General features: G+C 43.8%; 3 protein-coding genes and 5 non-coding genes across 8 annotated transcripts in view; 4 read left to right on the top strand and 4 right to left on the bottom strand.

Annotated features, from left to right (window-relative positions):
* The first annotated feature begins 3,508 nt into the window (after nucleotides 1-3,508).
* LOC111874903 (formimidoyltransferase-cyclodeaminase) lies at nucleotides 3,509-46,761 on the top strand. Its single transcript, XM_023870767.2, has 10 exons — nucleotides 3,509-3,630; nucleotides 13,713-13,896; nucleotides 19,008-19,225; nucleotides 23,525-23,661; nucleotides 25,707-25,953; nucleotides 31,701-31,813; nucleotides 39,549-39,690; nucleotides 42,776-42,937; nucleotides 45,177-45,359; nucleotides 46,461-46,761. Exons 1-10 carry the CDS (start codon nucleotides 3,577-3,579, stop codon nucleotides 46,644-46,646), a joined length of 1,626 nt encoding a protein of 541 aa, XP_023726535.1. The 5' UTR covers nucleotides 3,509-3,576; the 3' UTR covers nucleotides 46,647-46,761.
* Nucleotides 30,791-30,864, bottom strand: Trnan-guu. The gene has a single exon. It is a non-coding gene; the product is annotated as a tRNA-Asn (tRNA).
* Trnam-cau lies at nucleotides 33,076-33,147 on the bottom strand. The gene has a single exon. It is a non-coding gene; the product is annotated as a tRNA-Met (tRNA).
* Trnan-guu lies at nucleotides 34,952-35,025 on the top strand. The gene has a single exon. It is a non-coding gene; the product is annotated as a tRNA-Asn (tRNA).
* Nucleotides 36,059-36,130, bottom strand: Trnam-cau. Its single transcript has one exon. It is a non-coding gene; the product is annotated as a tRNA-Met (tRNA).
* Trnam-cau lies at nucleotides 39,141-39,212 on the bottom strand. The gene has a single exon. It is a non-coding gene; the product is annotated as a tRNA-Met (tRNA).
* A 17,021-nt stretch (nucleotides 46,762-63,782) lies between the features above and the next one.
* Nucleotides 63,783-131,750, top strand: LOC111874897 (PDF receptor). Its single transcript, XM_023870757.2, has 13 exons — nucleotides 63,783-64,256; nucleotides 83,372-83,666; nucleotides 89,778-89,885; nucleotides 98,090-98,250; nucleotides 102,192-102,295; nucleotides 103,650-103,821; nucleotides 108,669-108,771; nucleotides 111,567-111,684; nucleotides 113,719-113,788; nucleotides 114,799-114,884; nucleotides 115,630-115,813; nucleotides 117,185-117,384; nucleotides 129,945-131,750. The coding sequence occupies exons 2-13, from the start codon at nucleotides 83,570-83,572 to the stop codon at nucleotides 129,955-129,957; spliced, it is 1,416 nt and encodes a 471-aa protein (XP_023726525.1). The 5' UTR covers nucleotides 63,783-64,256; nucleotides 83,372-83,569; the 3' UTR covers nucleotides 129,958-131,750.
* Nucleotides 131,751-143,717: 11,967 nt separating this feature from the next.
* The window catches only part of LOC111874898 (retinol dehydrogenase 12), a 15,900-nt gene continuing 15,438 nt past the window's right edge, over nucleotides 143,718-144,179 (top strand). The window contains exon 1 of the mRNA XM_023870758.2: nucleotides 143,718-143,865. Coding sequence (XP_023726526.1) covers nucleotides 143,751-143,865 — 115 coding nt within the window. The 5' untranslated portion in view covers nucleotides 143,718-143,750. The remainder of the gene's footprint in view (nucleotides 143,866-144,179) is intronic.

Genomic DNA, 144,179 nt, shown 5'->3' with positions numbered 1-144,179 from the left:
CACATCCGCACCCTAAGCAGTAAAGCTGTGAATTGTTCTGGTGTAATTGTCGCATCTTCCACCCTACGCGTTGGCTGTGACCTCAGCGTCCACTCACATGTACCTAATTCGGATGGTGCAAACCGTCGGCACGACAGCACTTTCAGCTTCAGTTTTTCGTCTTTGGTAGGATTCGGTTTTACAGGTCTTATCCTAAGTGGGACAGGAATATAAGGCAACAGGCCGTGGAGGTACACAGGGTTGTGGGGCTCGCGGTTCCCACATTTTGTAGAAAATCGGCTCCCGTGAGGTTGCAGCCCTTTACCCCAAGGAAGATTCCTGGTACTCATTTCTGTTAAAGGCTGAGACGACCGCAGGGTCATAGTGCGGCTGGAAGGATTAGGTGAATTGAAAAATCCAATATCATCGGGAATCGAACTCGCGACCTTCCGGCTTGCTGCATAGTGCCTCAACCAGCTGCGCTACCGCGTGCCTGCGTAGAGGGAAAGGGTTATGGAAAAGAAGTTGCAGTAAAAGGAGGTGAGGAAAAAGGATGAGAAACAACAAAGAAAAGGGAGAACAGGAAGACAGTAAAGAAAAAGAAGAGGAGGAACGAATGCTCGCTTAACGGGAGATGGCCTTGCTCGCTGTCTGTTGGCCTACTTTACCCACGCGTCTCAGGATACAGGAAGACAACTTTCAGCCGGGACTGTACTATGCGTAGGTTTTATTTTTAAACGTATTATTTAATAATGCAAATGAAGTCATTAATATGCAGCTCTGGCAACAGGACAAACCGGTCTGAGTCCGCCAGATGCAGGCAAGAACGTCTTCAGGGTGGGAAGACAATCCTCGTGACTGATTCTGCACCCTCAGGGGTGTCCAGGGTAACCCAGGGAGAGGCGGTGTCCCTCAACTTCAGGGACCGGACTTCTGCCAAGCTGTGAGGTAGGCGCACTTAATTCGACCATTTCAAATGTTTCTACGCTCTGTCAGATTTGAGGTTTTCACGGGTAGAAAAATCCGCAGCCACCTGCTCAAGCTGGTTCCCCTCTCGCGGATTTTTCCACTCTGAAGACGTTCCTCCGAAACGTCAGTTCACACAACATCTACACCGCGCCACATCCCAGAAGACGGTATTCTATATATTAAAACCGTTTGTTTCAGCTGAATTTAGAACTTGAAGTCAACGCAAATACTCGGCCTCTGACAGTAAGGGAGGAACATAGACTGAGGGTGTTTGACGACAGGGAACTCGGCCTCTGACAGTAAGGGAGGAACATAGACTGAGGGTGTTTGAGAACAGGGAACTCGGCCTCTTGACAGTAAGGGAGGAACCTAGACTGAGGGTGTTTGAGAACAGGGAACTCGGCCTCTGACAGTAAGGGGGAACATAGACTGAGGGTGTTTGACAACAGGGAACTCGGCCTCTGACAGTAAGGGAGGAACTTAGACTAAGGGTGTTTGAGAACAGGGTGTTGAGGAGAATATTTGGACCGAAGAGAGATGAAGTGACAGGAGGTTGGAGAAAACTGCATATGAGGAGCTTCATAACTTGTACTCTTCTCAGAGTATAATTAGAATGAACAAGTCAAGGAGGATGAGGTGGGCAGGGCATGTAACATGAATGGGTGCGAACAGAAATGCATTTAGGATATTGGTGGGAAAGCCAGAATGAAAGAGGCCACTAGGAAGACCAAGATGTAGGTGGGTTGATAATATTAAAATGAATCTTAGAGAGATAGGATGGAATGGTATGGACTGGATTGATCTGGCTCAGGATAGGGACCAGTGGAGGGCTCTTGTGAACACGGTAATGAAACTTCGGGTTCCACAAAATGTTGGGAAGTTCTTGAGTAGCTGCACAACTGGCGGAGTCTCAAGGAGGTCTCAGCTCCATGAAGTTAGTGTCAACAAAACTAACCGCATGATCACGGGCCTCCCAAGCAGGGTCCAGGCTGTCAGTTTGTCCACGATTTCTGTGTTGCCTTTCGTGCAGGTGTCTGCGTGCGACGAACTTATCTCCCATATCGGGGTTCCTGTCGTCTCGGTGAACTAAGTACACGCCACCAATCGGGCCGCAGTACAACGAAGAAGACACGCCATTCAATGAAATTATGTGGGTCCCACCCTTTCCCATGCATTTGCCCACTGGATTTATTTTTGTCGAAGATAAAGCGACCGAAGCGTCAAGCTCGCCTATACAACTACCTATGCGTCCTTAATACGAGGCCCAGTGACACTGGGTACTGAAACTTGCGACACGCTGTGAGTCTGGAAGTGCGGGAGCATCTTCAGCCGCGGCCGGCTCACGGATCTGTGTGGGAGTACCATAGTGACATTTGCCAGGCGGGGTTCATTTTTAGATTTCTGGATTTTTGTGCTTTGGCCATTGTCTGAAATCAAGTCGCCTACCAGACATATTTCGGTTTATTTAACGATCTTTTGTCATTTCCTTAAGTTATATATCGTTGAGGCATTACCACAGCTCAGGCGGTTAGTCATTTGTTTCCCACCGCGGTGGCCCGGGTTCGAGTCCAGGTCAGATCATGTGGGATTTGTGGTGAACAAAGTGGCACTGGGGCAGGTTTTCTCCGAGTACTTCGGTTTGCCCTGCCAATTGTTATTCTACCAACTGCTACACACTCATCATCTAAAATCCGGCGCCAAAGAGTGGGCAACGTACCAAGTGGACTCAGTCTCACCCCCCCCCCCAGAAACTAAATAAATTAGAACTGTACATCGCTGAATGAAATGGCATGTGGCAAAGAAGAGATAACATTCTGTGTTCTCTTGGAGAGATTGAGGAAGCCATGACTAAAATCTCTGAATATAAAATAGTGTCACGTGTATGTGTGTCACTACAGACGGGGTTTGGATTGGTGATTCGATTTACTGACCATTTCTACACACGACCCGTGACTACACATTACAGATCTCTATCACACACAGAGTAGTATCCTCAGTCTATTACAGTCTCCACTTGCCGTTGCCTGGTAGCGGCTTCATTGGTGGACGTCCCATTATTCTGGTTTCTCGAGCTATCGCCGTACCTCAGCTACCAGATTCAGCTGACATCTGAACTCCAGCAGTCCTCTTAACTCCCAGGCTGGCGGCCCTCTCATACCAAACTCCTGCTTTCCTCTTCACAGACTAACAACTGACTCTAACCATGTCCCTCGCTTATAACATCTCAGCACGGACCACGCAGAAACACCCCTTTTCCATGCATATTCGTTGCAACGGCAACTTGTTTCCCGAGCCGTTGCCTAGAAACGGCTCTGGTATATCTGTTTATCTCGCGGTCGTTGCATAGCAATGGCTGTACACGCCACAGTTGGATTACCAATCACGAAGATGCGCACGCGTTTCATGTCCAAGAAATAAGGCAAAGAGCCAGGGAAAAAGCGCATCGAATTCGCGAATGAGTGCCTTATCACACTCTCGCTCTGAAGGTTACGACGCTGTAGGCTTGTGGAAAGAGAAGCTGTTTCTGCAGGTGACGACGTTTCCTCGCGGTTCGATCGGAACCCCAGTCTGTGACTGTTTGCTCCCTAAACAGCAGCGCTGCCACCGCGTTCCGCAGTGAAGGAAGACATGCATCAGGTCGTGGAGTGCGTGCCGAATTTCTCCGAAGGTCGAGACCAAAAGGTAAGGCTCCATCGCCCCGCGCTGCACGTGCTGTGCTGAACGGACCCCCGCGGGATCATGCGCATCGGGACAAGTTTCCGCCTTTGGGGGGTCAGTCTACGACGCTGCCATATCCCAGACGACGGGATGGGTTGTGGATGCTGCAGTGAAAAGGAGCTGGAAATATGTGGTCATCGCCCAATAGAGGTACTATCCTGGTATGAGGGACTGAGGATAAACACGAAAAACTAATTCAGGATAATGGTGTGCAGGACAAGATTCGAACCGAATACAATTCTACAGCGTCACTGTTACCACAGTTCGCTTGGTCGGTTAAGGAAGTGCTCTATTAATACCTCGGCAGGGACATTGACTGACTTAACCGAGTTTATTCTTGGTTTTCCTTATTTCCTCCAGGCAAATGTTTGGGCAATACCGCTAAATAGGTCACGAAATTTTCTACCAAACCCTTTTCAGTTCCTTAATCGCGTATGATTCTACATGATTCAGAAAATCGCCATCAATATTGTAGCTGCTCCGAGCTGATCACCGCAGTCTCAAAGCTGTGCACCACACCCCGTAACTGCAACCGTTTCTCAGGTAAGATAAGCAGTAATTCCGGTAGAGCAATGTGGAATGTGCGCAGTGGAAGTTAAGGATTACAGCGCGGGATCCAAGGAGTGTCGGCTGTCCGATTCGTGATTGATACACGCAGTTATTTTGTTGTTTGCCGAACATCAATCTGACACTTGATTACACATAGTCGTCAGAGCTAGACGTTCACTTGGATGCAGAACCTTCAAGGGCGTCTGTTCTCCGAGAGCAACTCTTGAAACAAACTCGGTTGGCAGGATTTGTCCAAAATCTCGAGTCAAGATAGAATTTCTGATGACGTTCGCATCCCCACGAATACTTATAACAACGAACCACCAATTCAAATGATCGGATGTAAATTCCTTATCAGTCGAACGAGTCAAGTTGGTGAGTCCCCTCGGACGTGCTGCGGCATTGGCAATTGCGATAATCTCTGGAAATCGCCTCCAGCGTGTTCCTGAGGGATTTCATTTACGAAGAACGTCTAAAACGACAGTGGTTTCTGAGCACCTGCGTATATTGCTACATGACAGCGTCTGGCACTAGTCAGATGCCCAACAAAATCTGCCTGCACTGCTACAATATGATCCTCGAGGTCATTCACAGCACTTCTAAACAAACTGTAAATATGTAAACTAAATAACTGAGAATTGCCTCCCAATTACATATGTACACTATTTTGTGTCTAAAATACCTCAGAGGCAGTATCATCATCATCAGAAAGTTACGCATTTCGTTACGTCATTATTCTAAATGTACTACAGTGTGTTTCCAAAATACAGGAAGAACCAAAATCAACGACCCTGAGATCTTGTTGAACAGACAGGAATTCTGGTCCGTGAGCTATACTTACGTTTTAAAGGCAAAAAAACGTTAAGTTCTCCCTGTGCTTAATCCATTAAGCACCACGCCATGAAGAGTTGTATGGGGGAGCGGAGGCATATCTCCATCACCTCGGAACTAGATGGGGTGAGTCGTCAGCTTCACGCCCCGAATGCTTTAGCCCCGCCACTCAGTATATAAGACTCTCGGTGGGCCTCAGAGCCAGTTTCAGCTCTACGCAGTACAGAAAAATCTATTGTATCTGCCGGGGATCGAACTCCGGCCTCCACACCGAAGCCCTCTGCTATACCTACTTAGCTATCCCCCTTCCATAATTATGTTCTAGATAACTTTAAACTGCACACTTCACCCGAAAGACAGAGTTATAAATTAATTTGTATAAAGAACGGCTTTACTACCACGGCTGTAGAAGATGGTGCTCTCACAGTGCCAGTCAGGGTTATAAGAGGGCTTCTGTTTTATTGCTAGTGGGGTGGGACTAAGTCCCTTGTACTGAGGCCACTTCTGGCCTATTGTACCAGCTCCAGATGGTAGGTGAGGATAATTGGTGGAATGAAGATTGGCAGGGGAAACTGAAGTACTCGGAGAAAACCTGCCCCGAGCGTCACTTTGTCCACCACAAATCCCACTTGACCAGACCCGGAATCGAACCCGGGCCGCCGCGGTGGGAAGCCAGCGACTAACCGCTTGAGCTATGGCACTATCAGAGGCATTAATGCAAATGTCCTTTGTTCTCCGAACCTTAGCTACAAATGAAGTCTGTCATGTACTGCTCGGTTGCCTACGCCCCTGGAGATGCTGCAGGCACACTAGCAGCTTCTATTCTCTTCTCATCTCTCTGTCTCCTTTCGTGTTTTATTTTCTGCAGTAGTCTCTCAGAATATCATTCATATTGTAGCATGTGGACCCGTTGCTAGGGGAGCCGTTACTGAGTAACGGCTTCGCAAGCAAACATGTTCCCACGGCAACAACTGAACTACAATGACGAGCGGTGTTCTCTATGCGGTCTGTGCGGAGGTGTTATAAGCAGGGCAATTAGTTAGTTGTGAGAAATACGCCGGCCAGTAAGGACGTGAACACGGAAGCTGAGGATGCTATGGCGTTGAAGCCGTTACCAGACAACCGGTGAAGACACAGAAGACTGAGGAGGCTTAGTGCGTGCTATAGTAAGCTGTAGATTGTTTGAATTAGCGATAGCGCTATAATTACGTGTAGTTACGATCTGTAAGGGTTCAGTAAATCCAATTACCAATCCGAACCCCGTCTATAGTCACTCGTACATGTGATAATATATTCTGTGGACGGTCACAGTTAATTCCCTATGACAGCAACATTTACTCATGCTGAATTTCAGGAAGTAAAATCCGAACATGAAACTACATTATATTCTTGCTTCTCATTTCCGCTTCCGCGACAGAGGCAACCTTACAATACTTTGAATTACTGGAAACTGATAAACGTACGCTAATTTCGGATTCCTTCTTGCTGCGTTTCAGAAAGGATGAAGTCAGCCGACTTGGTGGCCTCATGCGTTGCGATGGTGAGTTCCAATCCTAACCGGGCTGCAGACGCTAGCCCGCTTGGCCTGGCCAGTTTCTGCACGCAGCCATTAAAATTTCTGGCACATCGAAAAAAATCCCTGGACGTCCTCGGTCTGATTCCTTTCGACCGATTGTCTGGAAATATTTTTGGGATTTGGAAACTTTCCATATATTTTAAATTACCCAACAGTTCTATTGCCGTGACCCAAGATGTTGGTGGGTTGACTGAATTACGTTAGCCGAGCGGTAGCGTAATAATTCAGTGATGATTATTGTCAGTTGGCTGCCTGAGCGTGTATTCCAAACTCATGCGACATGACCTGGCATATTACAAAAATTAGAAACTTTCTCTGCAGGAGCTGCCACTTTTACCTCTATCGACTTGCCCGAAACGTCGGCAGTTACTGCAACGAACATCCTTACTTCGGTCATTGTACTGAGATACGCTATATGCTTTTTCTTTAGCAGAAAGTTATGCGCCTTCTTCCTCAGTACCTATCTCAGCGGCTTCTGTAATGTGTGTAGGGTTCCTAGCACGAACTACGGTATCTGTTCATTCGCTAGCCCCTCTATGAAACCTGTCTTGCCTAACTTGGATACCAACTTTGTGATACCGCACATTTCAGACGAAGTCGCGCCTTCTATAGCCGCGTCTCTGAAGTCTGAACTCAACTGGTCAAGCCTACTGCACCTTTCAGCTACTGTTTCATGTTTGGCTTGTCGGGCATTGAACATGGTGCAAGCGTAAAAATCTAATGTTCTCCTAGTAGCATAGTGCTCCTTCAGTACGGCCTTAACACTAGCCCAATCATGGGCATCTTGGCGAACAAGTAATTTTGCCTTCGGCTCGCCTGTTATACGAGTGCGTACATACTTGTAAAATAAATCACATTTATTACGGTCAATTAGCCCAAAAGCTGCATCGACATTTTCGCAAAACTCTTTCAATTTGCGTTTGTCCCCGCTAAACGGTTCAGCTACCAATTTGAAAGCATCACTGACACTTATATATTCGTCAGCCATTTCTTCAGGTATACAGACGTGGACAGAAGGAACGGGTTGTCGAGAGTGACTTACCTTGTGCACTGGATTGCTCCCTCCTCCAGTGGTCGTCTTCGCGCCTCGCTTGCCTCTTAAGCGAAGCTGGACACACCATCTGGCAACTCGGACTCGGACACCAACTCTTGGCCAGTCTAACGGCGTCACGTCGACAACAGCTCACCTCCTCCACCGGAGGAATGACGTCCCCTTCTTGGAATCGCCCTGGTACTGCACAGCAATGGGAAACCAACTTCCCCGGATCGACACTTTCTTGGAAATAGTCCTGCTGATGACCTCCTTCGGGAATGGCCCACACGCTATCACGTACGCCAATTGCCAGTCCTCCACTCTGCTAATGTCGATAGCGCGCTTGGTCGCTACCGGTCACCTTGCTGGTTGTGCTTAAGGAGTTCTTCCTCTATCTGTACTGGTTACAATCTGCAGAATTCGTTCACTTCGCAGATTTGCAACCCCATACCTGACACCAAATTTTTGTCGCGGTCTTGACCCAAGATGTTGGTGGGTCGACTGAATTACGTTGGCCGAGCGGTAGCGTAATAATTCCGTGATGATGATTGTCAGTTGGCTGTACTCACTACAGAATATAGAGGATTTATTGAACTGTGTGGCGGACGTAAGCTTGGCCTGCCTTCTCCTAGCAACAGCCCAGACAAAATGCACCCTTCAACTCTTCTCTTGTTCTTAAGAACAAACTAAAGTTGCAGTCCAATGTCTCGAGACATGAACCCCTCACGAATATCAAGTTACACCAACGTTAGTTGAAGGATATACTCCAGGACTCCACTGATTTATGAAAATGGCAGGGGTAGATATAACATTTTTAAGTGGCAGCAGGTCAACCTTTTGACACGGTATAGATTTTAGTGGAGGGCATGACCAGACATGAGACTCAGGGTTCCTACAGGGGTGGTACAACCCTTTGCGACACTATAAGAGTATCTCTGAAGATTTTTAGCATTTTCTCTGATATAATAAGCCGACATGTGATGTTATGGGCCGATCCCTCATATAGCACATACTGTCACTTGTGGACAAGATTCACTATCTCAAAATAACTGTGACTCAAACCAGTAAAGTAGTGTAGTAATTGTAATAAGAACAATAATAATAAGATTTGGGAAGAACTAATCACCTAATTTCCTTCGATACGATACGGACCGCATAGAAAACGAAAAAAGGTTAGGAGGGAGATCCACAAACAGCAAGGTAATCTCATAAACTTGTTTTTATTTTTTAAAAATAAGGAAAGTAGGCTAAAAATGGCCACAACAATAACGATATCAACAATGAGGTAACAATGGGCAAGACACGCAATAATACAAAATCTATGCTTTCACATGTTCAATTGGGCCATTCTGGATTTAATTAACGACGCTTTTCGAAAGTCATATTTTATACAGCTTTGGATGGTAGAATGATTATGAATGATGAGACGGAGTCGTGGCCTATATTAATGCAGTGTTTATCTAGAGAAATAGAGGAAAACCACGAAAAATCTTAAAAGATGGAGGATCCACAGGGTAATTCTCGAACCCGGTACTTCTCGACTACTAAGCACAGCGCATCACATTGGTCAGCTGGAGCAATGATATCAAGACGGCCGGATCTGCACTCATATTAGAGAGCATGCACGCAGAAGCACAATATTCAAAGGCGTTTCAGAGTATTCGGATATGACTGAATTTACCTAATTACGGCTTCAAGTATTGGGTTCCTGTGACATTCTGATTCCGTGTTAGCTTCTTTACCGGCTGGGCCATTATCGCCTTCTCATGAAGGACTCTGTCCATCAGCTATCATTCTTGAGCTTTACTAACACTGTGTATTCTGAGATGTTGAAAAGGAATTCATAATTAGCACAAAAGCCATTCGAGTCCCTGTTTACAGATGCTGTAAGCAAGCAAACACACAGAAGGTCACCAACTTCGTGTTTCCGTCTCGGCTGTGTATTTGGACAAGATCTGCCCGCAAGAGGGGGGGGGGCACTTCCAGATTAATGCAAACACAAACGCTTCCCTGGAGTGTCCAATAAATACGATTACCAACCAAGAACCCGTCTACAGTCACTCCATCACGTGACCGTATCAGCAGTCACAATGGTTGCGCCTACCGTCTTCGACAGCTCGACTACTGAGGTCATGAGTTCCAATTCCACTCGGTGCATGGATGTTATCTCCGCGTTTGTCTGTGTTTCTAGCGTTCTGCATGGCAGAAAACTTGCGGCTGGCCGATCCCCAGCCATCCAAGGTGCCATGGCGAATGTGTAAGAAGGTTCAGTGTGGCCAGAAGTTAATTCTGAAATGCAACGTCTTAAGAACTGAAGACTATATTGCATCTGCTGGGAAAATTGTTCTGAACAACTGAGACAGGGTAAGGGAAGAGGGCGTGACATATTCGAATTAACCGGGGAGGAGGCTGAGAAAAACTGCGAAACGCTCATGAAAGGTAACCTACGTTCCCCAATGTAACACCTGTTAATGTTGGAGTCCGGTTCTGAAAGACGAGACCACGTTTCTGTTTTCAATCAGAGGCCGAAGTTTCCTTGTTCCTGGTATTCAAGAGATACCGGCGTTGCTCTTCGTTATGTCTGTCCGTTAGCCCCGAATTTCCTGTCATGTTCACATGACGCGGGAGAAGCTCCCGTTGCAAAGCCACTCCGGTTTGCAGGGACATGCAGTCGTGTGATCTATTGAAATGTCATTGCAAGATCTCAGATACAATCAAAAGATTTAGCCTGAATACTCGTGTAACATTTAACACCGACGTACCAATTGCATCTCCTTTCCCAATTCAAAGTGACAATAATTTTAAAACAGAATTCCACGCAGGCTAATAAAATTAATTTTAAAAACACTCTGGATCGTTCGTTATATATAATAATTCCTGTAAACCCTTGCCAGTCCGGATCGAACTTAGAAAAATTCTGTTCACAGTTGAATACCTACTTTACAAGACACGTGGAATTTATGAAGGCAGACGAGTCACTTGTTTGTTCAGACAAAACCATCTGCACGGCGGCTTGGCCCAGAAGGTGTCTTCATAACGACCGCGCTGCGAATTTTGCGTGCGGGCTACGCCTGCTGAGTCAGTCCTGACATCTCCTTGCCGAGCGCTTCCTGGTTCCTGGGTGTCTGCTGCTGACACTGTGAGCACTCCCTAAACATTTCGAGGGCGGTAAGCCTATATTCAGTGTCAGTACGTTGATTACGGACAGACGGGTGTCTTAACACTGTGGACGCCTGGTTTGCTTGTTTCCTTCTCGCAAACACATCTTTGTACCACTCATGCACGCAAAAGCCAGGTGGGCAGCTTCTAGCCCAAGGCGTCCTAGCTGCACGTGGCAGGTGTGTCTTCACACCAGAACACACACCGAGTCCTTTCCGTGTTTTCCGATGTCGCGCCGTGGCGCCCTCAGTGAGAGTCGGCGCAAGTGCATCTTGGTGGGCGGAAGGCATTGGCTGCGCCCTGTGTCGACTGGTGTCGATCATTGGATTGTTCCAGACACTTTCCATTTGTCATGTAGCACAGAACAAGTCTCAATACACTGTTTTAATAATAATAATAATAATAATAACAACAATAATAATAACAACAACAATAATAACAACGATACTACTACTACTACTACTACTACTACTACTACTACTACTACTACTACTACTACTACTACTACTACTAATTATAATAATAATTCAATTCGTGTTTATTTACGTGAAAACTTAACAGCACAGAGACCAATTACAAAGTTAGCACGAATAGATAGAAATACACAGAAATAATTAAAAAACAATACAAAATATCACAGACTACATTAATTACAAAGTGAGCATGAATAAAGACACAAACGCATACAGACAAAGCCACAATATGACAGCGAAGAACAATTCGAGTTTCAAATAGAGCAGTCTCTCCGTCCACTTACATTAACTGTCGTCACCGGCCGCTGGCTGCTGGGCTGCTACTGGAGGCGGCGGCTACAGCTGGCTTTACCCTGTTCCACTTATCACCATTTACACACCCCTGATCTTTGGGATAACGGGTTGTAATTTGGGCGCCAGTAAACTGATACTATCAGTTTAGAGATTCATGAGGGTAGCTAGTTCTCCGGTAGAGCTAAGGTTCTGTTCTCAGGTCGATTGGCAGGGTCTCGCTCAGGAAGGGAAGTGGGAAACTCCTGTTATAACACACACACACACATACACTTTATTCCTATTAGGGTGATGATTGACTTGGAAACACTTGATTACACTTGCTTGTTAAGTTAGGTGTCACGCTGATTTTCGTCTGAATACTGAACTGTTTACTGGTTTTCAAATATACGTGTAATTTCGATATTATAAATTCCACTTAACTGGTACTTTAAGTTACCGTTTCAATCACACTTTGGGACACACAGTTTATACTTTAGAATACTTTAAGCGTAGTAAGTCCACAGATTTTACATAATTTATAACAAATTTCGGAGGGATGCAGATTTTGCGTCCGGATGGTTCTTGAGTTGAAAAACACCTAACTCAGCGGAATGACTTTCTCGGTTCAGTCCCCAAGCCAATACCTTAAATTTCGAGGATTGATCACTTCTGAAAAATTGGAGTACACTTCATTAACTATTCCTCCAATCCGTTTAAGGATTTGCGGGGATTTGGACTCTAAAAGCCCTAACGTTGTTTCTGACAGCGCACCAGCTTACTGTGAGTTGCTGGCACGCGTCTCTAAAAGTTACGATGTTCAAAAACTGTCACATATGGTATTCTCAAAGGATTCCGACAAGCAAAATTTCGAGTAAAATTCTAAGGAATCAAGCTGTGGGGGTCCTTCCTGTTTCACTTTGTATCTGCGTTGACCAGTCGTTTTTCTTTTGTCATGTTCATTCGAGAGTTTGGCTAAACTCCTCCTTGAGAGCAAGAAATAGCCTATGTACCTCTCGTCCATTTGCTGCATGTTACAAGTAAACCTAATCGAACATGGTAATTGACATGGATCAATACATGATACTAAATTAAATAAAACTGAGGTTGGCAGTACGGTTACAGCAGTATACAACAATACTACTACTACTACTACTACTACTACTACTACTACTAATAATAATAATAATAATAATAACAATAGTAATAATATTTTAATTAATTCAGTATAAAATATGTTTCAGCAGAGTTTTTGGTCCAAAGACGTCAACGTCCCTACAAACATAATAATAATAATAATAATAATAATAATAATAATAATAACAACAATATAATAACAGTAATAATAAACTGATCCGTGAACAGAGATAATTTCGGGATACGATCACAACGGGGGGCTGCAATTGTAACATCTCATTTACGTATTTATGTAGCCATATATAGTTACGTATGTAACTCGGACTACACAGCTGCGGAAGGACTGAGAAAAGCCACGAAATTTCTCAGTCAGGTTAGCCGAACATCTCTCGAATACAAGCCCGAACCGGTACCGCGCTACCCTGCTTGTTACGTAATTCAGAGACTGATCGGGGGGGGGGCAACTACAGGTAGGAGGATTGCCTGAAGTCATATAGAGGTACAGGTGAAGCTATCCCTGTAACAGGCTGTGGGGGCCCATAGGGTTGTGAGACGTCGAAGCTCCCACATTTTCCCGACAATCGGCTCACAGAAGGCGGTGAGGCTGTTAGCCTACACGCTGGCCGGCCGCCCATTATCCCAGGAAAATTCGTGGTATTCATTTCTGTTAAGAGGCTGAGTCAAACCCAAGGACATAGTGCGGCTGGAAGGATTAGGTCAATTGAAAAATCCAATGACCTCATCGGCAATCGAACCTGCGACCTTCCGACCTGTTGCACAGTGCCTCAACCAACTACGCTACCGCGTGGCAAAAGCAGAACTAACATTTTAAGTTGTGAGTTACCATAGCAAGTTTGCCGGGTTGTCAACGGAAGAGAAAACGGTGTTGTGACCTTGAACTGGAGTATATGACCTGTGTATCCTCCACGGTGGTCACCAATTTGGACAATTCTTGAAACGGGGCGCTATAATATGGGGAGGTGCTGCTGTCGCTTCAGCCTGTTTCCACTGCCCGCAGGTCATCGATGCCATTGCAACAGCCATCCGTGACACAGTGGGATGTACTCTGCTCGACGTCGATCCCGGTGCCTCTACAAACAGGACAGTGTACACGTTCGTGGGGGATCCGGAGGCAGTCGTGAAGGGGGCCCTCAATGGGGCCAAGGCGGCGCACAGACTTATCGACATGGCAGTTCACAAAGGTGAGGTGAGGCTGCAGTTTGAATCGAACCAGTTGTCGGCCTGGTTTCACCGGTGAACGGCCGGCCGGCCGGCCGTAACTCAGACGGGAAGACACTCCGTTCTCACCGAGGAGGACCGGGTTCAGTCCCGTGTGACTTAATGTCCTAACTGTGTTGGACGAATTGGACCTGAGGCACAACTTCCCCGGAGTACAGTGTACCCTCGCTAATTCGGATTTATGAATGAACCCGAAAAGACAAGAAAATAAACTAGAAAAAAAAATGAAAACTTTAATAATACTCGTATAGGTAGTGCTGATGAATATAAAAACAAAAAAAAAAATCACCGCAGCAATTTCTTCCTCTGTCAGAAGCTGAAATCCAGGGTCTCCCTCATCCAGCTCAAGCCAATCTTGGATACGTTCTTGCGTGATTTCAGTCCCTCCAGCTGCCCTCAACACAGACTGAAAGTCCTCTTGCTCCTAAATGTCACGTGCCTTTCAAAGTTTGTACTCAACTGTGAACAGAATTTTCCATATTTCTATCCGGATTAAGTGTAACGGATTAGGGAGGGTTTACTGTAGTTCGGTTTTCCCTGGCAATTCTCATTCCACCAAATGCTTCATTGCTCTTGTCTCCGGGGCTGAAACAGTGAGCTGTTTACTGCTTAAGTCCTATGGAACCTGGCAGTTTCACCCCACAATAAGCATGCTATAAAACACGGTATAATTAGTGGCTTCATTCTGACGAGGTCTAAAACTCAGTTACAAAATGCAGTTGACAGATGTTCGAGGGCCTTCCTAATGGCACATTCCAAAGAAAAGTTAAAAAGGAATTGTGTTAAAGCTTCTCCTTGTGTTAGACCATTCTGGATACGANGCAGTGATATCCCCCGATAATTACTACAGGCAGTTTCATCACCCTTCTTGTGAACTGGTACAATAATAGACTCCTTCCACTGATCAGGCAATTTTTCCTTATACCAAATATGAGTAATTAGATTATGGATCTTAGAACGTAATATTTCACCTCCTGTTTGAATAAGTTCTGCCAGAATTTGATAACTACCTGGCGATTTATACCGTTTCAATTCACGCAATAGCACTTTCAACCTCAAAAGGGCTTGGATCAGGTACTAACGGCTCAGCTGTATGGATTTCTGTCTGCCTAACAGCACTGACCCTATGTACATTCAATAACTGAGAGTAGTTCCTCCACCTATTCAAAATGTCGTGGGACTCTGCAAGCAGATCACAATTCTCATCCATCACTAAGTTACTGCTAGAGTGGTAACCCCTCTTCAAGTCATTTATTCCTCCATACAAATCTCTGATGTTCTTGTTCTTACTGTTCATTGCAAGCTCATCAATTTTGTCTTTCAGATATTCCTTCTTTTTGTTCCTGAAATGCCTGCTGGTCTCACGTCTTGCATTGTTCAGATTCAAGATTAGAATCTCTGTCCGTAGCGGCCGTTGTGTGTCCATGTTTGTTTCTGTGCTCTGTACGTGAGCCCACACTGGGCTGACACGGCGTCCAACCAATCCCACCCAGTGCCTAAGGCTGGGGCCATACGAGCGCACAAAATGCGCCCGTTGTAACGGACGTTGCTGAGAACACCACACAGGTGCAGAATGCGGTGCGTAGTTTTTTGTCTGCAATGGAGCCAGAAGAAAGCGTAGCATTCGCCTCTCTCGTTTATTTCTACAACGGACGCATTTTGTGCGCTCGTGTGGCCCCAGCCTAAAGGAGCAAGTGTTTCCGAGTAAAAACAGCCCAAGAACCGCGATGGCTTAGAAGCAGAACACAGGGATGAACGGTGGTAAACCGTAAAGTTGTTCCTGTGCTTAAGTAATTAAGCACTAAGCCATGAAGGCGTATGGGAAAGTGGCTATATAGAACCACGTTTTCCTTGATCTGGGCACTACTTGGAGGTCAGCAGTCACCCTCAAGCCCCGGCAACTTTAGTCACGGTACCCGTTGAATAGGAGGCTGGGTGGATCAACTGCGGTAGTGGTATCGCTATCACGTGTCAGACAGCGTGGTGTTTCATCGCCGCAAGAAACCACAGATCTCCCACCAACAATGTCCAACCAGGGATTCTAGGTTTGAACCCAGGGATTCACTCTGTCTGAAGGCTGCAAAGGCCCACGCATAATTCCTGACTGTGCACATGTACCGTTACTTACGAGTTAGTTTATTTATAAATGTTTCCTTTGACCTATACCATCGTCAGTCGCGGCATAAGGAAGCCACATGTATTTGTCCACACGTCACGGCGTCCAGCTCGCACTGCACAGTGAGGCCTTCAGCGGGAGCTGGAGGTACGGGTATGTTGCCGACAGATGGCAGAGGTGGGCGTGCCTCGCTCTGCAAAACCGATAACTGGACAAATCCTCTCTTGAAGTTAGGACCTGAAAACTGGATGATTAAGGACGTTTCGTGGTGTGAAAGTGAACGTAGAGCCCACATGGAAACGCAACACCTGCGTAAACAGAAAGATGGATTAAACGGGAAACCCGTCCGTTCCGAATGTATGAAATTTTAGAAGCCTTCGTGATTCTCAACTGACGGCAGCACTAGCATGGCAATGTGACACATGCGGGAAGCGTAAGCTCTCTGAATACAAGATGTCTGCCTCGCGGAATCTGTCCTGCTTGCAGCAGCTGAGGCCCGCCCCTACGAAGTACTGAGCACACATTCTTTCCACATTGCGTAATTTAATTTATTGTTTTATTGCCGTTGTTTATGGGGATACAGTTTTTGTTGCGAAGTCGCTGCAGGCTTAACTATCGCTAGTTAGCATCTCATCCTGCCTGGCGCTGTCTCCCATACCCCTTGTTCCCTCACTTCGGCCGAGTGGCTGTCCTGACCCAACCAACCAAGCAACTCCATGGAGTTGAGCCCATCTTGAGAAGCCGCCAGTCGCTCAGCTACTCAAGAATTTCTCAATATTTTATGGAACCCGGAAGTTCATTACCGTGTTCACAAGAGCCCCCCACTGGTCCTTATCCTGAGTCAGATGAATCCAGTCCATACGACTCCATCCTATCTCTCAAAGATCCACTTTAATATTATCCACCCACCTACGGCTTGGTCTACCTACTTGCCTCTTTCCTTCTGGCTTTCCCCACCAATATACTATATACGTGCAAGAAGTAGCACCGACAACGTACACTCATATTATGCCAAAGTCCCCATAGAGGCCGTAGTTTCCAGAACACATCATATAGGGTACATATGCACCATTTCCCCGACTCCATTCCACCCATAAAAACCACATATATATTAGGATAACGTTTACAAAAATAACAATAATTTTAAAACAAACTTTGTTAATTTAGATAACTATTTTAATATATTTAAATACTGTAATCCTATGTAAAAACTTTTACATGACTAAGATTACTTAGCAATTAAAAAAGGTAAAGGTATTCCTGTAACAGGCCGTGGAGGTCCATAGGGTTGTGAGACGTCGAGGCTCCCACATTATCTAGACAATCGGCTCACAGGTGGCGGTGAGGTTGTCAGCCTTACGTACAGGCCGCCCTTTACCCCCAGGAAGATTCCTGGTACTCATTTCTGTTAGGGGCTGAGTCAACCCCAAGGCCCTAGTGCGGCTGAAAGGATTAGGTCAACTGAAAAATCCAGTGACCTCATGGGGAATCGATCCCGCGACCTTCCGGCTTGTAGCATAGTGCCTCAACTTACTACGCCACTGCGAGGAGTATTTAACAATGGATCCAGGAATGAACATACTAGATGTGTTACTGATTATAGACGCCTGATGATGGTCGTAAATTATAGAAACATACAGCAAAAGTAACGTTCTTTTTAGTTCTTTTTTTAGTGGGGGGGTGGAGTCCAACTGGGTCCACTCGGCACGGCGGCCGCCGATTGGCCTATTGTACTCTGCCCCGGGTGATTATGATGACGGAGAATCTGGTGGAATGAAGATTGGCAGGGGAAACCGAAGTACTCGTAGAAAACCAGCCCCAGCGCCACTTTGTCCACTGCAAATCCCACTTGACAAGACCCGGGATCGAACCCGGGCCGCCGCGGTGGGAAGCCGGCGACTAACCGCTTGAGGTGTGGCGCGGCCAAAAGTAACGTCTTAGTAAACCGGCTTATTTTGTCGACAGACGAGCATATCAGTTAATTCACTGAAGAGTAAAATTGTTGTTATCGCCGGTCGTATTCACATAGTAGTGACACAACAAGACGCGAAACATGGCAATTCGAGACTGTGTAACAGTGTACGATGGAGAGTCGGTAAATATATAATGGATATAAAACGCAAAGCATGTGATATTCGAACATGGAAACCATTTTATTTCTCGACATATCCTACAGCAACATTGATACACTTGTCCCATCGCTTTACCAGTGCGCCGAAACCAGCAGAATGGAAGAATTTTGACTGTTGTCTCAGCCACTTCCGCCATTGGTCGGGCATCATATGCGACTTTCGAACGTTCTCGAGAGAATTTATCGACCCAACTGTGAAACGCTTCACGCGACAAACACTTGTTTATGAATACCCTTTGCATTGAGTCATTTTGGCCACAAGAAACGCGCAACAGAACGCTGCTCTTCGGTAATATACCCCTCAAGCACGGTCACCATTTTGATTACCGAAACAAATATCTGAAAATGCGCATGCGCGTCTGCTACCTGGACTGTGCTGCTACCTAGTGATACACACAGAACAACCTCTAACGGCCACTACAATTGCTCTACTTCAATTTGTCATATTTATTGACTCTCCCTCGTAATTATGTGGTGGGATTTGAGGTTCTTGCGTCTGTAACTATAAAAATTACTGAATTTTGGGATGTGACGCCATGTAGTTTGGTAGACATTTACTGGGGCTTCGGGCAGAATGGGAAGAAAAATAAGCACCGGAAAAGGATAGCGGCAGATTCGCACCTTAAAGAGGGTGATGTACACAGGGCCTGACAAACTGAATCAAAAACCTCTTCTACCCTGAAGATGAAGGTTGGACATCCCTCCGAAACGTCGGTAATGATCGACCAGACTACATTGCATCACAATCTGTAAGACCGTAATTTTCAACTAGACACCTGTGTGGTCCAACAAGCCACAATTATGGGGTGAAAATTGCTCTGTTGCAGGGGAGCACCCACGGCTGGGGGCAATGGACGTTTGTCCTTTCATCCCAGTGCGTGACATCACAGTAGCGGAGTGTGTTTCGTGCGCGAAGCAACTAGGCCACCTGTTGGCGAGCGAACTTGATGTTCCCGTATATCTGTATGGTGCTGCTTCCTCGCGGGACTATCGCAAAACTGTAGCACAGATCAGAGCTGGAGAGTACGAGGCCCTGGCCACCAGAGTGAGTTGGGATAGGATTCTACACGATGGTCTGAATCACAAGATTCTCAAATAGCCTTTTCTTGTCTAGTCCTCCATAACGACCCTTCCTATAGCTCACATTACTTGACGTCAGATGATAGGCCGGTATGTGAATAACCGATTTAATAGGATGTGCATGACAGTGGTGGTGGCCTAATTTGAGGGACTTTCCCCGGAGAGACTGAGGAAAATTTCGAAAATTCTAGGTCATGATGGCCTGTTCCTGGATCGGGTAGTTTGAATCCATAATTCCTAACTGTGCTGACCGTGTTACCGTCAGTCAGTCAGTCAGTCAGCAGATACAAGTTTACGTGATACGGGTGGAGTAGGACGCAAGGAAAAGTGATTGGATTAACTCAGTGGGATTGTGACTGTTTCCCTCAGGACTGAACTGTAGGCATCGCATCATTCATTAATGATCTTATCATCCGTCGTTACCTGAAAGCGTCGATAAATAAGCAACAAACCAACCGACTCGATACACAACAATGTGGTCAGAAATTTGTCGTCTTGGTTTGTAATTTCAGAGGTTTTCGGCAGATACTGTGCACTACCAGAGTTCAGTTCTTGGTGACGAAATAGCACTCAAACAGCAACTCTCGCTTGGCCAAATGAGGCAGTGTTGGAAAACTGCGCCCCCACAGCTCATCTCAAATTAGAGCACCACTAGCTGTCTCATCTGGGCTTTCCAAAATTTCTGCCATTCTCTATAGCAGTGGTTCTCAACCTTTGTGAGACCGCGGCCCAGTAAGTTCTTTTTTTTATAAGACGAGGGCCCAGTCCCAACAAATTTACTCCTAAATACCTTTCCAGTTTTGTTAAAGTCCATGCATTAAGCTAACGTAATATTAGTAATTAATTACAGCATAATCATAAAGAATATTAGTACACTTATGTATACGGTGTGGCATGTTGACAAACATAAAATTACATTTAAATTAGTTATCAATCACTGGACTAATGAAATCTTGTAGCATTTTCTAGTTTCCTCAGACCAACATCATTAAATTAATTTGTGCTAATTTTCATTGACATATCCCATGCTGATCACCAAAACTTACGTTATTCAGCGTAAAATTGATTATTGTATTATTAAATTGATTTTAATGATGTTGGTTTGAAAAAACGGCAGTGAGAATAATATTTATGCATTGTAACTCACCATAGAAGTCAGCTGAGTAGGGGAGGAAGCAGAAGGATGTCAACTTGACGGTGAAACACTTATCACATACACACGCCAAATAATTATATATGTAAAGTATGTAATTTGATAAATAAAAATGTATGAATCTCTCAATTATAAACACTACTTCCAACACTAATTAATATTCTGATTTTAAAGACGCAGCACTTTAATACAGCAATTATACTCGTAAGTAATTGGAAAGTTAAACTTATTTTTTTTATCACAACGGAGTTTGGAGGTTTTAGTTAGGCTAGTGAGACTTCTGTTTCTGTTTTCCGTCCGTTAGCTTATTAATTCTGGGATGAATTGAAGTGAGAGCCAAACGGAGACACTCAGAAAGTTGCAGGCAGTTCCTCTGTTTCGTTTTAAGCACAGTCATGGCAGAAAATGCAGTTTAATAAAGATATGTGGTGGAAAAACAAAGAAGAAACCTCACCGCTATTTCATGTAAATTTGGATAATAATTTTTCATTCTTATCCAGAATTTCGAATTACTCGAAGTATTAGGTACTTTCCAGTCCTTTGTCCGATGATAATTCAACAAGTTGAAGGATTTCTTCATGGGAAAGGGCTGTCTCTTTGTGTTCAACAAAAGGGTTCACAATCCACATATTTTGCCTCCGGGGATCCTCATGTTCGGGGTAATATTTTTCAAACGACAACAACATCTTCAAGTGGGCTGCAATAATATCTGAAACTGAATTCTGTGAATAGAAATCATCTGCTTCCATAATATAATCTGAGTACGACTGAAATATTTCACTGTTTCCTTCTGCAATCATATTAAGCCAGAGTTTGAGTTTCTTTTTGAGTGATTCGATCTTGTTCCACGCATTAAATATTGTTATATCTGGACCTTGAAGTTTTAAATTCAACTCGTTCATGTAAGAAAATATGTCGCTGAGATACACCAGCCTGGCTACCCATTTCTTATCCTGGAAATAATGGGACAGGTTACTTTTCATATCAATTAGAAAGAGCTCGACTTCCTTTCGGAGTTCATATAACCTCTTGAGAACTTTACAGCGGGACAACCAACGAACTTCCTAACGGATAATAAGATTTTGATGATCAGAGCCCATTTCATCGCACAATGCTTTTAACAGTCTTGTATTTAAAGCACTGTTTTTATATTAATTAATAATCTTAACAGATTGAGACAGGACTTCATTAAGCTCAGGTGCCATTTTTTTTGGAGGCCAGGTTTTGCCTATGAATGTAGCAATGTATTGACACTAAGTTATTGCCCGCCATATCCTTAATTTTAGTGACCAAACCTGAATTTCTACCTGTTGGACAGGCAGCGCCGTCATTGCAAACTCCAACGCAGTTTTTCCATTTGAGACCTCTCTCTTCAATGAAATCATTTAAAACTTTGAAAATTTCACTGCTGGCAGTGTGCGTAGGTAATTCAGAAACACTTAAAATGTCTTCCTTCATGTCACTCTCATCATGGTCAATATATCGTACATACGTAAGTAAAATGCTGCTCTTCTGAATATCTGTAAATTCGTCCAGTTGTAATGCAAACAATTTCGATTTTTTAATTTTTTTGAATGACTTGCGTTTCTGTACCTTCTGCCATATCAGATATCCGCCTACCAACTGTATCATTCGACAATGGGATATCTTTCATTTTACTTGCCGCAGACTGGCCTAATACTTCATTACAAGCAGCAATCAAAGAATCACAAACACCTTCAATACGAGATTTCTTAACAGCAAAATTAAACAAAGTCCCCTGTCTCTTATTCATATTAAAATTTAAATCACTCAGGTTTCGAAACAAGCACTTACACACTGCAATGCGAACTTGCGAAGAAACAGTATTCAGTATTACTAGATGTGAGAACCGGATACAGACTGCCTTGATCTTCAATTTCAGTGGAACTATTTTCTTTATACTTCCTTGCTGATTGGTCACTGACATTTGCAACACAGGTGTTATTTCGCCCAGTTGTGAGAACAGAGGATATGCCGCCCATTGTTGTAATCGGTTTGCAGGCAATTTTTATGACTGGTCATAAAGATCGGTATTGCCTTTCCCGACTGTTGAAAGATTTGGATATCTGAAAATTCCTGATCATTCACGAATACTTCCATGTTTAAAAATATGCTGCTTGGTCACTAACATTTGCTACACAGATTTAGGTGTTCTGTGTCTGAGCTTCTCGACACAAATATTATTCTCCTCGGAATATTTCCAGTGTAAAATATTTATTCAACAAAAGTGCTTAGAAAATGAAAATGACAAATACCAGAAGAGCCTCTCGCGGCCCAGTACAATTTGGGCCCCGGCCCGGTGGTTGAGAAGCACTGCTCGGACTTTTTCCCCTCACTTTACAAGAAGCTGCAAGTGCCCCTTCAGAGCTGTGGAAATTTATTGCAGTAGAGATGAGTTTCGGAGAAGGCCCCACGCCTCTAGCCTGGGGAGATATGTAAACAGTGTCCGGATAGAAATCCGCCGAACTCTCCTGTGAAAGGTTCGAAACTAGGGGGCGAAATCTCTCTCTTTGCTCGATGACAGTAATCATGGCTGAGAACTACCATTCTTAAAAAACTAGAGAACACAACGTTTCGGAAACTGCATCTGTGTCCGTCTTCAGATGAGGGGGAGACACCTACTGGGTTGGGTCCCTCAGAAAGAGCTAACCTGAATCACTAAGGACGTAGACAGGTCCAGTTTCAGAAACCCTGTGTTATAAAACTTTTTAGAATAACAGACAGTGGACAAAGTTCAACAAATCAGTAATTATGAGAGTTATACAACATCGTCAGAACTTTTTAGAATCTGCTAGTAATTATCATGTTGGCCACGCCATAGCTCAGGCGATTAGTCGCCGGCTTCCCACCACAGCGGCCCGTGTTCGAATCCAGGTCAGGTCACGTGGAATTTATGGTGGACAAAGTGGCACTGGGGCAAGTTTTTCCCGAGTACTTCGGTTTCCCCTGCCAATTCTCATTCCACTGATTTAACAACAGTCACCATCATCTATCATCTGGGGCTTGCACAATAGACCAAACAGTGGCCGCAGTACCAAGGGGACTCAGGCTCACCCCAGGAAAAAAATAAAATGCTCATTATGTTCGCAGATCAAGACCGCAGAATGGGAGCCAGATTTTGGTCCCTCAAATTTCGTGCCGCAGTGGGGCGCCACCATGGTGGGGGTCAGGCAGTTCCTCATTGCTTATAACGTCAACCTAATTGCTACGAAGGAACAAGCACACAGGTGAGATGGCTGAGCGCTCTGCGCCGCTGTTGAAAGTCGGGAAAGCTTCCAGGCTGACAGAACAAGCACGCAGGTGAGACTGAGCGCTTTGCGCCGCTGTTGCAAGTCGGAAAAGCTTCCAGGCTGAGAGACCAAGCACGCAGGTGAGACTGAGCGCTTTGCGCCGCTGTTGCAAGTCGGAAAAGATTCCAGGCTGAGAGACCAAGCACACAGGTGAGATGACTGAGCGCTTTGCGCCGCTGTTGCAAGTCGGAAAAGCTTCCAGACAGACCAAGCACGCAGGTGAGGCTGAGCGCTTTGCGCAGCTGTTGCAAGTCGGAAAAGCTTCCAGGCTGAGAGACCAAGCACGCAGGTGAGACTGAGCGCTTTGCGCCGCTGTTGCAAGTCGGAAAAGCTTCCAGGCTGAGAACAAGCACACAGGTGAGATGACTGAGCGCTTTTCGCCGCTGTTGCAAGTCCGAAAGTCATTCATACACGTGACAATATAAGAATGCTGCATGCACCACACACACTAACTAGCCTTAGACCGTAATGTAACTGCCAGATATGTTAGAGCAGTGGCTCTCCACCTTTGTGAGACCGCGGCCCAACGGTATGAGAAACACTGTGTTAGAGCTCACTGAAAATGAACGTCTACTCAAGTGTTTAAACATTAGTGAACGCAAAATATAGTTGTCGCGCCGATTTAACAACAGAACGGAGAAAAATACCGGTGGCAGTATAAGGAGTTCTTCAAATTGAGTCGCGTTCCTCTTACACCGTCAATTATAATGGCACAGGGAGTACCGAACTAAGGGCCAAGTTGGCCGCGCCATAGCTCAAGCGGTTAGTCGCTGGCTTCCCACCGCGGCGGCCCGGGTTCGATCGCGGGTCTGCTCAAGTGGGATTTGTGGTGGACAAAGTGGCGCTGGGGCAGGTTTTCTCCGAGTACTTCGGTTTCCCTTGCCAATCTTCATTCCACCAATTGGTCCACAATCACCTTCACCTATCATCTGGGGCTGGTACAATAGGCCAGAAGTGGCCGCAGTATAAGGGACTTAGTCCCACCCCAATAGCAATAATAAAAAAAGGGCCAAGTTTATTCGATAAGCTTAAACATATAATTATCTAACATTCTTAAAACATAAGAAATGCACGAGGTTAGCAAGCAGCTTCAAATACAGAGGCTTAAAGGTCGTGTAGCACTCGCCTGAATGAGCAAATATAGGGGCGATGTACCTGTGATCTGTACAGCAGACGCCCTGTGTGACTCCCAGGCGTTTCGACTTTGTCGCACAGAGATGTCCACACTGTGTCGAGATTCACAGTTCCAGTTGAGTCTGTCTTGTTGTAATGCCACTGAATACACCGAACTGTTTAGTGGGGGATTGAGGTCAGGAGATCATGCAGGCCGCGTCGTGTCCACTGTTCGCCAAAAGTCTGCTTCAAGTATTGTCTGGTAAACCGAACGAAATGAAGTGGTTCCACATCATGCATGCCGATGAAGTTTGCTGAATAATTTGTGGGATGGACGTGGCAGAGCCACACATGAAACGCACGACTGTCATTCCCCGAGCAGAATAACAAGCCACACAAAACGGACTTCAAAACGAAAGAGCACCGCAGCGCCAACTGTCACTGCCTTGTCCTTAGCAGTGCGCAAGTAGAGCATTTACTGAGTGTACTGATCCCGTCACAGCACATGCAAGGGAACGCGCTGACCTCTTCATGCATACTGCAGCGGTACCCTAGCTTCCAGTCAAATGCAACAACTCAATTGAGTGAGTGATATGTGCCCTTAAAGCTTGTACCCCTTTTGAAATACTCCGTATTATATAATGGACATCTTATCGCAATGATGCCAATCAGAAGCGTTACCGCTGAGCCAGCTGGCTCGATCAAGTTGATCGTGAATGTAGTATAGGTAAGGATTTTGAAGGAAAATGTCGTAGCTTATTTCAGTGTACTCTCTTGGCATCCACGTAGAAAACTTGGGGGTTGGTGGTCTGATCGGGGCACGAACAGTGTGCAGTGAAGTTCAGTTGCTGCAATGTTTTCTGACGCAGGATTGCGCTGAACATCCGGGAGCGGGGACGCGGCAAGTCGGAACCGGGCAGATTGCCTGCTGTACAGGGGATGGGCTGGTGGCTGGAAGAGGCCAACATGGCGCAGGTGTCTCTCAATCTCACCGACCATGACGTCACGCCCATCCATTTGGCTTACGAGGAGGTCTGCAAGGATGCGGCGGCACTGAGTCTGCCTGTCGTCGGCTCCGAGATTGTCGGCCTCGTGCCCCTGAGAGCCCTCCTGCAGGTCTGTGGTCCGCTTCGTATCCTACACGCCCCGACGCTTGTTGGCGAGATTCAGTTCATTGAATTCTGAATGAAGCTTTAATACTGCTATGATCGGATACGAGGCAGAGTCAGTAAATGGATGTGAAACGTAGAACATGTGATATTGGAAACTGGGGGAAAAAATTATTTCTCGAAGGATCCTTCACCAACATCAACACACTTCTCCCATCGCTTTACCAGTGCGTCGAAACCAGCAGCGCAGAAGTCTCTTGACTGTTGTCTCAGCCACTTCCGCACCTCCGTTTCAACCTCTTCGTTATCAGAAAAACGTTTCCCACCAAGGTGTAAGCGCTTTACTCGACACACACTTCCCACCGTTAACAGGAAACATTTCTTTATGAATATCCTTTGCATTGAGTTCTTTTGTCCACAAGACAAAAGCACAACAGAACGCTTCTCTACGGTAGTGCACTCAAGCACGGTCGTCATTTAGACTACTGAAACCAGCCTCTACACATAAGCATGCGCGTCTGCTACCTGGACTGTCATGAAGCTGGACGGTGCTGCTACCTAGTGAAACACATAGCATATTACGTCCATTACAGCTGCTTTACTTCCGTTTGTGAGCTATTTACTGACTCTGTCTCGTCTCAAGAAGCCTAAATAAGAAACAATCAGCAGCAATCCCTATCCGCCTGACCGTGCATCAACTGCAGCCATACTATCTAAGGGATATGGGATTTATTTTTTTTTGGGGGGGGGAGAAGAGAGAAGGAAAGAACCACTAGTAAGACAAAGACGTGGGTTGGGAGGATAGTATTAAAGTGAATCTTGGAGAGATATGATGGGGTTGTATGGAATGGATTAATCTGGCTCAGAATAGGGACCAGTGGAAGGCCCTTGTGAACATGGAAATTAACTTTCTGGTTCCAAAAAATGCTGGGAAATTCTTGAATAACTGTGCAACTGGCGGCTTCTCAAGAACGGCTCGGCTCCATAGAGACAGTTAGTTTGTATATGGTAACACCTCCATTTTTATTTAGGTACTTCAAAAATTTAAAAATTTCCAGAGAAAGGCGGGTGGTGCAGTTTTCTTTCATTAATTCTGTATTTATATCGTCTAGACCCCACATTTGAAAAATGTTGTAGAGACAGCCACAGTTAGGCCAAGGCAAGGGGACCGAAGACGGGACCGTTTTCAACTAATGCCACTGTTCCTTCTCGTCTACTTGCCTGTGCATCTTGTTGATATTTTGCCACTGGGGTAGAGCCACTGGCTTCAGTCACGCTGTGTTACTGAATTATAGGCCTCATTTTGGGGTCCATGTACATTATATTCGAGATCTGTCACGTGATGTCTGTGTCGATTGTTAATTTCTCTGTTCATTAAGACTGGCTTCAATTTGTATTGAGCTATGTCCGTGGCAGACTCCAAATTTGCTGGTTCCTGTTACCCCTTACGGTATATGACTATTTCTTCTATAGCATGCGTTTCCTTTCTGTTCCCCNTTTTCCTTTTTTTTCCCCCCCCCCCCCGGCGCGTCAGCAGCTGTAATTTTCCTAAGCTCGATTAGTTTTACTATTTAGGTTAATATCCTCTATATAGAGATACATTCTGTTATAATACTCTATTTTCTTAGTAAATATGTTTTATATGCTTCTTTTGACATTGCTTTCTGCTGTAGTTGTATTATATTTTCATCTTTTAAAACTTGTGACGCTTGAGAGCACTAAGAAGTCGCGTAATGCAATGTCGCTGAGACTGCAAACCCTTGTACGCTTTACTGAGAGGGCAAAGCTTTTTGTTAGCCATTATATAGTGAACTGTTGCTCTTGTATATCTTTGGGACAATGCATGTGTATACTCACGCTTGAAGAAAGGTTTTGTAATTTTCATATCATCAGAGACAACAAGATTAGTCGGATACACTCCATTTTGATTGAAGGTGGTGAATACCCGCTGATGTTCAACATTCCCTCTCTACTTCTATTCTTACATTCACAATTATAAGCCTGTATTCTGTTTCTCCACGTATTCTTTATTAAGGTGGCTACACTGGCAGACGCTCGTTTTTCCTTGCTTACAAAACACTGGTTCACTGAAAAGGTAAAAGGTAGAGCTATCTCTGTAACAGGCCGTGGAGGCTTATAGGGTTGTGAGACGCCGAGGCTCTCAGATGACAGTGAGGTTGTCAGCCTTACGCTCCGGCCGCCCTTCCTTCCACAAGAAGATTCCTGGTACTCATTTCTGTTAGAGGCTGAATCGACCCCAGGGCTATATTGCGGCTGGAAGGATTAGGTCAACTGAAAAAAAGTCACCTCATCGGGAGTCGAACCCACGACCACCCGGCTTGTAGCATAGTGCCTCAACCAACTACGCTACCGCGTGCCTCACATGTTAAATGGCTGCAGTAACTGAATTTTACGTACAGTTCGCTGATGGCCCCAATAGTGATAAAGAGAATAATTTCAAAATTTGGCCGCAGCGACATTCGAACACCTCCATCTTTGACGAGTGAAGATTGTAAATAGAATGCGCCCTCACTTACAAATTTCTGGACGAGAGGCGCCCCCTTCCAGATTTTAATTGATTCCAAAAACAGAAGATCGCATTAAGTGGAGGAACTGTTTTGGAAGAGAGTCGTCTGACAGATTACTGATGAATGAATGAATGAATGAATTGGTGGGGACTCGGAGGCTACTAATGAGGAGACAAAACCCACGCTTATAGACTTCAGGGGGAATTTCAGCCGCCTTCAGCGCTTCGGATAATTACATTTTGGTGTAGCGTGGGTCAGAAAACGTCCCCCTGAAAGTTTTTTCCTGTCTCGCAACTAATTCAGGACTTGTTCCTTAAGCCACGAGTGGGACTAATTCCCTCACAAATGAACTAGCTCTAGTCTGAATGTAATTAATTTCAAGGGGTCTAATCGGATGAAATTAATTACATTCTGTCCTAATTGGGACTGCTACATTAATTAAGGTAGGCTATAAAATGTTACAACGGAACTGTTTTGCGTTAGGAGAGCGCAATATCAAGACATGATGCATGTGTCTCGCGGGATGCGATGCCGTGGCTTTTCTGGAGGGGTACAAGTGGTGGGGGGGGGGGAGGACTGAGCGAACTGATAGCAACAAGAAGGCCACACAAATCTTTTAGCCCTTTCTGTTCTGAAAAGGAAAGGGACACAGGCTTCCTCACAGTTCTCTGGGGGCCCCACGTGCGGTAGTTCCACTCTAGCGGTACCAGTTCCTTCTACGCTCCGATTAATTTGGATCCTAAAGTTGCAGGCGCCGGTCACGGTAGCCGAGCGGTCTAAGGCATGTACTGTCTTCGCTCGCTTGGAAACCGGGATCGTGGGTTCGAATCCCACTCAGGGCATGGATGTTTAGTTTGTGTGTGTGTTTTTCTGTGTTTGTGTACAGGTAGAGACCTTGCGACGAGCTGATTATCCGCCCAAGGAGTCCTACCGAATGTGTAAGATCTAGAAAAACCGAAGTGAACGGAGAAAAAGTTCATGGAGGTAGGCCTAGGCCCACTGGGGCTGTAGTGCCAAAGAAGAAAAAAAGTTGCAGGCAGCACCTTCTCCGAAACGTCGTTAAAGGCATACTAGAATACATGGCCATGTATCCCAGAAGACAATAACATTAAAATGCATTAATTACACCTACGCTTTCTAATCTGAACTTCATCAAGTAGGAAAACTACAGGAGATAATTAAGCACTATACCGTGATGATGTACACATTTTTAACCTTCGTGCCACGACGGCTTTTCATCTGGAGAAAGATCTCTGGGCAGCCAATGAGCACGAGACTACTCAGAATTACTGGATTTTGGATTTCGCCCATTGTCCGATATTAAAAAAAAATAGAGATCACAACGTTTCGGAAACTGGATCTATTTCCGTCCTCAGGTAAGTGGGGATATACATACTCTGTTGGGTCCCTTAGAAAGAGCTAACCTCAATCACTGGACAGCCTATGTCAGTACAACTATAGCTATATAAATACCTGATGCCAGGCTTTGTCTATGGGAGGTAACAGGAAAATATGCAATAAAAATTTTGATAACGTATGCACAAACCTGAAACTAAGATAGAGAGGGAGGTGAAAACTATATGTTGCATATTTTCCTGTTGTCTCTCATCGACACAGCCTGGGTCTCAGGTATTTACATAGCTGTAGTTGTGCTGACATTGGTTTTCCGGTGATTGAGGTTAGTTCTTTCTAACGGACACAACACAGTAGGTGTCACCAAAGGCTCACCTGATTACGGAAACAGATAAAGTGTCCGAAACGGTGTTCTCTAATTTTGGGAATACAGGACGATGGACAAATCCCAAAAATTCAGCAATTCAGAGTTTTATACACCATTTTCAGAACCCTTTAGAATCTACAGGTTTGGAGGCAGTGCAAAGGGGGAGAAATGTGTATCTGTCGGGAATGGAAACCCAGTTCCCCTTATCCAGCCCGTAGCCCAGTGGGTGTAGTGACTGAGAAACGGAAGGAAAACAAAAGAAGCAAAGCCGAGTCGAGGTGTTGAAGGAAGTTCAAGTTCTAGGCTGTGCCTGCAGTACTGTAATAATTCAATGTACCGTGCGTCCGAGTTAATCAGGATCCACCCCTATGTTTAATGCACAAACTTTATCTTAAGTCTAATCCGACCAAATTGGCGTGATATTTATACGTTTTTAGAATATCACCACTTCTCGATTTACGCTGTACTCTGAAGCAGAACTTAAAGGTTAATCTTGTAGTCTCTCAAATTCAAATTCTTGGTAGGGTAAATCCAGAAGAGGGCCTTTTCCCAAAATTCCGATATCTTTTAAGTTGCACTAGGAAAAAAAAAAGAGTCGCCCCCGGGTGGGCTCGAACCACCAATCTTTCGGTTAACAGCCGAACGCGCTAGCCGATTGCGCCACGGAGGCCTCTGCTGTCATCCCCCACTGTGTCAGTTGTCCCAGTTTGTGCTAATGCACTGCAGATACGTATACCTACCCGGGGTTGACATAGGCCACAGGGGCACGTCTACTGCACTTTGTAGGGGACAAACAATTTGGCCCTTGTCTGCGTGTCACAGTTCTCAGACTCACAAGCTGTACAAATTAAGGTGATGTGGCCAGAAATGTGGGCCCGTTCTGATATACTTCATAGAAATTTCGAATGAAATGAAATCGCTGTAGATAATTATGTTGCAGCCATACATGCTCATCTACAGAGGCGTCCAATATTAAAAGGAGAGTTTGTACAACTTGAAATTAACTCTTGAGAATTCACACGAATTACTTACAATGCATCTAATCATGAGAATCTGTTGACGTGAGATTAGCATAATACAGGAAACGGAAGTACAAGTCGCGTGCTGAAAATCCTGTAGTACGAAGACAGATAAAAGACAAAAAAATCATTTTTTTCATGTGCTCAGTGAACTAAGCACCACGTTACTAAGGCGTATTGAGGGAGTGTAGGTATAGAGTTACAATTCTTAACTTTGACACTAGATGGAGGTGAGTGGTTAGCTTCACGCCCTTCCCGCTTTACCTCCATTACCCACTGGATAGGAAGTTGGGTGGGTTCCAGAGCCGGTTTCTCCCTTTTCATAACCAGTAGATTGGTCGCCGTACCGACTGAGCTAAAGGGACAGAGCAAGAATAGGATCATTCTCAACTTTCGTGGCATTCCTTTGTCTCTTCCAGAGTTTGTTTAGGAGGTCTGCATCAACTGGTGTGTTGAGCTCTATTAATTTACTGAAAACTTTGTTCAGGTGGCAGAGTTCTACATAAAAAGGGACGGCCTCTTGGTTCTGGAGGAGGGGCAGAAAGTGCGACTGGCCATCAGCAAGTTGGGGCTGTCATCACTGAAACCCTTCGTTCCGAAGTGAGTAGCCAATGCAGGAAGCTGATTGGGTCTCAAACATTTCGCTGCAACGAAAATAGCCAATGAGACAAGAGGATGGGCCCCGTGCGTTCTATGCTCTGTCACTGTGATTATCTGTTGATAAAAAGAGAATTCTTCTTGTGTCATCTGAGATATTGTCACGTGTATGTGTGACTGTAGACGGGGTTGTGGATTGAATATTTGATTTATTGACCACTTATACACACGACTCGTAAGTATAAGTAATTACAACGCAATCGCTAATCTCCACAATTCACAAATCNCACACACACACACACACACACACACACACACACACACAAATTACTGTTCTCAGTCTATTACAGTCTCCACTAGCCGTTTCCTAGTAACGGGTTTTAATACAGGAGCTGTCTCACTGGATTACACACACTCCAGATATCACACATAAAGTCTCTCTTCACAGCCCGGGCTTTCAAATGAGCACTCTTGCAACGAAATCTTTTTTTCACAGCCTCACCTAAAGAACTCAAGTGACTAGTTTTATCCCTTGCGTATAACATCTCGGCACGGACTACGTAGAAAACACAGTTCTTCTATTGTTGCCTCCAACTGTTGCGTTATTAAGATTCTGTTGCTCAGCAACGGGATGTTTACAGAGCCGTTGCCCAGAAACTGTCGCTGTATACAGAGTCACAGGTTAACAATGGATCTACACGCCACAATGCTTTACTGGGAAAGAGATACGATTAAAAATGTAAATTTCTGCCCTGGAAAAATAAAGAGCGGAGAAGAAACGTGACTTACTGACTCTTAACTAACTGCAAACTCGAGTAGCGTGGGTATTCAGACAGTCTGAGACACGAAGGGGCAACTGGCGTCGCTTCAGTCAATGGGAAGTGAATTCTGCGCCACACGGCCGAAACTATAGCCCGCACTGCGAATAAAATATCTCGCCCCTGTTAGATTCGAGAAGCCAGCCCTGGCTGCGGCCGACTCGGCGAAAACCGCTCCGTGTATCACCGCCAACAGGAGAACGCGGTAGCCGGCCAAGGAGAGGGACATGGTACAGATGCGTTATGGGCGAGTGATAGATTCTGTAAGCGAATGTAATGTTAGGTTATTCAGCGCAATGGAGACAGAAACTTAAAAGATTTCGCAGGATTTTGCTACATATGAACACATCAAAATTAATTATGCAAAATATTTAGGTCTTTAAGACATATATCAATCTCAAGTCGAAATACTAAAATAAAATATTTTACGAAAAGGAATAACTTAATTAGCAGAGCGTGGTTTCGATCCACGGACCTCTGGGTTATGGGCCCAGCACGCTTCCACTGCGCCACTCTGCTATGCGACACACTGAGTACTGTCAGGGTTTCTGTGCTTTGAGAGGTTGGACGTTTACATAGTAACGCCCGTTCAGTAGCATGCTAAGCTGTAATGAAACTTGTTTCGTGACACAAATTAAGAAATAAACTGAGCTGCCATGAAACGTGTTTCGCAACACAAGTTCAGAAACGTACTGAGCTGCCATGAAACGTGTTTCGCAACACAAGTTCACAACTGCCAAGAAACGTGTTTAGTAGGCTGCGCCATAGCTCAAGCGGCTATTCGCTGGCTTCTCACCGCGTCGGCCCGGTTACGATCCCGGGTCTGGTTAAGTGGGATTTGTGGTGGACAGAGTGGCGGTGGGGCAGGTTTTCTCCGAGTACTCTGGTTTACCTTGCCAATCTTCATTCCATCAATTGCTCCACAATCACCCTCACCTATCATCTGGGGCTGGTACAATAGGCCAGAAGTGGCCTCAGTACAAGGAACTTAGTCCCACCCCACTAGCAATAAAAAAATAAGAGTTCCATCCCACTAGCAAGAAGACGTGTTTCGTAACACAAGTTCTGATGCTTTCTGAGCTGCCATGAAATATGTCTCGTAACACAAGTTCTGAAGCGTTCTGAGCGGCCATGAAACGTGTCTCGTAACACAAGTTCTGAAGCGTTCTGAGCTGCCAGGAAAGGTGTTTCGAAACAAGTTCAGAAACGTACTGAACTGCCATGAAACGTGTTCCATTAACACGAGTTCTGAAGCGTTCTGAACTGCATGAAACGTGTTCCGTAACACGAGTTCTGAAGCGTTCTGAACTGCATGAAACGTGTTCCGTAACACAAGTTCTGAAGCGTTCTGAACTGCATGAAACGTGTTCCGTAACACAAGTTCTGAAGCGTTCTGAACTGCATGAAACGTGTTCCGTAACACAAGTTCTGAAGCGTTCTGAACTGCATGAAACGTGTTCCGTAACACAAGTTCTGAAGCGTTCTGAACTGCATGAAACGTGTTCCGTAACACAAGTTCTGAAGCGTTCTGAACTGCATGAAACGTGTTCCGTAACACAAGTTCTGAAGCGTTCTGAACTGCATGAAACGTGTTCCGTAACACAAGTTCTGAAGCGTTCTGAACTGCATGAAACGTGTTCCGTAACACAAGTTCTGAAGCGTTCTGAACTGCATGAAACGTGTTCCGTAACACAAGTTCTGAAGCGTTCTGAACTGCATGAAACGTGTTCCGTAACACAAGTTCTGAAGCGTTCTGAACTGCATGAAACGTGTTCCGTAACACAAGTTCTGAAGCGTTCTGAACTGCATGAAACGTGTTCCGTAACACAAGTTCTGAAGCGTTCTGAGCTGCCATGAAACGTGTCTCGTAACACAAGTTCTGAAGCGTTCTGAGCTGCCATGAAACGTGTCTCGTAACAAGTTCTGAAGCGTTCTGAACTGCATAAACATGTTCCGCAACACAAGTTCTAAAGCGTTCTGAACTGCATGAAACGTGTTCCGTAACACAAGTTCTGAAGCGTTCTGAACTGCATGAAACGTGTCTCGTAACAAGTTCTGAAGCGTTCTGAGCGGCCATGAAACGTGTCTCGTAACACAAATTCTGAAGCGTACTGATCTTAACATCACCTTAATTTGTACAGCTTATGCATCTGAGAACTGTGACACGCAGACAAGGGCCAAGTTGTTTGTCCCGTATAAATGCAGTAGGCGTGCCCCTGTGGCCAAGTCTGTGTGGCCTATGTCAACCCCGGGTAGGTATACGTATCTGCAGTGCAGTGGCACAAACTGGGACGATAGAGACAGTGGGGATGACTGAGCAGAGGCCTCCGTGGCGCAATGGGCTAGCGCGTTCGGCTGTTAACCGAAAGATTGGTGGTTCGAGCCCACCCGGGGGCGACTTTTTTTTTTTTGTTCCTAGTGCAACTTAAAGATATCGGAATTTTGGAACCAGGTGCTTATTCTGGATTCAGCCTGCGAAGAATCTGAATTTGAGAGACTACAAGAGTAATGTTTATGTTCTGCTTCGGAATACAGCGTCATGAGTTCAGTTCCCGAGGACGGTGCGTTGCTGTAAGTATGCCTGTTCTGTGGACACGGTCCGTCGTACTGCATTTCTGAAGGGAAAACTGATTGGTCCAGTGATCGAAAGCAAACCATTCAAACAGGCGTAACTAAGTAAGAAAATTTCCTTGCCTGCATGTGATGACGGAAACAACGCAACACATCAAAGAATATCAAAGAACACTAGCCGAGTTCATTGTAACATACCATCGTCAACAGTTAGCTTTTGGTGAATATGCTTTGCACTGTAACTACACGTTATCCTCCAGCGTTTTCAATCCAAAACTCTCCGATCCATTGTGAACGCACCTTGATACATAAACATCCACAGGAACCTTGAACATCTACAAGTGAACACAGTGCTCAGTGAAATAAAAAAGCGGAATGCCAAATACTTAAGAAAATTAAAAAGCCACGCCCATGCACTAGCAGTGAACCCACTAGACAATAGCGTAAACTACACAGAGACTGAAAAGATACACCGTCCTAACTCTACCAGACAGACCTGAGTAAAACTCCAATAAAAGAATTAAAATGATACCTAAATGAAAACTAAATGAATATACGATTAACGCCACTGGGCATAACTCATTCGCGAGCCAGTGCTCATGGAACGTGTACATTTATTGCAGACTCCGCAGATTGTGTAAAATAAATGTGGGGGAAATCTACACGTCAACCCACACTGGTTTACTGACACGACTCTTCCAGACATCTCGCAGTCCAGCAACAAACACAGCCTAGTCTTCACCGACCATACCATCAGAAACGCCCCACACTAGGTAATGGTATGGAACAGGAAGGAAAGTTTTCGAAAAATACTTCACTGCCTAGCGTAAGAAAAAAAAACTGCACAAAAACTTAAGATTAGCAGAGCGTGGTTTCGATCCACGGACCTCTGGGTTATGGGCCCAGCACGCTTCCACTGCGCCACTCTGCTAGGGTTGTAAAAGACCGTTTCGGATTTGTAAGTAATGCGGGATGTTCTGGCAGGCAACGCTGCTTCATGTACTGGAGTGGGTGTGGTTTGTTCAGCATTGGTGATTACCGTGCCTGTCGTGTTTCCATTTTATATGAAGGTCCTTGAAGTATGCTCCAGTGTAAAGCAATGATCAGATTTGTTCTTTGTTAGCGGTTTATCTCTCACTGAGAATTGGTCGAGAGGTCTCATCACTTGATAAGTAATATTTCGTAGTGTTAACTCCCCTTGCTCTATCCCGTATTCCTTTGTAGTGCTACTTCTTGTCAAACGTTAGGCGGAGTCAGAAATCTGAAGCCATCTCTCACGAATAACAACCACAAATAGTCAATCATACACCCTCTCTGACATTTAATCTTGTCAGTACTCACAGAATTCATAGTCACGTGACTGAGTGACTATTAACTGTTTAATTGTGTATAGGATAACATATGAAATAGTTATAAACAAAACTATGCCTATGAACATTTTGGGTACTTACTTGCCAATATTTGAATTAATTTGGTGTAAGAATTTGCAGTATCCTAGTTAGTGCACGGCTGGTTTCAGTCAGCGATTTCCAACTTAATTTGGCCGCGCGGGGTCCCGAAACAACATTTGACGAGTATTTCCTCGAGAATACCACGGGTGTTGAATAACTGAGATTTCACGGGGCGTTCCTCTGTAAACAAGAATTGAGCAGAGAATTCAGACGGAACAACATGCGAGTCGCTGCCCTAGGAGCTTGCTTCAGCAAAAATCCTGTCCACCAAGTAACGGTGTTTGGGATATGAACAGAGGCCTTTATGATAACATTCCACTGTGTGCTGCAACACAACACATAGCAAAATATTTATCGATTAGCAGAGCGTAGTTTCGATATACGGACCTCTGGGTTATGGGCCCAGCACGCTTCCACTGCTGCTTGACTATAAGAGAGACTTCAGTCGCACGTTTAGGTTATGCAGGGCACGTACATTTTACAAAGCAATGACACAAAACTTCACGAAGTCTCATGACGATGTTTAATGTCCAAAATAATATAATGGTTCCTAGGAGCTCCCGTTACTTCCTAATGTAGCTGCCACACTCCGGCAGCCATGTTGGATGGGTGGCGTTCTGAGGCCATTTTGATAGTGTGAATTTGTTTACTCTCTCTCTTCGGGGGTTCTTTAGCTCACAGCACTGGCGTCGGGTTTAGGTCAACACACTGGTCTTCATTCTAGCAATGAAGTAGTGCGTTGTCTTGTTAAAACTCTGTCTGCCGTGCCTACCCGAAAGTTACAGCAGTGCATTGTGTAGTGGGATGCGTGCCGTGCCCTACCAGATAAATGTATGGTGTACACTAATCTGGACACTATTTCTGCGGCTACAAATGTTCCTTAAATTCTAATTTAGCCTATCATCGCGGTCAGCAAGATCACTCCACCTTCTTGAGCCTCATGCCATATCTGTGTTAGCCACACGGATAATTCGGTCTATTTAGTTAGATAAAGTTAAGTTCCACTTGCTATTTGGCTTTATCCCACAGCGATTGCTCGCAACAGTATTTCATCAAACGCCGCCATAATGGCTGGCCTGCAGCTTTGCTTAACGCATGAATTTAGTATGTCCATCTAGATTCTCGTCAGGTAAACTGCGTCTGCCTCTTTAACTCAGCAGAACTGCCTCGTTCACTCATGGACTCAACACGTGTTCTGCACGTGCTTAGCAGAGTGACTATCTGATCTAGCGATCCTGATTAATCCTGATTTACGGCTATCTCCCATGTCCAAGTAAGTTAAATTTCCAATTTTACTTACTTAGTTACTTATGGAGCTGAGCACTTCTTGAGAAGCCAAATTTGCAGCGACTCAAGAATTTCCCAGCATTTTATGGAATCCTAAGGTTCATTACCGTGTTCACAAGAGCCCCTTCCTGAGGCAGATCAATGACATCCATACCATCCCATCCTATCTCTCTAAGATCCATAATGTTGTATTTTAGCGTCCTGTTGCACTGATTTTCGTCCATGATATCTATACAGTGGCCGTCTTGTAGTGCACTCAGTTTCACTTGTTATTTCACAACATGTTTCGGCAACATAGTGCCATCATCAGGTGCTCCATTTACGTTAATCTACTGCATTGCTTGCCATTATGTCATTGTAATATTATTTAAAAAATATTTAAAATATTCCTCAATTATAATAAATTTTTATACACTAAAATCTTGTTAAGATATTCATCTTATATGTCCCAATTCAAACCCGCGCATGGTTCCTCCACTATGGGAGTCGTTCCTCTTATACTCCGTGTATATCGTGTCTCGTGATGTGTGTTCCCTTTTTGGCTGCGGGTGTAAGATCCATTTACCCACCTACGCCTTGGTCTTCCCAGTGGTCTCTTTCCTCCCGGCTTTCCCACCAATATCCTATATGCATTCGTCATCTCCCCCATTCGTGCTACATGTCCTGCCCGCCTCATCCTACTTAACTTGATCATTCTAATTGTTAAATTTTCAATACGCAGTAAAACTAAAAACAATTCCCTGCAATAAATAAATTTGAACGTATAAACCTCTGAGGTCACACTCCCAGAATGCTTCCAGTGTTACCCGAGTATCCTCTACCGCAGTTTCCTGTGTTACGGGAGCGTGTTGTGGTCTCCTACAAGGAGGAACATTTAGCCTCCATCTTCAGGGTGCAGGATAATTGTCGAAAACGTCGGTACACATCTACCAGACTTCCTATCTTAAAAGACCACGATACGACCATAAGTGACTCTGTGTTCATCACACAATTCCCATCTAACTGCTAGTATAAAGATGGGAGGGGGGGGGGTTCACGGCTGTGTTTGGAATGGCATCTGTTAATGAGCGCAATTAAAATATTGTGAGTTATAATGTCCCATAATATTAAGGATACTGCCAACCCGGAAAGGAAGGTCTTTCTGACTGCATGCGCTGTTTAACTCAGCGAAAAAGAGAATATTAAATATAACAAAGAAAAAATTAGCAGAGCGTGGTTTCGATCCACGGACCTCTGGGTTATGGGCCCAGCACGCTTCCACTGCGCCACTCTGCTATGAGCACTAAGAGCCTCGCGTCTGAACATGTCAGATGTGCTAAAGGTTTACCGACGTTTCGGAGGATTTTACTGCCTCGATCTTATTCAGAGAATCGAAAAGTACAGTGAGCCAGTGAGTTCTGCTTGCTGATTTCTTTCTTCTTGTTTTCTTACATACCCTATTCATCTGTCCTGAAGATGGAAGCGGTACGTTCCTCCGAAATATCGTCTTAAGACCAGTAACAGATAAATTAAGTGCTTCAACCCTGATGAGTGCCATTCGCATTATAAGAAGGTGATTAGCAGAGTCACAAGTTCCCTAGAATTGAAGATATTGCTGTTTGTTTGTCTCAGGGAACGCGTGATCGAGTACCGATTGGGCAGCACGTCCTCAGGGTCACTGGTGCGTCTCCCAACAGAAAGCTTTGTGCGTGCTGTTGGAGCTCGGACGCCCGCACCAGGAGGAGGATCCGTCGCGGCGCTGCTAGCCGCTCTCGTGAGTTACATCCGGACATTGAGCGCAGATATTTGAGAAGGTTCCCTACCCCGGTGACGGGCGAAACTAGTTATCTGGAGGCGGGGGGACAGAGAGGGGACGAGATATTCCGTGAAAGTGAATTGATTATAATTCTCAAAATATCGTACTATTTGTGAAATATCAATTGATGAAAATGAATTATGCTGGTTTAAGAAATGGAAAATTAAGTATGACGTTCTCTGTACACAACACACCACACCACAACAGAATATAAAACAACGCAACACCGTTACATGTAGTTCCGAAATCATCTTCTNGGGGGGGGGGGGGGAAGCTGATAACTGGTGACATGACACCTTTCCAAATGACTAGCCTTACTTTTCTCCAGTTCCAGACGTCAGCAAATTCATAGGCCTATATACTAATGAATGGAGGGTCACTTGAAAAGGTGACAAAGCTCAGGTACATTGAGACAATATTAATACACATTGCTGGGATGTTACATTGAGTAATCTCGTAGAAATATACGTAACCGTTACTTCTGGCTTCTACCGTGAAGGTGAAGGCACAGTTTCTTCCGAAGCACTGGGACCTTTCTACATTATTACGTACAATATTACATATTACACATCCCTGAAGGTAGTATTGTATTTTCATATTCACTGCCGTCTCGCGCGCAACTCACACTACTTACTTACTTACTTACTTACTTACTTACGAAGGCCGCGCCATAGCTCAAGCGGTTAGTCGCTGGCTTCCCACAGCGGCGGCCCGGGTTCGATCCCGGGTCTGGTCAAGTAGGATTTGTGGTGGAGAAAGTGGCGCTGGGGCAGGTTTTCTCCGAGTACTTCGGCTTCCCCTGCCAATCTTCATTCCACCAATTGCTCCACAATCACCCTCACCTATCATCTGGGGCTGGTACAATAGGCCAGAAGTGGCCGCAGTACAAGGAACTTAGTCCCACCCCACTAGCAATAAAAAAAATACTTACTTATGGAGCATGTGATGAGCTCAACAATAAGTTCAGAAAAATGTATTGGTTGCTTGGATGCAATTCTGAGCTATCAGTCCACAATAAACTTACATTATACAAACAAACTCTAGGTCCAGTTTGGAGTTATGGTATCCAGCTCTGGGGCTTCACCAGTGAATCCAACATTCAAGTGATTCAACGCTATCAGAACAAAGTGCTAAAGTGTGTTGTCAGCGCACCAGGGTACGTTCGTGTAACAGTGACCTTGGGATCGAGACGGTTACAGATATCATCGCTAAGTCCGCCACCTCTCATGAAAAGAGATTCCAAAACCATGTCAACATTGAAGCGTCCAGACTTCTCAACGTGAACAATATCATTAGACGACTCAAACGGAAGAAACCGTTCGAACTAGTTAAATGTTGAAGTACTACTAAGTAATTCAGTGGAAGTGACTTAGTTTTAATTTACGTAGCATGTTAGGTTAATAAAATTAATCGTTAGTTACCCAACTAGTTTTAATTGTAATTAAGTTCTGGGTTACCCAGTCTTTAATTAAAAAAAAATCTTATGGAGTTGAGCCCTTCTTGAGAAGCCGCCAATTGTGCAACCACTCAAGAATTTCTCAAGCATTTTATGGAACCCGAAGGTTCATTACCGTGTTCACAAGAGCCCTCCACTGGTCTCTATCCTTAGCCAGATCAATCCAATCCATACCATCCCATCCTATCTCTCTAAGATCCATTTTAATATTTTCCATCCACCTACGCCTTGGTCTTCCCAGTGGTCTCTTTCCTTCTGACTTTCCCACCAATATTCTATATGCATTCCTCGCCTCCCCCATTCGTGCTTCATGCCCTGCCCACCTCATCCTCCTTGACTTGATCATTCTAATTATACTTGGAGAAGAGTACAAGTTATGAAGCTCCTCACTGTGCAGTTTTCTCCAATCTCCTGTCACTTCATCTCTCTTCGGTCTAACTATTCTCTTCAACGCCCTGTTCTCAAACACCCTCAGTCTATGTTCCTCCCTTAATGTCAGAGACCAAGTTTCACACCCATACAAAACCAAAAGCAAAATTATAGTTTTGTATATTCTAATATTTATGTTTTTGGACAGCAGACGAGAAGACAAAAGGTTCTGGACTGATTGATAGCAAGCATTACCCGAGTTCAATCTCCTCTTAATTTCTTCCTGAATCAGGTTTTGATTTGTTATCGTCGTTCCCAAATATCTGAACTGTGCCACATTTTCAAAACCTCTGCTATCTGTCTTTGCCCTGCATTTCGGTCAAGAGTCAGCAATATATACCTAGTTCTCTCTGTGTTTACTTCTAGACCAACCTCTTTACTGCGCAACTCACATTAAAGTTTTAAAATTTTAAAGTTTTTAAAACCCTCAGATGTTTCAAGTTGTACACCTCTACTTAACACATTTGTACTACACCTGGTATTGAAGTCAAGCTGGAGGTCACGCTGCCTCTCCTCGTCTGGCCCCCAAAATTCTAATCAAGACGTCTGTAGCTGTATACATTACTTCAGAGACATGTGAGTGTCCCGTCGAGGGAGATACAGAAATCGATGGCGTATGGAAGCAAACTGTTGAGGACGACACCTGGACTTATAGACTATTTCCGTCATGTCGACATGGTCGTTGTAGCTTTCACTTCGGCATCCAGCTCAAACTAGTTTTGACAGGTTTCCCCGATAACCAGGGTTTCATATGCAATATCGTCACCTCATATAACGCATGCGAATCTTTTTCTGCGATGACATCTCAAAACTGGGCTTTAGTCGGCAATTCTCGTGCCACTGGTGATTTGAAATCAGCTGCACAGAGCATTCTGTTTGTTTACATAACCGTCTTCTCAAACACGTTCCCTGATTTTCGTGATTGAGGTTTTATTTGGCCATATTTATCGAGTGAATTAAACTCACATGGTTATTTTCGTGTAAGTATTTTGGGCACAAAGTGCTCACTGTGAGGACCCTCTGAAGAAATTTTGCATTCGACATGAGGGCACATTTGGTACGCTCTTCCTCTCTTGCGTGATTTCTCCTCCCATCCCGACAGCTGTGTCTGGGCATTGCCAGTTCAACATGTCGCCGTCACACTGTGTCATGTTGCAGGGCGCGGCGCTCGGCACAATGGTCGGACAAATGACCTACGGGAAGCGTCAGTTCGAGCCTCTGGACGCCACAATCAGACAGCTGCTACCCATCGTACACGACGCCATGAACAACTTGCTGCCGCTCGTAGACGCCGACGCAGCAACCTTCAAGCAATATATGGTGACTATGTGCCTGTGTACTAGGCTAAGTTATCACATGACAAGAGCTTCTGAGATTACTGTGATTTGGGCTGTGACGTCGTATAGTCTGGTAGAACTTTACCCCTTTTCTAGAAATCAACCGAATCCGTCTTCAGGATAGTACTGCAGTTCCCTGAAAATGAAGTGAAGTGGTTCCATCGAGAGTTACTAAGTTTCTACCAGACTACACGACATCACATTCTTCGCCACAGACAGAACGGCAGTTCCGCTTTAAAGATCTCGACGCGAATTGTCTCTTTGTTCTCTGATGCAATTATGCACTTGGTCGGCCACGTTAAGGGAAGAACACTGGATGGGGTGTTTGGAAGCGGGGTGTTGAGGAGAATATGTGCACCTAAGGGAGAGACTGGAGGAAATTCCGTAATGGGGTGATATATACTCCGTACACTTCAACAAATAAGTTTAGGGACGATAAGATGGGCGCAATGTGTAACACGCACGGGGAGATGAGAAAAGTATTTTCCATTTCTATCGGAAAATTCAAAGGGAAGTCTTGGAATAAGTGAGAGGATAATATTAAAATGTAATTTACAGAAAGAGGGCTGGAAGAATCTGATTGGATTAACCTGGCTCAAGATGGGAAAAGTGAAAGGAATTTGTGATCACGGTAATGAAGGGAGGTTTTGATTGGCTCAGTCGCTATTAGTTTCTGAAAAAGGACCCTGCTCCAGGGAGTTGGTCAAACAAAGTTATGAACGTGATGACAGTGGCGCGTTGTATGTCGGGAATTTTTGGGAAAGTAACATGAAGAATGTAAAAATTATGTTTTGCCTAAAAACATTATGGAAATTTTGATGGAAAAATTTATGAGCTCGCAAGCTGTACTGATTTTCTGATACGTTTCATTAACATCGCTAATTAAATTATTTCATTAATCATTAATTGGTGGTCTAAGTGATGACTCATTATGAGATTTGTACCGTGGTGACATGTTTTTTTATTGCTAGTGGGGTAGGACTAAGTGCCTTGTACTGCGGCCACTTCTGGCCTATTGTACCAGCCCCAGATGATAGGTGAGGGTGATTGTGGAGCAATTGGTGGAATGAAGATTGGCAGGGGAAACCGAAGTACTCTGAGAAAACCTTCCCCAGCGCCACTTTGTCCACCACAAATCGAACTTGGCTAGACCCGGGATCGAACCCGGGCCGCCGCGGTGGGAAGCCAGTGACTAACCGCTTGAGCTATGGCGCGGCGTTTGGTGGTGACATGTTATAGACACGTTGCTGTAATTGGTACATTTCTTCTGGCCTACCAAGGCCATCATCCCCTCCACATTTCGTCCACGCCGGAGTCTTTCTTCCTCCAGCGGGGAAGCGAGGGTTAGCACTATGCGCCAGTGGAGAGAGGTGGTATGTTGACGTTGACAAATAAAATCAATGTCCACGACTAATTTTTTAATTTGCTTAGTGGGGGGTGGAGGCCAACTGGGTCCACTCGGCCCGGCGGCCACTGATTGGCCTATTGTAGCCTGCCCCGGGTGATTATGATGATGGAGAATTTGGTGGAATGAAGATTGGCAGGGGAAACCGAAGTACTCGGAGAAAATTCGGCCCAGCGCCACTTTGTCTACCACAAATGCCAGTTGACCAGACCCGGGATCGAACCCGGGCCGCCGCGGTGGGAATGTCCACGACTACAATAATCCTTATACTGATAAAGCTGTCCCTGTAACAGGCCGTGGAGGCACACAGGGTTGTGAGACGTCGAGATTCCCACATTTTCTCTAGACAATCATCTCACAGATGGCGGTGAGGTTGTCAGCCTTACGCGCCGGCCGCCCTTTAACTTCAGGAAGATTCCTGGTACTTATTTCTGTTAGAGGCTGAGTCGACCCCAGTGCTATAGTGCGGCTGGAAGGGGTAGGTCAACTGAAAAACCCAATGATCTCATCCGGAATAGAACCCGCGACCTTCGGGCTTGTAGCATTAGTGCCTCTATCAACTACGCTTGCCCGCAATACGTCCACTGATGGAATTAGAATTTTACGTTCTAATCCGCTAGAATTTACAAAATGAGCACAATAATCCCTGACAAGCTTGTGGTCACTCAGCTCGGTAAAAATTTATACTAGCCGGAAATTCATTATCATATTCACAGCAGCCTACCACTGCCCATTGCAATCCCTCGGAACCACGATGTCTACTAATTAAACGACGAGTTACTTGCAACGGTTGTCTGACTTCTGAAACTCATTTCAGGATGCCCTGAAGCTGCCTAAGAGAACAGCGGAAGAGGAAGCTGTGAGGGACCAAGCATTACAGGAAGGTCTCCTGAAGGCCACACAAGTTCCTTACAGTGTTGTGAAGGAAGTGAACTACCTGTGGCCCACCCTCGTGCAGCTGGCGAGGGTGTGCAACATGGGGACTGCTTCTGACTTGCAAGTATGCACCTTTCTAAATCCTGTCAGAGTTCCGAATTTCTCTATGGCGCTCTCCCGCGTTGGTTCACTTGTCTGCGTTTATCCACCTTCTGTACGGAGCCAGCCAGAGGTGTTGTTATACTGAGTGTTCGCCAGTGCTTAACTGCACAACGATGTCAGCAACGCTGGGTTTCAATTGTAATTAACTCGAATTTAATCAGTTTTAATTGTATTACTAATTTTGAGAGAAATGTGTTGGAGTAGTTGGTTGAGGCACTATGCTACAAGCCTGAAGGTCGCGGGTTCGATTCCCGACGAGGTGATGGGATTTCTTCAATTTTCCTAATCCTCCCAACCGCACTATGGCCCTGGGGTCGGCTCAGCGCCTAAAAGAAATTAGTAGAAGGAATCTTCCTGGGGGGTAAAGAGCGGCCGGCGCTTTAGGCTGAACTCTCCGCCATTTGCGAGCCGATTGTCTAGAAAATGTCTCGACGTCTCACAACCCTATGGGCCTCCACGACCTGATACAAGGATAGCTTTTATTAGCAATTTTAAAGCACCATTCCCACTCATCTGTCATGACCATACAACTGACACTGTGCCATCTGACGGAACATGTAGCCTTTATGAATAATTAGTAAACTCACTCGCGAATTGGCTACCGGAGGCGGATAAGCGTAAGAATCAGTAATGCAGCGCTTACTGTGTACGATGTGCATACGGCGCAGTCACATCTGTGCCGTAGCAAGATTGGTAACACTGTTGGTGGTGGTAACTGTTTCGACGCAATACCGACTCGCTTGTCACAAAACCCGGTTTGTGCGTCATGCCAGCAACCCGAGCTTATGAACCTCTCCTATCGTGATGCAGCAACACTCCCCATACCGACCGTGCTTTCCCTGCTCCGCCACACAGCCCGCATTTGCAGTTATCTGCATCAGGTCAGTGAGACTGTGAGAGGTGAAGCGGGTCAGCCTGCTGCCTGGCTTTGTGCAGAGCACATGTGGCACCAATTCTGTGACCAACGGGCAGCTTGTGGGGGTGGGTGAAGACACCGATTGGTCTCTGCTCGAAATGACACGTGCTAGGTCAACACTGCAGTAACAGACGGTCTTGTTGACAGGTTGGCGCGCGGTGCTTGGAGACCAGTGTATGGGGTGCGTATTACAATGTCGCCATCAATCTGCAAGGTTTGAGGGACACGGCAAGAAAGGAGGAGCTGGAGACAGAGATGAAAGAGGCGGTGCGCGTCGCACAAGAAGGACTACAGATGGTGCTGTCAGCGCTGGCACAGAGGAAGAACGAATAAGATGCAATTTTATTTGTGGCCGGTTACTGTGAAGTGACAGGTGTAATTTCATTGCTGAAGTTCTAATGAGAATCCAGGCATTTATGATCAGAGTAAATGTAGTTTTCATACATAATCATATGATATGCTCAATATATTTTACACAGCAAATATGCCCATGCCATTACACCTTACATATATCTAAAATTACTGAAAGCATTCAGTATTAACGTGTCAGAAAGATATGGCTTACACAACGTGAAACGACTTTCGCTTACAAGCGTTACATAGTGATTCCTTATTAAAAATAAACAAGTCGAAAATAATAAACAACATATGCCATGTGACGTTTAGTTGTCAAGGTACGTGTCAGCATCAGATGGTCAAACTACGGGCGTTCGAGGTGGCCTCCGTTCGATTCTCTCACGGGGTGAAGCTGAGTCCACTTGGCACTGCGGCCAATCTTTGGCCTGTTGTACCAGCCCCGGACGATAGATGATGAGTATGGAGCAGTCGGTGGAATGAGAATTCGCAGGGGAAACCGCAGTACTCGGCACACTTGCCCCAGGGCCACTTTGTCCAAAGCCCGCGTTGTCTGCAACACACGTGACTTTCTGGCAGTTGCCACTGTCACGACAGCTTGGAGTCTTGTAATGCTGGGCGGGACTGCATAAACGTATTCCTCCGCGTATCCCCACAGGGAGACGTTCTTGGCAGTTAGGTCCGGCGACAGAGGAGGCCATACATTCGGCCCTCTGCCTACCTGGATATGACGGACATGTTCCCTATAGTGCGCTGCAACTCTGCCTTACAGCTAAAGGCACGTCTCCAAGCAGCGCCTGTGGAACTCCAGTTTATACGATTTTAAAATTAGAACTAAAGATTTTATAAGTGCCAACGTGTGTAACAAAAATAATCTATAAACCAGACAGATATCAACGAACTAGATGTTGATAATAACAAGGAAAGGAACAATGTGTTTTTAGATGTTAAATTTTAAACTAAGTGCTGTGTAACAGCAACGTGAGTGTACACACCTGATGATGGCCGTTTGAGGCCGAAACATGTAGTGTATAGGAGAGCAAGATCAAGGACATATACTATAGTGTTTGCACTTGGGACGGAGTTCATATCATTTATCGTACGGAGTGCAACAGGATGCTTAAATATAATATCACAAAGTGCACTGCACTGATGGCAACATACCGGATCCTACTGAATTATCATTATCAGCTTATTTTGTTGTTTAGTCACGCCGTGTGTTGAAGTTACCACCACGTTCTTGCGTACATTTCGTTTTCCGTCTTCAGGAAGAATGAGGCGCAGGGCCCTAAAGACGTTGACTGGAGTTCCATGCGGGCCTACCCTCTTTCCGGCTAATGATGGCTAATGATTTGCAGGCCGAAATAAATGGCAAGTCCCGAAAGCGAACACTTTGTACAGACCGCGAATATCAACTGCGTGTTCCCTCGCTAGCAGTACGATTTATGTGCCACGTGTGAAACGCGACATTCGTGGACAGTGTGACTGGCGGTTGGGTGCTCTGTACATTCCAGCATCACAGCCTCAACTGACGAGGGCTGGCTTTGTTCTTAGCACGCGACGGAGAGTGCTACAGTGTAACTTCATATCTGTTTTATACAGGTTATTCATAAGTCTGTGAAACATTTTAAAAATTCACGACAAATAAACTATGCATCGGGTCATGGTAATTCTTAAGCCGATAGAGAATGAATCTCTCCAAGTTTATTTTAAGTCCCATTGCCTGCTAATCTCAGGGACCTTCGCAACCGTATCACCGCTGCTGGGGCTCGGGTCAACCGCGATATGCTGACCCTGGTGTGGGACGAAATGGATTATCGAACAGATGTCTGCCGTATCAGCAAAGGTGGACACATTGAGCATCTGTGAATTATGTAGAAAAAAACTTGGTGAGCTTATCTCTATTTCAGGTTAATAAAATTTGGTGTCCGTTGCGTAGTTTATTTATTGTACATTTTCAAAATGTTTCACGGACTTATGAATAACCCTGTATTATTTGCAAGGTAAATAGGTAAAGCTGTCCCCGTGACGGGGCATGGACGCCCATAGGATTGTGAGTCGTCGAGGCTCCCACAATTTGCTAGACAATCTGCTCACAGCTGGCGGGGAAGTTGTCAGCCTTACGCGTCGGCCGCCCCTTACCCCCAGGGAGATTCCTGATACTGATTTCTACTAGTGGCTGAGTGAACCCCAGAGCCAAAGCGCCGCTTGAAGGGTTAGATCAAATGAAAAATCCGATTACCTCATCGGGAATCGAAACCGAGACGTAATTTATTTAATGACGCTGTCATAATCTCAGACTAAATAACATCAAATGCTGGATAACTGTGAATATTGAATCGGTAAGGATATGAAAGGAAACTGTCGTGAACTAATTCAGGCTAATATCCTGGAATTCACCTGGAAAAACTGAGGAACCCCACGGACACCTGAAATTAGGATAGTCGGTGTCTCAACCGAGCAACATCTGCATACAAGTCAGAAGTGTTAGCGCTGTCTCTGCAGCCACACTGAAACTGATACTGCATCTGTACAAGTGACTCGAGACAAGAGACGGATGGCTGTGGGCAATATTAGGCGTCTACACCGCTACAGAGCAACACGCACGTCACGTTACGGCTCCACGTGAACTTTTCAGCTTCAATGGGGACCGACCCACGTGCCCATGCTCTCTGAGATTTCACAGGAAACTTTGTAACACAGCTCAGATGCATTATATTTCTGTGTTCTGTGTTATGAAGTGACTTTTGTAATTAACTCACGTGGGAATGGAACTGAAAGTTTTGTTCCAGCGTGCTGTGAAATGATTATATTTTCAGAATACTGAACCAGTTATCAAATTTATACAGAATTATTGCCATTTTGAAAACAAAACCATGTCTGAGGAGACATGGAAAACAACAGAGCATCGAAACAGTTTACAGCGCACATGCTGATGGTGCGGAGAAGTTGGGAACCACGACCGAAGAGACGGAGGGGAATTCTGACAGGCTAACGTAGACACATCATCGTTCGTGTTGAAGAAGTTTCCAGACGTAATGCTGGTCATATTAAGCACTTGATTCACAGAGGATAGATCTCCATGCAGTGGTCTTTCTTTTGTATGTTAGTTTCTAGTATTGTGATTAAAATAAAGATTTTATTAATAGATCAAATACTAGATAATTTCGTGCGCCACTCTGTAGCTTCGATCAAGCGACAACTGTACAACCCGTGAGCTAAAGGTTCAGTTGTGGCGCTGGTCCACTCATGTGGGGCCACTGAACTGCGCAAGGCAGCCAATTTGTGGACAACTACAGTGTTGTCGAGTTTAATTCTTCTCAGAGCAATTCAATAATCGAAATGAATAAAATAAAATTAATAGTTTTCATACATATAATAAATAACAACCATTTTATTAACATTAAAACGTGATTTACTATTTTGTACGAAAATAATTTAATTTAAATTAAATTTTTAGTCAGGTTCGATTCAGTCTCAAAACTTTGTTATAATGGGTGACGTAAATGATAAATGTAGCCAAAAATGTGATAAAATAAAAAATACTCCCACATTAAAATTCAGGTCTCTAACTATAACTTACGTCGCTTCTGACTTTAAGACATGTAAATTGCAGATATTCGTCAAATTGGAATTCAGCTACTTTTGTCTAAGACTGTATCCCCTATACATCCTTACGTGACCATGTAATAATAAGTTCCTCCCAAAACGAAATGACAATACTAATCAGAGGACGAGTAGAGGGATAGAAAATTTACACATATCTAGCAAAGCACACGGCGTCATTCTTACTTTCGTGGGAAACACATCTCGCAGTTTTCATGGCCGCAGTATAATTTCTCCTGCGTTGTAATCTCCTGCTTCCTGAAACTCTCCGAGTGCATCCACTGCTGAGTGCTGAAACAAAGAAAGCTCCGGTCCGACACCGAGACCACTCTATACAAAATGTCCTTCAGCCCAGAGCCAGACTCTGGGTACAACTGGATTTCATCTTGCAGACAGATCGCGTGCAACTGAACACGCTTCGCAATGCAACTTCAATTAGCGACCGTCATCTGAGGTATCTTGCAACTGGCTTCCACTTCACGAACTGATTGGAATAATGTCATCGAATCGTCCATCCGTCTGTCTGTCCGTTCATCCATCCGTTCATCCATCCGTCCATCTACCAACCTGCATATTTACCTACTTACATATCTGTCTGTTTATCTATCTCTCTATGGCTCTACAGGCCTTGTGGACCTTGGCAGCTTTTTCAAGTCCTTAATCCTACACACCAGGCATGTTCAACTTCAAACAGGTTGTGACTGACTTTTTAGTGTCAAAACTTCCAGTGATCTACCACGCCCTCCTATCGTCGTACCTCGCTTTAAGCAAAAATATTGGTGAAAATAACACGACACATAATTTTTGTTGTAAAAGCAAGATACATTGAAAGTACAGACTTGTTGGTTAGTGAGACGTCTGGGCTTGCATTTCATTCACCAACTGTTGGAATTCAGGTGAGTATTGGGTGAGGGCCACTTTCAGGCAGACCTGGAGATGTTCATCTCTCATGTTGGAACGTTGTTTACTCTGTCATTTTTTTAGGTAAGAAAGCGCAGTTTCACACAAATACGTTGAACCGAAACAGGGGTGTACAATTTCTTAAGTTTGGAAATTTGTGTCTAGGCACTAACTTCCAAAACGATTCTTGTCCAGCACGAGTCTTGAGAAAAATGTCATTTTTAAGGGTTAATATCTCATTTTCAAGACACGCCTTGCTCAGTGGGTAATTTCCACAGATAGTAGCTGCAGTTTCCTTAATGTCTGAATCTGATTTTAACGGGAATGACAAGTACTCTACAACTGTTCTAATTTTTTGAAGTCACAGAATCTATTTCCGAAATCTTGGATAAGAGAACAGATTTTTGTTGCGTACTTCTCTGTCTGAAAAACAAAATTAGGTTATTTTTCCAAATTGTCCTGCATATTAGGAAAGTAATCAAAAGTATTGTTTGTAATTTGCTTTTGTAGGATGAAACTATACTCTTCACTTTCCCACAGTTCACTTAACACAAACGTAAAGCAATTTTCACGTAAACTGCATAAGAACAGAAAAATAGGAATGACTAATCTGAATATAATCATATTACAAGTAAATACATGCTTTTCACGTATAATTTCCTTACAGGCCTATGAGATCGACCACAAATCGTCACGCGATCTACGCGTTGGACATGTCTGCTATACACAGTAGGTAAGACTCCTTGGAAAGGGGATCAGCCCGTCGCAAGGCCGCAACCTACATACAGAACAATACAAACAGAATAAAAGCACACATACATCCATGCCTCGAGTCTGTTTCGAACCCACGACCCCAATGTTCGAGCGGGCGGAGACAGTTCACGCCTCAGGCAGCGTGGCCGGCCACTGTCACCGACGAAAAGGCAGTCCTCTCTGTAACGATGAACTATGTTAATGAACAGAGTTCGTAAAGAGAAATTTACTAATGCGAACAGGTACTGTTCATAGGCGCATTGTTATAATTGTATTCTCTGACGGACAAAAGATGACCAAGCAAATCACAAAATTTATGGCTTGAATCGAAACATAAAAGCATCGGAATATGCTAAATTATGCTGTAACAAGCTGCACACCGCGTCAGAACTTCAGGCGAACTGACTGTTTCAATCTGTCACTGAATTATCTCTGGTTTCGCTATATTTTTCTTGAGTTCAGAATTTATGATCCAGAAATATTAATAGTTTCCCTGTAATGATAATAATAACAATAATACTTCTGAAAATATTATTAAACCATGTTTACACTACGAACTTGATGAAATTCAGTTGACCGGCCCAGGAATTCACAAGTGCAACGTGAGCTGTTCGCCGTGGCCACAGAATCAGGAGCCTCACGGGCGATACACAGCCACGTGAGAGGGGAAAACCGTTGGGTCACGTGACAGAAGCTGGTGACTTGTGTTCCTGGCCTCTGCATTCAGATTGCCAATACAAGAACAATTATAAATCAGAGTACGATCGCAACACTAACTCACACATAATGCAACTGTTTTTGCATTTTGATGTTGCTGGAGTTCTCTTAAACATGCGAACACACTTCTCTGTTTTGAAGGGTGGACTAGGCGCTGGCATGGGTGCATAGCTTCCCGAGGGGAGTACTTCGAAGGCGACCACAGCGATATTCAGCAATGAGGTACAGCACTTTTACCGCGATGAGTTCGCGAATTTTATTGTCACACCACGTATGATCAGAACCTACAGACTCAGTCAGTTGCACCCTTAGCCCCGAGCACGTAGGTCTGTAGATAATATTCTGGACTCATGTTAGAACCTGATTGATTCGAACCTCGTGCAGGACACCGGCTATCCCGATCGGGAGTTTTCGTGGTTTTCTCAAGCTCCTTCAAGCAAGCTGCTTCCTTTCCTATTCTACCAACTGACACTGCATCGTCTCGATAATCACAGCATCGTTAAATAAGCAACAGAAAAGAAAGGCAGACCACCGCCATGCTAATACGGACAAATCAGACTTGTACTGAATACGATTACAGCATTCGCTTTGGAATAACATTAGTTAATCTGCTCTGTTGCTCCGCGATCATGTTGCTTTCTGACAGCTGACTGAGGTCGTAAGCGTCATTTATTTTCGCTTTTTAAAATATCATGAGAGTAGTCATTAAGCTGAGCCCCTGGACACAAACACATATCCTTCCAACCGCAGAAATGCCAGACGCTTCACAAGGTTCACAAGCAGCGAGCAAATGTGACTTAACAGGCCATTCCTGAAGCTATTTTCAGCGTCCCACAACACAACACAACACAACACAACGTAGAGCCTGTGTTAAGCCCTGCTACTGCTACCCAAGAGCATGAACTAACCATTCGCTCAGCTATCCGACTGTTTCACACCGCAGAACTATTTGTTTTCCTTGGCACTACAGCCCCAGTGGGCCTAGGCCTACCTCCATGAACTTCTCCGTTCACTTCGGTTTTTCTAGATCTTACACATTCGGTAGGACTCCTTGGGCGGGTGATCGGCTCCTCGCAAGGCCTCTACCTGTACACAAAACACAGAAAAACGCACACACACACAAACTAAACATCCATGCCCTAAGTGGGATTCGAACCCACGATCCCGGTTTCCAAGCAAGCGAAGACCTTAGACCGCTCGGCTACCGTGACCGGCCTGTATAGGTCTACCTATGTAAAATATTTCATTCATTCATTCATCAATGGCTGTACAGCCCTTTGTAGGGCGTCGTTAAGGAAACATATACATATACTATAAACAGAAAAGGCAAAGCTATCCCTGTAACAGGCCGTGGAGGCCCATAAGTTTGTGAGATGTCGAAGCTCCCACAGTTTGTACACAATTGGTTCACAGATCGCTGTGAGGATGTCAGCCCGCCGCCCTTTATCCCCAGGAAGATTCCTAGTACTAATTTCTGTTAGAGGCTGAGTCAACCCCATGGACATAATGCGGCTGGAAGGATTAGCTCAACTGAAAAATCCAATGACCTCATAGGAAATCGAATTGCGACTTGTAGCATAGCGCCTCAACCAAGTATGCTATCGCGTAGCCCCCTAAATAGAATGTAGGGACGATAAATGAAAGTAGTAAATTTGTGTACGAGGAACAACGAACTGGTTATTTCAGTCAACATCTGGGTGTTTGGTTCTATGTGGTTCCGATCCCTCTTTTATAGAGGTTACACAGAAAGCAGAAATTTACAGAGGCCGGAACAGCGATTTCCTGCCACCTTGACACGCGTCTGGAGCTGCCAGGTGCCACACAACATGGCGGGATGATTTAACGACGCTCTGGCTACTTAGCGTCCGGCGGAGAGCTGCTTTGCAAACATATGCTCGCCTTTTCAAGTGTAATGTTTTCATCTGTATTTGTTTGTCCGTTTTGTGCTAGGGAGAGTCAGCCATTCTTCGAACAAGGCTCGGACTCAATACGGTCTCGTCTGCTCGCCTGCAGACTGTTAACTGCGGGGATATAAAAGTCATGGCCAGTGTGAGAGGGGAATATTGATCGTTAAGCAGCGACTTGTCTTTTTATGCGGGTAAGTACCGATGCTTATGTCAGGGATGTTTCTAGGTCAGTGATTTGCAGCGTCGCGGATTTGCGGAATTGATCCCAGAGAAGCACATGGCAGTAGCCATTAAATTATGGCGCTCTAGTAATTGAAATGAGATCGAGATATTCAAGAAATGAAGGACAACGTGCAGGAAGAATACTGTAAACTCGTACAGGGAACGCGATCAAGGTCACGCTGAAGAAAAAGTCATAACATCTATACTCGGCACAACGGAGGGGAACACATCATCTCAAAAATACACCAGTCTACAACACATCAACGAATATACTTCGGATTTTAAATTTAAAACCAAAATGCTAGGAAAACGTACCGACACGAGACACAAAAGTGCAGCAATTTCCCCAAAGATTTTAATGCACTTGATGATGGCCAAATTGACTGAAACATGTTGTGTAACAGATGTGCCAAATAAACACATACAACTTTTAAAAATTAAAGGTTTTAAAAGTATGAGTTTTAAAAACTTTAGATCTTAGTTGTACTTGAGGAGGCAGTGTGAATGCCTGAATACAAATTAGACTCTATATACAAGGATGCTATAATACTACAGAGAGATAGGAGCTGTGTGCAGATTAATAGGGATAAGCACTTCTTTCGGAAAAATTTCAAGTTCTGTTGGTTGCAGATAGTTAAACCAGGCTGGTTTCTGTGAAAGCGTGACCTTGGGTAATAGGAACCGGTTCTGATGGGAAAGGTTGCCGCTTCATCAGTTGACAGTTTGTATCTTTCGCAAGTGCGTGGTGATTTTGAACTCTGGGATAATTTTTGTTTTTGTGAGTGTGAAAATGGACACTACTCCGAAGAAACTGGCAAAAATTATTGCTTTAATGAAGACACATCCATGTCTCTGTTGTTGGTGTGGTAAAATCGAGTGTGTGCACACAAGGATACCGGAGCACTTTCTCCAAACAGAAAAGGAAAACGCGGAAGAAGACGAAAGACCACGCCTCGCACGAATCAGCTTCTCCTGAGAAACAGCAGGTTACATCCAACACTGACAAGTAAGGACATTCAGAGAGATTGATTGACTTCAGGGATTGATTTTCATTCTTCAACTGTGAGGCGTAGGCTTTTTGAAGTTGGGCTGAAGGCAAGCAAACCAATCAAAAAGCAACTGTTGGCATCTGCTATGAAGCAGAAACAGTTGGCATGGGCAAATAAATATAAATCCTGTACAACTGATGACTGGAAGAAGGTGGCTTTCAGTGATGAATCACATTTTTTTTTTCAATGTTACAGAGCAAGTGCTGTCAGCTGAAGAAGTGATGATAGAGACGCGTGGAGAAGTCGGTGGAATGAGATTTGGCAGGGGAAACTGCAGTACTCGGAGAAAGAATTCCCCAGTGCCACTTTGTAAACCATAAATCCCACATGACCTTGGCTCGTACCCGGGCCGCCGAGGTGGGAATTCGGTGACTAACCGCCTGAGCTGCGGCACTGCCCAATGCTTCCCGTAGTGCAGTGACGCAGCCTGAAGATGGAGTTACAAGCCTGCAAGCGTGGCAACATCCATAGAAAAAGCTAAGAGAGCAGTTTTAGTAAGACGGACAAATGTTAACCATACACAGAAAGCGCGGGAAACAGCAGGCGGCCGAAAAGGACATGTAATGAAGATTCGGTAGAAAGTTTAGTCTCCGGATTACTACCAAGGGCTAGAGAAGTACTGACCGTTGCATAATTGCAGTTGTACGGCATTGCCAAATTCTCTCGTCTGCCGAGCGAGCGCGCTCTGGTCGGCATGTTCTCGCGGTTCTATTGGATCGGTCAGCTTGTTGATTGCTTATGCACAGTGAGCAGGGTGGGCAACAAAGGCAGACATTTCAGGGGTTTCAGTGCTAATTCCTGACAGCACTGCATCCAATTAGGTTAATCGGTACAGGAAACCGTGTCCATCAGGGCGTGCCCTAGAAGGTTTGCTCATGAATGCTAATAAAATATTTCAATTCAATTCAATTCTTTATTATTTATGTGTGAGTCAACAGCCACAAGGCCTGCTACAGACACAGCGCAGTGTAGATACAGGTAATTACATTATGGAGAAACGTAACATAAAGCCAGAGACTAATTAAAGGTAAGCATTGGAAGAAAAACACATTAGTGCAGACAAGTAAATAAAACAAACATGAAGAGAGTTATAAAAGAACATGATAATTAAGGACTACATAACATAGAACATTCGGATTATGAACAAATATTATTAACAGTTTCAGGTAGATGATTATAAAAATGATGATGATGATGATGATGATATCAGCAGCGATTGCTAAGTCGGTATAGCACGGAGTGCGAATTGGAAGGCAGTGGAACTCGGGCTCAATTCCCGGCGGGAATAAGAGATTTTTCTGTTCTCCACACCGCCTAGACCGGCTTTGGGGCTCATCAAGCCTGTGCCGGAGCGAGGGGGTCAAGGCGGATGGGGGGTGAAGCTGACCATTTCTGTCTCGCTGCCGAGGTTAAGGATTCATGGACCTATACCTCCACTCGGCAGAACAAATTCATGGTGGGCTGGTTAATTAATTAATACAGTAAACCCTCTCTAATACGGTTACAGTTCATCTGGATGTCGGACAATCCGGATAGAAATATGGAAAAAGAAAAAATTCTGTTCACAGTTGAATACATACTTTGAAAGACACGTGACATTTAGGAGCAAGCGGGATTAGAGCGAGAGGATTTTACAACTGAGTTGAGAGCAGCTGGAGAGACTGAAACCAGGCAAGAACGTATCCAAGATGGGTTTGAGCTGGATGAAGGAGGCACTGGATTTCAGCTTCTGACAGAGGAAGAAATTTCTGCAGTGATATTTTTGTATTTACAGCGAATTTCATATTATTATATTATTAAAGTTTCATTAATTTTTTTCTATCTTTTGCTCCATTAATCCGGATTATAGCTTAGTTCGGATGACTTCTCCCCCATTTAATCCGGATTAGACAGGATTTACTTAATAATAATAATAATAATCCAACTAGTGCCGAAGTCAAGAAAATGTGGATCTATACATCCACTCCCCCATAAGCCTTCATGGCGTAGTGCTTAAGTAGTTATGTTTTTTATAACAATAATATACATTATGCAAGGACTCGCACTTGTGCCCATTTATGGCCACTGGTGCTGTGACACGACAACTTTGACCGGTGTACACGTGTCCATAACCAGGGCTGCATATTCTAACAGACCGCTATGGTCTGAAATATCGAATTTCATCAATCAAGTTCGGATCCGATATGGAGAACGGTAGAATCGTGTTAGTCTGTCGGAATTTCGATTTTCTCACTAAAAACGGCAGCTGCAATAGCTCAGTCGGTATAACGATAGTGTACGAGCTGGGTGGTTTAGGGTTCGATTTCCAGCCGGAGCAAGAGACTTTTCTGTTCTCCTCAACGTTCAGACCGACTTTGGAGCCCAAAGATCCCCCTATCCAATGGATACAGGAGGCGCTTTCCCCGAGGGTATAGCGGCCGGAGCGTGAAGGTGATCACACACCTCCATCCAGTGCCGAGGTCAAGAATGGTGAAGCTATACCTCCGTTCCCCCATACGTTACGTTTCGGATGAATTCAGCACCGCTTTACTGGAGACTGCTGTGCTGGTGGGCTGCACACAGTCGCGACGCTGTCTCTCAACGAAAGGAGCCCTTCAAAGCTGTGAAACGAGATAAGGCATACCGGGCCGGATATTATGTCAGGCTGTTTGATGATTAAAAGGCAACTGGGCTGCCGCTGAGAAACACTTTGGACGAGTTCAATAAAACTTAATGTAGAAATTTAAAGGCAAGAAGTCCTGGAAAGGAATAATCACCTACTTTCGTTTGAAATGACGCAGACCGAGTAGAAAACGACGCCTCCAACAATCCTTCGTTGCCGCTGGAACATAGTTACCTAGCCGTTGCCTAGGAACAGACCCTACAGACTATCTTTGTTACGACTCGGAGCGCACAGAAAACAACGATTCCAACAATCAGAAACTCTCCTGGAATTTGTCTGGAAGGGCTGAGGAAACCAAAGAAAACTTCAGTCAGGATATCTGGTGGCCCTGCCAAGATTCGAAGTAAGTACTTTCCGAATACAAGTCAGGAGAGATATCTCTGGAACAACATGTTCATTGTTAAATATATCGTCATTGGTGAGCGAGAGGTAAAAACGGCAAAATTTTCCTTGTGCTTAATTAATTAAGCACCACGCCATGAAGACGTAAAGAGGTAACAGATTTACTGTATGTAGTTGATCGTTTATTTGCAGAGACACGGTGTAATCTATTAAGAAATGTATTTCTTAATGGCAGTCCAAAAAACTAGTAAAGTGTAAGCCGAGAGATACGTGAATTTAAAATTGCAGTCTCTAGCAGAAATGTATACCAGAAATTTTCCCGGAGTTAAAATGACGGCCGGCGCCTAGGGCTGATAACTTCGCTGCCATCTGTGAGTCGATTTTCTAGAAAATGTGGGAGCCTCCACGTCTCACAATCTAATTGGTCTCGACGGCCTCTTACAGGAATAGCTTTTACTTTTTGAAAGTGGAGAGATAAAGTTGGAGACATAACGGACACACTTATTTTATTTACATTAGAGCGACTTTTCATTTATCGAATTCAGTACAAGGTTCGATAGTAAATTCAAGTGACATATTGGCCTTTCGAAAGCCCCATTGCCTTTTAAAATGTCGATACGTTGGAGTGATGAACAATTCAGCGATATAAATCGATACTTTTTCTGAGCAACCTCTCTTCCCGGATGTCGTGTCACTGGACGCTTGTGACGATGTTCACTTGGTGGGAAAGTAACTTCCAGAAATCAGTTTTATACGGCTCATGCGCTGTTCATTACACTTCGCTTCGACAGCTTAGCATACGAAACTACATCGTGGCTTCAATGTCGGTTAACCGTTTGGTTGGCGGGTCTACAGACAGGATTCGTCTCATAACTCCGTCATTCTCATGTGATGCTTGTAATTTGAATATGTCAGGCTGCGTTGCGGGGTGGGTGGCCAGAAATCGTGACTGGATGATATAGAGAGCCACCCCATTGTAGTTCAGTCTGAATTCAGAATTTACATCCATCAATCCGTCCGTCCGTCCGTCCATTCATCCATCTACCTACCTATACATCTACCCATCTATAGCCCTTTGTTGGGCTTTGGCCATATTTTCAGTGTCTTGATCTTTACGAGTCGGTAAGACTCCTTTGACGGGGGATCAGCCCATCGTATGGCCGCTACCCACACACGGGAGAGCTCAAACACAGAATAAACGCCACACAGATATCTATGCCTCAAGTGGGATTCGAACTTACGACCCCAGTGTTTGAGCAGGCGAAGATAGTTCATGCCTTAGACCGCGCAGTCACTGTGATCGGTAATTTGTCTCTATTAGGGATCTGAAACAAGAAACAAACTGATTAAACAATAATTAATCGATCTCCATAATTATTTCGTTACATATTTCCCAATTTCATATAAATTGCAGATGTGCCGGAAATAGGCTGAACAGGCTTCTTGTCTCAATGGTCGGACACCATTCAAAGGTTACTGCTCCCTGTGCACCGCCATTTTGCTGACAAACAATACTCTTCTGTAGTTGCCACCTACGTTTCAAATCACTGCTGTTCTCTCGTTGTGAGGTACTGCTCGTATTAAAGAAGTTTCAAATTAGACCGGTACCTAAAGTAACGTTATTCTTCGAGAATATTCAGTTTCTCAGAGAACTGAAACCAGAAGCTCCTCGACACACTCATCTGTGTCTTATTGCCCATTAGATGCTCGGCCTTCGGCCGCCTGAAGTCTCGGCTTCGTATTTCAGATCCTAACTCCTAGCAGGCGATTCGACCATTCCCGGTAAAGAAATGTACTGTATATCCCAAGAATTTAAACAAATAGTTTGTATTGACATATGTAATGTGAAGAAAGAAGATGTTACAATAATATTTTTTCGCTTCTTTCGGCTGGAGAAGCTATCCATGTTGAACCCCACAGCTGATGCCATGTGGCAGTCCTACTGACAACTGCAGCCAGTCTGCTGGCAATTTCCGCTATTTCTCTCTGATTTCAAACTGTCAGTCAGTAGCTCAATCAGCTTCTATTCCACATTAATGTTTTCATGAATAGTTTGTGATTGTGCGAACTGCAATTTAGTGTATTAGAGATAAGGTTTTCTTGATCAGCCAAATAAACGTCTGAAGAGGGACTCGTCGAATTGACTGATGTAGCGGTAACGCGTATTCGGGAGATGCTGAGTTGCAATCTCGGTTGAGACTCTGAATATCCTGAGTTATGTCATAGTTTTCCTCAGTAAATCCCGAAAATGCCGGAATAGTACCGCGATTAAAACCATGACGGTTCCCTTCCAAATACTTTTCTATTTATTATCCACGCATCTTGCATTTGGCGGTATATACCAGTAGTCTCAGCTACCGGTAGCCTAGCAAAATATACCACAGGGTGCACCAGCAAATACTGCATCATGGCGATGCATAGTTCGGTATCGGTACCCCTGTATAGCTCCAAACGTTCGTCCTTTCGTCTCCGCTTTCTTCATTTCTCTTCCCTCGCCTTTATTGTCTTCCTTCCCAAGTTTTCTTCAAGCGCCCTCCTCGTAATTGTTTCTTGTTGCACTGAGGTATCAGAACGGAAAAATTACTTGCGTCTCCGGTCCATTGCTGATGGTCCTCGCCAGCACAGTGAATCTTGTTTCCAAGTCCCATGGCAATCAGGGCCATAATTTGCTGTCTCAGATTCGAGAGTCCCCAAACTTGGAGGACCAGTTCCCCTTATTTATGTCCCCCAGGAACAGGGTGGCCCAGTTGTACCTCCAGGCACTGGGTTCCCTTTTCGTCGCCTCCTACGACTCGCAGAACTACAGTGGGGTTATTCGAACCCACCTCATCACCGGCTTCGAATTAGGTCTAGTTACATAGCCTCGGGACGGACCCCACAGAAAACACCGCCTACAGCAGTTCATCTATTGTTGCGTGCGTAGCTGTTGCAGTGGTCATGAGAGGTTTACTGACCGTTGCGTAGTAACAAGTGTTCGGTCGTGTGTTTACAGGGTCGTTGCGCGACTCTCAGTAGCGTGAGAGAGTAAAATATGGCCATGAATCCCGCGGGCCTCTCAACCGAGAACCACTGTGCTGGCGAGGACCAGCAGCAAGTTACCGGAGAGAGAGAGAGAGAGAGCAGCTCCCTTGCACAGCTGTCCGTGCTGCTGTCAGCAGACATTCCACTATACGTAAAATCTAGATATGCGCATGCGTGCGCGTCATATGTTGTTGATTGTTTAGGCTCGAAACTTGTGTATGATAAGATATAGATAATAAATTATTTTGGAAAGGTTACTTTCATGACCTACATGCTTACATGGAAGAGTCTATCTGAACATTTGCGTCGCAGCTACATTCCAGCAATTCGTGTCTCTGAAGTAATGAACATGGACAGGAAGTTATAATTGTATTTAATCTCACGGGGTCGTATGCAATCACGAACAGGAAACTAGGGTCGTGTGGAAATATATTTCTCTAACAGTTCAAATATTTCCCATTACGACATCTAATTATTCATTGGCGTCGAAAATCGTATATAGGAGACAGACAGCTACTGCTCCAAAACTAATCACACTCAATTTATTTTTCTTGTGGCATGCAGACCCGTTGCTAGGCGGCGAACGCGAGAGAGGCGACTGTACGGCGGCCGTTGCTGGGCAGCGGCCCGCAAACAGCAAAGGATTGGTTCCGCCAACAGACACGAATGCAAAAGTGGAACGCAACAGAGGAACGGTGTTTTCTACGCGGTCCGTGCCGTGATATTATAAGCGGAACAGTTTGAGAGAGGAGGTTGGTGTAAGGTGGCCGCCAGCCTGGGAGTTAGTGGGGTGCCGTGAGTTGGTTGGTAAGTGAGTGAGTTAGAGGACCGCTGCGATCCAGTCCTTGTGAGCTGTTGCTGTTAGAACTGGTAGCTGAGGCAGGGCGATATTCGGAAGCCCAGAGTAAGAGGAACGACTGCCATTGGAAGCCACTACCAAGCAACGGCTAGTGAAGACTGAGAAGACTTTAAATGTGCTGTAGTTACAGTGATCTTTGGAGTGTGTAATTCAGTGAGACTGTAGTTACAAGTGTAAGGGTCGAATGAATCCCACTGTCAATCCAAATCCTTCTGGAGTCATACTCAGTCACGTGACAGTACATAAACATGGGTATGGATATGGAAATGATGAAATGAGAGCTCTGTAATCACGCGATTCGGGTTACCTTAGAGAGAACCCGTCGAGCATTAGAATGTTGCAGGAACGGAAGTTAAGTAAGAGATCACGAATGAGTAGAAGGCTTTTGTTTCTGTATATCGTGTGTACTGCGTGTGTCTTAACAATATTTTATCTGGATCACAGTGGCCGGGCGGTCTAAGGCATGAACTGTCTTTGTCCGCTCGAAAGTTGGGGTCGTTGGTTCGAATCTCACTGGAGGCAAGGATGTCTGTGTGCGTTTATTCTGCCTTTGTGGTGTGTAGAGGCTTTGCGACGGGCTCATCCCCCGTCAAAGGACTCCTACCGACTATGCATAGGATTACGAAGCCGAAGAAAAGCAGCCATGGCCCAACAAAGGGCTGTAGAGTTATTGATGAATGAATGAATACTATGTAAAGGAAACTGTATATGATTAGTCTTATGGGTGTTCTTCGTGAGAAATGGCATTAAAATATAATATGGAAGGCTAGAAATGAATACGGGGCAAATCATGGGAAGTTAACAGGAGGAAAGTTCGTGTAAGAAATGAGGAGTCTTGCCGCTGAATTTTCATCGATTGTTGCGCTAGCATTGCATAAACATTCCCGTGAAACTAAAAATAATTGAGGCCACGACGCTGATGATAGTCATGACAAGTGCAGTAATTGTAATACTAGACGCGGTGATAAATGTTGGCAAATTAAGTTTGAAGGCTGTAACCTACTTGTTTACCTGTACGAGATGCGCATGCGCAAGAACAAAAAACTTCGCAAGATGCGCCGCGACGACGCATGAAGTTCCGCGTCTGGGAACCAGTCCGTCAGTTGCTTTCTGCAAGACGGCGGGCCCCGCGTGCTCGCCTGCTGTGAGCCCCACGTGCGTGTCGGCATGCCACGCCGTCTTGTGCACTGTCTCGCGGTAGAGCTTGTCACACAGATGATGTTTCAGCTTCATGAACACGCTGTAGATGGACCGGCAAGGGTCTGAAAACTTAACCTTGAGACCATTCAGGTCTAACTTTCTAAATCCGACGAGACTGATTGCTTGTTTGCACGCCAGGGCACCAAGTTTTTGGAAACAGTGCTAGACTCCCCCTTCCCACCTACCGACCCTTGGTCAACAGTTCAAGTTCAAGATTTCAGATTGCTGCCGACAACTGTAAGCAGCTCAGCTGACAAATTGTTCCACGACACAGACGCCTGTTAGCTTTAACTCGAAGAATGTGGTGACATCTATGGCATCCAGCAGAAATTGTGTTTGCTCTTCAGACTGGTAAGTCTCACGGAAATGAAACACTCTTAATTACATTTTATAAATACTATAGCGTGTAGAGCCGTTGTTATGTAACGACCGCGAGATGGGGAGATATACCAGGGCCGTTTCCAGGCATCAGCACAGTAAACACATTCCCGCAGAAACAGACACGAACGCAACAATAGATCTGTGTTTTCTACGTAGTCTGTGCCGAGAATGAGCTTACTCAGTTCTGTACGGGAGTCTGTGAAGAGAGGATTTGAGCCGGAGGCAGAGGAATAGTCATTGTTGGAGCTGTTACCAGGAAACGTTTAGAAACAGAGTGACAATACTAGACTGTGTGCTCTAGTGAACTGTAAATTGTGCAAATAGCGATACTGTTATATTTATTTATGGTTACGACATGTAAGCGGTCAATAAATAGAGTCACTAATACAAACCCCGTCTATAGTCACACATACACCTGATAATATAATTATCTTCGTAATTATATTGTAGTATATTTTAGCCCTCTGCCATATTTCAATTAGGAAATAACTGGTGACGTTATGAATCTTACAGAAAGTAGGCAGGAATCCATGGATGAGCGATCGGCCCATCTCAAGACACTAACACATGAGTAGAATACAAAATGGATATACATGTCCAGAGAGGCGTTCAAATACATGACTCCAGGCGCGGCAACGTCTGGGATCTTCTCAAATAAATACAATAACGTCTTGACGCAAACTGCGGATGAGAAAACTGTGGGCGAGAACAAATTTTGTGGTTTTCTTGCAGACAGGCATATCTCTGGGAGGCGATAATGTGAACAGTGACATTATTGCAACACAAGCTCGCCTCTTCCCTGACAATGTATGTATGAAGTGAGATGCAATGATTGTATCGCTGCGCTGACACAGAAATGGAACGCAACACTGTTGTCTGTACTGTTTTGTACGCGTGGCATATTGACATACGTACACATGACAATTGAGTGTATCGCTGCGCTGACACAGAAATGGAACGCAACACTGTTGTCTGTACTGTTTTGTACGCGTGGCATATTGACATACGTACACATGACAATTGAGTGTATCGCTGCGCTGACACAGAAATGGAACGCAACACTGTTGTCTGTACTGTTTTGTACGCGTGGCGTATTGACATACGTACACATGACAATTACCACGGAACTTGGAACAGTGAATTCATTTCAGTGGGGATAAATATTAATTCCGTAATAAAACATCATTTCCTCAGATCGTGGCCAACCAAACTTATAAGAACGCTCAGAAGAAATATAAAGCTAAAGAATTATGTTGCGCCGGTTCAAAATTTTGTGTACAAAACCGTGGTGTGTTGCAAAACGTTTATGACCAAATCTGCAATCAGAAAATCACAAAATAATTTAAAAATTTACTCCTACATCTCAAATTTTGCATGTATTTATTGAATAGTGTTCCTGACATTTAACAATCGAAGGACAATTCCATACGGAAGTTTCAGGACTCTCCGACATTCTGAGCCAAGGCACCTCTGTTCTGTGTTGTGCCCCCACTCTATACCTGTAGCTCTTGTCACGTGGTAGTTTCATGTAGTTCGGGTATTCACAGAAAGATACGACGTGTATGTCTGAAGTAAGGGAAAGACAATAAAGTAATGGAACAAATATATAATTGTAAGTAATTGGCCCACAGAATATTCTGTTTTCAAATGAGGATATAATTAACGGTTGCCTGAAGATGGTCTTGTAGGGACGAAATATGTTGCAACAACTAAATATAAGGCGATTTTAATGACATTTTCTTAATTTTAAACGTGACTGTAAATGACATTATAAAATAAAGTTTTGTGTTGCATTGGAGGCGGAAGGAATTGGACAAGTGGCATAAAACTGGGCACATTCCCCAGTTCGTATTTAACAACGAGTAGAACTCCGAGACAAAAAGAAATACTCTGGAAAGCATAAAACTGAAATTTTATAATGTTATGGCGCTGAATTGCTGCTGAGTGAAAGGGATAAGGAAAATCGAATTTGCTGAAATGGAATTCATAAGACTTGCCCTTTTAATACCAAACCATCAGTTTGGCTTTCGATGAGCTCACTCAACCACCCAACAAAGCCATCGCATAGCAAGTACCATAACAAAGGCGATAAATAACAAACAATACTGCACAGCAGCATTTCTAGATATAGCTCAGGCTTATGACAAAGTCTGGCATCCTGGCTTACTTTACAAAATAAAAAGAATCTTCCCAACATATTATTACAACCTACTCAAGTCATATTTAAGCGAAAGATTTTTCGAAGTCAAAATAAATGAGGAAATATCCAACCGCCTACCAATCCTCTCAGGGCTGCCCCAAGGAAGCTTACCAAGTCCACTACTATGCACTCTCTACACACATGATCTACCCACAACAGAGAAACGATAACAGGAACTTTTGCAGATGACACTGCTATCTTCGCTACCCACGGCCATCCAACCGCAGCCTCCTCTCATCTACAGGATCGTCTAATCCTCATAGAAGCATGGCTAAACAAATGGAAAATCAAGGTAAAGGAATCAAAGTCCAAACAAACAACTTTCACCCTCCGAAAAGGCAGGTGGCCCCCCCTGCAAATAAATCACACCAACATACAACCAAAATAACAGGTCAAATACCTAGGATTAACCTTTGACAACAAACTAAACTGGAGACAACACATAATCAATAAAAGAAAACAGATGGACCAAAAAACCAAAGAACTCAACTGGCTCATAGAAAGAAAATCCCACCTCTCCATCGGAAACAAGTTACTAATCTACAAAACAATCATCAAGCTTATATGGACTTACGGCATAGAACTCTGGGGCTACGCCAGCAAATCCAATATTGCCATTATACAGCGCGCCCAGTCCAAAATACACGGAACCATCACGAACGCACCATGGTATGTATCCAACCGCACCCTACATACAGATCTAAAAACTCCTTACGTAAGTGAACAGAACAGCACCAAGTACTTCAACAAACTATAAAATCACTCCAACCCTCTTCTTCAACCTCATGAAAATCGAAGACTCAAAATAAGTTGGCCATCAGATCTAACGAACTGAGGAAAACATCACTGGATGTTTATTCCGCACACGCCAGAAGAGTGTACAATAAAAACGTTTAGTTACTAACTTGTACACCAGTCAACACATTGACTTACAGAATGTACAGTCTGACTGTCAGTAAAGGAGAGAAATAAAAAAATACCCTTTTAGTGCTTTAACACAGAAAGAAAATTGTTAGAAAGATAATATCTGACGGAGGGACAAGAGCAACAATAGAAGCGTAGCTTAGAAATATATTTTCAAAAAGAGTTTTATTCACAATCCAAAAAACAGAAAATTTCTGCCTTCTGAGATGTAACGCCATGTACTCCCGCGTAAGTCGACAAACGTTTCGTACGGAAGTGCTGCTTCTATCTTCAGGGCTGAAGAGTAAGCGAAGCAATAACACAGCACATTGCTTGCTGCGTCTTTCAAGCTGGTTTCGCGCTTCGATTACTTTTCAGTCGTGAAGATGGAGACGATATGTTCTTCCGACACGTCTGTTGACTTTCACCGGACTGTACGGCGTTACATCCCAGAGTATAGAACACTTCATAACCCCTTTTTCATAAGCTCAAATCTTTCATAAAGCAGAACAGAGATCGAAATCATCAAAATCATTGTCTTTTACATCACCATCAACTGCTTCTAATAACTTTATTGTCTGAGTTCTGACAACGTTTAGTCTTCTAGAATCTAGAAGACTAAATATGTTTCGGAGGGACTTTCTGCCTCTGTCTTTAGGGTTGAAGGGAATATGATTAGGTTACATAAGATGATATAGCGCTGCAGTTCAGCAGACCACAACGTGAATGTCCACCTCCATGAAATCGCCGTAGCTTATAGCAGATGCTTCTGTCCACGCCTGTCGCACGCCAAAGAGATCGGCTGTGCTGCTGTGTGTGCCGGCGAGACCGCTTTAAAGGGAAGCATTCTGTTCTGTTCGTCTTCCCGCGACATCAACTTTAGTCTGCGCGTTTTGCGTAGCTAATTTGTTCTGTTTTGTTCCTTACAATTAGATCAAACTAAGAATTTAGAAGCCCACAAGGAGGATGTGATTTCAAAGATCTGAAAACTTACCAGAACTTTGTTCTGATTTCCTGAAACTAATTGCAGAATAATTAGTTTCTTTTATGGCTTACTGGAGACTGCTCTTTGGAGGAGCTGCGTTATGTTACGATATGTAGCTAAACTCTACGTGCATTTCATAGTTCACTCGGAAGGAACAAACACACTGAGAACAAAATATTACTGTTGAGTCATTGCCGCTTTTACTTCGTATTCTAGAGACTGTGGTTTCAATTCTCGACTATTGACTTTCTCCAGTCCCTCTTGACAGATTACTGTCACGACATAGAGTGACTACAGACGGTGTTTGTATTTGTAGTCGGATTTATTGAACTCTTTAATAATTCGTGACTGACACAAACACACACAGGCACGCAAGTTTTCTCAGTCTGTTATAGCCTCCAATAGCCCGTTGCTTGGTAGCGGCTTCCAACAGCGGACGTTCCTCTTGATCTGGGTTCACGAACTGTTCCCGTCCACAAATACCAGCTTCTCACTTGCCACACCTGGAAGTCTCAGCTTAGAGTCAGAGTTACTTCAAGACTAGCGGGTTACTGCCAATAACTTTGTCTTGACGCCAAGCCCCTTGAGACTTGCGACCAGTGATTTATTTCTTGCAACTGAACCCTTTGGGTCATAGCCCTTATGTAACATCCTCTCTGACGAGGAATGGGTTTGTCTCTTATGAATACGCTTGGCCTATCATCAAGTGTAGGCATCGCACATATAGCGTGTTACTGAAAATGCTGTCTCAGCTGTCTTGCTTATAACATCTCAGCACTGACTGCATAGAAAACACCGTTCCTTTATTGCAGTACAAGTGTTGCCGAGGTAACGTGCTTGTTTGCGGAGCCATTGTTTAGCAACGGTTGTTGTACAGCTGCTTCTTTCGCGGTAGTTGTCTAGCAACGGTTACATTTCGTATCCCTACGTGGAAAGTTACTAGGGTAGTCCTCCCAGTTCACCATTCAGAGTCATCTGAATACAACGAACACAGCTGAGGAAGCGTTGATAAATAGGGCGTAAGCTATGCTCGGAAGTGTTAGAAGAGAATTCGTGGAGACAAGGGAGAGATATTAACACGGTCATGGAACAAAGAATAGATCTCTAGATATTCATAATTTTCACTATTCAGTCTTGTGATTGCAATGATTTCATTGTTGGACTTGAAATGACAACACAACAATGATAATAACAATAACTACAACAATACTTATTAAGTGCACGCCATCCGAAGCATTTCCTAACGCCTGCTACGAAACACCAGCCGTCTGGAGCAGGTTGCGGCCATGGGCAATGCGGACTCGCGCCACAGCAGGAGCATTCCTTGTATCGTGTTCCAGGAACAAGCCGATACGCCAGCCATGAAAAGCGAAGCACAAGATTACCTCAAATCCCCCCCCCCCCCGGCGTGTAACTGTATCGTTCGAGAGTGGTATGAAATCAATGTCCTTAGATAATTTTTCACTAAACATTGTTTTAACTATATCTTTTGCTTCTGTATTTCAGCATCCCGTTGCAATTTTTCAAATTAGCGTCCATTGTTATCTTCTTCAAAATTGCAACACTTTTACATTCTACACTTCAACACTACATGTTGAGGCCGAAATATGTAGTGCTGAAGTGTTGCAATTTTGACGGAAGATAAACAATGGACTCTAATATATCTTTTGCAACTGGAAGTATTAAGGTCTCACCTATAGAATGAGGTGAGCCGCTCTTCGCGTTATGAAGACTTGTAATATAGGAAGTTTCTAAGGCCTTCTTAGTTGCCGAGCCTACATCAGAAACAACGTTCGTTTCTTTATTCATTTTTTTAGCACATCATTGAAAACATTCGACAGGTTTGCTTTTTACACTTGCGTGTTTCTTCTCTAAGTGCCGTTTCAATTTCGCGGGTTTCATGCACTAGTTTGAAAGCACTTCGTACTCGTAACAAACAACGCATCGAGGTTTTGGTTCACTCTCATTGCCACAACAAGTAAATCAAAGTTCCAAATAACTCTTGTCATGTAAGATTTGAGGTTTTCACGGCGGTGACTATGAAGAAAGCAGTCTTCTGGGATTTGGCACCGTGTATATGTGGTGTTAACCGACGTTTCGGAGGAACGTATCGCCTCCATCTTCAGGGTAGAAGAAAAAATATAAGAAATCTGCAAAGCGAAGAGACCGTGAGAACCGGTAAAAGCAGACTGTGCTGCTTTTACCGGTTCCAAATCCCAGAAGACTGCTTTCTTCAACTCGTCATATTTACGAAAGTGTTTTTTTCTTTGAACAGCTACCACTAGATATTTCTTTAACGGCACTAGAATCACTGATATTAATATCTTCAGACACATGTTCTGAACTATCAGTACCGCCTAAATGAAGCGTATCATCACGTTCCTTTATTTTCAAAGATCCGGACCGAAGCCAGTTTTCCGTTATGTATAATGGGCACTATTTAACACAGACAACTACTAGCGTGTACCACAAGTAACTGCTAACAGACAAGCGACGAATCAACAGTGCACAGAATTTGTTATAAGTTACTTGTGATTGGCTACAAAAATAAAGTTAGAAAAGTATTGTAATTTGAATTTCTGGATATGATTCGCCAGGATTTTGAAACAGGCGGAGTCTAAAATTTCTCATATCGTTGTCTGGAAAAACAGAAATTAAAAAAAAAATTCAGGAACATGCCCGATTTTGAACAAGTAAAGATGGAATTTGACACATTCTATTATCGGTGTACGACGTACGTGACCATTACAGTGTGCAGATAGCTCAGACTGGGTGTCTGCAAAAATATTTAAAAACTCTTAAATACATGAAAAGAAGGTTCGGTACTTTGGTTCACTGTTATGAATTTGGGTGGTCCCTGGCTGGGTTACAGGCGCGGCGCCAGAAGTACAGGGACAAGATGGCGAGAGGCACCACGGTCACAGCGCTTTGTCAGGAATTCGGGTGGGCCCTGGCTGGGTTACAGGCGCGGCGCCATATGTACAGGGACAAGATGGCGAGAGGCGCCACGGTCACAGCGCTTTGTTATGAATTCGGGCGGTCCCTGGCTGGTTACAGGCGAGGCGCCAGAAGTACAGGGACAAGATGGCGAGAGGCGCCACGGTCACAGCGCTTTGTCAGGAATTCGGGTGGGCCCTGGCTGGGTTACAGGCGCGGCGCCATATGTACAGGGACAAGATGGCGAGAGGCGCCACGGTCACAGCGCTTTGTTATGAATTCGGGCGGTCCCTGGCTGGTTACAGGCGAGGCGCCAGAAGTACAGGGACAAGATGGCGAGAGGCGCCACGGTCACAGCGCTTTGTCAGGAATTCGGGTGGGCCCTGGCTGGGTTACAGGCGCGGCGCCATATGTACAGGGACAAGATGGCGAGAGGCGCCACGGTCACAGCGCTTTAAATTCCTCTTTTGTTGCTGAGAGTAGAGTGGGTAGGCGGTAGGCGGGTGAGGTAGGAAATTTCATAAAATGTCAGTAAGACGATTGTCATGTGTAATTTCAAAACTCTGAGATTTTCAGCTATAGTGTGATACGTAATTCATTTTAATTTTATTTTTTTTCTGTCTTTTTTGAAGGACCACAAGGGCACACCTCGAGGACCACTTGTGGTCCGCGGACCATGGTTTCAAAAACGCTGTAGTTAGCCCAAGAGGACAGTAGACCAAAAAGCTACTGTGGAGTTAGCTACACTTTTCTCCGATTAAATTTGCCGTCACTCGACATAACATTGTGGCTTTTGAAGTCTTAAGGTGCGGTTTCTCGGCTCATCTCAGCACGTTCAGAGGGACAGCTGGCCTTCTTGACAGGTTAGTGACGTAACATCACATGGCATCGTCAACATTAATTTCCTGACGATGTCCCTTGCCACGCCTGCGGCTTATAGCGACTCATATACACAAACACCTTCATGCACTTGCCTTGCTCACAGAGAGAGAGAGAGAGACAGAGGGTTGTTGCGTAATTAATGGATTCAGGTGGGGTTCAGGTAGTTAATAAAGCTGGGATTTCAGGCCAGAAGTTGGGTAACTTGGTGGAGTAGATAAATACAGCCAATCTTCTTCTGACATATTCATTAACGAGTGAATGGATAAGCAGACGCAGTACATACTTCAGGGTCACCTGACGCTGTTGTCGGTGCTGAATGAACACACTTGTTGCAGAAAGTTGCGTCCAGTCACACGGCACGCTTTCCCATCCACTTCAGTCAGCCTGAGTTATGTCGCTACTTTTCAAGCGAGGCGTAATTCATGCGAATAATACAAAATTCGGCAACTCAAAATGGCCGCGTGGCATGAAGCAAAGTCTGTGTTTGCGTTGCCCTGTGCAGGTAGCAACCTTGCGACGGTCTGATCCCCCGTCCAAGGAGTCCTACCGACTATTGGGCCCTATAGCTTAAACTGCGTGTGTCTCATAACTAGGGACCAGATTTTAATGCAAATGCATATTTCTTTCTTGCAACCAGAAAGTATGCTCGTTTAGATATATGTATGAATTACTTCATTTCTTAAATTCTGGACATGGTTTGATAGTGCATATAAATGCATATTTTGCCTGTTTTGTGAATAAGCATCAAATTTTCGAAGATCTCTATTTATACCGCATATTTCCCTTTAAAATGTTTATCATTTATATTTTTTAATGTTATGTTCAAATTTTCAATCATGGTCGTGTGTATACAATTTTTCTTTTCCGTACTAGAACATGTTGCATATTTGACTCAACATTTCATCATGATTCATGTATCTGATGCAATACCCAGGACGGGACTTCCCCGATCCCTCTACTCGTTACTTGCCTCATCCGCGTACCATCAAAGTGGCCGCGAAGAGATTAGTCGGAAGCGATCACACGTAGCCGCTATCAACGTAATGCTATTCAACCGATAAGGGACTTACTTATTTCCGAAGTCTCCATGAGGTTCGTTACGCTTCTTCATTTGAAGCTGGGGCCATTCACATTAGTGGTGACTAGTCTGTAGTTAAGTTTGTTTAGCTTTCTGTAGTCATGCCGAAAGTGAAAGTAAGTCAGAAAACTAAACTACGGCTGGATCAGCGGGCGTTCGAAGGAGAGATGATAAGTACGGATAACGAAATTCTTTATTGCCGAGCGTGTGAGAAAACGGTTGTTTGTGAAAAACGCTTTCAAGTGCTTCAGCATCTGAACACTAATATACACAAAGAGAATATTAAAATTAAATCCACGAAAAGTTCTCCTGTTCAAAAATTGCTTAGTGAATTTTCCAACAATAGTTTTTCACAGTTTTCCTTGATTTAGGCGAAGCCCTTTTAGCGGAAGATATTCCGCTGTGGAAACTAACCAATCCTACTCTGAGAAACTTCATAGAGAAGTACACACAGTGCAGAGTGCCGGATGAATCTACTGTGCGCAAAAATTACGTGAAGCAGTGTTACCATCTTACAATTGAAAGCATTAGAGATAAGATTCAAGCTAATTTTGTGTGGGTATCAATCGATGAAACACAAGATTGTGAGGGACGGTTTATTGCAAATTGTATAGTTGGATCCCTTAATAAGAATGAACAATCTACACCATATCTTCTTGCGGTAGAGCAATTTGAAACCACAAATAGCTCCGCAGTTTCCGAATTTTTTATCAAATCCATGAATTTACTATGGCCGAATGGCATTCAGTATGAGCACGTATTGCCTTTTGTGACTGATGATGCAAGTTATATGATGAAAGCCGGTACTGCTCTTAAAGTTATATTTCCAAATATGACACATTTGACTTGCCTTGCCCATGGGTTGCACCGTGTTTCAGAAACAATTCGTGCAAATTTTCCGCTTGTTGACACAAGTTGTCTTCTGTGAAGAAGGTATTTATTAAAGCGCCATACAGAAAAGAAACCTTTAAAGCAGTAGCACCGAGCGTTCCACTTCCTCCAGAACCAATTTTAACGCGCTGGGGCACGTGGCTGTGTGCAAGGAGTTATTATACCGAACATTTAAAAACAGGAATGTCGTGATTACATTTGAGCCCAAAAGTGCAGCTTCAATTCAAATTGCCCAAGAGGTACTAAAAAACGCAGAACTAGAAACTAATCTTTCCTGTATATCTGCTCACTCTCTCATCTTCCATCCGCCATTTCCTCGCAGGAGGCAAGCAATAGCAATACTACTTCGTATTCAAAACAACTGTTTCCAAATTGAATTCGGTTCCTGGAAGAGTTGGTGAAGTAGTAAAGGAAAAAGTATACAGCATTATTTAGAAAAATCTAGGATATGAACAAATTTGTGAAATTGAAGAAATTTTAGCCGGTAAACGTACTGAACTGCCAAGTAAAAAATCACTATCAGTGGAGCAAATAGCGGCTTTTGTACATGCGCCCCTAAGTTCCTGTGAGGTGGAAAGAAGTTTTTCCCGCTACAAGGACATCTTACGAGAAAATGGGAGGCGACTAACTGTGGAAAACCTAGAACATTTAGTAATTGTGAACTGCAACAGAAGAGAAGTTGAAAGTTCGGAGAGCTAAATGTGAGTACCATTGGTTTTTTAAATTTGTAATGAAATACACGTATGTTGGCTTTGTTGCATGATTTGTGTTTAAGGATAGCTTTTTATTGCAAGTGAATCGTTCAGTGATTACATAAAATGAACTTAAATATTGATTTGTTGGTCTTAAAATAATTTAAAATCAATTTTAATATTTGGCATAAATTTTTGTGTGCATATTTTAGTGTATATTTCGGAAGCTTTCGTGCATAAATGCATACATATTTAAGGGATTATTAGGGCATAAAAGTCCGGTCCATACTCATAACACACACTCACATACACGGCCCAAGAGTACACAAGTGAAGGAACATAGCCCTGTAGGTTAAGTAACCCCCATCTATCTATCCCAAAGCGTTACCTGTGTCACGAATGCTAATCAACACCGACCTAACACGGGGAAGAAGGGACTACACCCCTACAGCGCTTCTCACTCAGAAGACATGTACCTAATTTTACTTCAATGTTATGGGATTAATTTTACATAATTTTACATTTATAATGTAGCAACTTTATAGGTTTTATGGTTTATATCAATGAATCGAGCACAGGTAGTAGGCAGAAACGGCTGTAAATATGGGCTCATATGTTAGTTAAAATGGTTGCAGTTCAGAAACACTTTTAAGTATTGTATCACGGTTGAAACATGTGATTTTCAATAAATAGTTGAATGTGTATATATTTTAAGAGTTGTGCAGACGGAACACGTTAATTGGTTTGGTTAAAAAGATTTAAGTTGGAAGGGAGCGGCCGTTCAGAGAGGACTTGTACAAGGATGCAGAGGAATAGCCATTGCTAGAAGTCATTACCAGGAAACGACTAGTGAGGATACTACAGGCTTGAAAAGACTTAGCGTGTGCTGTAATGACTTGTAAAGTGTGGAAATCATGTGGGTTCGAGCCCAGGTCATGTAATGTGGGATTTGTGGTGGACAAAGTGGTACTGAGGCAGGCGTTCTACCCTGCTAATCTTCATTCCAAACACTGCTCCACAATCACCATCATCTATCATCTGGGGCTGGTACAACAGGTCAGTAGTGGCCGCAGTACCAAGTGGATTCAGTTACACCCCACTAAGAATAAAAAAAAGAATAAATGTCCCCCATAAGACGGCCCCTGAGGCTGTGTAAACACGTAACTGGGCGTCCATTCACTCCCTGGTGTTTGTAAGAGATGAACGTTCAACAGAATAGCTGTTTCATCACGGAACACGTGGGCTACGTTGCTTATTGAAAACGTCGAAGCAAGAGAGCCCTGCGGTTACAGTCTGTCTGTATGAACCGGTCTGCTAATATTGCACGAGTACATGTATTTCAAAATAAGATGCAAATGTCGAGCGTGTAGAATAGTTGCTAGGGGCACGCGGTAGCGTATTTGGTTGAGGAACTATGTTACAAGCCGGAAAGTCGCAGGCTCGATTTCCGATGAGTTCACTGGACTTTCCAATTGAGATAATACTTCCAGCTGCATATGGCCCTGGGGTCGACACGGCCTCTAACAGAAATGAGTAACAGGAATCTTTTTTGGGGTAAAGGGCGGCCGACGCGTAAGACTGACAACCTCATCGCTCTCTGTGAGCCGACTGCCTAGAAAACGTGACAACCCCGACGTCTCACAAGCCTATAGACCTTCACGGCCTGTTACAAAGATAGCAGTTTAGAACCGTTGCTATGCAACGATCGCGTGAAGGACAATACAAGAAGACGTTTTCCGTGTGGTCCGCCCCGAGGCTATATAAGGAGAAGTTCTAAGGGAGCAGTTATTTGTTGTCAGAAGCTGAAAGAGTTCAATTGAAAAAAGTTCATTTATGTCAGTGTCTGTCGAGAACTGAGTCACGTTCTGGAGATGGCAGTCGACGGCGATTGAGAAGAAATGACAAGAAAGGAATTTGACTGTGAAATGAAGATTTGAAGTGTGATTTGAAGCGACAGTGATACTGTTATAAATCCGTTGCCAGGATACGACTAGTGAAGACTGAGAATCCTAGTGCGTGTATAACGGTGAACCGGAAGTATGTAAAACAGCGATAGCGCTGTATTGCCTGTAATGCCGAGTAGTGTGAATAAGATATTAATAAATCCAATAATCCAATCCAGAACCCGTCTTATAAGTCACGCGCAACCCCTACACGTGACAATACTTAGGATATACACAGGACATCTGTCAATGCAGGGTTCTACAGCAGATTATGCCTTAACTTATTTTACTGCTCCGAAACGGCAGTCACGCGAACAGTCGTATTGTGTTCTAAGGGGTAAATGTGACCCAGTTACTTTGTCTGCCTCCGGACCCCGGCGCTTAGCTTGCAGTTGGTCACTCGCATCTGTGGGCTGGCGGGCGAGCACTCTGTAGGCTGTCCGTGTGAATTTCCGAGCCAGAGGCTTCACAGAAGTATTCGAGTACTTCCGTCAGCCAGTAGACAACAGGGACTGATGAAATAAAAGCAATCAATGCATCTCACTGTCTGGCACTTAATTTCCTTCCGTTCAAATTTGAATGGAAACATTCTGAGAGACAGGTCAACCTGTCGAATCATCGTGACACACGCATTCACAGTAATTCACTTGTCAAGCAGATTAAACTGTTCAGAAAAATGTAGGAAATTATTTTTATTAATGTATGTAACCCCTTAGCAGGGGTTCGATCCCGGGTCTGGTCAAGTGGGATTTGTGGTGCACAAAGTGGCACTGGGGCAGGTTTTCTCCGAGTACTTCGGTCTCCCCTGCCAATCTTCATTCCACCAATTGCTCCACAGTCACCCTCACCTCACCCTTAGCAGGGAATGATGACCTTTTGTTTCGCTGAGGGCCTCTTCACTCCCAAATGTTAGCAGCCAATTTAGTGTAATTTCACACAAAATTACAAAATAAAGTTGGACAATAGATCCGATGAAAATGTAACCAAGTTTGGAACGTCAGTAACATTTGCATTCCTGGAGAAATTAAGAGATTAAATTACGGGAATGTCTGCTACCATTCATGTCAGAAGACTTGTCTTCCAGCCGCTGTCTAACAACACAAGATTAAATTATACAAAATTGTAATTTTACCTGATGTGGGTGTGGAATTTGATGTCTCAAGTTAAGGAAAAGACCCAGACTGAGTGTGTTGGGGTCCGGATTTGGGACCCAAGAGGAAGGAACTGACAGGTACGTGAGGAAATAGCATAATGAAGAACTTCATAATTTGTACTCTTAGCTAAATATTGTTGCCGATATAGCCGTTGCAAGGTAACGACCGGGAAAAAGGTGGATATACCAGGGCCGTTTCTGGGAAAGCGTTCGGTAAACACGTTCAAGTTCCTAGCCAGCAGTTACTTAATAATGCAACAGTTGGACTACTACAGCGGAAGAGTTCTGTTGTTTGTGTGGTCATTGGTCATAACGTAATGGATATTTACATTTTACGTGTTAAACATGTTAATAAATGTATATAAAACATATACAGGGCCTCTGTCAGTACAGGACATAATCCTCTGTACTGAGCCTCTACTTTGTTGCAGTGAGTCAATCAGTGAGTTCGTTGGTGAGTTGCTGAGTTAAGAGCACTGCTGAGGTTCAGTCGTGAGCTGTTGCTGTTAGAGGCTGGTATCTGAGGCCAAGGACAGTATGGAAACTCAGAGAAAGAGCAACCTTCGCGTTGTTGGAAGCCTCTACCAAACAACGGCAGTGACGATGTGACTGTGGATACTAGTGTGTGTGTGTGTAACAGTGAACTGTAAAGTGTAGGCACGTGCTGTATCAAGGACTCCAATAAATCCGATTATTCACAAACCCCGTCTGCGGTAACACACCATGCACACTATGGATGTCTGGGTTATGGGGCGGATACGAGATTCTAAGAGGAACACACTTCTCCGGTCTTCAGGCTAGAAGTCTTACGGAAGTGATTCATATTGAGATATGCTGCGTTGTGATACCGTGCTTTCTGGTAAGTCCATATTAGAATTTTTTGGGGCACATACTGCCTCGGCTTCCAACTTGTCATATGAGTTCATTTCCGTGAGAATTCTATCGTTCCAACTGCATACAGACTGTGCCAGAAGGTTGCTTTCACTGATGTCACCCTGGGAAACCAAGTTAGGACAAAAGAGTGAGCCTCCACAACGAAGCCTCAGGATCTACAGCAGCAGTCGCGGGAGGGCCCTTCGCAGTTAAACATTGATCCATCCCACGCACGCTGACAGCGCACAACAGCCTTTTCATCCGGAAGATTTTCCGGCATTATGCACCATTATTGTAGCATAAGAGTCCGCGGTTTTCTTGAACTCTGATGCGACATGTTACAAAGTAAAGCTACGAGCTCTGAGCTTTTGCTCAGTTCATGTTGTTCAGAAGCATTTAAACCTAAAGTAAAGTGAAGTGCCTACAGAGTCTGCAGAGGGCTGTAGTCTTCTTATATGTCTGTCAATACGAGGAGGCTCGGCGGGCAATATCGACCACGTTCTTTGTAAACATTAGCCTACTTAAGCCAGAAATAAATCCTATGTTCCTCTAGTATTGATTCCTTCTGTGTAGGAGTTTAGTGAGGTTTAGTTGGGTGGACGGTTACACTCTGCAAAACTTCTCTCATCACAGGGAAGCTATACACACTGTGACGGAATCTGTCCATTCGTTAGGCAAAGGCTCGGTAAACACCGCCTGAAAGCCGGAATAGTGGAACCAGAGAAGGAATTATTCGTCTGACAGGCAACGCTTCATGAACGTTTCCGAGTCAACGCATTCATGATGTGCAGTGGTGGAACCCTTGGAGACGGTGATCTCTATCCGGTTCTCTCGAAGTTAAAAAAAAGATAATTCATTCGTCAGAATTTGAGTGGAGTACCCCGTGTGGAGGCGGGGTCCAATACCTCCTCCCTAGCAATGAGAGTCGTAGGAGGCGACGAAAAGGGAAGTCTCGAATTTGAGACAGTAAGGACCCGAGAATGACTGCGCCGGCGAGAACCAGCAGCAATTGTAAATGACATACCCGTCCTCTCGTCGGAGAGAGCGCCCCACATAAAAAAAATCTGCAACTGTCTGACATCAATAAAAATCTTGTCTTAAGCCCCAGATGGGTGCTTTATTCCAAGGCAGACTGGCCGACTGACCGTCGGTTGTAACATAAGACTCAGACTCAGTAAGTTCAGTGTTCAGCTGTGGAGTGTTAACCAGCGGACAGCGGAAGTTGAAGGAGTGACTGATCTGCAAATCAGAACCAAGCCAGTCGCAGTGGAAGAGAAGGCACTGGTAGTTCAGCAAGGAATGGAGCGAGTAGTTGAGAGTCACTGGTTGTGAGCTGTCATAATTGAGTGTAATTGTGAAGAAGAGCCAATAAATCCAGAACCCGTCTTACAAGTCACACCCCAACACGTGACAATATATTTCTCTCTGTATTTACGATACAAATATTTTAAATGTAGCTGAAGTACACGTATTTCTTGTGCCAGTGTTTGTGAAGCTTGAGAGTACCCGGTCCTGCTGGCAGTGTGGCTTGGTGCCTGGCAGGAGGAACACCATTATTGTCTTCTTTCAGTCTTTCTTGCATCTCTTCCTTCTACAATTTATCCCTGTAATCTCCCCATTTTTCTATGCCTATTGTTCCTAAAGAAAAGAACGATAAGTTATTGAAAATTCGATGCCATGTCTTTTGCAGACGCTGCAGGCAATCTCCCGCGATGGACGTCACGAACTGCTGTGCACACTGACGCAATGATGCACATAATTCACTTCATTTTAAATAAATAATTAACTCTATAAGTTTACGTCACCAGATCAATTCCTATGTATAGATGTCTCTTTCAGTCAGAGGGCGGATTCCTTGTGCGGCGCCCGATATCCCTCCTGCTGCAAACAGCTTCGACCCACCCAACACCCAGAGTGCCCTGCCAGATGTCTGAACTATTTCTACGGCATTAATTGTTTCTGTTCCCTCTTTTCCCGCCGCCAAAATCGACTCACTCCTGTCACGGCCATAGCGTTTCTACCTGCCTCCATCTTCAGGGTCCAAGAGTAGACCAAGAAAGAAGTAAGAAGTAAGAGTGTACGCTTTTGTTCTGGAGGTCTTCAGTTCGAATATATGGCGGAACTCTGGCTATCTTGCCTGGAGTTTCAGTGGTTTCCCTTATTCACTCGTGGCGATTGCAGGGATACGTCACAACCCCTTCCTTTCGAATATTTTCAGCTTCTTTCATCAGTAATCACACCATTCGAGGCTATGTAGGCTAGACGAGGAAGCAGAAATACCAAAGACGAGGCTCCTGAACTTGTACAGACCACGCTAAATAAAAAGTTAAATAATTCTTCTTTGCGTAAGAAATACTAGTACTGCGCTCAAATGCTGACGAGCTCATGCAGGCGGGGGATCAAGATGTACGACCACGTAAAGAGCCGTGTATATGCGAGGTCGTGGAGTGTAACCAGGCGACATTCTTGATAATGAAAACCGCATATATACGGAAAATATGTAAACCTATAATTGGGGCAAAGGCTCAACCGTCAAATGATAAATACATTTTGGTATCTGGGAACTGTTATTTTGGAAATATTTTTCTGTATAAAGAAGCAGTGTATAATACTGTCACGTGATTGACATTAAATGCACTTACATATCGCAACTACAACTCATTTCCGATTGACCTAATCCTTCCAGCAGCACTATGACCTTGGGACCGACTCAGCCTCTAACAGAAATGAGTATCAGAAAACTTCACAGGGGTAACGGGCAACCGCTAATTAAGCCTGACAACCTCACCGCCGTCTGTGAGCCTCGACGTCTCATAACCCTATGGGCCTCCAAGGTCTGTTACAGGGATAGCTTTATGTTTACTTGTTCAAAGTGGAATCCACTGATCATACAGTTTTTTTCTTTGAGTAAATTACGACAATCAGCTTCTATGATGAAAGGCCTGTGTTTTTTATGCCAACTTTTGCTGTTCTTTGACCAAGTTTTCGAAATAATTTTAATATTCGTTTGTTGCGCATTTCTCAAGCACAGAGTGGGTCGCGCGAAACCTGGTCTACACGTTACATTACTATGTCTGCACCCGTGTAATAAGAAGGCAGGGATTTATCTCGGAACCGCTCATGGCTGGAGCTGTCTCTTCATACCGATAGCATCCGACTGTTACAGCATTTCCATACATGTTTAAGCGCTTATCTGTGTTAAAATGAACCCCTTTTAAAAGTAATAATATGACAAAACGTGAAAAAATATACAATTACTTAATTTACACAGCAGAAAACTTATTAAAATGTTCTGTTAATAAAACTTCAGTGGCCTTTACTTCACTCTATGTACGTTCATGTTCAGACGGCCGCAAAGGCTCGCCACTTAAACCTTCCGCCTGGCTTCCGCGTTTATTCATCACACAGTTCTCACTCCTGCGCGCAGGAACTGTTCAATGCAACTTAGTGGCTCTTAGGGAGGCCGAATTGATTTTCATATCATGCCAACTGCTCATCTACTGGAAATTTTGCCGTGTTTCCTAGGTCAGCCTCTTCTCCAGTTACCTCATTCCAGATTTTATTTTGTAACGTTCTATTTAGACATCCCTTTCTGACGAGTCTGCTCCTTACGTTGCTGCAGGAACAGATTAATTGTTGTTTGTAATTATACTTACGTTTCGATCGTATGAGACTTAATTTAGCTTCCTGGCAGCAGCTCGGTCCTTCCACGTCACAATCAACACGCAACAATGGTCTCACGAACATTCCCGGAAATTACGAGCCTCTACAATACGAAGCTTCCCTCTACATCATGTGGGTGTAAATATAAGTTTACTTAATGTAAACGGTACCGTCCCGCTAAAATACTTGCAGATTTTTCAGGGAATTCAGAGATTTCGTTAACGCTCTTGAATAAATCACGCTGCCAGGAAGGAGCGTTCAGAGAAGGAATGGAGGAACTCACATTGTGATGATCTTCATGACTGTGACACTGTGCACTCTTGTAGGTAGATACTGTCACGTGATAGTGACTATACACAATGTTTGGATTGCTAATTGGATTTAGTGAACTCTTACAGAACGTAACTATAGTGCTAGCGCTAATTCACACACTCTACAATTCACTACAGCACGCACTAAGCCTGTTCAGTCTGCTGTATCCTCACCGATTACCGCCTGGTAACGGCTTCTAACGCCGTAGCTTCCTGAGCTTCTGCGTTTAGGTTATTACTGACCGGCGACTCTCTCAATTCACTAAACTCTAGACTTCTCCTGTTTATACCATCTCAGCACGGGCCGCATAGAAAACGCTTCTCCCAAAGATCTATTGTTGCATCACGTAGCTTTCGCAAGGACTGCGTAGACAACATTGCTTCCCAGTTACTCCATTGTTGCGTGTTAAGAATCTCTTGCGGCAATTATTTAGGAATGATTTCGCCATCGTTGCCTAGCAACGGGTCTACATGTAATATTATATTCACTGAATACTAAGAGCTTTCTCCTCGTAACATGGAACAGTTTTAATCTTTATCGTACACCCAAATTTCTTTCTTTTTGTGTTTGCAGAGCAGACGATGAGGATAGACAAAATGGCGGAGTGCATAATATGGGGGAGAACTGAAGAAGGGAAGACTCTACATCTGCACGACTACGCTCTGGTCTTCAAAACGAGGGAAGGCCGACCGATGTAAGCGGAATATAAGTACTTCACACTGGACAAGCGAAGATCGCCAACTTATCTGAAGTTCCAGTAAACGCGACAAGATGGACGCAGTGTCGGACAGCACTGGCAGCTGGGGGATCAACACGAGTTTGCAGGCGTGCGTCCAGAGGTTCGATGACTACCTCATTCCATCGGGAGGTCAGTACGGCGTCAAGTCCTATACGTAAATCCTGAGCCACGAACTGTGATGCATGTTCTCAGATCTGAGTCCGGGATACTAATCAAACGCCGATCCAAGTTTTTAAATATTGTCATATGTATGAGTGACTATAGACGGGGTATGGATTTGTGAATAGACTTACTGATCACTGACAGACCGTAACTACAAATAACTATAACATTGTCGATGATTTCCACACTTTACAGGTACAAATCACTACACGCTTAGCGTTCTCCAGTCTATACCGTCTTCAACAGCCTTCCCTGGCAACGGCTTGTAACAGCGGAGATTCTTCAGCTTCTGTGCTCACGTCGTTAATGTCCGGAGAATAAGCTCAACTCTCAGCTGACTGAGTCAGAGTCAGAGTTACTTTACGACTGGCGGTTTACGGCTAATCAATTCGTATTGGCGCCACGCCCCTGGAGACCCAAGACCAGTATTTCTTTTCAACTGAACACTTGCTGTTATAGTCCTCATGTAACATTCTCTCTTACGAGAGGGCGAGTCTGTCGTTTACATTTGATGATGGGCCTCACCAGCGCAGTCATTCTTGAGTCCGAGTCCCGCGGGACTTATAGTGTGAAGAGATTTGGTTGCAGGGTTTGTAAAGTGTGGAAAACCGTAACATTGTTATAATTAATTGTAGCCGATACTTGTAGGTTGTTAAATAAACCAATTAACAATCTGAACGGCGTCTTCAGTAACGAAATACGTTACAATATTTTACTGTCTCAGATTCGAGACTCCCCCAACCTGGAGGGCCAGGTCCGCGTAATTATATCCCCCAGGAACAGGGTGGCCCAGTTATAACCCCAGACATTGGATTTCCTTTTCGTCGCCTCCTACGACTACGGTGGGGGTATTCAAACCCACCTCCTCACGGGACACTAAGTGACTGGGTCGCCCGAATTCTCTTCCTTATAACTCCTTTGCAAGAATCGAATAGAAAACACCGCTTCGAAAAGTAATTCTATTGTTGCGTGCGTATTTATTGTCGCAGGAACGTGTTTACTGAACCGTTGCCTATAAACGGCCGTTATTTATTCGACTATCTTCTACAATAATAATATTATAGGGACGTTCGCTTATGTAATTAACGCATATCAGAATGTTTCAGTGTGCGAGGGAGCTGCAGTGGCTTATCGCGCCGTTCTTTCACTAAAACATTCAAACAACGATCTGGTAGCAAACAGATCAAAACGGTGAATGGGCATGACAGGCGGCGGTGATCAAAGGCCGTGGACTCTCACACCCCACAGCGTCCAGACGCCCAATTATGGACAGTTATAGCTCGTCACAAAGTAGGGACACAGCGAGAGATAAAGCTGACTTTCATCTGCATTCTTTCCAATGATGGTTCGTTAAAATTGTTGTGTATACGTTCCAAAAGCTCACCCTCAATAGTAAATATCTGTGACAGGTGAGATATCTTCTGCTGATTACTTTCGGCGCTGTCATTTCCCAAACTATACAGGGTGATCCAGGAGGAATAGTAAATATTCTGGGAGGTCATAATATCGGCCATTCTAAGCAAAAATATGTACATGTGTCCTATTGCGAACGGTTTCCGGGATAGAGCTATTTCACTGTACAGTTCCAAAATTGTTGATAAGAAAGAGACATTACGTACTGTTTCTAATTCCGGTATTTATTGTTCAAGTGACAAAGTTGGTACAGTTTACCCAGTATAATACATTTTCGAAAGTTCCGCCGTCAGCAGCAATGCACTTTGCAACTCGTGTGAGGACATGGCGTGTTGCTCGTCTGTACAGTGTACAGTGTACTGCACAGTGAAATGGCTCTATGTCGGTGCAACTCGTGTGAGAAAATGGCGTGTTGCTCGTCTGTACAGTGTACAGTGTACTGCACAGTGAAATGGCTCTATGTCGGTGCAACTCGTGTGAGAAAATGGCGTGTTGCTCGTCTGTACAGTGTACAGTGTACTGCACAGTGAAATGGCTCTATGTCGGTGCAACTCGTGTGAGAAAATGGCGTGTTGCTCGTCTGTACAGTGTACAGTGTACTGTGCAGTGAAATAACTCTATCTCGGAAACTGTTCGGAACAGGACACGTGTACATGTACACTGCTTGGAATGACCAACACTATGACCTCCCAGAATACTGACCCTTTCTCCTGGGACATTCTGTATAGCCTCGAATGGTATACGAGAAGCGGGATAGATGTAGTTCCGGATGTGAGGTTCCCACAACAATTATTGTGAACAGTATCTTCTCTAATGTGAAGAGGTGTAGACTCGTAGAATTTCACGGAAGTTTCGAAGGAATTCATTGCCTCCATCTACAGGGTTGAAGTAGGGGGTTCAAGAAGCAGCTAGTAACAACAGTTTGCTTGATGTTTAATGTTTTCTTCCTCAGCTAAATCTTTAACCCTGAAGATGGAAATAGAAACATCCTCTGAAACGTTGGCCAACTTCTGTCAGACTATACTACCTTCACCATGCCTGATGGCGGCTACAAACTACTATTACGGCGGTGAGGTACAAATAAACATGTAGGATATGAGGTTTACCTAGAGGTGGTTATGAAGACTTCTGTTTTCTGGGATATAACGCCGTGAAATCCGTCGTAAGTCAACGGACTTTTCGGAGGGACATGTCGAAGAATAAGACAAGGAAGAAACCAGCGTGAAAGCATGTGGTAAGCAGAGCCCCTGCTCCTCCGAAATACTGGTTGACTTTCAAAGGGAACTCTTCTCAAAGGCAAAGTCGTTCCTGTGCTTAAGTAACTAATCGCCATGCTATGAAGACAAATGGAGGAACGGTGGTACAGCTCCACAATTCATAATCTGGGCACTAGGTGGAGGTGAGTGGTCAGCTTCACGACCTAGCAGCTTTAACCCCAGTACCAAATTTGGTGGGCCTCAGAGTCGATCTGGACGCTGTGGAGTAGAGAAAACATTTTTTGCCCTGCCAGGAATCGAATCCCTGCCGTCCAGCTGCCGAATGAGCTGAGATTTAGGTTCAAGGGAAGGGAAGCTATAGGCTGAAAACAACTCCACAGTGAGGAGCGTTTTGATTTGTAGCAGGTCTGTTCGCAAAGTATTAGAATGATCAAGTGAGACGTATTTACCTTACACCCTGACAGGTGCAGTTTTAACTATACCAATACGTTCCACTTGTTGTTCATTTAACGATGCTGTCAGCAGTTTAAACACTGCACTGTCAAATTGCAGGGTATTTATTATTATTATTTTATTATTATTGGAGGGGGTGGGTTTCCCCATGCACCGCGACTAATAGTCTATTGTACGTCCCCCTTTGATATTCTACCAGTCCCCATACCCTACCGGTACTGGTGCGTGCTATTAGCCCCGTTCAGCCAACGAGGTCGGCCATCGGTACCCGATGCTTCCCCCATCTACCAGAGGCATTGGAAACTACTTGGGCGGGAAACTTGCCTAATTTTGCTCAGAGGTCTCCTAGAGACACGAGGATCTTTTACGTGCCGTAAATCTACAACACGGGACCCACGGCTTAAAGTCCCTCCCGGAGGACTTGTTCCCTGAATTCTTCCGTCCTTAAAAATTCCACGACCTCCGCCGAAATTGCAGGGTATATAGTGAACACTGAATTCGAAAGGACGAGGAGAGATGCGACCTTAGCCTAATGGCGTTACTAGTCCGGAATTTGCCAGGAGGGATCGAGTAATTAACGGGAAACTGAATGAGGTTAGTTGTCGTTCCTACCGAGGTTCGAATTGGGCATTTCCTGAGTATGAGTCTGAATTATCTGGCTCATCAAATGCACCAAGAGTAACATAAGTTCCCTAATGATCGCTGTCCAACTGTAGACACTCAAACATAACCTAAAGGTTACAGGACTTAGGTGCAAAGTTATTACGTTCATGTCTCATGTCCCTTGACATATTAGTTGCTAATTGGTTTGCTTTCAGACTCAAGGAACTTACACATGAGTTCTCACAACCAATCAGAAACAAGTTGGGCACATACAGTTTGTCTTAACTTCCTTTATGTAACTCCGAGGCTTGGGCTGGCTATTTAACGACCCTGTTTCTACTAAAAAATAATTTGATTTGGTTATTCATAGAGTAATTATTGAAGCTGCCTGCGTTTTCCTTTTATTATTTTGACAGTTCTACAACATAAGAATATAGGGATAACAAGCTAGGGTTATGTCCGGCCGCGCCATAGTTCAAGCGGTTTGTCGCTGGCTTCCCACCGTGGCGGCCCGGGTTCGATCCCGGGTCTGGTCAAGTGGGATTTGTGGTGGACAAAGTGGCCCTGGGGTAGGATTTCTCCGAGTACTTCGGTTTCCCCTGCCAATCTTCATTCTACCAATTGCTCCACAATCACCCTCACGTATCATCTGGGGCTGGTACAATAGGCCAGAAGTGGCCGCAGTACAAGGGACTTAGTCCCACCCCACTAGCAATAAAAAAATAATAGGGTTATGTCCACAGTAAACGGAAGTCGGATACCCCTAAACACTTCTCCGAAATTCGCGTGCGATAATTAATGAATTAATGCGTTTATTTCGTCCTGTACTTTAAATTGCCGATCACAGAGGCAGCGAGGTCTAAGGACCTGTGTTTGCCCGCTCCAACACTGGGGTCGTGGGTTCCAATCCCACTCGAGGCATGGATGTCTGTCTGTACTCTTCTGCGTAGGCAGCGATCTTACGAAGTGTCTGATCCCGGTTCAAAAATCCATACTGATTGTCTATAAGATTAAGAAACTGACATGAAACGTTTCACAGATGCATTATGGTCCACAGAGGACAACACGAAATATGAATAAATACTTTAAATTATCTTCGTAATTAATTTAACAATACTGTATTTTTAAAATTGATACAGTTGCGTTCAAAAAGGGGAACTGCAATGAAGCATGTTACATTTTTAAGAATGAATCCTTTCTCTTTCTGTGTCACACTTGCGTGACGTCAGTCACAAATAAGTACCAGAAATCCTCGTGGGGGTAAAGGGAGGCCGGCTGTTAAGGCTGAAAACCTCACGGCCATCAGTGAGCCGACTGTCTAGAAAATGCGGGAGTCTCCACGGTCTGTTAGATGAATAGATTTACCTTTTTTCTCCTAACATCACTTGAAACGAAAGAAGTTTTATATTTTACAGCTTTCTGATTCTCGAAACAGGATTCTTCTCCTTATCAGACAGCTGTGGGAACAGAGCCACGAGCTAGACCACACGTGTTAGGGCTCCGAGTACGAAGAATCCCATTCTGAAAGCATTAAATATGACTGAAACGACTAGCAACTCTTGAGTTGAGACTTGCAGAAGACACTAGACTAAATGCTGCTGTCCTGTACAGGAGCTGGTTACGAGATTTTATCCACAAATTGGTTAAAACAGAGTCGAAATCCCTACAAGAATATTCCAAACTAACTGGCCCTGCTCAGGCATGCGATTTAATCTCCCGTAACTTCAGCAACAGACACTGTTAGTTGCCTACCACTGCACACTCGGCTCCGTGTAAATACAAATGTCCTGTTGTGGTAACATTTACAGCAAGATCTATCTATAACTTCCCGACCTGCACACAGTAAGCAGCCCACCTCTGAGATACGAGAGGTATATATCTCTTGTTTCTATTCAGCCAAGTGGCCATTCCGTCACTTACTCAGAATTACTGGGTTTTTCGATTTTGTCAATCGTCCAGTATATTAAAAAACTAGAGAACACAACGTTTCGGAAACTGGATATATTTCCGTCCTCAGGTGAGGAGTGAGAGGCACCAATTCTGTTGGGTCTCTTAGAAAGAGCTAACCTCAATCACTGGACAGCCTATTTCAGTACAACTATAGCTATATAAATACCTGAGACCAGGCTTTGTCTATGGGAGGTAACAGGAAAATATGCAATAAAAAATTGCAATAATGCATGCACAGACTTGAAACTAAGAGAGAGGGGGAGGTGATTTTTTTTTCAACAAACCTATTCACCAATAAAATCCAGTATCCGAGACGTTGTTTCCTCTAGCTTTTATAATACTGGACAATAGACAAAGTCTAAAAATCGAGGTGAAGCATCCACAGGCAGAACCCTTTAGAATTTACGTCGCTTAAATGTTGTGTACTTTTTTTTTTCCACAGACCTGTACTGCAACTGGACGTGGGACTACGTTTTATGTTGGCCGCCAACACGGGCTGGGACTACTGCCAGACAGCGCTGTCCCAGTGACAAGGGTATCGACCCAACAAGTGAGTAGCATCAACCTGTAGATTATTACCTCACTCCACTGGATGTCCAGTAACAAGTGAGTAGCATCACCCTGTAGAGTAATCCCTAACTCCACTGGATGTCCAGTAACAAGTGAGTAGTATCACCCTGTAGATTAATCCCTAACTCTACTGCATGTCCAATAACAATGAGTAGGATCACCCAGTAGATTAATCCCTAACTTCACTGGATGTCCAGTAACAAATGAGTAGCATCACCCTGTAGATTAATCCCTAACTCAACTGGATGTCCAGTAACAATAGTAGCATCATCCTGTAGATTAATCCCTAACTCCACTGCATGTCCAGTAACAATGAGTAGCATCACCCTGTAGATTAATCCCTAAATCCACTGGATGTCCAGTCAGTTGGTATAGAAGTTAGACGATTCATACCTGCGTGCACAAAAGCTCTGTGTGACCGCCAGCGCGAACCGGCTCACGCCAAAGCAGTGCTGCACAAGCAACAAAGTTATCGACCAGACTATGGAGAGTAAAGTGGCTTTCCACCGCGGCCTTTGTGAGTTGTTGCAAGAGTCTGCCAATCAATACAAAGACTGCAAGGAACCAATTTCAGGAGTATTTTCTGAACACCAAGACGCTGTGATCTCACAACATCAAAACAGACCTTTTTTACTATCAAAAGATGACGCACTGAAGGACATACATGAACACAGTATTTATCCGAATATAAGCCTCGCCTTCGTATTATTTTGAAACGAAAACTATTTTATGCGCATGCATAATTTTTACAACTTAGTTGCTTTCACTACTTAATGCGAGTAGAGACTCTACATAACGCCAAAATACAGTAAAACCTGTCTTAAACGGAATCCCAAGGGACGAGAAAAATTTTCCGCTGAAGCCAGGTTTCCGTTTAATCAAGATAAACTATAGTAACTAAACCAGGACATAAACGTATTTGAGACAAAACAAAACATGCTCACTAATTTATTCACACTATAATCACTGAACACATGCAAACATTACACTGAACAGGAAAAAATTGCAGTACTCGCTTTTTATAATTTTACCAGAACTCCGGCAGAGTTTTTTGCACGCAGTTTACTCTCTTGGCTGCCTGACTTTCCACAAACACTTTAGCTTGAGAAATTAGAGTAAGCATGTCTGAATCATTCCGTAGCACGGCAAACTCCTGCGGTACCTTTAAACTGTTGGCAGCGTCCTGATAAGTCTTCACTCTACACTTTTCTTCTTCTATCACAATGTCATTTTCCTCTTCTTCCTCTTCCTCCTCCTCTTCTCTTCCTTTTCGATTTTCTCTAAAATTCTCAACTAATACATCGATATCCATTGTGTCTGGTTCTGTTTGCACATCTTTGTCTATGTTGATGTAGCCCTCAGCATTGCAGTTACTGAAAGCAGCTTCATTCATGCAATGTTGTAAGTCCTTCTGGTCATTCTCATTTTCTACACTAGGAGTAACTTCTACCGTAGAAAATCCTGCTTTTTCGAAACACTTTGTCACAGTTTCTGGTAACAACTTCTTTACTGCTTGACTTATCCAAATAACCGCATCTAGAACCGAGACAGTTCTTGCAAGTTCAGAGGCGGATGATGTAGACTCTATATTGCCGAGTAAAGATTGCATTAATACAATAATTTACGATAGTTGACCTTAACATTCCGAATGATGCCCTGATCCATTGGTTGAGAAACACTAGTGGTGTTTGGAGGGAACCGAGCAAGTTGCACGTTGGAAAGTTCGATATGGGGGTGGCATGTTGCGTTATCCAAGAACAACAAAACATACCGGGTTTGCATTTTAATTCTACCATTGAAGGCGGTTAACCATTCCTCCATGATCTGTGACGTCATCCATGCCTTTCTGTTGGATCTCCACTCAACGGGAAGTTTCTGTATGTCCATGTTTCGGAAGCATCGTGGCTTTGCTGCCTTGCCAATCACTAAGGTTTTCTCCATTTCACATGACATAAAACCACATAGAAAAATAGTCGATCTTTCTTTGCACAGTTTTCCTCCCAAACATTTTTCACCTTTCAAACATAGCGATTTATTCGGAAGCGCGCGGAAGAACAGTCCAGTCTCATCACCGTTCGCTATATTTTCAGGTTCATATCCCTCGATTATGGATGGCAATTTAGCTCCCCATTCCTCAATGGTCTCACTATTTAGATCACTTGACTCACCACAAAGTTCATTAAAAACTATCCGGTGTCTTTTGCGAAAACTCTCCAACCATCCGTTAGATGCTTTGAATTCAGTCTTCCCCAGTTTTCGGCGACTTTTTTAGCATATTCCTGTACCATAGGACCCGACAACCTGTGATTTTTCGCCCCCACACTGACAAACCACTCCCACACTCTTTCAATAACGTCTTCGTTTGCAGTTTTCTTAAGTTCTCTTTTTATTTTTACATTAGCACAAGTTTCCCACCGCTTCAAAATTTCCCTTTTCTTCTTTAGAAATCATACACTTGGGTTTTACCGACGTTAAACATCTTCATGATCTGCTTAACAGACAATATATCTCGCTCATTCTCATGGATCACTTTTAATCTTGTGTTAAGATCAAGCACAACTCTTGTCTTTGTAGCCATGATGACAGCTGCTAGACTAAAGTAGAACTAGGCCTAGAGCCCTTACTGAATACAATTTCCAGAAGGGGAAAACAATTCTGCTGATTCTCAGTGCAGGTAGTGCAGTACCGTTAGAAGCTTATTTTAAAGAGTTAGGGAAAACTAAATACTATAGAATGTATGGGATGCCTAAAATTATTCTAAACGATGCATTCCGGAAGACTGGAAATTTTCCGTATAAAGGCTTATTTTGATTTCCGTTGTCCGCGTTAGACAGTTTCCGTTTAATCCAGGTTATTTAACATCTTTTCAGCCCCAAAGTCAAGGGACCTGAAAATATTTCCGTTTAAGACAGATTTCAGTTTAATAAAGGGTCCGTTTAAGGCAGGTTCTACTATATTAGGTATGATACATTTTCATTGGGACTTCACTGGTTGGCAACATAGACTCGAATCGAGATCACATCGGTATGTCGTTTAATCGAAGCTAACACCCCATCTCTTGGCAGTAACAGCGAACTGCGTGCCTATACCGGATCCAGACGGTCAGATGTTTGCTTCCCGTGTACGAACCGCTTATAAGCTGCGTCCTCATTTTACAAGCATCAGTCTCCGGAAAAGTTTGGCATAATTCAGAGAATGTTACCTGGATATGAGGTTCGGTGTGCGCCTGTGCAGAGTGCCTGCCTGTCGCCGCAAATGGAACACAGCTCCCGCTTTACAAACCTGTGAGAGATAAATAAAACTTAATACTCTCTTAAGGTTTGTTAAAACATTTATCAAAGTGCTACAAATTGCATGGCTATACTGACCTTTGTGACGTAACGTTTTCAGGTACTATCTTTTAACAACGGCACCTAAAATAACTGCACAAATTTTGTGGAGTACACCCAATTTGTACCAAATTATTAAACAGTAATAATACAATGTTTTTCGGGACTTGCGACAATATATACTCAGTTCTGAAAGAATATGTTGTAGTAAGGTTGTAGTTCGTACAGAACTCTTAAATAAATGTTCGGAGACGCGCCCCCTGTGCCTCCGAATCTAAATAGATGTAATATAGCGATCGTATTAATGTCTACTTTGTACCAAATACATAACTGATTTCTAAATAACGTTTGGGGTTACGCGCCTTGATTTATTAATCGTTAGTACTATAAGAGCTAGAGATATTTCAGGTTTGTACCGTATCATCTAGGTAATTTCACAGCAACAGATTGAGTTACTCCTCATTTATGTAAAGTTATTAAATATTTTATCATAATAATTTAGTACGTCACTTTGTAAAATCATTAAATGTTAGATTGCAGCATTCTGTTGGTCTGTGTAAATCTGACTTTGCTTTCCGTTTTTTGCCGTCTATGTGAAACGTCCGTTAATACTCTCTTTCATTAGCACTACATGTTTCGGCCTAACCGGCCATCTTCAGGTGTACAGGCTGTTGTGATAAAGGAATCTGCTACTCACTGTAATGCGGTTTGGTTATCTTATGTGGTTGTCTCGAATTACTTCTGGTTATGTGAGTTAACAATCTGTTCTCATTAGGTGAGGTGGGCGGCCATCACAGTAAGTAATCAGTAGCAACCACATAACCACATGAGAGAAACAAGAGAGCTTCACAGCGAGGAGCAGCGTAGCGAGGTGTAGTTCACAGACGTTTCAGAGAGTCGTATTGCCCCTACTTTTAGCGTAGCGAGGTAAGCCAAGCAGGAAACTGACGTGAAGCACAACCTCACAACATTACAATTCAGAAAACAGCATTATTCTAAGAATTTACTGAATATCTCGGAATGCTGAGGCAGTCTTCTCAACAGGGAGTTAGTAATTGGCTTGTAGTGATAAGCTGATATAAGCTTCCGTCTCGTTAAGTTGTCCGTTATTGCTGTAAACATAAACCCAGCAGACAGTAAACCGCTGTGTGTACAAAGTTATTACGTGGCATCCATGGGAAGGCAGACAGTAGAGGATGTGGGTAGGACAGGAGCCACTGGTCTGCCTTCACATGGGGAAACTGTTGCCCAGATCTCAGACGCTCTATATTGGGAGAGCTCTTGAGAACAGGAAATAAGAGTTACGCTCTCAAATATATCCTCCTGCTCCATATTTACATATAGTATATTAAAGGAAGAAAAGTAATATAGCATTTCGCGGGCTGTTCTCGACTTACGATATTACTCGTAATACAAATCGATAGCTCGAAATCTACGTGTACATGCGCTATCGTGTCAGTGCTCCGACTCTGCTTCTTTGTGCGTATAGTCTGTCGATGTTCAGTCGCACGATGTGACTGGTCCGCGCAGACGCATTCATCGCCATCTTCAGATGCTTCAAGTCTGACTTTACTGGTGTCGTGAGAGGAAAAGTAACGATAGTAACTATGGTAAATCGCTGGGGCGCCATGCTCGTATGTTCATTATGTAATCTACAACATTCAGTGGTTCTTACATTATTAATCTGTAGTCTATTTTTTTACTGCTAGTGGGGTGGGACTAAGTCCCTTGTACTGCGGTCACTTCTGGCCTATTGTACCAGCCCCAGATGATAGGTGGGGGTGATTGTGGAGCAGTTGGTGGAATGAAGATTGGCAGGGGAAACCGAAGTACTCGGAGGAAACCTGTCCCAGCGCCACTTTGTTCACCACAAATCCCACGTGACCAGACTCGGGATCGAATCCGGGCCGCCGCGGTGGGAGACCAGCGACTAACCGCTTGAGCTATGGCGCGGCCCAATCTGTAGTCTAAGTAGAGCTGATAAATGTTTCTATTCCAAGGGGCTAGGACTATCTCAGCGTACGTTTGTGGCAAACTGAGAATTGACTTACAATGGTGACTTTGGCCTGTGCTGAATGTTTTATTGGATTTGTGCGACTTAATTTTCCCCTGGCAGATAAAATACATCATGATGCCCTCTTGAATTAATAATGCATGAATTCCCCCCTCCTATGAATTGACCTGGCCTAATAGTAACTTTCTAAAACTTCGCTTACTTCCTTAACTGAGGCTAATGATCACATAAACTCTAGGGGATCTTCCTTTTTGAAGTTCTCTGCTCCGTATTTTTCCCATTTTAATGGTGGAATCTTCAATACTACTTCCAGATGCTTTATAATCAATATCCTAGTGATAGCCTGAAGAACTCTGTCCTCTGGGATGTGACGCCGTGTACATATTGTATAAGCCGACGTTTCGGAGGAAAGTATCACCTCCATCTTCAGGATAGAAGAAAAAATAAAAAAATCCGCGAGCGAGGAACCAGCGTGAGCTGGTGGCTCCAGTCATGGCTATATCTCTTCTTCCGTATACCCTTAACCCGCATTGCTCCAAAAATCTGAGAAGTTTTCTTTCAAGTAGACTTAATGACCTTTCATCTGCCTTCAATAGCAGCCAGGTCTCTATGACAATGCTCATGACTAGTACTGCAGAAATTGCTTCTAAATTCTCTACAAAATTGTCCCTACGTGAAAAGGTCTTCCATCGGGTATAGTGGATGATCACTGGTTTGCCAACAGCTGCACTGGACTCCCCCACTGCATCTACAGTTGGAGGCAGAGGCCAGGGCACGACTCTACCGTCTCCAGTGTATTGATCTGCCAAATGATATTGAGACATGTATATGAAAAACCCTTCACAGATTTCCTGACAGGAGTGAATGGGAAGACGGGTTTCGGCCCGATAGAAAAGGGGGACTGATCTGGTATACAGATGGTTCCAAGATAAATAAGGGCACTGGAGCTGGTGTGTACTGCTATGGCACGAGTCAGAAACTTAGTTTCAGCCTTGGGCAGTACATGACAGTGTTCCAGGCAGAAGTATATGCCATTAAGGCATGTATTATGGAGAATCTAGATAGGAGCTACAGAAATAGGAACATCTACATTCTATCTGACAGAAAAGCTGCACTTAAAGCGCTTGACAAACACCAGATCAACTCAAAATTGGTCAGGGATTGCCACCAAACCCTCATGGAACTGGCCAAACACAACAGGGTACAACTGATATGGGTGCCGGGGCATGAGGGTATTGCTGGAAACGAAATAGCAGATCAATTGGCTAAGATTGGAGCTGAACATCCGCTCATAGGACCTGAACCAGCCTGTGGCATCTCTACAGGAGTTGCCAGAAAGGCAATCAGGGACTGCGCAAATATGAAGCACAAGAAATACTGGGGATCCTTGACTGGACTCAGGCAAGCAAAGGGGCTCAGACGAGGTCCCTCCGCTAAAAGAGGGAAGGAACTGTTGAAGTTAAACAGGAACCAGCTACGATGGGTGGTAGAACTACTTACAGGACACTGTCACCTCAAAGAACACCTCTCCAAATGGCACTAAGTAACAGTCCCACTTGTGAGAGGTGTCAAGAAAAAATGAAACAGCCACACATATCCTATGTGAATGTGAGGCCTTAGCTTGTTTAAGATTGCGCCACTTGGGTCAATATTTTATGGAACCAAGTAACTATTTCGACGTCCCCACGTTCAAAATCCTGTGCTTCATTCGAAGCGCAGGATTGTTGAGAGGATAATCAGAAGGGGAGGCACAACAGATCACTGTGGTCGCGGTACAAGGGCCAAGAAGGCCCATCCCTTATACATCCATTCATTCATTCATCACTAGTTTGAGCCGTTATTTTGAAGTGCGTGCAAATATTCCAAATACATGAAGCTCTTAAGACGACGCTTGAAGGACATATCTACGCCAAACAACTGAAAACTTAATTAAGAACTGTCTCGTCTAATACGACTATGGCAGGCCTTTTGATGTGGAGACACACAACCAGCAGAAGCCTCGTGACTCACACTAAAGAGCACTTGAAAGCTGTTCCACCGTACCAACAAGGTTAATTAAATATTTTAAATTAATTTCCAGAAATTGTGTTTTCATGACTTATTTTACGATGCTTTCAGTTGCTAACCTATGCAGCTGTGAAATATTGCATGAGAGATGGCCTAACGAAGGTATTATGCAGAAATTTGCCTGAATGGACTGAATAAACCCATAAAAAACTTCAGGATAAGATCCAAAATTCTGTGACGGTGGCGTATTAATACAATTATTCTGTTTCTGGACATTATTCATCGTCCTGTCTTTCTTCAAAACACACAACGTTTCGGAGACAGGATTCTGCCTCCGTCTTCAGGTGTAACCTACTCAGTTGGACGCAACGGGAGGTATTCGAACCCGCCTCCACGTGGACACGAACTCTCCATTGAACTACCAGTCCTCGTTATATATCCCGGTACGTACCGCACAGAAAATCTCTTCTACTGTTGCGTGTTCTCTTGTTTGTCCACAGAGCGGCTCCCTAGCAACGGCTGCTGTACTGCCGCCTGTTTACACAGCTGTTACTTGGCAATGGGTCTACATGTCACAATATTGTGGGGTATAGACCCGATGCTAAGAAGTGACTTTGTAAACAGCGACCATTTCTGGGCAACGGCTTGGTAAACACTTCCCATTTCTAGGCAGCACATTCTTAATAATTCAACAACGGAATGGAGAAAATGGAAGTTCCGAGTCGTGTGTATAAGTGGTCAATAAATGTAATCACCAATCCAAACCCCGTCTATATTCACACACATAGTCCACAAGTGAAAAGATACAAGGTTCAACGGTTTCTTCTGTTTCAGAGTTTGCATATAAGCGCTGTTCTATTGACGGGCGATGGGAGGGCCGGACTTCAGGAGGGGAGTCGCCACCGCAGGGGTGGACAAACTACACCCCGTGCTTCACCCCTGAGATGCTGCAACTCATCAAGAAGCTGTACGCGGGGTCGGAGGACGCGGCCAAGGTACGACGGTTCAAACAGTATTGCACACGGCAAGGCTTGTGACAGCAGAACTCCCCAATCTTGTATTGCGCGTGGCAGTGGCACTTGCACCCATGGAATTTTTTTTGTAATTCTGTCATTCATTGCTAATGAAGGTGTCTGAGATATATGAAGCGGGACAGGTGAAGCTGTACTTTTCGAGGGTCCTGAACACGCCTCACTAAACCACCTGAACACAGTGTCACGTGATTTAGTGACTATAGGTGGAGTTTGGACTGCTGACCAGATTTATCTTACTCTTTGATACAGCTCATGGCTACACGTAACATAACACGTTTATACACACACACTTGCTAATTTCCACAGTCACGTCTTCACTGACGTTGCTTGATAGCGGTTACCAACTGGGGACCTTTCCCTTCCACTAACTCGTCCTGCTTATGACATCTCGGCACGGAACGCACAGAAAACACCTTTCCTCTGTTGCAGTGCAATTGTTGTTGTGGAAATATGCTTGTTTGGGGAGCCATTGCTTTTTGCAACGGCTGTTGTATACTTCCCTAGCAACGGGTTCACTTGCACAACAACAAAAAATGACAATGTCGTTAATGGGTACAAGTGATGGAAAATGACGTAACCTTAGAACTGCATTCTTGAATGAAGTTATTTATAAAAACGTTTCACTGAAAATGGATCTAATATTAAAAGGGATACGTGTACACGGTGGGCACACATTGTGGTACCCTGAAGAAGTCTCATAAATCATGATTACAGTAAAAATGCATAGCGAAAAAACAGAAGAAATTAATCTTGTTGAGAAAATTCTGTTTCTCCTTTCGATATTCAATTTGTTCCAAATTCTCACTTCGATCATGTCCAGAAATGAATTGGTGAAAGCAGAGAGGACGTTTGTGGAAGTTAGAATGAAGAAAGCTGCGGTCTCCTATAACCTGATGCCGTGTACTATAATACGTATTTACGGATGTTTCGGAGTGATATTCTGTTTCTATTTTCAGAGTAGAACAGCTTCATTCTGAAGATGGAGGTAGCGCGATTTTTATAAACGTCAGTGACGATCTACCAAACCATACCACGTCACATCCAAAACGACATTAATGTTCATATTCATCACCAAAAGAATTCAAAACTTTCGCGTAAAGTGGAGTTGAACTGCTTAGGTGTTGCAAGCGGGACCCCTGTTGCTTGGTTACGCTGATGCTGACCTGTCCATCTGTTGGTATCCTAAATTAGAGATCAGTCCAGGAAAACAGCACAGTTGACATGAATGTTTCCCGCTCCCGGGGACGGTGCAGACTGTAACACAAATTGCTGGATGGAGGGGGCACCTTGGGGCGATTCTTATATTCCTGGGTTTCAAAAAGGTGACCAAGTCTGTTTCAAGGGTTCACAACTTCTGCTAGAAGCAATTCCTTCATTTTCGAAAGAATTGTGAGTCGAGCATAAAAAAAAAGGTTTTTCTAAGAGTCTGGAAATTTTAAAAGGAAATTGATCACGGAAAACAGATCCGCATTGTGCCCTACAACACTAGGTGTGTTTTCTGTCCTGTGCTGTAGGGGTGAAAGTCTATACAGAATAAAACAAAATCCTCTAGTCTGGTGGAAAAGAACATATTTTGGGGGGGGGGGAAGACTTCAATCACAAGAATACTAATCATAACAACAGTGGATTTTCTTCATTAATGAGGTGCGTATTCGGTACGAGCACTTCTCCAGTCCAAAGACGGTAAGAATACAAACTTCATTATAAATCATTCGTTTGGCGTCTCTATATCGTAAGGTGAAAATTGGACTCCTGTAGCTTTACTGATTTTTATAAGTTTTGAATTGTGGCCATTCTTCTTTGGACACCCTGTTTCATTAATTTCATGATGATTATTATTATTATTATGGTTCTACAGCCCTTTGTTGGGCCTTGGCCGCTCTTTCAGTTTGCTGATCCCATACACAGTCGGTAGGACTCCTTGGAAAGGGGATCAGCCCGTCACAAAGCCGCTACACCGAACAACACAAACATCCATCCCTAGAGTGGGATTCGCACCCACGACCCCAGCGTTCGAGCGAGGATTTCCCAGAATACTGACCTTTCCTAGTGGGACATTCTGTATATATGTATAATGTATTATTAAAAGAAGTACAAATATTTCTTAAATATGATTTACGAAAATGACAAAAATATTAGTTTCTGGGGCCAATGACGTCATTAAAAGTGAGTATTACTGTCGTTTCTGTGTTTACAGTACTCCCACAGCAAAATAATCCTGTTAGGGTAACAAACTTTCTCTTCTCCACGTCGTCCAGACCGGCTCTGGGGCCCACTCAACCCCCTGTCCAGTGGGCTGACTACTCAGCTCCAAGTTGTGTAGAGGTCAAGAAAACGTGGATCTATACATCTACCCCCCATACTTGTTGATGGTGCAGTGCTTAATTAGTTAAGCACAGGGACAGCTTGTTCTTGACCTTTTTACCTAATATTTTAGCCCTGTCTCTCTCTGTACTGAAAAAGTACAGATTCTAGGAAAATTCATTGTTATTGAACCCGCCTGTGAGATTGGAACAGACAGAGCCAAAGGACGAGTGCAAATAACTTCTTTCCCTCCTTGGAAGTTTACAAGCTCAGTAACAACGGTGCACCGCCTTTTTAATGTCAGATAGTTTACTGATCTCCCTAGTTGCTCCACTTCTGGGAATTACGAATATTTGCAAGATTTCCTGAGTTGCAAATCCTTTGTGCAGCCAATTGACTTTCCTTACTATTTCGAAAGGGACTTAACTGACTGTTGCCCTTCACGGTTGGTTCGCGGCGTTGCAACAGCTCAGCACAGACTGAAGCGACTGTTTCCGGACTTTCGACTGAAGCGACTGTTTCCGGACTTTCTGTCCACAACTCAAAATTTGATGTCGCATTTGTCTTGCGCCCCAAATGAAACCGGTAACTACTTATTACCCCAGAAAATACAATATTATGGCGCATTTGTTGACAGCAAGAACTGTGGAGCCAGAGAAACAGCAGTTGCTAGGTAATGGCCGCACGCATTGTCGCTATATGAGATGCGACGTGTGCAGCCGTTGCTATGGAACAACTGACTAAACACGTTTTCCGTGAAAAATAATTCACGCAACAAGAGAATTGTGTTTTCTCTGTGGTCCGTGGCAAGGGGTTTATAAAATGGACAAAAAGATCATTTGAGTCAGAGTCCCCACCCGTGTGCAGGCGGTGTCGAATACCTCCACCGTGACCCTGCGAGTCGTAGGAGGCGACGAAAAGGGAAGTCTCAAATTTGAAACAGTAAAATATGGTCGCGAGTCCCAAGGGACTCGGACCCGAGAAAGAATGCGCTGGCAAGGGCCAGCAGCATACACAAAAGACAGACCCGTCTTCTCGTCAGAGAGGGCACTCCACAGAAACAAGGCCGTAACTATCAAACGGTAATAATTATTATCTGGTCATGAGCCCCAGATGGGGCTCGACGCCAAGACATACTGACTGACTGACCTCGGTCGCAATGTGACTTTGTCTTTGACGTTTGGGTCAACCCCATGTGGAGGCGGGGTCGAATACCTCCACTGTGACTCTGCGAGTCGTAGGAGGCGACGAAAAGGGAAGTCTCAATTCTGAGACAGTAAAATATGTTCGCGAGACCCAAGGGACTCGGACCCGAGTAAGACTGCGCTGGCAAGGGCCAGCAGCATATACAAAAGACAGACCCATCCTCTCGTCAGAAGGCGCCCCACAGAAACAAGACCGTAACTGTCAAACGATAATAATTAATATCTGGTCATGAGCCCCAAATGGGTCTCGACACCAAGACTTACTGACTGACTGACCGTCAGTCGCAATGTGACTTCGACTTTGACGTTTGAGTCAGTTGAATTTCGAGACCCCATCCTGCCAAGATGTGAGCTTCGGAGCACAGGAGTAACCAAGTGCCCGGCACATTTCAGGTTAAACTGGACATCGCAGAGCGGACGAGGGTCCTCGAGATCGTCGGCTTCAGTGTCTCTCTGACGGCGCTACTCATCTCTCTCGCCATTTTCTGCCACTTTCGGTAAGCGTCCTACGGGGTGATCCAGAATATATTCACTACAAATACATCATTGTACTATGTAAAATTTAAGGATTTCTCGGAGGCGACTATGAAGAATTCCGTCTTCTGTTATGAGGCGCCGTGTAGATATTGTGTTAACCGACGTTTCGGAGGAACGTATCGCCTTCATCTTCAGGGTATAAAAATCCGTGAGCAAGGAACCAGCGTGAGCAGGTGGCTGCAGCCAATACAACATACAATATCTACACGGCGCCACATCGCAGAAGAAGGCATTCTTCAACATTGTACTAATTCTATCTTAGTGGAAACATATAATATTATTTACTATTATAGGACGATGGTGTATAACACACAGAGATATTGGGTTTTCGGACTTTATCCATCGTCCTGGTTTTTAAGATAACTAAGAAAAACACGACGTTTCGGAAACTGGATCTGTTTCCGTCCTCAGGTGAGGGAAAACACCTATTCTGTTGGGTCCCTGGACCAGTGATTGAGGCTAGCTCTTTCTAAGGGACCCAACAGAATAGGTGTTTTCTCTCACCTGAGGACGGAAACAGATCCAGTTTCCGAAACGTAGTGTTTTTCTTAGTTATCTTAAAAACCAGGACGATGGATAAAGTCCGAAAACCCAATATCTCTGTATATAATATTATCCCACATACAAATTACCACATGTACCTACAAAAACAGACAACGAAATCACGAAGATGTTAAAGCGTATTTGGAATCTGAATTTACTTTTAATAAGGCCACATTCACAGATATTTTCCTCCAGCGATACATGAGTCAGGTTCTCAGCTTCTGTGTTTCAATTATTTCAACAACTGACCTTTAACAGTAATTTTTAGTGGAGGCCCTATTGCTCCTGGTTTGCCATGTATTGATACACATTACTCTGAAGAAGTAACTATTGTAGAAAAGTAGTCTGTAGCCACCTGCTTACGCTCGTTCTTCGCTCGAGGATTTTTATACCCTGAAGATGGAGGCGATATGTTCTTCCGAAACATTTGTTTACACAATAACTACACGAAACCACCTCCCAGAAGACGGAATTCTTCAAAACTGACGTGCTTCTGCAATTTATATCTATACTGCATAGTATTAAATTTCACAAACATCCTTTGGGTTTTGAGCTGCTTGAGTGCATGCAAAGCCGTCCTAACAGTCTGTCTACAGCGGGTGTGAACCTGCCTGGAAATGATGTGGACACGTCAGGATACTTCTTTCAGGATGCGTTTTTCTATATCGAGCGCCAGCCTACATCTGACCACTCTGATCACACTGTGTGCAGCCACTAACACTGAGGCGTCTGTCCCTTCTTTCAGAGAGATAAACTCGTATTGCTTTGCAGGAGCCTGAAAAATAGCAGAACGCGAATTCATAAGAACCTGTTCATTGCGATGGTGATACAAGTGGTGATACGGCTCACACTCTACATCGATCAGGCAGTAATCAGAGGAGCGAGCAGCGATCATCATGCACCAGGAATCAGAACCTATCGTCTCCAGGGTATCGACAACACGGTAAGGGTGTGAGACCTCGCCATGAGGATATAGCGACGTGGTGCGTCATTCGTTCACGTCACTTTGAGAATCGTGTCAATTCTCCTTACTTTGAAATTTGTCCATCATTCAAAGCTGTAAAAACCACTATGTTTTCTGTTTCTGTCGTCAGGTTAACAATATTAGACAAAACACCTACTCTGTTCAGATCCTTGGTGGCCCACGGTCCACGGTTTGAGAGTAAAATTACAGAGAGTCCCAACAAATTAAGTATTCACTCGTTCACCAGAAGACAGAAATAGAATTATTTTCGAAAATTAACACTTTTACTAAATCATAAAAAATTATTCAGCATATGTCAATGATTCTATTTACAGGTAATTTTAAATAGATTTTAAAGAATATGTATTGTGTGTATGTAAGAAACTTCCAATACGTTTTAGACGGACGCGTTGCACGTGAGACGGTGAACCAGAGACATCTGCTGAATGTGCAACAGGATGCTACAATACAATATTAACATAAAACATGTGGTCAAGAACTAAAACACTTGTCTTAAGCGACTTTAACCTAATTTTTTGTCACAAGATGGTGTAGCTAACTAATAAACACTGCTATTTCTGCTACATACATGTGCACGGTCATATTCGTCTGCTCTCTCTCTCTCTCTTGAGGACTCCCAAACACAGTTGTTACAACAAACGTTGCCTCAGTCCAACAGTCAAATATTCACGTCAAGCATTCTTCCTCGAGAGAAACCGCGCCTCTCCGCGCTCTGACACTTCCCGTAGATCGCGAGACGGAAGTGCATTGATGCGGCGCTAACGTAGACGCCCTAACCCCTCCCACTTACTTGTATACTGTCTTACATCTGTGAAAAAAAAAACAACAGAAAGCAGAGAATGGGAGAGGATATTAACTAATTTCCAGTAGATCCTTTACAATTTGGCAATTATTTCCTCCGGAGCCGTGTAACTGCAAAGCTATATTCGTGTTACACCATACAGCAAGGTATAACAATCTACAATTTTAAGAATCAAGTCGGATTCTTATATCCTGACTCGTACACAGTGCTAGGGTCCTCAAGACTAGCGTTTCCAAATTCCCGACAGATATTAACCTTCGTGATTAGGGAAAGTTAAATCGGAATTCTCGGGAACTGACGAGATCATTGGTTATTCCTTATTTTTCGCAACATTTTATATATGTTTTTAAATAATAATGAGTGAAAGTAAGGTAAAGCTATCCCTGTAACAGGCCGTGGAGGTCCATAGGGTTGTGAGATGTTGAGGTTCCCACATTTTCTAGACAATCGGCTCACAGATGGCGGTGAATTTGTCGGCCTTACGCGCCGGTCACCCTTTACCACCAAGAACACTCCTGGCACTCATTTCTGTTAGGGACTGAGTCGTCCCCAGGGCCATATTGCGGCTGAAAGGATTAGGTAAATTGAAAAAAAAATCCAATGACCTCATCGGGATTCGATCCCGCGACCTTTCGGCTTGTAGCATAGTGCCTCAACCAACTACAGCACCGGATGCCCCGAGTGACCATAATAATAAATAATGAATCATTTCTTATAATAGGGTTATAATAGAAGTTTCCCAGGTTTCATGTAAAAGACGATATAATAATAAATGCATTTTATTATTATTATTATTATTATTATTATTATTGTATAGTATAATTGTTAGTATTATTATTTGCATGTACAATAAACAACAATAAACTGAATTATTATTATTATCCTCTCTGAAAATCTATACTTTTCATTTCTTAATTAAATATTTATGTTTCATTTCTCAGTTCTTAATAACACTTAGATTTATGTTCATGAAATTATTATTGCTATTATTATCATTTGTTTGTTTATTTACTTTTCTGCATTATTGTGTTTTCCCCAGTGCTTGCCTGTAATTTGTCTTTGACTTTATATTGTGTTTGTCCATAATGTAATTACTTGTATCTACACTGTGCTCTGTCTGTAATTGGCCCTTTCGGCTATTGACTCGGCACGTAAATAATAAAGGATTCAATTGAATTGAATTATTACGAACAAATATACTGTGACAATGATCAGAGAAGATCCGGGGAGACAGAGGAACATCCGTTGCTAGCGAACGGCTCTGAAACAACATTCGCTTCTAGGAAACGATCGCAAACATACAGGTTCCGGCGACGAAAGTCTGCGCGTAACAATGGAGGTATTGTTGTAAATGGTGTTTCCTACTGTGATCCGTGCCCGGGGGCACAACTGGAGCAAGAGTTTAGGCATCTAGGTCTCTGTGCTGATGAAACCTATATGCGGCATACCGCAAAGAGGGTTATGTTCTCAGAAAGCTGCCCTCTTTGCGGTATCCAGAAGAACCCGGCAACCCTCATCTTCTTGCTTGCAAAGTACTGGAGAAAACCAACCATAGCACAATAGCAAGATTTGTAAATGAGTCTCTGCGACTACTACGGCCATCTGAAACCTATATGCGGCATACCGCAAAGAGGGTTATGTTCTCAGAAAGCTGCCCTCTTTGCGGTATCCAGAAGAACCCGGCAACCCTCATCTTCTTGCTTGCAAAGTACTAGAGAAAACCAACCATAGCACAATAGCAAGATTTGTAAATGAGTCTCTGCGACTACTATGGCCATCTGAAATTGAGAATAATTGGTGTAAGGTGCTTGTATTACTCACAGATGGAGCTTTCTTTATGTTGAAAGCAGCAAAGGCCTTACAAATATTTTATCCAAATTTTATACACGTAACCTGTTTAGCTCACAGATTACACCGTATTGCAGAAAAATACGCGCAGTCTCCAGCTGTTAACGATTTAATTGCAAGTGGAAAAAATGTTTCTGAAAGCACCAGCTCGTGTCCAGTTCTACAAAGATTGCCTACCTCAGGTTCCTCTGCCACCTGAACCTGTCCTAACTAGGTGAGGGACATGGTTATCCGCAGTTTCATTTTATCAGGATAATTTCAATCAAGTAGAAGAAGTGGTTACAAAACTTGAACATGAGTATTCATGTGTCCGTGAAGCAAAAGTGGTGTTTGGAAGTGATACTGTTTATCAAGATGTGAATTTTATCCATGCACATTTTTCTACACTTTCAAAAGCCATTGAGAGCTTAGAATCTTGTGGTGCACTCCTTCATGACTCACTTGAATTCGTTCAGAAAGCAACTTGTTCACTAAATTCCGCACTAGGCGAAATTGGAGAATATTAAATGCAAGTTAGAAATGGTGTTGAATTCGAACCCAGGACTAAAAAAGATTCAGTCAGTTAGTCAGTACTNTTACTCACAGATGGAGCTTTCTTTATGTTGAAAGCAGCAAAGGCCTTACAAATATTTTATCCAAATTTTATACACGTAACCTGTTTAGCTCACAGATTACACCGTATTGCAGAAAAATACGCGCAGTCTCCAGCTGTTAACGATTTAATTGCAAGTGGAAAAAATGTTTCTGAAAGCACCAGCTCGTGTCCAGTTCTACAAAGATTGCCTACCTCAGGTTCCTCTGCCACCTGAACCTGTCCTAACTAGGTGAGGGACATGGTTATCCGCAGTTTCATTTTATCAGGATAATTTCAATCAAGTAGAAGAAGTGGTTACAAAACTTGAACATGAGTATTCATGTGTCCGTGAAGCAAAAGTGGTGTTTGGAAGTGATACTGTTTATCAAGATGTGAATTTTATCCATGCACATTTTTCTACACTTTCAAAAGCCATTGAGAGCTTAGAATCTTGTGGTGCACTCCTTCATGACTCACTTGAATTCGTTCAGAAAGCAACTTGTTCACTAAATTCCGCACTAGGCGAAATTGGAGAATATTAAATGCAAGTTAGAAATGGTGTTGAATTCGAACCCAGGACTAAAAAAGATTCAGTCAGTTAGTCAGTACTTGAGTGGAATTGGGGTATCTTCGCCAGATGAATGTTCCGAACCTTCGGCGCCAGTGTATAAATTGTGTCCAATCACGTCAGTTGATGTAGAAAGATCATTCTCAGCCTATAAACTCATTTTGACGGCCAATAGACGCAGTTCGTCTCCAGAAAACACTGAAAGACTTCCAGTTGCCTATTGTGATGCTACTTTCTGCAGTGAACGATACATGTAAATAGGCGAGTCTGAATAAAGTGATCTGCTTCTTAAGTGCATATTGTTTTATTTTTGGTGCATATTTTTTCGCTTTTAAGCGCATATTTTAAGTGTTTTTAGTGCATATTTTAAGTGCTTTTAGCGCAGACAGATCCGGGCCCTAGTAATGACTTATGCTTGCCCCACCTGGAAATTAGCGGCAGATACCCATCCCTTAAAACTGCAGCGCATGCAGAACAAAGTTCTGTGCGCCACTGGGAACTTTCCAAGGTGCACACCAGGCCGCGGTTTGCACGCGACTTTTCAACCTTCCATATGTATAGGATTATATGACACAATTGTGCAGGCAACAAGCAGAAGTGACACAAAATCATGAGAATAAACACGTTAGTGGTATAGGACAAGGTGAAGCTAGATATAGAAAATATAAGAGGCTGAAACTTGGCGGCGGTCAAGCTTACGACCCATCAAGTGACTCACCTGCCGTTTATGGCGTTAAAGGCAAGGGTATAAAAAGTACAAATATGCAGCATTTGCATGACTCACAGAGTCATGAGCCTCATGGAACGCAGAATCAAGAGAGACTGTGCTCGCGAGGGCCAGGAGAAATTTACCCAATCGACGGACCATTCCGCATTTCATGAAAATCAGATCAGTGTTCATCATTTAGATGCCACTGTTTTGACCGGAAAGCGTGAGCAGACAAGTGTCCCCAGTGTGTGATGAGCAGACAGTTGGCAATAGAGATTCTAGAAACCCGTGATCTGTATTGCAGCCTATCCTGTGCGAGGCGTCGTACGTCCTGCTAGAATACGCGCGCACCGCCATGTTCATGTGGATGTTCATCGAGGGGCTGTATCTGCACAACAGGATAACAGGTGAGACGGCTCAGAGCTTGCACAACAGGATAACAGGCGAGACAGCTCAGAGCTTGCACAACAGGATCACAGGTGAGAAAGCTCAGAGCTTGCACAACAGGATAACAGATGAGACAGCTCAGAGCGTGGCCAACAGGATAACAGGTGAGACATCGCACAGCTTGCACAACAGGATCACAGGTGAGACAGTATAGAGCTTGCTCAACAGGATCACGAGACAGCTCTGAGCTTGCGCAGCTCCGGCTGACCTTACACTACTTAATAAGAGGCTTTGCAGAATTCTTCGGACAGTCGACAAAATTTAGTACGTACTCAATTTACGTAACACATCTGTCAATTATGGTTAAATCTTTATGGAGAAGGCATAACTATGGAATTTCTTAAAGAGCCCCATAATATGGTTGCTTTGGACATAAATATGTATTCTATATTATATTTAAGCATCATGTTACATTCCATACTTCTATATGTATAATATAAATTCCGTCGTAAGTGCAACACTATTGTAGTTCTTGTCCCCCTTCTTTCACAGCTATATGTTTCGGCCGTAATCGGCCATCATCAGGTGTATTTCACTTCATGTAGCTGTCACACTGCACTCAATATTAACATTTAAACTTCAGGTTTCCAATTGTTCATTTTCTGTCGTCAATCAGCACCCGATATTCCAGAACTTCCCTCGTCGGTTTTGTCAATTATGTTAAAATCTTTATTAATATTCACACGTCGAATGGTTTAAAATTTTAAATTCTCAATTTAGCTTTAATATTTAAAATTTAAATTTAAAATCAGAACACCACCAAAAGAAAAAGTGGGCCATATTTACATATAGTACAAAAGAAGTACAAAAAATCACGAAACTTTTCAAAGACACACACATAAAAGTAGCATTTCTCACACGGAACACAAGTGAAAATATACTTATACAAAAACCACAATTAGATAAATATAATAAAAGTGGTATATACCAAATGAAATGTGTAAATTGCCCATTAAAATACAATGGACAGACGGGCAGAACATTTGACACCAGATATAAGGTGCATATACACGATATTAGAAATAATAATAGCAATTCTGGATACTCAAATCACATAGTAAACACGGGACATACATACGGAACAATGACAGACATAATGGAAGTTATAACAACGGGGAAGAAAGGTAGACATTTGAATACACTAGAAAAATACCATATATATTTAAAATAAGTAAGAAGGACCTGCACATGAATGACACATACATAGATGCACACAACCCAATATTTCAAACAATACATGAGATCTATACCGACTAACGGTACACCCCCCTTCCACACTCAACAACATAAAAACACAGCACACAACACACCAGACAGCAAAAGTATTAAAGAAAAGCAGTGGTACATACATACAGAGAACCTGAACAAAGTACGTACACATAACAGTATAAAATATATAGGAACAACGTATGAACATAGACAGTAACACGAATATTTTTATATTACAGCTAAAATGCGAGTTGTGCTGAAAGCAAGAGGTAGCCGCTGCAGCACATATAATCATAGAGCAGGCATCCCTGTGATTTTTTATTTTAAATCTAAATTTAAATTTTAAATATTAAACCACAATTGAGAATTTAAAATTTTAAACCATTCGACGAGTTAATATTAATAAAGATTTTAAACACAACTGACTAAACCGACAAGGGAAGTTCTGGAATATCGGGTGCCGATTATCGACAGAGCAATGAACAATTGGAAATCTGGAGTTTAAATGTTAATATTGAGTGCAGTGCGAGAGCTACGAGAAGTGAAATACACCTGATGATGGCCGATTGCGGCCGAAACATGTAGTGTTAAAGAAGGGGGACAAGAACTACAATAAAGTGTTACATTTACGACGGAGTTTATATTACACCTATATAAATATGTATATATGGAACGTTGATCTGATAACACAAATAAGTTTTTGTCTGTGCTAATCATTACAAAACTACACTTCAAAGTAACAGGCTCTATTCGACGACGAGACAAAATTCTGTTCCTGACAACCACCAAAAAACGGTACTTTGCCTCGTTTGTCATATCTGTTTGTAACTCCTTATTTGTATACCAGATCTAGAAATAATTAAAACAAATTGATATTAATGGACTGCAGTATTATTTTATATCTATTATTTATAGTTTCTGCATACAATTAAAATATGCAAATATAATGTCTCAAATTAAAAGAGTGGTTGAACGTAACTACACAGCATCTGTGTAATCCAGGGTATCAGCGCCATTGAAGATTCATATTGCGTTTTTCTTTACATGGCAATACTGCACCGTTGGTATTCACCTACCAAACTGCGCGGTGTCATATACTAAAAGAATCTGTCCGTTAAGTAACTATTCCGTTTTGGCGATGTGTACAACCATCAATGTACTTTATTTCACCCAAATGGATGTACATTCCACAGCTGTAAAAATATTTTAGTGGCTTAATGAGGCACACGCTGATTCACTTCCTCATGTACAAATTTCTTACACAAGAAGTTGTTTTAAAGAGTTTTATAAACTTCGAATCGCTCTTTAACTAAAGTACTACTACGTATCAATTAACTCGCTGCGAATAAAAATTAATTTCTTCCGCTTTTAGTTTATATCCATTATTAAATATTGCCGATTTAAGTTGAATAATTTCTGAAATGAAGCTTAAGATCTAACTTCTATATCATATGTTCATTTATTATAATCGTAAAAAGAGTAACTGAGAAATGTTCTAGAAAATCCGTTCGGACAGAATGTAGCTGCTGATTGTTGTGTGTTGCAGTGACGGTGTTCCAGGAAAACTCGCACTATTCCGTCTACACGCTGATTGGCTGGGGAGCACCTGTTGTCATGACTACTGCTTGGGGAGTCACCACGGCGATGAAGTATAGCGCATCCAAGTATGTACTGGTAGTCTGTTCAGCGAGAACCGTGGCTTCGCCTCCGCAACGGTCTGGCCAGTTATTATTATGTAACTTTCTTGAGGGCAGACAATATATTGTCTCTTGTATGGGTGACTATAGACGGGGCTTGGATTGGTAATTCCATTTATTGACCACGCACAAACACAACTCGTGACTACACTTTACAGAACACTATTACACACAGACTAGTGCCCTCAGTCTCCACTAGTCGTTGCCTGGTAACGGCTTTCAACGGGGGACGTCCCATTATTCTGGTTTCTCGAACTATCCCAGTGCCTCAGCTACCAGCTTCTAACAGCAACAGCTCACATCTGAACTCCAGCAGTCCTCTAACTCTAGGGCTGACGGCCATCTCACACCAAACTCCTACCCTTCCCTTCACAGCCCGAATTCCGCGATTGCGCACTCTGCGAAAGGTCCTGACCTTCCATCTTGTATCCGGTAGACGCATAACATACAGGCCTCAGTTCTTTAGTCCGCTAGAAGTTCACGGACGTTTCGGGGGAATGTACTGCCTCCATCTGTATCGAAGAGTAAGCCAATCAATTAAACAGAAGAAACGATAACAGCAAGTTCTGTATTTCTTTATTTAGCCCAGTATCTTCATTGCATGTAAATCTGTGTTCAACGAACGGCTGAAGCGAATTTTTGTCACCTGTTACGCAGATCTATACACGAACATAACAATTAGACTCAACTCAACTCTATATTTTAAGGTCGCTTGAAGCCTGAATATTAATAAAGTTCTGCTATAATTTTCCTACAGTTTTGTATGGGAATGAAACTTGGCTTCTGATATTAAGGGAAGAATGTACGAGTAGACTGAAGGTATTTGAGAATAGGATGCTGAGGAGAGTAATTTTACCAAAAAGGGACGAAATAGCAGGAAGTTGGCGAAAACTGTTTAATGGGGAGCTTCATGAAGAGTACTCTTTGCCAAGTATAGTTAGAATGATCAAGTCAAGGAGGATGACGTGGATAGGGCACGTAGCACACATGGATAGAAGGAAACATAGGGCACGTGGGAAAGCCAGAAGGAAAAAGCATCAGTAGGAGAAGCTCTGGATGGCTGTGAGTGCACAACGTAAAAATGCTTCTGAGAGAAAGAGGATGGTGTGATATGGACCGGATTAATCTGGCTCAGGATAGTGACCAGTGGACAGATTTTGTGAACAAGGTAATGAAACTTCGGGTTCCGTAAAATTTTTGGAAATTTTCGAATAGCTGAGCGACTGGCGGCTTCTCAAGAAGGCCTAAAAATGTTATTTTGGTGAGACGGAATGCCTTTTGGTACTTCAGGATGTAAAAATAAATTGTACTCTTCCAAGCATTTCCCTGCTAATTCTTCGTGCACAGTAATAACCTTCTTATGAATGTTGTGACGTGCAGCCACTTTCCTGTAATATTTCTGTCAACAATTCGTAGAGGCGCGCGGTAGGGTAGTTGGCCGATGCACTATGCTACAAGCCGGAAGGTTGCGGGTTCGATCTCTATGTCACTTGATGTTTCAATTGACCTAATCCTTCCAGCCACACTACGGCCCTGGGGTCAACTTACGTCTCTGACAGAAATGAGTACCAGGAATCTTCCTGGGGGTAAAGGACGGCCGGCTCGTGAGGCTGACATCGTCACCGCCATCTGTGAGCCGATTGTCTATAAAATGTGGGGAGCTTCGATGTCTCAGAAACCTACAGGCCTCCACGGCCTGTTACAGGGATAGCTTTATCTTTTGTTTTTTGCAATAATTCACAAAATAATGTCTGTACTGCAGCCTTATTTCGGACTACCAACTACATGCCACGACTTCTTGAATCTAATATAGTTAGAACTACAGTTAAAATAAAGAAACTCTTCGCCTTGTAAATTTCTCAGCCTCTCAAACGGGACTAAAGTAGCCCTCACATATTCAAGAATTCTTCTAGAGGTTTTGCTTCCATACAAATGAAATTTGTCTCCTAAAGTCTTTCTTGTATGGGCACCTGCCGCATCTGTTCCCTTCCATTTGTGCAGGTGCTGGTGGGGATACAGCCTGACTCGCTACTTCTGGATCTTGGAGGGTCCGCGACTTGGTGTCGTTGTGGTGAGTACTGGTGCAATCCTTATGCAGATCTTACTAAATAAAGCACTGGCAAGTTGGCCACTGTAACGGTCATCAACTTGAACCTGTTCATCTAATAAACAGAGATATTAAAATTAATCTTTTCTACAAAACAGGGCAGTTATACCACGCATAAGCAAATTTATGAAAGGAACCCCCTGTGTAAATATGTTTGACTTTCCCACTGAACAACGTTGGAAGCAGAGCCCAGCAACTTTCATGTGAAGTCAGACTGAAGATGAAGTACAACTTGACAAAGCTCTGTGAGACTGGCACAGTACTGTCTGACAATCTGTGATTCATACAGGTTGTTTCAGGGAGTGAGTGAGTCAAGGTGTCTAAGAAGATTTTGTCTTTGCGAGTGTGAACTTGAGAGACAGTGAGAGACTGTAACATTGAGCGTGTGTGAATTTAGTGGGTTTTGACACAGTGAGAAAGTGAGTGGTTGAAATTGTATGCAGGAGTCTGAAAGAATGAAACAGTGAACACTGCAGAGTGCGTGTGTGTGTAAACAAGTGGCTGGCTGGATGTGTGCGTGCGAACAAGTGGCTGGCTGGATTTGAGCATTTGAACAAGTGGCTAGCTAGGTATGTGTGTGTGTGAACAAGTGGCTGGCTGGATGTGTGCGTGTGAACAAGTGGCTGGGTGTGTGTGTGTGTGTGTGTGTGTGTGTGTGTGTGGGTGTGTGCGCGTGTGCGTGTGAGCAAGTGGCTGCTTGGGAGTGTGTATGTGAGCAAGTGGCTGGTTGGATGCGTGTATGGGAACAAGCGGCTAGCTGGCTATGTGAGTATGTGAACAAGTGGCTGCCTGGATGTGTGTGTGTGTGTGAATTTGAACAAGTGGCTAGCTGGGTATGTGAACAAGCGGCTGGGTGTGTGTGTGTGCGCGTGTGAACAAGTGGCTAGCTGGGTATGTAGGTGCGTGAACAAGTGGCTGACTGAGAGTGTGAGTGAGGGATGTGTCACCTAATGACTTCTGTCCTCTGTCTACAGCTGAACTTCCTTTTCTTGCTGAATATAATCCGCGTGCTGGTCGTTAAGCTGCGCCAGAGTCACACCAGCGAGTTAGAGCAAGTAAGGTAAGTGCGCACAGGGGCTGCTTTGCTGAAATGGTGCCTCATTTGGTTCGAAGGAATGATTCATTGGGGAAAAAGTAATAAATACTAAACAACTTGGAGTTTTGTCAATCATGACATTACTCTTACTGTAACAACAATTCTTTCTTGGTGTGATTGCCGCCAGCCTGGTAGTTGTAGGAAATTCGCCAGCCGGTAAGGACGTAAGCAGAGGACATTGTTAGGATCCGTTATCAGAAAGTGACTCGTGAAGACACAGAAGGATTTATGTGTGTTGCAGTTACAGTGATATTTAGTGTGTAACCCAGTGATACTCTTACTGGTGGCTACGAGTTGTGTGTAAGTGTTAGATGGATCCAATCACCAATCCAAACCCCTTCTGCAGTCACTTTAATACGTCACAACATGAATAGGCCTTAGATAGCAGTGTTCACAGGGCTGCGACCTGAAAGTACCAGTTCGCATATTTCTGTAAGATGCCGTGGGGGCCCATAGCGTTGTGAGACGCCAAGGCTCCCACATTTTCTAGACAATCTGCTCACAGATGGCGATGAGGTTGTCAGCCTTACTCGCCTGCCGACCTTTACCCCCAAGAATTTTCTTTGTACTCATTTCTTTTAAAAGCTGAGTCGAGCCCAGGGCCATAGTGCGGCTGGAAGAATTAAAATATTTTCTGCTGATACGCACTAAACTTAATTTACAGGTCCGTTAAGATTTTTACACAAGTGAATATTTTGTTACTTCTCAGAAAAGCCGTGAGGGCGGCGCTGGTGCTGCTACCGCTGTTGGGAATCACGAACCTGGTCAACATGACGCAAGCTCCTCTTGACCGGGCCGTATGGGAATTCGCCCTCTGGTCCTACTCGACACATTTCCTAACTTCATTTCAAGGATTCTTCATTGCGTTGCTGTATTGTTTCCTCAACGGAGAGGTAAGACACTGTGACAAAATGACTGACCGGCTGAGTAGTTAGTTAGTTAGTTAGAGAGGGTGGGTTTCCCCATGCACCGCGACCAGTTTGATCTATTGTGCTTCCCTCTACGATATTCTACCAGTCTCTATATCCTACCGGTACTGGTGCTTACCATCAGTCCCGCCCAGCCAGCGAGACCGGCTCTACTAGCTGAGAGGTATCTATAATGCTTCCCCCATCTACCAGAGGTATTAGAGACTGCTGTTGGGCGGGAAACGTCCGTAATTTTGGCTCAGTGACCTCCTTTGGAGACATGAGGTTCTTTTACGTGCCGTAAAGCTACGACACGGGACCCACGGCTTAAAGTCCCTCCCGGAGGACTTGGTTCCCTGAATTTTCCCGCCCTTAAAAATTCCACGACCTCCGCCGGGTATTTGAACCCGCGTACTACGAGTCATGAGGTGGGAACGTTACCTCTAGACTACGGAGGCCGCTTGACCGGCTGAGTAAGTGACCAACACACTGGGATGTGCGACTTAGTGGAAGGCACACAAGCTGACTATTCTCATGCCATCAGACCGACAGAAATATTGGTATACTGACTAACCGTGCGATATGTGGAATGGTATATCAGACTGATCGGCGAACAGTGACAAAATTACAGACTTGCCAGACAAATGATTAAGTGTGGTCTCAAACTCGATGGACAGACTCTCAGACAAGCTGACATGACTAATTTGATGGTAAGTTGATTGGCTACGTCGACTAGTGGGCAACTGCCTGGCTACGTGGCGATATAGTGAACACAAGCTAAGCTGGCTAACAAATACGTTGAGCTCATTAGCGTCGCCATAAATTTGTTCTTGCTTTGAATTGACCATCACAGTGCGCGCGTAGTCTATGGCACAAACTGTCTTCGCTCGCTCCAACGCCGGGATCGTGGCTTCGAATTCCACTCAAAGCATGAATGCCTGTGTCCGGTTTTTCTGTGTGGAGGTAGCAACCTTGCGACTGGCTGATCCCATCCGAGGAACCCTGCCGACTGTTTACAGGAATAAGAAATTGGAAAAGCGCCCAAGGTCCAACAAAACGACTGCAGAGTAACAGATAGATAGATATGCCTTGAATTAAGGTGCATTAATTTTAAATGTAGGAGTGACGAGCACTATGCATATGCTGAAATAAATTCGAAGTCATCAAGAGGTGTGTGTGTGTGGTTCTGTGGGTGTGTGTGGAGGTGTGACATCGGCACCAGATGAAGGTGAGTCGTCAGCTCGTAGATTAGATGGACTCTCCTCCGAGTCAGTGTTCGTAACGAAGTTCTTCCTGTTGCGCTGCGCAGGAAATTGCGGAGCGACTGAGACCTCCCAAACTTCTGTACTGTTGCAGGTGCGGACGGCTGTCGCCAAGAGCATAACCGTATATCTGTCACTAAGACAATTCCGGCTCACGCCACGACGCAATTCCGCCTTCTCTGGTGTGTACATCAGTCCAGACAACCAAGGGATACAGAGCACTGGGTGTGGACGTTTCCTGGGACAGTGCCGTCACGGCAGTCAGCACTCCCTACCAGACACGCAAGCCCCAGAGTAAGTCGCTCTGACCCAGTGAGTTATGCCCAAGGCGTAATGCGGACACAACTTAACAACTTAACACAACGACATAATCTTGATTACTGTCTCATGCTTCTCTCACAGCGTCCAGGAAATCGGGAGAGCAAATTAAAATTAAGGATATACTGCATATGTCGTAATTTCCCTCAGGACACCAGGATAAAGGCCGAACAGGAAATCTCAGCGACACAGAAGTACAATTACTTCTGTACAATAATCTTCGTAGATCCAGCCCTGTAGCCTACGTCAGAGGTATGAATGAATGAATATGTAAGGGGTGGGCCTTCTCGGCCCTTGCACCGCGACCTACAGTGACCTATTATGCTTCCCTTTTGCTTATCCCCTCAGCAATTCTGCGCTTTGAATGAAGCGTAGGATTTTGTACGTGGGGACGTCGAAATAGTCACTTGGTTCCATAAAGTATTGACCCAAGTGACGTAATCTTAAATAAGCTAAGGCCTCACATTCACACAGGATATGTGTGGCTGTTTCATTTTCTTCTTGACACCTCTCACAAGTGGGGCTATCACTTAGTCGCAGTTTGAAGAGATGTCCTTTAAGGTGACAGTGTCCTGTAGGTAGCCCTACCACCCATCGTAGCTGGTTCTTGTTTAACATCAACAGTTCCTTCACTCTTTTAGCAGAGGGTCCTCGTATGAGTCCCTTTGCTTGCCTGAATCCAGTCAAGGATCCCCAGTATTTCTTGTGCTTCATATTTGTCCAGTCCCTGATTGCCTTTCTGACAACGCCTGTAGAGATGCCACAGGCTGGTTCAGGTCCTATGAACGGATGTTCAGCTCCAATCTTAGCCAATTGGTCTGCTGTTTCGTTTCCAGCAATCTTCATGCCTTGACAACGATATCAGTTGTACCCTGTTGTGTTTGGCCAGTTCCATGAGGGTTTGGTGGCAATCCCAGACCAATTTTGAGTTGATCTGGTGTTTGTCAAGCGCTTTAAGTGCAGCTTGGCTGTCAGATAGAATGTAGATGTTCCTATTTCTGTAGTTCCTATCTAGATTCTCCATAATACATGCCTTAATGGCATATACTTCTGCCTGGAACACTGTCGTGTACTGCCCAAGGCTGAAACTAAGTTTCTGCCTCGTGCCATAGTAGACCACACCAGCTCCAGTGCCCTTATTTATCTTGGAACCATCTGTATACCAGATCAGTCCCACTTTTCTATCGGGCCGAAATCCGTCTTCCCATTCACTCCTGTCAGGAAATCTGACTATGAAAGGTTTTTCATATACATGTCTCAGTATCATTTTGTCAGACCCCGTTTGTAATATGGGTTCTTTTTTCATGTCCTGAGTTATGTATGCATGTCCGAAACTATCGGATCTGGGTTTCCATTGTTCACTGCACTGGAGACGGTAGATTCCTGCCCTGGCCTCTGCCTCGAACTGTAGATGCAGTGGGGGGAGTCCAAGGAGTGTCTCCAGTGCAGCTGTTGGAGATGTTCGAATTGCTCCTGTGATACCCAAGCAAGCCAACCTTTGCAATTTGCTAAGTTCTGCCTTGCTTGTTTTGAGTTTAACTCTGGGCCGGCCACCATACTGTGGCGCCGTATGTAATTAAGTGATTTACAACCGCAGTGTATATCCCCTGCACAACGTGTCCCCAAGTTTTACCAAACATGCTTCTGCATGTCCAAAAAGCCTTATAGACTTTATTGATGACGTTGTCCAGCTGCTTTTCCCATGTCAGTCCCTTGTCTAATACTAGACCAAGGTACTTGACATCGCTGGAGAGCTGGATCATTTTATTGAAGACGGTCGGTTCCTTAAGGCCCTTTATATTTCTCTTCCTGGTAAACGGTATAATTACCGTCTTATTAGGATTGATGGAAAGACTTGTTCTTTCACACCATAGTTTGACCATGTACAGAGCTGTCTGAAGACGCTCTGATACTGTTGGAAGGAATTTTCCGTTTATGAGGATTGCTACATCATCAGCATATCCTACTGTATAATACCCTTTATCATTAAGGCCCCACAGCAGATCGCCGATGACCAGGCCCCACAGCAGAGGCGAAAGTACGCCCCCCTGCGGACATCCCCTAGACGCGGACGCCCCCAGGGTTTCTCCTGATAATGTAGTGGCTAAGGTTCTGCTTTCCAGCACAGCACTGATCCACCTGCATATTGCAGGCTCTATGCAATGCTTTCCAGCGGCCTGTTTGATTACATCAAATGAGGGCCTATCGAAAGGTCCCTCTGTAATAAGGAATGTTCCTAAGGCAATATCCTTGCGTTCAATCGCACTTTCTATGAATGTTACCACAATTGTGTAGTGCACTTTCGGTAGATTTACCTGTTTGGTAGGCATGTTGGTTTCGGTGTAGAGCAGGGGTCGCCAAACTTTTCGAACCGCGGGCCACATTAGATAATTCAGCACTTTCAACGGGCCGGATAAAATGAGAAATTAATAACTCTAGGTATATGAGTTTTATTGAAACCGCAGAATTTCATAAACTAAATAAAAAGTACGTGAGAATAAATTATCGTATATTAATGACAACAGACAGTAGCAGCAAATGCTCATATTTTCAATAACAAATTATAATAAAACAATTAATGTGAATGATGGATCTCTTTTTGCATTCTTAAAATCTGATTAAATTGAGGTTCAAATTTTGAAATGCTAATCACAAGTAGCGACTTTAAATGTTCATAGGATAAATTTGCTCTGTATTTCGACTTGATGTACTTCATCTGGGGAAAAGTTTGTTCACACAGATATGTCGTCCCAAAAATGGAGATAAATTTACAAGCAAATTTCTTTAAATTTGGAAATTACTCAGAGTTCAGAAATTTATAAAATTCGATCAAATTTCCTTCCTTGTATTTGTCTTTAATATGATAATTTTCCTGAAGTTCAATAATTTCCATTTGATTTTGACATCTGCAGCATCACAGTCAAACGGATTTTGAAACAATCTAATTTCCTGAGCACTGTAATCCAAATCATCAAATCACTTCCGAAATTCTTTCGAATCTAAAATGACTAAATTTGCAAACGAGGAAGGAAATTCTGCTTCACCCTTTTTATGCAACTGTGCACAGCATATGAATAAAGTTAGAATTTTTCACTTGGCTTTCCAGAAGTATCAACTTTGCTCTGAATGCCTTGATAAGTGCAAATAAATCACAGACTACGTTATTTTCACTCTGCAACTTTACATTCAAATGGTTCATATGGTTCACCAGATCAGCAAAAAATGCTAATTTCCAAAGCCACTCTGTATCTGATAAAAGTGTTTCGTGATGGTTTTTCTCGGTGAGAAATATATCAATTTCATTCCTGAGCTGAAAGAAGCGCGAAAGAACATTTTCACAGCTAAGCCATCGAACTGCAGTATATGTCAGGTCAATAAGCTCGGAATCACATTTACCAGTACTCATTGGAAAATTAGTTCAATTGTGCATTTCTGCACAATTCTTTCGTGGGCCGGATAAAATCACATCGCGGGCCGGATGTGTCCCGCGGGCCGTAGTTTGGAGGCCATTGTTGTAGAGGATGTCCTCAGTACCCCGCCGCTGATATGCCTATTTACTGTTTTCTCCATCATTTTCAAAAGGAAAGACGACAGGCTGATAGGACAGTAAGCCTTAGCCTCGGTGTAAACAAGTTTCCCGGGCTTTGGGATAAATATCACCTTAACTTGCCATCAGGCCATGGGGATAAACCCGTATGCCATGCAGGCTCTATATATGCGGCATACGTGTGGAACTAAGAGTTCTGCCCCTTGCTGCAAAAGTGCCGGTACAATTCCATCTGTACCCGCTGATTTAAATGGTGTAAAAGTGTTCAGTGCCCATCGTATTTTTGATTGGTTAATTATGACTTTGGCCTGATTCCAGTCTGCCCTGTTCATCTTGCTTTGGCAAGTGGCCAGGTTTTACTGATCCTGTCCGTCAAAATTATCAATCAATTTAAATTAATAATCAATTAAATTCTAATCAGGAAAGTGAACCCTGAATAATTCGTTCAGTGTCTCCTTTCCTGTTTGAAATATACTGCCCGTTAGGCAGTTTAATCGTGCTGACCTTATCGGTCGCCTGTTTTGCCATGATCCTCATGAGTCTGGCAACGCCTGGTACATCATTGATCTCCTGGCAGTGCCTCCTCCATGAGGATCGCTTGGCTTTCCTTATTTCTCTGATGTAGCAGGTAAGGGCTTCCTTGTAGGTGTCCCACTGCCCTGTTCTTTTAGCTGTATTAAACAGCCTTCTCGTTTTGGTTCTAAGCACACTCAGCTGTTTACTCCACCAAGGCGCTCTCCTTGGTTCGCGAGCGGTCCTAGCCGGACAATTCCCATAAAAGTATGAGATAATAGCCCGTTACTACTGGTCAACGGACCGATCAACATCCTTTATTGTGCGTATATTTCGCAAGATGGTCTCCAGATTTACCTTTAAGTCGTCTTTGTAAGACTCCCAATTGGTTCTCTTAAGATTCCTATAAGTAGCTTGATCCGACAAGGACGGCTCATCAGATACATGCCAATTACTTATCACATTTCCTATTTTATTGGTCCCTAGTGCAGTGGTTCTCAAACATTTTACCTCCGAGACCCCCTAACACGAGAAAATACTCTGTCCCCCAGCCTGCTCTTTTTTTTTATATCAAAATAGAAGTCATGGTATGTTTGACATTTTATTCAGTTTATTTTGTGTTTTTCTACATACTATTTAGCAGTTTTTGCTCAAAATTAAAGTAACACAATATTAGGCCTACAATAAATATTAGTTTTAACACTTGCAATGAACCAAAATATGTATTTAAATGAAACGATATTTAACTAACAAGTATTTAATTTTTTTTCTGCAAAGAAAATCAGACATTTAAATGTCAAAGTTCAGTGTGATGGTTGGGCCTGCTTTTGAGAACAAAGTTTATCAAAACGTGATGTAATATCAGAAATGGCCACTCTGACTTCTTTAGCAGTGTTTAGCCTTGAACGATACTTTGACATTATAGCTGCCAAAGCAGAAAAGCCTGTCTCGCGTAAGTAAGTTGTTGCGAAAGGAATTAGGATCTTCAATGCTTTTTGGCTCAAAGTTGGGAATTCCTTGCCAGTATGTATCCAGAACTCCAACAAAGACAATTCTTTAAATTTACTTTTTAATGAAGTATCATTAGTGAGATCGATGAGTTGTTCTTGCCCATTGACATTCAGAGATGATGGCCCAGGAGCATTTTTGAGTGGATTTTTAATCCAATTAAATTCATCAAAATCATTGCAAAAGTATTTCTCGAAATTAACTTCCAACATTATGAGATGATCAAGTAGGCAGCTTTTTATGTTCATTGGAAGCATTGTCTTGTACCATTGACACCAGAGTAGGGAAAATTTCTAGCGTGTCACTTTCCATACTGTTTCTCCAGAGCTCTAATTTTCTCATGAATGCCTTCACTTTGTCATTCCAAGAAAGTACAGTTGCCTCATTCCCTTGAAGTGAAGTGCTGAGGATATTTAGTTTCTCAAATATATCTGTGAGGTAAGCCATTTTCAATAAAAAAACCCTTGTTGATGGAACTGTCTGCCAGTGAGTGATTTTCCCCATTTAAAAGACAGAACACCTCATGCCTCAGCTTAAACATTCTCTTTAATGCCTTGCCTCCTGAAAGCCATCGAGCATCACTAAAAACAACAGCAGTGTGCTCGGCACCCACAGCATTTTAAAAAGTCTAGACTTCAGAGGATTTGTCTTGATAACACTGACGGTTATTACAATCGTCTGCAGCGCTTCATGAAGGGGTGGGCTGAGTTCTTTAGCTGCCAGAGCCTCCAGATGTATCATACAGTTAGTCCATACTGCTTTGTTAGCAACTGCTTTAACTTTTGCTTGTAATCCAGCACGGACTCCAGACATTGAACGAGCTCCATCTGTATATATGCCAGCGCACTTATCCCATGATATCGCATTTTCATTAAAGAAAGCATTAATCATGTCGAAAAGGCTTTGAGCTGTTGCTGTTTTCAAGATAGCCTCACAGCAAAACAATTCCTCTAGCATATTACACTCATCAACAAAACGAACGTACGCAATCAAATGTGCATCTTTATGAATATCAGTCGCTTCGTCCACTTGAAGTGCAAAGCACTTGTTACGCAACTTCTCAATTAAATGCTGATGTAAATCGCCAGAAATGTCTGAAATTCTTCTACAAACTGTGTCAGTAGAGAAGGGGATATTTTCCAATTGCTGAGCAGAAGAGTCACCGAACATTGTTGATACTATGTCAATCGCTGCTGGTGAAATCAATGTTTTTGCAATTGTGTGTGGTTTCTTGCATTTAGCAATTCTATGAGAAACCTGGTAAGAGGCTACAAGGGCCTTAGAAGTCACATTTATTATTTTAGCAAATTTCTGTTGGGTGGACTTTAAACCACTAAGCTTTCTAACAACAAATCTTTTGGTTTATTTGTAAACTTCGGATGTTTGGTTTCAAGATGTCTCTTTAATTTATTAGGTTTCATACTATCTGCAGCTAAAATACTTAGACAGATTACACATTGTGGACGTTCTTCATCATTGATCACAGTTTTCGTAAAGCCTAGTGATAAATAGTTCTCATCCTACCTTCTCGTTTTTACACTCCGAGTAGCTTCTTTCCCACCGCTAGTTGAAGGAGCACTGGTGTCTTCATTTCTATCACTAATCAGGAAACGCTTCGTGATCAATTGTTCATAATCAAGTCAACTTCAAGGGGTAAACAAATCAGCATAACTGCACTGAAACGTTGAATGCATAAGAACACAACATCAAACAGGCATACCTGTCGATCACCATTGAGTCTGGCAACAAACTGCCTGCTCCCTGCCGAACAGTCGCCAGTGAGATAACATAAGGCGCTGCTTTCAGCTGCGCTTGTACAGTGCTGCCTGGAAGAGGATGCGGCTGCTGCCGAACTATCAACGCTGTCTCTGGCATACGCGTTTTATAATTGCTGGTAAAGAGAATAATTATTAGTTATTTTGAAATTCATGATAATTAAAGCCTGTACTCATCAAAAGTTTTTCTATATGTATTTTTATTTTTTGTTACTTTTCTAATTGATTTAGGGTAGTTTTAATTTTTATCTCTAGGAAAGTATGCTGCGCCCCCTTTCAAGCCCTTGGCCCCCCCGGGGGGTCGCGCCCCCACAATTTGAGAACCACTGCCTTAGTGTCAAGTCTATAACCTCCTGCCTATTGCAAACCACAAAGGTAGGCTCGTTACCTTGGTTTAGAATATTAAGGTTCAGACTCACCAAATATTCCATGAGGCATTCTCCTCTTGGGTTGATGTCAGTGCTTCCCCACAATGTGTGGTGCGCGTTGGCATCACACCCAGTGATGAGCTGCTTTTTCCTAAGATGGCAATATTCAACGATGTCCCTCACTTCTTTGGAAGGTGGTGGTTCATCCGAGTCATATGGAAGGTAGGCTGAAGTGACGATGAGCTCCTCACAGGCTCCGCCAAATGTGTGTCTTCCTCACCGTTATTGTGTCTCTGGAACAGAAGTCCAGCATGTCATGTCTGTATGTATGTATGTGCGTTGTGTGTTCATTCTGTAATGCTGGGAAAGGTGTCCTCCTCCTTACTTTCTTCCACAGCCCCTTTTCTTTTATCGGACCTGGTTTCCTCCAAGGGAGGTACCTAATCTGGTAAGGTTGGGTTGATGAGAGGATGGATTGTCTCCTCATCAGATATTCTCTTCTGGTCAACTAAGAGAGAGGGTACATCATCCCCCTCCACCTCAGAGTCCGATTTCGAGGGTATTGAACTGGGAACAGCAACCTCTTTATGCCACTGCGCCTCAGGATCTTGCAGGACCCTAACAGTTTCCTGTGAGAGTCCTGTGCATACCCTATATCCAGTTCCGTGTAAACAGATAGGGAATCCCGGTCTATATGGCTTATCAGTCTCTGCCTTTTCGGGTCAGATTTCCTATCCAGTATCCTCCAACTCTTTATGGAGTCCTGGATTAAGATTCCCGATCCATTTCATCAGCTCAGCAGGATTTTGGGCAATTTTGTCCTTTGTCCTGAGAGCCACCTTCACAGGTTTGGGCAGGTTCTTGGCGTCAGTAACCTTCAGGTAGCCCCTGACTTTAATCTGTGATTATCTATGGTTCTTACAAACCACTGTCCAACTTGTTGGTCGGCACATGTATATATTAATGCACCTCCCTCCAGTCTATGATTTCAGGCGTGGTAGTTCTCCCAAAGGAGTCCTACGTAATGCCTGTCCCAGTTCCTCTAGAATGGAGTCCTGGTCTTCCTCTGTTAGTTTGTCTTCAGGATACGTTTCTTTGAAGATATCTACCTTTATATTAGTCAGAGCCTCTTTGTAATTCCCTGGTCCTTTTCGGAGCTCTGACCGTTTCTGTAGGGGTACTGCCCTCCGACCTTGGCCCCTTAAAGGTCTCGGTAGGGGTTTCACCCTGCTTGGGCGAGTCTGCATTTTCTGGTTCATGACTGCCCCCAGTTCCTGCTTTTTTTGCCCCGGCTCTTGCCTTTTTTAATTTCCGTCTAGTGCATCCAGACAAGGCCATCTTCGCTAGACGCGGTCCACCTACTCCAGAGACCAGGTGTCCCAGTCCTTCTCCTGTTACAGGTGTGCTAGAGGTACTAGCCCCCTGCAGTGGTATGTTAGTACTAATGGCTCCCAAGAGAGGAGTTTTTGGTTTTACCTCAGGTAGGTTTCGAACCACTGGTTCGTCCCTGCATTTGGTTGAAAGTTCAACAGCAGGTTCGCTGGTTGCAACTGGGTCCCTTAGTGGTTCACCACAGCTTCCAGCCCCCTACTGAAGCATTTCTCGTAGGGATCTCCTTGGAGGGGTGTCTCTCTTCAGTTTAAGGTCCTTACGAACGGTTTTTGTTTTGGTTCCTTTCATTTTGGTTCCACGAGTCATGGAGATTTAAAAGTTCGCCACCCGAAGCGCCACTTACGGGTGGAAGGCATAAATACCACGTGGTGCTGCCTGGTGCCCCGAGGGAATCGTTCAAGACACCAACTAATTACCACCCCAGTGCCATGCAGCCCTCTGCACGATGCCTCAGACCTTGGCTTAGGTGGTCTGGTCCTGTTGTGAATGAAACCCTCAAAAGCCTCCAGGACCAAGAGTGCCTGTTCGGGGGGAGAGGGGTATCCCAGATGACAAATGGGAGTGCGACACCAGTTAGTCATGAGGTTGCGACCAGGGCAACCTGCATGAGAGAGTCGCCCCTCGGGGTGGCCTATGAGCTCCCCCATTGCAACCCCTCATATGGGTTGTTCAAACCGTTAAGAGTTTGAGCCCTAAGGTTTGCGGCACATTATCGGTACTCTGTTGAGACAACTCAAATAGCCGAAGCTACCCCCATGGGAGTGCTCTCCCGCATTCGTCTCGGGTACACCGTAGTGATACCGAAGAGTCATTTTGTCGCCGCGTGGGAGGCTCTGGTCATAATGTCATTGCCCTTTATGGGAACTGAACCGCCAGCCCCGGAAGGTCATACTGATCCATACCCCAAGAGTGTCGTTGCTCGGCGGGACCACGAGGAGATGTCCCAACGCATCCTGGTCCATGCTGCGTCCCCACCAAAGACACAGGCGTGGTTCGGCCAACCTCATTGAGGATGGCGTCATTACCACCTGCAACATGTGACCTAAGAGAGTCACAGTTACCCCGCCTAGCTCAGAGGGAGCTCTGTAATATCAATTTTGGGGCGCGTGACTATTAGACGGGGTATGGGTTGGATGATTGGATTTATTGACACCTTACACACACACCACTCGGAACTACAGGCAATCACAACGCTATCGCTAATCTCCGCACTTTACAGTTCACTGTTGCAAACACTTGTGTCCTCAGTCTATTACAGTCTCCACTAGCCGTTACCTGGCAACGATTTTTAACACAGGAACTATAATAGTCTCCCTGATTTACACACTCCCAATACTGTGGTACCAGATAACGTATAAATTCTTCTTTTTGCAACTAGACTCTCGGCTCCACTGAACTGCACTCAGTTCCTAAGCTCTCAAGCTCACATCTTGGCAGGCTGGCGTCTCGAAACTCAACTGGATCTCAGTTGCCACCTCTTTTCGGTCATCTTCGACTGCAATTTCAAGATACTCCATCAATTCTTCTTCTTAGGCGGCTCATACATGTACGAGTCTGGCTCGCGAGTCCGGCTCGGCGAGGAGCTGGGCTCGGATTAATTTCACCACACACGTGTGAGCGTGGCGACCCACACATGAACGAGTGTGGCTCATTGGAACCCGAGCCGAGTAGGACTCGCGAGCCAGACTCGTACGTGTATGGGCTCCCTTAGTCAAAGTCAAAGTCACATTGCGACCGATGGTCAGTCAATCAGTAAGTCATGGTGTCTAGCCCCATCTGGGGCTCATGACCAAATATTTATTACTCTTTGACAATTTCTGTCTTGTTTATGTGGGGGCGCCCTCTCTGACGAGAGGACGGATCTGTCTTTTGTATATGCTGCTGGTCCTTGCCAGCCCAGTCTTTCTCGGGTCAGTGGTTTGGGACTCGCCATCATATTTTACTGTCTCAGATTTGAGATTTCCTCTTTCGTCGCCTCCTACGACTCGCATGGTCACGGTGGAGGTATTCGCCCCCGCCTCCACACGGGTTATTCTCTTCTTCTTAGCTGCCTGAGATCCTCGTTTTATAGCATCGGGGCGGATCCAACAGAATACACCGTTTGCTACCGAATCCTCTATCGTTATAGAAGTGTATTTACCACGCCGTTGCATGGAAACTGTCGTTCTTCTATTGTTGCGTTGATGTCATTTCCGCGAAAATTGTTTACCGAGTCTCTGACTTGCAACGAACGACTTCTCTGGCTTTCCGGCTTTCAGGCGCCATGTAACAATAATAAGTGTCTTGCTATTGACCAGGGCTTCCAGGATAGTGACCTAACAAGATAGCTCAGCGGTCTCGGTTCCTTCTGGGCGTCTAAATAAGCGGTTGAGCGGAGTAGCTCTGAGGCAAAGGGACCCAGAGGTCGCAGTCCCACGGTTATTAACAGGTCGGTTAATCTGGAGTCAGAAGACGTTTGGCCTGTGTTCTGGAGGTAGTGGGTTCGAGATTTATGAAGGCCGCATATGCTGACTGGCTCCTTTTTGAGATTGTGTAATACACGTAGTTTAAAATTGGCCCACGAAATTTTCTTCACATTTTGATTGGTTTATTCTTGGGATATTTAAGTAGACTTCTAACATTTTTAAAGGTTTCTGACGTGGTATATTAATACAATTATTGACCTTATTCGTTTTCCTATTTCCTATTTAAAAACAAAGTTTCAGGGAGCCTTCTAACAGCCCCACCTGAGCGGTTGCCTCTCGCTGAAGCGGGAAACAGATGAAGTTTCCGATTATGTTCAGAAATCCTGTGTGCAGAGCATCGCTGACAGAACACTATCTTATTGACTTATACAACTTGTGGAGACATGAGCCTTGCAGTCAGGTGGACCTGAAGATGGAGGCAGAATTTTTATCCGAAAACTCCCTGAAGACAGCAATTTTTTCAGTAACCTCCGTGAGAACCTCAACTCGTAGAACAAAGAGTCACGGTTTGAGGTCACTTTTCACACTTATTTCAAATAGTAACTTACTGACCGAAGGCAAGGTAAAGTCGACCCTATGCCTAGTTATAGATACGGGGCGTACAGACGTATGACGTCGGCACTAGGCAGAGCTGAGTGGTGAACTGCAAATACCGGCCACTTCATTCTCTCCCGCGGAAAGAGCTCCCGGTAGTGGCGGCCTCAGAGCCGGTCTGGACGCTGTAGAGAAGAGAAATATTTCTTGCCTCTGCCGGGAATTGAATAGATTCCTCGGTTGTTTAGCCCGTAACCTGTCACTATACTAACTGAGCTATCTCGGCTCTTGGTGATCAGATTGAGATCACATTCTGTGCCCTATTTGAACACGATGTAACGAGCATAATGGAAGTACGTGGTCAACATATCTGCATAATAAAAAAGGTATACTGAAATAAATCACCGGTTTTATAATTATTCATTCACGAATTTCACAGCCTTACTGTTTTTACGTACAGATGCGCTAATAGGAAGGTGGATATAATAGTGTAACAAAGGTGTCCCAGAATCTTTCACGAACCTTTATATAAGTTCTTGCCCCTAGAAATCGTATCTGACATCTTGTTTAATTAAAGAAAAACACAGAATAAGTGTATTTGAGAAGTTGTTACTGAGGAAAATACAGAGGGTTCGATATATGACGCTGCCGCTTCCTCCGTCGTTAGTTCCCACCGAACTAGTCGTGGGCAGCTCGCTTTCCGAGCACGCTCGCAGCGTCAAAAATTGAAACCCCTGTATTTGGATCTAAATGAAACTGATATAAATACGTAGCGACTTCCATCCAGCGCGCTCTTGATATAATATTATTAAAATGATTCAATCAAGACGAATGAACTGGATGAGATATGTGAGTCTGCAATGTAGGTCTCATGGGGGCATAAAGGGACGCTCTGTGAAACGTATCTTGAAAAAAAAAATTCTCTCAATTTCAGAACCCATGTCTGACGAAAGCTGTCCCCGGTAGCAGATAACCTGAAGAACAATCATGACCACCAGGGAATACATGACAGTTGTGACGAAGACAACCGCGCGGCTCCGAGTGGGGCTTTTGTGCTCCATGCAACACTGTCAAATGCGACTTCGCATTAACCCACGGCAGATCCGGTGGAAACATCACCGGCCTGACAATTGTGATCAGTCTGAACGGTGAAATCAGCCAAGAGGCTCTAACACTTTTAAAATCCCACTACAATGAACACGTGTATATAGATATATACATATACACACATAAAATTATGGATTTTGTCCGCGAAACAGAACATTATGTCTACATAGCAGGACACTTATCATAGTGGAAGACCCACCACGTTATATCAACCGGCAATGCTTCTGACTTCTGCTCGGAAAGAGAGCAGTTCAAATGTCGACCGTAATACGACTCTTCTGACGCTCCTGACTTAGGTTTATCGCAGTTGTTTTCAGTCTCTCCAGACGAATGCTGTGATAACATTTTAAATTTGGTCACGACCGCATTCGTTATTCACAACACTGTCATCGTTTGACTCTGTATGTTCTAAGTTACAGGGTAAAGCTGAAAGGTAAAGCTATCCCTGTAACAGGCCGTGAAGGTCCATAGCGTTGTGAGACGTCGAGGCTCCCACATTTTCTAGACAATCGGCTCACATGTGGCGGTGAGACTGGCATCCTTACGCGCCGGCAGACCTGCGGGAAGTTGTTTACCGACCCGGTGCCTAGCAATGGGTATACACGTCACAAAATATTTTCTTCGTCTGAATTAGGAGCAAAAAAGTTGTAGTTTGTTAAAATTTGTCTCAGATAGTGAACAAGCCACAGAAATTTGTACGTATTTAAAAATCTTCTGAGAAAATGAACGAAGTTCAAAGCTTTACAACATTATAAATCTTTCTGACAAGAGAATAAAACAAATTCTCGTAAGCTTTACAGATATTCTGATGTGAAGCAAGAAGTTTTATATTTTGCTGAGAAACTGACAAAGGGACAAACATCCTAATGTTTTATTCTTCCCGGAGAAGGGAGGCAAAGTACAAATATTCAGGAGGGTCTGTAATTCCTCTCACCAAAAAGTATAAATTCCACAGATTGTCCTTTGAAGATGAACAAAGCATAGAAGTCCGCGTGTTTATGTGACTTTCTTACGTGAGCAAAGTACAAATATTCCCAACCTTACAGAATTTACTTGAGTGAGCAAACAGGGCACGGAGATGAATAAACTCCTTTTAAAATGTGTCTTGAGCTCAATAAAGCAAAGAAGTACAGGGGTTCTTACATTTATCCTGAGCTTGAACGAAGCACAATCAACGTACTGCAATTCACCTCAGCAAGCCAATTATTTTTAAGACTATGGTCTCAAAGGGAGTATAGTTGTACGTTCTCAGACCAGGATACATCTGCACAGCAGGTCATTTGGGAAACATAAGTATTCTTGGAATAGTCTCGTATTCTCTAGCAAATGGTCATTCCAGTTTGCTGCATTCTCTCTGTTGCCTGAACTCTCTCAGCTCATCTGGGCTTAAACTTGTCCCATCGCTTAGCCAGGCCCATGGAGAAGATGATGTGTCACGTGGTAAATCCCTGTTCACGCCATGGGCCGATTAAATCGATTCCGCCTACTTGCAGCAAAAATGTCACAGCCGTAGAGATCGGCTGGATAATGGGGATAATGGAAAGAAGTACTGGCAGTTTTTGGAGCATGGCTTTGTATGGGGCTGAAACATGGACACTTAGGGCAGAAACACCTGGAAAGCTTCGAAATGTGGTGTTGGAGAAGGATGGAGAAGATCAGTTGGACCGATTATGTGAGAAATGAAGAAGTGTTAATTAGAGTCAGTGAGCAGAGGAATATCCTCCACGAAATAAGAAAACGGAAGGCTAATTGGATTGGTCATATCTTACGCAGTAACTGCCTTCTAAAACAAGTTATTGAAGGAAAGATAGAGGGGCGGATAGAAGTGACCAGAAGACGAGGAAGAAGACGTAAGAAGATGCTGGATGACCTTGGGGACAGAAGAGGATATTTTCATTTGAAGGAGAAAGCTCTAGATCACATTAAGTGGAGGAACTGTTTTGGAAGAGACTGTGGACCTGTCGTCTGACAGATTACTGATGAATGAGGACCTCGGATTTCTACCGAAGTGGAATAATGAAACTTGTTTCTCGTTGGCAACTGTGTCGATTCTAACGGTTTTTATTATTACTGAAGTTCATTCTAAGCTAATTTGCACTATTTTAAATTGTAAGGTTGAAAACCGAAATTCATTTCGCAACAACCTAACATCACGCGGTTGGTACGCAAGTGTAAAGGTAGTACGTATTAGAGTTGTCCTTTCGCTCTGAATTCGGGGGGGGGNTTCGTCGGGGGTGGGGGGGGGGGGGGGGGGAGGGGGGATCTGATTTGAGCTTCTTACGGGTTACGATCCACACTGAAGTTGAGATGTTTCATTAAAATTTTTAACGTGAAGAATATCCCTGTACAGCTGAGCTGAGATCTCCAATGTCCGTGCAATATATGTATTTGTGGTAATTAAATGTACACAGTATATTTTCATTACTGATATATGAGAATATTTATTCAATATACGTTTTTAAATATATAAGTATATATGTACCGGTATTTCTGTGAAAGTGATACTAAGTATCCTCTATATGTATGTATTTGCCACGGTATTCCTACAGGAGTAGAAAGTATCCATCCCTACCACAAAATTGCTAAATTGTCCAAAGTTATAAATAAACACAGAGCCTTGAAGAGCACTATCTTCTGGGTGTGATGCCCTGCAGTTCACAATTTCCGGTTACTGCTCGCTGCCCCATGGTTGCTTGCCTGACTTGCTTCTGAACTTTGAGGGTTGAATCAATACATTTCTCCAAAACATCGATCAACTTTTACCGAACTACAGAGTGCCACATCCCAGATGACTGTCATCTTCATAAGGTTTCGCTGTGAGAACCAAATATACAGCAAATAAAGTTTTGTTTATATGACTTACGTATTAATGTTAGGGATATCATTAGATATGGAACCTGCGACGAAATCAGTCATCAAATTGTGAGTCTGTAGATCTGTTAATTTAATTTGGTGCCACGAATGTTACACATTATCTTCTTCCTAATGACGAGCTGAAATTATAGTAATATTTCGGAATAAATTAAATGTTACACTGCCATGAAATATCGATAAAATAAATTCATATCGATTCTGGTTATATTTCCCCCCTGCTTTAAAGAGTCGATTACTGATATCAGATGATATCCCTTAAATATTACCAGTAATTTTTCATACCCTTACATTCTACATCCTAGACAATAAAAAAATCAATATAATCACCAGTATTTTTGTCCTTTTCTATTTGAACCTCGTGTCCATGTCATGTGCTTCTAATTCTCTGTCTTGTCTCTACTCCAAGGAATATGAAATGCAAGCAAATCTCCTCGCTTTCATAATTACTTACTTACTTACTTACTTACTCATGGCGTTGAGCCCTTCTTGAGGAGCTGCCAATTCTGCAGCTACTCAAGAACTTCCCAGCATTTTATGGAACCCGAAGGTCCATTACCGTGTTCACAAGAGCCCTCCACTGGTCTCTATCCTGAGCCAGATCAATCCAATCCATACCATCCCATCCGATTTCTCTAAGATCCGTTTCAATATTGTCCACCCACCTACGCCTTAGTTTTCCCAGTGGACTCTTTCCTTCTGGCTTTCCCACCAAAATCATATATGCATTCCTCTTCTCCCCCAATCGTGCTACATGCCCTGTCGACTTCATCGTCCCTGGCTTGATCAATCTAATTACACTTGGAGAAGGGTACAAGTTATGAAGCTCCTCATTATGCAGTTTTCTCCAACCTCCTGTCACTCCATCCCTCTTCGGTCCAAATATTCTCCGCAACACCCTGTTCTCAAACACCCTCAGTCTATGTTCCTCCCTTAATGTCAGAGACAAAATTTCACACCCATACAGAACCACAGGCAAAATGAGAATTTTGTATATTCTAACTGACACAACAGACGAGAACGCTTTTTAACTACTTTTCGAAATACGGAACGTAGCAAAGACAAGTGACCTCATCGGAGATGCTAATCGTAGCTGTAAGATTGAAACTGTACTTTACCCCCCGGCATTATAAATTTTCAACTGAATCCTTTGTAGTAGAAGCATGATTTCATTTTGCACATCCTTCATCCTAATTAGAATCTAGGAACAATAAAATTATACACAAAACTACTTCATTATATCACCTATGATTGTCGAAAAGAGAAATGTACGAGTTACTGCGAAGGCTGTGCCAGGTATTCATGTCTCTAATTTCAACACGAAATACCATCCGGATGAAATACGTTCACACGATCATTTTGTTCAATGTAACGCATATAGTGCATCGGCAATGACGTCATGTCTCTTTTCGGTACTAGTACATAACGCGCCAATTGTCTGCTCACCGTCATTATCGCCAGTTTCACTGGCGGCTGCAGCATTGCTCTCACACAAACCCGTGGCCAATCTCAGCCCTCCAAATGTTTACATCTTATCCATTAGGACACGGGTTGAATCTACCATCTGCACAGTCTCGCAACCGAAATTTACAGTTACAATTCAAAAACTGGCCACAGACTGCATCACAGTAGCACCATCTTCAGGTCTAAGGCATCCAATTGCTGCCCCCCCAAATGGAATAGAGTGACTTTAACTTTATTCCGTGCTTTTCTGTCTTTCGATATGAAACGTTCGTCTAAGTCCCTTCTGTTTTCTCACGCTGTCTCAAAATGTAGTACGATTCGTACTGTAAGATGAACTTAATTTTCTAGCAGTTTATTATTATTATTATTATTATTATTATTATTATTTTCTCATGGAGTGAGACTGAGTCCCTTGTACTGCGGGCACTGTTTGGCCTACGGTACCAGCCCCAGATGACAGATGATGGTGATTGTGGAGCAATCACTGGAATGCGAATTGGCAGGGGAAACCAAAGTACTAGGAGAAAATGTGCCCCAGTGCTATTTTGTTCACCACAAATCAAACATGACCTGACCCTGGCTTGAAACCGGGCCGCCGCGGTGGGAAGCCGGCGATTAACCGCCTGAGCCATGGCACGGCCATTACTAGCAGATTCTTTGATTTCACTCTCTTTACATTTGTCCCTGTTTAAACAATAATTTCCGGAGCCGGTAAACACAACAACTTTCCCCTTTGTTACCTAAACTCTCCATGCGGTTAGCGCAGAATTCTGCGAAAGATTGTAACCAATTCCAGTTTCCCTGTGTTATCATGCTGATAATGTGTCTCTATGGAATGCTTTTGTGTCTTCGGTGACGACCGTGGCGCAGCAACTCTCACTCCTCTGCTGTCCTCGCAGAGAGGAGAATATATGTGAGCAGCAATGACACGGGTAGCATTTCCTTGACATCAGATAAGAGCAGGTAGCCACTGAGATCTCAGCGCCTGCACAGATCCTGGCTATAAGCTAACGTTGCAAGGTCTCCGACATACAAGCAAGGATCTAATCGTAATGTACGGTTTGACAGGAGACTTCGCCCGTGATGGATTGGTCCGAAACGAGGGTAAGGGCGTACCAGCCCACACGAACTCGTGTCATACACGACGTTACTCTTAACAGGGCCACTTGAGCTCCGTGACAACCTGATGTCTCACAGAGAACATGCTGTCACGTGTACGAGTAACTCTCGACGGGGTTCGTGATCGGATATTTGATTTATTGCTAACTTACGGATCGTTACTACCCTTAATTATAGCGCACCGCTAATTTACTAGAGCGCAGGCCAAGTATTTTCCAGTCTGCAGTGTCTTCACTAGTAGTTTCCTGGCAACGGCTCCAACAATGGCTATTCCTCCGCTTCCGTGCTCAAGTTCTCTCTGAATGGCGGCTCCCTTCCAACTCACTTCTGTCAGAATCAAAGTCAAAGTTACTTTACGATTGGCGGTTTACCGCCAGTCAGTTCGTCTTGGAGCCAAGCCCCTTGAGACTCACGACTAGAATTTTTTTCAACTGAACTCTTGTCGTAATAGCCCTTATGTAACATCCTCTCTGACGTAAAGATTAGTTTGTCTCTTATGGATATGCTTGACCTTTCGTCAAGTTGTCCTCGGCACGGATCACTGTAGAAAACATAATTTCCATCAGTACCTTCACTGCTGCCCGTTGATTCGTTGCTGTGGTGACGTGTTCCTTTTGTGATTGTTAGCTAGTAACGGCTAACGTATATTTGTTTATCTAGCGGTCGTTGCATAGTAACGGCTCTACAAGCTACGATATGATATTACCAACATCAAGCGTGTGCAGCCTTTCAATAGCGCGGATGATTTCACGTTCATACTTTTGTAGTTAATATCTCTACCAAAGAAATTTATTCTTCGATATTTGAGCAGTTCCGAACTTCCCGCCATTACAGCGACATCTCACTCTGCTTGTCTGCCACGAGGTCACAAATGTCTGCTCTGATGTCTTCTGTACGTCTTGCATTCAGTTCCGGTTTCAAAACAGTCGATCACAAACACAAGTGGCGGAGTTTGCGAGGTCATAAGGGAACGTCTGATCTGTAACTGACAGTGCAAAACTTGACAAACTGAAACACATACACAAAGAAAATTCTATTTGGTGAAAACCACTGCTCAGACACGGTTACAATTCGTTGGGCCTCCACATCACACATTCCTGGCTTCGCGGTTACAGCTCCAACACAATAAGCTTTTTCACTTCCGGACTCAAAGCGCCGACCAGAAAGTCATCTTGAGTTTATGATAGATGCATCATCATCATCATCATCATCATCATCAGTAATCTGTCAGACGACAGGTCCACAGTCTCTTCCAAAATAATTCCTCCACTTAATGCGATCTAGAGCTTTCTCCTTCAAATGACAGTATCCTCTTCTGTCCCCAAGGTCATCCAGCATCTTCTTACGTCTTCTTCCTCGTCTTCTTGTCACTTCTATCATCCCCTCTATCTTTCCATCAATAACTTCTTTTAGAAGGCAGTTTCTGCGTAAAACATGACCAATCCAATTAGCCTTTCGTTTTCTTATTTCGTGTAGGATATTCCTCTGCTCACTGACTCTAATTAACACTTCTTCATTTCTCACATAATCGCTCCAACTGATCTTCTCCGTCCTTCTCCAACACCATATAGATACAGGCCATATAAAATAAAAAAGAACTGAAACATGCTGACCCATGTTACAAAGACTCTAGACGGGATTTTGGACTGGAGTTTGGATTTACTGACCACTTTAACACACCACTCGTGACTATACTTAATTACAGCACCGTCGCTAATATCCCTGTATTATCCAGCACGCAGCGTCTTCACTAGACGTTCCCTAGGAACGGCTTCTAGCAATGGTTATTCCTCTACTTCCGGGATCAACCCCTCCCTGAATGGCGGTTCCCTTCCTACTGCAAATTCTTGCACCAGTTACGTTTTCTCTTCACACACTAACTGATCCAGCTCTAACCTTGTCCATTGCTTATAACATCTCGGCACAGACCTCGTAGAACACACCGTTGGCCCGTTGTTGTTTCGCGGCCGCTGCCTAGAAGCGAGCGTTGTTTGAGAACCGTTTAGTAGCAACGGCTGTTTCTCTGGCTCCACAGATCTTGCTTTGAGCAAATGTGCCACAATATTTACTTACGGCTTCTATAACAAAAATTATGAAGGCTAAGCCATAACCGCACAGCAGCAAGTAGAAGGCGGACTGTAGGTGTGCAAGAGACAGTTCATAATACTCATCCGACAGTCCGCGAGGAAAGAATGCTTTCGTTTTAACCATCTGCATATGATCGGTCATTTTGACCCATTCGCCAAAAATTCCACCTTCGACAACGTGAAGTATGATATCATTAACAGAATCCAACAAGGACGATCCCTTCGGCAGAACCATGACTATCGACCCACGTTCAACGACTCCATCTTCAATTTCACAAAGCAAGTTGCTGTTAGTGTCAAGTGACCGATTTAAGGAGCTCTGGAACTTGTAGATAATGTCTGAGATCAAAATTGAAAGATTTTTATACCTCTTCGCCCAAATGAAGCAAGTGTCCCCGGGCCCGCAAGCCACTTTCTTCGCCATTATTTTACGCGACTGAGTATCGGTCTTGTCTTCATAGAACACACTATCCATAGAAGAGAACCCCAATTTCATTTCAGAGCGTGCAAGCTCCTCCACGTTTCTCGCATGTGGCATCACGCCGGGATCGATCAGGAAGCTTGTTAGGTACGTCTGGAAGACGGTGTCGACCGCGAGGCTGTAGCAAACCCAGGACATGAAGAAACATCTAAGTGGCCAGGTTCGAGGCATGGCTGATAATGACACCGACACGATAGCTGCCCACGTGTTGGACAACGTGTTGGATGCCGATCTATAAAGAGAATCACCGGCAATTCTTGCCACTAACGTCATGATGGGAACTGACACGACAACGGACATCATCACAGACACCCAGACACCGCAAGAAAATATCCTGGAGACGCTCATCCAACGGGGATATCTGCTTCCACAAGGCACGTACCATGACAGTTGGCCCCAGTGGTACGGTTTCGTCGAATCAAGTGGAAGACTGTCTCGTACAACAACGAGCCCCACTGCCACATCAGCTCTGTCATTCAGCAGTTCTCTTGTGAACCCTGCAACGTCGCCTTTATAATCTGTTAAATTCCAGAAGTCAGCAATTGGTAGAAGATAATCTTCTGTCATATTCATTGTTTGTGATATAATATTTAACAGTCTGATCTCCCATCCACCTCTGTACACAACTACGGGCAGTCTAGAGCGGTTAATGAACAGGTATTCAGGGTCCTCGACAGCAAAAGCAGTTGGTTCCGTGATTATCCTTATGGGACATCCATGTAGATTCCTGTTTATCTTTTGAGGAAAGAGATGATTATTTGTGACAAAGTAACCGTTTCCTGTCTGGACCCAAGTATCCAGCAAGGCGACATCCTGCACCCTGGTACATCGCTCTGGACTCTGGTACGGGAACCACGTGTAGACATTGAGAACTGGCACTTCCTTACCTTCCTTGCTACACACTAAAGCAATAGCATTTACGATCCGGTGTTTCCAGAGCTCTGCAATAACCCGTTGCGCCATGCGCGGAGGGCGACTGTAACAGTTCAACAGAGCCACAACGAAGCGAGCTCTGGGATTCCAGGAGCTACTGACAGCCAGATTGTGGAGCTGACCACGGAGAACTGTGTCATTGGCCGTCAGTATGATATAGCTGCCATGCACGTTGACACTTCTCTGACTAGGTTTGTGTGTGTTCGCATTCACGATAAGTTCCCAACGGCTGAGCTCTTGGAACAGGTCCTCCACACTACTGAGGGTCTCAATTTGGTGGGCTGTAAAGCTTAGATCCTTCAGATCAATTCCTCTTGCGAACGTCAATTTAGAAGTGCTTAAATTGGGGTACAGGAAGATATTGGAAGGCCAGGCGACAACCATACTTTGCTTTGGAGCAAGGTACTGGTCACTGATCGTCCTGATGCACCTCACTAGGTACAAATTATGTGACATGATCAGAGCCACTTTCGGGAAGAGGCTGTAGAGAAACGCCAGACATAGGAGAACGCCGTAAGGAAACATCTGGACGGAGAGTCTACTACTGTGTCACTAACAGACACCTGCTTGGCTTCTCTGTGAAACTCGTATGAAGTCAGAACGGCATGTTGACTGCCTTTAAACGTGACATGTGCCAAAACATTGATCGGGATGTTTATATTTGTTTCGTGTCGTATCAGTTGTTAAGAGTGATAAAGTACAGACTTTTATTTGTTAGCGCATCAACAAACTGCTTGTTACCTGTCCATCATCTGCACCGCAAATGAGGCATGAAAAATATTGACTGTAGAACTTTTCCTTTACGCGGATAGAAGGCGAAATGGGATACGTCCTCTATCATAATAAAAAGCGTCAAATATCTGCCTATTACTGTGCACCCTGAAGCTATACCCTTCTATAATAAAAATATGTTTAGTTTTACTTGAATAAATACACGGGCATATATTTTTATGGAGTGATAATTTAATAAAAACAGGTACAATTCTTTTCAAATGAATATCATGTCCTGGTAAAAATAATTTTAACTAAATTACTAAGGAATATTAATATTTACATGTCTGCCCCCGTGTATGAGGGGAGGCGAGGGGTCCGCGATGTTGATGCACCCAAAGCGAGGTTTCTGAGTGTGATATTTCCATCCTGCCAAACTGGTGACATTCAGCCGTTTGTCCCCTTGCACCGCGCCGTGGAGACATATGGCGGCACTAGGTAAAGGCAAAGCCACGAACCCTCGGTGTCCATTGGACAGGATGCTGAGTGGGACCTAGGGCCGGTATTTACGCTGTCGAGAAGAGAAAATTCTCGGGAAGTAAACTCCGGCCGTCAATCCCATAGCCCGTCGCTTTCTTTTATCCTAATAAATTACATATTTTTCTGGTCAGCTTAGGAAATAAAATCAGTTTATATTTTGGAGCCTTTCATTAGCTTCAAAATTTTACAAGAAAATGTACATTCTTGTGGGAATTTTCTTCTCCGTACTTGGAGGACCACCATATTGAGATGCTGTAGCACACTTCCGGCAATGGCCGCAGGACGCAAGGAAGTGCTCCAGGTTCTGAATTAGTCCATATGGATTGCTCTGATAACAACTGTACAGGTTCGGGGGTAATGAAATGGGCAGAACGTGCATCAGGGTAATTTAATTTGCAAAATTTACGTAGAAATATTTATGGCCAAACAAAAGTATAACATTAAAACTGACCACTTCAGACATGGAGACATGTTTTAGACATAATTTGGGCCCCAACTTGTATTTTTCATAGACGGGGTTGCGTCTTGCTCTGAAACACCAGAGGCACTTCAGAGAAGTCGTAGTCCCCTTATTCAGAGTGGCTTATCTGCTATGTCCTCAGAGTACTCCCCCCCCTCCTCCGACCGCAGTCTTCCTATTCTGTGTAAGTTGCCTGCATTACTTAGTAGTTGCTGCTAAACACGTTAACCGACCTCTGTCTTAAGGAGGGACCGTTCTCGTGGGCGAGTGATCTCAAGTGCGCATGATAGCAGGTCCCCCGGGGCTTTCGATTTTTCGTTCAAATCTGCATTGACTGATGGACATGCTTCCTGTGAGAAACGATTACCGTTAGAGGCCGATACCTCGTCAAGTAAGGATTTAGTAACTGAGAAATGTATTTGAAATTAAGGAAAACAGCATAAAGGCCCGTCCACATTACTCGTGCTCGGGTTTGTCGGGAGACTCGTCTGGCTTTTACGAGGATTGTACTGAAAGTCACGAGCAACATTTTTTTAAAAAGTAATTTGCTTTATTATTGGCAAACCAAATACCCCATCTCAGTCTACTGACCTTTCTTTATTTTTCCACATAATCGCCACTTCTTTGTACACATTTCTTCTTTCTTCTTTAGGGCCGAAACCCTGTATGCATTCCTCTTTTCCCCATTCACGCTACTGTCATTCTCCTTGACGAAGGCAACATGTTATAAAGCCTGTCATTAAGCAATTTTATCTAGCTCCCTAATATTTCCGTACCGTGTTCTCAAAGAAATTCAGTCCGTGTTATTCCCTTAATGCCAGAACTGCGGCAAAATTATAGTTTTGTACGTACATTTTAATCCTTCAGTTGTTACACAGCGGACGAGAAGCTGAACGTTTCTGAACCGAATGACAGTAAATATCCGAACTGACTACATGCTGCATTTGAGATCACAGTCAGTGCTAATTCTCACACTACACATATTGTGTTACCTGAACGCACAGGAGGACTAGTGGTTCGGCTCAAACCTTAAATAAGGAGCCTATACCCTACTGCTAAAATTGCGACAGAATGGTGTCCTTTGACAAAAGCACGGTGTTCTATATTAAGGTTCTTGGCATCAGCTCTAAGCGACGGTTTATTAGAGATTTCGCACAAAATTTGCACTTACTCGCCTGTTAGACTCTTCTTTAAACTTTCCATAACCTCTCCATAAAAAATGTGAAGCTCCGCCTCTGCCCCATTAAGATGAATGTGCACTTCCTGACATTCTTAGCCTCTGCACTACATAGAGGTGAGTGGTCAGCTTCATGCTCCAGCGGCCTGAATGCGGGGGAAGGGGCCCAGACCCGATGTGGATGCCACGAAAAAAGAGAAAATTTTTTCCCCTCTGCAAGGAATCGAATACTGATTCTTCCACTGTCCAATGTAGCGCTTCACTGAAGGGATATGCTGCTAATTCGATGGAAAGGCACCGGGAGCGCCACTTGCCGGCTCAGCATGCAAGCGCGTAACTGAGACCGTGGGAACAGATGGCGTTACTATCATAGACTGTATACGTTGTTCAGAGGTAGAGTAAACGGTACGAGGACCAATGGGCAACAATGATGGATATTCTGTCTGAGAACAGCAAAAACGAAAAGCCAAAGTCAGTTACAGAGCTCGTAATATTTCACCACTTCCTTGAATAAGTTCTGCCGGAATTTGACTAATACCTGGCGATTTATACCGTTTCAATTTTGCAATGGCACTTTCAACCTCAAAAGGACTAGGATCAGGTACTAACGGCTCAGCTGTATGGATTTCTGTCTGCCTAACAGCACTGACCCTATATACGTTCAGTAACAGAGAGAAGCAGTTCTTCCACCTATTCAAAATGTTGTGGGAATCTGCAAGCAGATCACCATTCTCATCCTTCACTGAGAGTATTTCGGTTTCCCTTGCCAATCTTCATTCCGCCAAATTGTCCATCATCATAATCATCCGAGGCAGGCTATGATAGGCCAATCAGTGGCCGCCGTGCCGAGTGGGCCTTGTTAGACTCCACCCCCCACTTAGCGAATTAAAATAAAAAGTTACTTCTAGGTTGGTAACCCTTCTTAAAGTTATTTATTCCTCTATACAGGTCTCTAATGTTCTTGTTCTTACTGTTCATTGCAAGCTCATCAATTTTGTCTTTCAGATATTCCCCCCCCCCCTTAAATGCCTGCTGGTTTCACTTCGTATAGTTTCCAGACATCCGTTTCTTTCGCTTGAATGCTATAACCACTACAATTTGGCTTGTTTTCTTTGGTCTAATAAATTTGAGCATCCTTCATCGAACCATAGCGTATGCTTCTTCAGTTCGTAATAACCTTGGCAGAATTGTTGATATTTTTCTAATAGTTCCCAAGATTTATTAATATCCACCTCTAAGTTTTCCAAAGCTGCTACCCTTGCTAATCCCTGCAGTTTTAGGGAAAAGCACGTACACAGAACATGCGGCAAGTATATCAAAGAAGCCGCGTAGATGCGAGAAAAATAAAAATAAATCAGTAATGAAAACTATGATATAACAACAACTGTGAGTAGATAATTTACGTTTAATTTCTTAGAATACAACATTACTGTACATAAAAAATCACGGCATGTAATAAAGAATAAACAAGCATCATCTTATTTAATCAGTGCAGTGGCTGAGAATAAAATACAAGCATATGAAACACGGTAACTGAGATAAAGTAAAACGAATAAAATTCGGCAATTAATTTCTTACAATAGGTAAAAATTCGCGTCACACCTTTCACCTTGTGACGGCACGCCGGTTGCGGGACACTGAGTTAGACCATGACGCAGCGTTATGCTTCTGGAGTGGCCGCGATGTTTTTCCTCCTTGGCGACAAGTGCCCCGTAGAATGCATGATGCTGACATGCTTTTGGTCAGAGAGAAGAAGCGAGTAAGCGTGGCATCATATTAGACGTTTTGTAATGTGGTGGTATCCTAGGTACAATGGAACTGCGCGGCTGGATGGGAAAACGGCCATTGTCACCGGTTCGAACACCGGCATCGGCAAATTCACTGTTCTGGATTTCGTCAAAAGAGGTAAATTTTAGTGACTACTTTGACATCGCCTAATGGAGACGAAAAAATGTGTTTCTCTGACTAATCTTTACATTTATACGGTTACTTTTAAGAAGCGTCAGCAGACTGGACCATACAGTGTTTGATGTTAGGATTATGGTGAATACTAAATTAGGATGTGAATGGAAGCGTGAATGGCCTGCGCTACTAACCAGCATCTTCCCAGAGAGTCTGAGGAACACCACGAAAAGCCTTAGTCAAGATAGTCTGCGACCCGGACGGCTAACGAGTACATCTTGCGTATTGCCGTGCATTTATTTCGAAAGAGAGTTGTC

This window comes from Cryptotermes secundus, unplaced genomic scaffold (genome assembly GCF_002891405.2).
Source record: "Cryptotermes secundus unplaced genomic scaffold, Csec_1.0 scaffold516, whole genome shotgun sequence".
NCBI lineage: Eukaryota > Metazoa > Arthropoda > Insecta > Blattodea > Kalotermitidae > Cryptotermes > Cryptotermes secundus.
The sequence above is the reverse complement of the archived record's forward strand: the minus strand, read 5'-3'. Positions and strand labels throughout refer to the sequence as shown.

Bases quoted from the DNA above. Each gene is read 5' to 3' on its own strand.
- LOC111874897 (XM_023870757.2), top strand. From the start codon at position 83,570: ATGGACGCAGTGTCGGACAGCACTGGCAGCTGGGGGATCAACACGAGT. The intron at 83,667-89,777 runs GTCAGTACGGCG...TTTTTTCCACAG, and splicing joins CTACCTCATTCCATCGGGAG to ACCTGTACTGCAACTGGACG. The intron at 111,685-113,718 runs GTATGTACTGGT...CCATTTGTGCAG, and splicing joins ATGAAGTATAGCGCATCCAA to GTGCTGGTGGGGATACAGCC.
- LOC111874903 (XM_023870767.2), top strand. From the start codon at position 3,577: ATGCATCAGGTCGTGGAGTGCGTGCCGAATTTCTCCGAAGGTCGAGAC. The intron at 19,226-23,524 runs GTGAGTTGGGAT...TTATGTTCGCAG, and splicing joins ACGAGGCCCTGGCCACCAGA to ATCAAGACCGCAGAATGGGA. The intron at 42,938-45,176 runs GTGACTATGTGC...AACTCATTTCAG, and splicing joins CAACCTTCAAGCAATATATG to GATGCCCTGAAGCTGCCTAA.